Genomic DNA, 144,179 nt, shown 5'->3' with positions numbered 1-144,179 from the left:
TAGAAGGATGTGGTAGAGTTAACAGTAGAAATTTGGGGAAATATGCATAGTGGATATTATTCCTATTATGTAAAGTGCTCAGCCACCCCTGTGGCCACTATTTCTTTCAGTATTTGTCCCCATATACTTAGTAACAAAATCCATTGACCATCTTGGTATCTGCCCTTTGTTCTAACTTCATCCAGTTTTATCTCCTTTTGAAGGTACATTCTCCAGAATTGTATACAATACTACTACTATAAATCACTTCTATAGCGCTACCAGTCATACACAGCGCTTTACAATTGAACATGAAGAAATACAGTCCCTGCTCAAGAGCTTACAATCTAAATCAGGACAAACAGACAGGATCAATAAGGATAAGGGAAGGACAGACAGAAGGACACAAGGATAAGATAAAAGTGACAAGTCAGGAGTCGAAAGCAGCATCAAACAGGTAGGCCTTTAGCCCGGATTTGAAGGCAGCCAGGGATGGAGCTAGACGTAACGGCTCAGGAAGCCTATTCCAGGCATAAGGTGCGGCAAGATAGAAGGAGCGGAGTCTGGAGTTAGCGATGGAGGAGAAGGGTGCAACTAGGAGAGATTTGCTTTAGATCACATTTCAAAAAATAATATTGTAACCAGAGGTGAACCAAAAAGATATAATATCTTGAATAGCTTCTCACCCAGCAAAAACACTCGAAGTTCCTCATTCATCTTTGTTCCTGTCGGGGAAGCTTTTTCAAAGAACTTAGAAAGGACCATGAAATGAATTGTGTTACTATTATTAAAATGACTAGAAACCTCCAAATTTCTGGTTCCATAATGGAGCTGTAATAATGAGGTACATAGCATTAGAAACTCTAATTATATAAGAGAGCTTGTTCCCAGCAGCCACTGTTATACGGCACTGCAATGCTTTCAACATTCCAATGACAGTGATCTCACTAGCATGTGATATAAGAGTTCAGATGACAGATTTAGGATATGCAACGTACCAGTTTGCCAAGAAGCTTCATGTGCTATTCATAAAATGTTACCAGCTCTTATATTGACAATGAGAGTATTGTCAAAGGGCCTTTGGGGAGAAAAAAAAGGTCCATAAACTCCCATCTCTATGAAGTTTGGCTTCCTTTTTTTTCACCCTCTTTTTCTCCCCAATGCTGACATAATCCTTAAACATCTCCAGCGGCAGCTGCTCAACGAAACTGGGCACCCTTCTTGGTTTTTCTTTTCAGCAGCACACGCAGCGGTTTCCAGCTCCGGAGAAACAATCACGGCCTTTATTTTGCCAGCTAGTTATCACTTCAAGAGCTCCGCACTGTCCAAGAGCCTTTCAGGAGTCATCTTGCAGGAAATGTCCCTGAATTCTGAATTTTGGACAAATTGAAAGAGAGAAGGGAGAGAAAAAAAAATCAGAGCATAGAAGCCAGTAAAATGTATGTTCATTACTCAATTAGTAGGTGTACAAATGCTTTCTCTGGAGCCAGGCTCTGTGAACCACAAAAGTTTGCACTGTTAAGAGATTAGGCTGCTAGTTTCCAAGCATGTTCAAAAAGGAAGAAATGTTTGTTATAACAGATCACCGTGAGATATTAAAAGTAGGAAACAAAGAAGTCTTGTTTTGTTCTCAGCAAAGTAATAGGCTCCTATTCACTGAATATTGTTCCCCTAAGCAAAAATATAACAGGAAAGAAATAGAAACTGAGTATACCAGGCTGTATTACTGACTATACCATGTTACTTCATACACGTTGACGTTGTTTCTACTGTACAATTCACAATAACAAACTAGAGGTGACGTTATTAAAGTGGGCTAATTTTAAACGCGTTATTTTACAAATTCTGTGATAAGGTAGCACGAGTAAGTGGTAAAATAACACATCTTAACAGTAGCCCACCTTGATAACTTCCCCCCTTAGTGTGAAGAGTTTCAGTCTATGGTAACCAGGATGCTGATAAAACCAGGATGTTAGAAACTTCCAATCAAGAAGTTGCAATAAAGCAAAATTAGCCTTGGTGCTATTAAGTAAAGGGCAAACAAAGATGAAAAAGTTCCAAAATGATTACTGTCGGCTGTTAAGCAAATATTATTCTCATTCATACAACAGCGCAACTCATCCACCATTGACATAAACAACCACTACACAATACACTCATCCCGAAACCCAAACTGAAATGAATCCAACCCATCATTCCTATCAACATATTCACTCAATTACCCCAACACCACTTTTTCCACAATTTTCACCACTACCGGGAGCATAGAAATGGGACAATAATTACTCATTACTGACTGATTTAACCCCGCTTTTTTTAATAAGGCTTTCACTGTGGCCAACTTTAATAATGTTGGAACAACCTCCTCTGTAAGGGACGTATTCACCAGCACTCATAACACAGGCATCAATTCACATGCCAATTGTCTCAAAACCACTGAAGAACAAGGGTCCATTAATGCCTTTGTAGGTTTCAACACTTAAATCACTAACACCATCTCAACCTCAGATACCTCCTGAAAAGTTTCCCACACCATGTCCTCCACATCCAGCACTGGCTGCATTTCCACACCCACAACAGGCTGCCTAAATCTCCCAACCAAAGTTTCAGTTTTCTGTCCCAAAAACTTTGCAAACTCACATGCAGCAAACCCCAACCTTACAGACTTAGCATTCTTTCCTACCGAACTATTCACAACATTAAACAATTCCTTCGGTCGATTCAAAGCATCTCTCACCTTTTTCTGATAATACTCTCATTCCTAACACTCTCACTGATAACCAAATATTCCTGTAATTTTATCTTATAATTCTCACAATTCTCCTCATCCCTAAATTTCCTCCACACCCTCTCAGTCTGTCTCAATTCATATCTCCACCAAAGCACCCGATTTTTAAGAACATGATACCTGATTGTCATGCAACACAACCATCGGCTCCAGAGCAATCACATCCAAGGACTGTACCAATGACAGATACCAAAGATCAGTCATCTCTTCAACCGTTCCCAGATCTTCAATATCTAACCTGGGCAACCACTCCCTTTTCAGATCTACAATTTCAAACTTAGGACATATGTTCACTGTCTTCAGTGCATACCACTCCTTCCTTACCTCACTTCATATCCACACTAAACACCAAAACACAATGATCAGACTACTCCACCTTCAAAACCTAAACTGAACCTAACATATGCATTCATAACTTATATGATAGAAAAATGAGATCTAGCATGTGATCTGCTTCATGCATTGACTCACACACCATTTGCTATAAGGACCAGGCTGCCAATGCCTCAAAAAGCACATGACTAGCACCACCATACTCAGCTACTCCAGGATCTAATGGCAAATTAAAATCCCCTAAAACACACAGCTTCTTCACATCCACATCTAAAGACAAAATAGAATCCAACAAAGTAGAACAATCAACCATCAAAACCCCCAGAGAGCAATAAACCACATGGCACACCAGATCCTCATTACCCACTACTAATACTTGCCCCCCATTCTGCAGACTGCCCAAACTACCAACTTGCCTGTTTGGCTGCATAGAGAGGCATAACCAGCAGAAGCGAAGAGGTGAAAATACCCCTGTACAATATGTTGGTGAGGCCCCAGCTGGAGTAATGTATTTCATTTTTGAAGCCTTATCTCACTAAGGGTTTCTTTTTCAAAGCCGCACTAGCAATTCTTGTGCGGCAATTAAGAAGAAGCCCATGCATTTCCTATGGGCTTCCTCTCATTTGCACTGCGGGTATCGCTAGTGCAGCTTTGTAAAAGAAGCCCTAAGGATATGAAAAGACTTGAGATAGTTCAGAGGAAGGTGACCAAAATGATATGGGGTCTTTGCCAGAAGATGTATGAGAAAAGACTTGAAGACTTGCTTATGTATACCCTAGAAGAAAGGAAGGACCAGGGAGATATGATACAGATATTACATACTTGAAAGGTACTAATAGTAATAATTTTAAGTTAAAAAAAATTCTATTCCTCACAATCTAAAATTCTTGTTGATATATAAATCATATATACATTATCATCTTGTAACATCATAATATATAAAACACAATAAAACAAGCTTTAAAACATCAAAAACAAAACACTAAAAACAATAAAAGTTAAAACAATGTGATACAATGTAATCAGAGCATTTAACCTCACTTCCAGGTCTTACTTCAGTTCCATGCAGATAATACAGATTATTCAAGTGATACTATTGTTTCAGAGGGTTGTAACCTACATGAAATGACAGGTACGATTCTAGCCACCGTATTGGGCAGACTAGATGAACCATAGTGGCATTATATGCCGACATTTACTGTAAAGTGGTGCAGTTGATATTTTAGTCCACCTTAAAGGTCATAAACAGAAATGAGACAAAACAAAGGAAAATATTGAACTAGCTAGATGTCTCAATTCTGGTTTGGATGTCCTTTCTACAATGCCGCTTCATATTATATATTCATATCTATCAATACATTGAATTCTACTCCTGCAGCCCAAGCAAATACAAACCCTCTAGCACCTTTTGAGTAATTCAACATGCCTATTCTTGCTATCATTTGGTCGTATATTTCCTATATGTTGTTATTGTTGTAAGAAATATTTCCTCATTTCTCCGGTGTGGTCACTAAATCAAGGATGTACTTAAGCGTTTTTCCTTAAATTAATTTTCTGTTTATTTTGCACAGTTCAAGTGCCTTCCTGTTATTTCTTTACAAGAATATTTGCTTGTGATTATATTTAAAAATGAATAAAATATCGTTTAAAAAATAAATAAATATTCAGGCAAAACATAGATGAATGGATGACACTGGGATTTGAGTCCTTGGAGAATGAAGGGAAAAGATGCCATGACAGTAAAATAGGAAGACACTTATCACATCTCCTGTCTCTTACCTGTCTCCTCTACCCAACTCCCCACCTAAATGTTAACAGGCACCGAACACATTTCTTGATTACAAAGAGCACAGTGAAATGACTTCATGAAGGGAAACGTTAAGGAGAAATCAATATACATTTTCTTTTCAGTTCCATAAAGTTAGGGCTCTTTACAATGAGAGGATTTCAGTATTTTTTTTTAAATGTGTTTAGGCGCTCAGAAAAGACAGAGCCAGCTGGAAAAAATTTTCCAGTTGGATTATTACGACAGTTGAAAGCTGGTCTGTAATTTTGCTCTGGGTGATCCAACTGCGAGGCAGGAATGCTGTCAGGGACAGAATGGAATTCCAAATAAATTAGCCATGTCCAAGAAGGCAATACAACATGGATTAGGGTTTACAAAGGAAACAAATTTATTCATCCAACCTTATCAGAATTCCTAATGGCTTTCTCTTCCAGTTTCTCTGCTTAGTGCGGATGATTTGATTTCTTAATCTACAGCATATTAGTAGAAGAGCCTTAATAATGATCGTCACGACCTGCAGAATATGTTGTTATATTGGAAAAGAAAATGTTTAGTACTACATGCAGTGACACCTCTCAAATTCCAGGACTAGTACCATGTTCTGTTGGCCCTGTGAAATGATGGGAGTAACAGAATACATTCATTTCCTACATCATGGTCAACACTGCCAGAGTTCACAAAAAGGGGCATAATCGAACGCAAATGCCCATCTCCATGGGCGTCTATCTCCAAGAACGGGTACGTGAAGGGGCGGGACAAACCGTAGTTTCAGAAAAAACGGGCGTCCATCTTTTTTCTGATAATGCGGTTTGTGCCAGCCAAATGCATCGGATTTGTGAGGATTTGAGCTGGGCGGTATTGTTTTTCAGCGATAATGGAAACCGAAGGCGCCCAGCTCAAAAACGAACAAATCCAAGGCATTGGGTCGTGGGAGGGGCCAGGATTTGTAGTGCACTGGTCCCCCTCACATGCCAGGACACCAACCGGGCACCCTAGGGGGCACTTGTAACAATTAAAAAAAAAGTTAACTACCTCTGAAGTCCATAGCTCCCTTACCTTGGGTGCTGAGCCCCCCAAATCCCCCCCCAAAACCCACTCCCCACAACTCTGCACCATTACCATAGCACTTATGGCTGAAGGGGGGCACCTAGATATGGGTACAGTGGGTTTTGGGGGCGGTTTGGAGCACTCCCATTTACCACCACAAGTGTGACAGGTGGGGGGATGGGCCTGGGTCCACCTGGCTGAAGTCCACTGCACTCACAACTGCTCCAGGGACCTGCATACTGCTGTGATGGAGCTCGGTATGACATTTGAGGCTAGCATAAAGGCTGGAAAAAAAAGATTTTAAAGTTGTTTTTTTTGGGTGGGAGGGGGTTAGTGACCACTGGGGGAGTCAGGGGTGGTCATCCCCGATTCCCTCCGGTGGTCATCTGGTCATTTAGGGCACTTTTTTGGGACTTGTTCATGAAAAAGAAGGTCCAAAAAAGTGACCCAAATTTGCGCTAAAAATGCCTTTCTTTTTTCGATTATCAGCCAAGGACGCCCATCTCTCCTCGGCTGATAAACACGCCCCAGTCCCGCCTTCATCATGCCTCTGACACGCCCCCATCAACTTTGGCCATTTCCGCGACAGATTGCAGTTGAAGACACCCAAAATCGGCTTTCGATTATACCGATTTGGACACCCACGGGAGAAAGACGCCCATCTCCCGATTTGGGTCGAAATATGGGCGTCTTTCTCTTTCGAAAATAAGGCAGAAAGGCAATCTGCTGAATGGACATGAGGCTAAAAGAATGGCCAGGAACACAAAATCATGTCATATGAACAGGGCTGTCTTAGAAGAGGGTGAAGGAAGTGGGGTGATCACTTTAGACCCCATGTTTTTTGGGGCGCTACATATCAGGTACTTCTGATGCACTTGGAGAGAGTAATTTTATAATAGCATTGCCTATTTTAAACCTATTTGATAAGGACATGCAGGTACCAATGTGACTTTCTTAAATTGCATCATTATTGGTGCAGAAATCATGGCTATAATACGAAGTCACGTACATTTACACAAGCTCAGTAGATGGTGTAAATGTAGTTGTGAACTTCATAAAATCAGCATATAAATCAACCTTTGCATACGCTTTACCCAATATCCGCCCCAGAATATACCTGCGCCCAAGTCACATACAAATACGTGTTATTGTCACCATGAAAACCTTTTTCATTTTATGCATATATACAGGCAAATATATATGAAAATCCTTTAGAAAATTTTCCCCAGAATGCTCTTCTGCACATCTATTTGTCTTCCTATGCCTCCAAGGTGTTAGAGCAAGATCCTACTCATTTTGGCACATATTTGGGATAAGCTGATAGCACCAAAGAAGTCAATATTCAGGGCAAGCAGGTCCCTGGAGTAGCCTAGTGGTCAGTGCAGTGCACTGTAGAGAAGGGGATCCAGGCCCACATCCCACAGAAACTGGTACACTTGTGACAGAAAGTGTGAGCCCTCCAAAACCTACCAAAAACCCTACTGTACCTACATATAGGTTACACCTGCAGCTTAAGGGCTATTGTAGAGGTATAGAGTTGAGTACAGTAGGATTTTGGTGAGGTTTGGAGGGCTCACCATACAGTATAAGGGGGTAATGGTAAGATGTGTACCTGGGACATTTTATGTGAAGTCCACTGCAATAAAATGGCAGCCTTGTGACTCTGGGCAAGTCACTTAACCCTCTATTGCCCCAGGTACAAATAAGTACCTGTAAGCCGCATTGAGCCTGCCGTGAGTGGGAAAGCGCGGGGTACAAATGTAACAAAAATTTAAAAATGTCCATTAAAGTGCCCCACTGCTCTGCCGGGATGTCTGTGTGGCCAGTACACTAAGAATGCTGGCCTCCATAAATCCGAATAGCTTGTTTTTGTGCATTTTTCCCTTCGACTTTTTTTTACTTGTCCTAAAAGATAGATACACTGAGCACAGAGCACAAAAACGTCCACCAAATGGCCTCCATAAATCCGAATAGCTTGTTTTTGTGCATTTTTCCCTTGGACTTTTTTTACTTGTCCTAAAAGATAGATACACTGAGCACAGAGCACAAAAATGTCCACCAAATGGCCATTTTCAAAACAAAAAGTTGGACATCTATCTGGTTTGAAAACCGCCATGTTTGCTACTGGATTTCTGGACATTTTTCACAAAATGTCCAAAATTGGATCTAGCAGGCAAAACAGCGAAGGAGACACAAAAGATGATGAAAAACAACCAATGGACTCTAAGAGTTCACATCATAAGTTTATTCCACAAAAAGTACTGGACTCAACACAAATCGTGTTTCGGCTGCAGGGGTCTGCCTCAGGAGTCCCTAAACAATATAAATATATAATCATATAATCAAATAAATAACATAAAATCAATATAAATAAAAAGATAACAAAACAATTGATGACACAGTTGTAAAATGTGCAGAAAATTCAATAGGACAAGCATAATCATATAAAAACAATCATAATCATATAAAAATTATATGTGAGTAATATATACATTAAAAACTCATGTGGATATATAAGTAGTTTGTATTTAAAAGCATACAAACTGTACATAATATGTATGTATAAAAATAAATATGATTCGAGTCCAGTACTTTTGTTGGAATAAACTTCTAATGTGAACTCTTAGGAGTCCGTCAGTTATTTTTCATCATCTTTTGTGTCTCCGTCGCTGTTTTGCCTGCTTGCTTTGACCTGCGTGAAGGCTTTGGTTTCTTCTGTGCTTGTCAATCCAAAATTGGATCTAGACATCGAAAATGCCACTCCCCATGTCTCATAAATTTGTTTTCTGGGAACCAGCACCTCATTTTGGGAAGGTTGTTTGTACTGGCAACATCACCTAGGACATCTAGGGGTGATGGTCTCTACCAGCACTTTAAAGGAAAAATATTCTTCTCAAAAACTTTGATATGTTTTCACAGTTTTTCCTATCCTTCCTTCATTTTAATATCAGGTCTCTTCAAATGTTCTAGACTTGAGTTATACTCTTTGAATAACTGAAAGATTGCTTTCTTTATTAGGGGAAAAGAAAAAATAACATCTTTCTTTTTCTATTCATCCCCTCTTTTTTTCTTGATGTTTGTAGCTATCTGAACAAGTGAATTACTTGACTGTTATTTTTGAGAAAGTCTAGCAAAGCATAGATTCAACTACTCACCAAGTTATCTTAGTGCAGATTTTTTCTAGTGAGGTACAAGCCATTATTATTAACACAAGCTTACACAAATACATTAAAATTTAAATAAGATTACATTAAAATGTTTTTGAAAAAAGAAGGCTTTCAATAGTTTCCTAAATTTTAGATAACATATCAGACCTAATACTCAAAGGAAGTATATTCCAGCAACTCGCTGCCTGATATGCAAAAGTAGAAACACGAAATCTCTTTAATTTCACTTGTTTTATTGATAGATATTGAAGATTCAACTTATCTGTTGAATACAAAAGCTATTCAAAATATGAGAATACAATCAAAGGATTTAGGGGCCCTTTTACTAAGCCTCATAGGCGCCTACGCGCAACCAACGCACATCAATCTTGAGTTACTACCCGGCTATCGCATGGCCCTTGCAGTAATTTCATTTTTGACATGCATCTGCTACACACGCCGGAAAATATTTTTATTTTCTGGCTAGCAGGTGGTAATTGGGCGGTAATCGGTATTTTATATGCGTAGACCATTACTGCTCAGTTACCGCGTGAGACCTTAAAGCTAGGTCAATGGCTGGCAGTAAGGTGTCATACCCAAAATGGATATTCAGCAATTTTCATTTTGCTGCACGAAAAGAAGACAAAACAGCAAAGATGACTAACAAAAACACAAATAAAAATAAAATGGCCCAAAAATGAAAATAAGAAAATTATCAAAATATAAAAATAATCACAAATTATGTATTTTAAAAATATAAAAACATCAAAAAGATGACACTTTGGTTATAAAAATTAAAAATCAACTTTATTAGCCAAAAGATAGCAGGGAGAAACAGCTGTGTTTCGGTCGTATAGGCTGTATAGGCCTGCGTCAGGAGTCTTCTCGCTGTATTGGCAAAAATTTTAAAAAGGCATTTTTACAGGTGCACCGAAAAATGATTCTGCGTGTGCCCAAAACACGCGTCTACACTACCACAGGCCATTTTTCAGCGTGCCTTTGTAAAAGGGCCCCTTAGATATGCTGGCATCTGACCCTGAAAAATTCTAAAGACCAAGGGGGGAATTCATCGAGCAACGTTAGGGCCTTTGTGCAGGCGCTAGGACCTTAACGTACGTTAAGGGGATTAACATATTTGAAGTGATGGGAAGTGATAACAGGATTGCAACATTATGAAGTCTGTTGGGAGAAAGATTTATTATTTTTTTAAAGATTTAATTGTTGCTCCAGCATGTATGTTAAATTCTAAGCTATATTGTAACCCTTATATTCTGGCTCCATTTTTGTCCTACTGAAAAGGTAACACCTGTCTGTATACACTTCTGACTTTTTCTCCTTTCCACACACACCACAGCAACTATGCACTGGATTGCTGTCTGAGAAGTAATGGGAGCTAAATTCAGGGGAATTGGAAAATTCTGTAAGGTGTCAAAATAGTTTTTAAACTTATGTAAGAATCATCAAGAATTAAATGTTCTGCATTATTTAATTAGGATTTATCCACTCCTAACCTGAGATAATATTTAACCATCTCTCTGACCTCATATGCAACTTTCTTTAAATTAGTCACCTTACTTTCTAACCCTTACCTTACATGTTCCATCTTTGCTTATACCCTACACTGTGAATTAAAATGTTTTATTACATATTGTATTGACATTGTAAGTAGTATACTATCACCATACTTGTATTGCTATTTGAATATTTTTACTGCTGTAATTGTCAATTGCTCTTATTCGATTTATTCTTACTGTACACCGCCTTGAGTGAATTCTTTCAATAAGGCGGTAAATAAATCCTACTAATAAATAAATAAATAAATAAATAACACAAGCTAAATGCTAAGAAGCCCATAGGTATAAAATGGGCTTCTTAGAATTTAGCACATGCTAATTCACTTAACGCACATCAAGGCCCTAATGCAGCTTGATGAATTCCCCCTAAAGCACATAACTTAAAATGACAACATGCTTCAGTTGGAAGCCAATGAAGATCAATCAGCAGCAGAGTGCTTTTATCAAATTTACATTTTCCAAAAAATAGTTTGGCTGCAGTATTTTCCAACAACTGCACCCATTACATTACTATATTAGTACAACCTAAGTACAACAAATTGCAGTAGTCTAACTGCAATAATTATGGTTCCTTGAACAACTAATTGAAAATGGTCTTGCAAAAAATATATTTTCTAACACTATGGAGCTGATACAGTTTAATAAATACTTTTTTGCCAAGCTGTTTAATTTGTAACATCATTGTCAAAAGGGGGTCTATTATAACTCCCAATATCTTTGAAGAAGGTTCTAGCACCAATTCCTTAGTTTGATCTAAAAGTCTATCCAACCCTATGGACGATAGCCTAAGTCATAAAATTTTAGTTGTTTTGGTGTTAAACCATATTGAGTAGGCCAGACCTCCATCTTTTGAAAGCACAAATGCCCAAGATGGTGACATCTAAGGACATTAAAGAAGGAATTATTATGCTTACATCATCTGTATATCAGTATAAGCCCATTCCAGAATGATCCAAAAACTGACATAATGTAGACATCTGAACACTAAGAGGCTCTTTTACGAAGCGGCAGTAAGCCCAATGCAGGCTTACCGCTCTCTAATCTGGAACAACCACCGGGCTACCACAGCAGCCCGACAGTAGTTCCCACCCCCAGCTCTCACCACTTTCAGTGCTATAAAAATATTATTATTTTTGTAGCACCGGTTTTTACCCGGCGGTAGTCAGGCAGTGGTAATAGGTGGCGGTAAGTGCTCCCCTCCCAAAATGGCCACGTGGCAACGGGATCACTTGCCGCACAGCCATTTCTTTAAAAAAATACAGCCTTTTACCAGGAGGCCTCAGCACATTTCAAAAACACCCCTTTTACCGCAGTTTGGTAAAAGGGCCCCTAAATATGATAGGGGAATGGGGATATATCCCTGTGGTACTCCATTTTCACTCTTTGTTCTATGGCTCAAAAATCTGGCAAACCAAAACCATCTCCCTTAATAAATTTAACAGTATAGTATGATCTACTCAATCAAATGCTGATGATAAGACAAATTATAAGACAACAGCCTGATGACCTTTGGACACTAGTAAAAAAAGAGAGGGTTCCAAGTACACCAAGAGACTAAACCAAATCAAAAAGCACAAACGGCCTCCAGGAACAGGACAAAGGTAGTCTTTATTGTAAAGACCCGACATGGGCCGTGTTTCAGCATCCAAGCGCCTGCATCAGGTACAGACTGCAGCTCAATCAAGCTTCCAGCTTTCAGCACTCTGCTTGACACACTTTCTCTCACTCTGGGCTTCCAACAGAGAACAGCTTCTAAGACCCCTGATGCAGGCGCTTGGATGCCGAAACACAGCCCGTATCGGGTCTTTACAATAAAGATTACCTTTGTCCTGTTCCTGGAGACCTGTTTGTGCTTTTTGATTTAGTTTGACCTTTGGACAATAGACATCTAACTTCAGATATTAACGACAACAGGAGTGTATCATGCTAAAATCACTTCTGAAACCAGACTGAGTTTTCATTAGCAGATCATGTGGATCCAAATAGTCACCCAGTTATTTGGCTATTATCCCTTCTATGAGTTTAGCAAACAATTGAAATATTTGCTGTAGAACAATAATTGGATGGTTTAGGTACATCCAAAGTAGGGGACTTCAAGAAGCGATTAAGTATTATTCCTCCTATAGAAGCCGGAAATAAGCCACAAACCATATATCCTGATATTATGGAGAGAAGCCATTATTTAAAAAGCACATAAGAGTAGCCATAATGGGTCAGACCAATGGTCCATCTAGCCCAGTATCCCGTTTCCAAACAGTGGCCAAGCCAGGTCACAAGTACCTGGCAGAAACCCAATTATTAGCAACATTCCATGCTACCAATCCTGGGGCAAGCAGCTGCCTCCCCATGTCTGTCTCAATAGCAACCTATGGACTTTTCCTCCAGGAACTTGTCTAAACCTTTTTTAAAGCCAGATACTCTAACCGCTGTTACCACATTCTCTGGCAAAGAGTTCCAGAGCTTAACTATTCATTGAGTGAAAAAATATTTCCTCTTATTTGTTTTAAATGTACTTCCATGTAACTTCCTTGAGTGTCCCCTGGTCTTTGTACTTTTGGAATGAGTAAAAAATTGATTTACTTCTACTCATTCTACATCACTCAGGATTTTGTAGACCTCAATCATATCTCCACTCATCCAGCTCTTTTCCAAGCTGATGAGGCCTAACCTTTTAGCCTTTCCTCATACGAGAGGAGTTCCATCCCCTTTATCATTTTGGTCACTCTTCTTCTTCTTTCCTGATCATTAGTGGACCCAGAAGTAATGCAGTTGCCAACCAATATTCAATGCTGGAACCCACATACTTAACTGGGGAATGATAGGACTCTTTATGAATCCCAGGATGCATTGTTTGGGGGTCAGGCACCACCACTTTGGAAGATGATGACACAGAAGTGGAGCCAGTGGGCATTGCTTCTGCCTCTTGTTAAAGGTACATGGGGGGGGGGTCAAGGGGGGTTGCAGCAAGTCAGGGTCCACTGAACCACCAGGAAAATTTTTGAGGGTGTCAGAAGAATTGAGGGGGTCATCTCTGAGGTTAAGAGGTAGTGCATGAGGGGTCTGCTAAACTATTAGGGATATTTTTGGTGTTAGAGGGAAGATCGGGGGGGATCAAAGATTGAGGGGTCATCTCTGGTGTGGGGGATTGGATGAGTCACCTTTGATGTCAGGGGTTGAGGGGTCAGGGGTTGGGAGTCAGAGGTTGGGGATCTAAGGAGATCATAGCATTAAAATAATAGGAATTAAAAGAATCCTTACAGATGCTACTGTAGAAGAATGAGTTAACTCTTCTATGCCTCCTCAGACCTGGGGTTCAAATTCCTACGTTATGCTTGTCTTAAAGTCTTCTGCAGCAGTTCTCTTCATTGGGGCAGAGTAGATAATAGCCTCATTACCAATGATTTTCATATGATGTGCTCTGGTGTCTAATGTGAGGTTTTGCTTCTGCACAAAACCCTTTCCTGCATTGCACACCCGGAAAATTGTGCACAGGTGTCACACTAACTGCTTGTTTCCAGCTGTCCTAGATTTCTGCTTCAGCCCCCTCATTTTGTTGCTGTTTCAGTTCTTCTGCCTCTGTCACTTTCGCTGCATCCAGTCTGGCCGGTTGAAGGAACTGTAGCAGGAGGAAGGAAAGAAGGTTGAAGGGGAAATACTGGACCAAAAGGGGGCACGGGAAAAGAGAAGAGAGAGAGCAAGATGCTGGATCATGTGGGAAGGGGGCCTAATGAAAAGAGGGAAGATGATGAACCACAGGGGAGAGAAGAAATAGAAAGGAGAGATGCTGGACCACAAGGGGAGGGAGATTGAGGGAAGACAGCAGGATAGGAGAGACGTTGGTGACATGGCAGGCCACACTCTTCTCTAACCCCTTCTTCTGCCACTAGCGTCTCTCCCATTGCGCAGTAGATATCTGTGGGGCATCAAGCAGGTCAAAATGCTGATCTGAGCTGTGACTCATGTGGAAGAGAGACACTAGTGGCAGGAAAAGTAGGTTGGAGAAGGACCAGGCCTGCTGCACCAATAGTTGCACTTTCCTTCTGTCAGGTGGGACTGGACCACCAGAGAGGGGGAGCAGATGTAAATATTGGACCCCGGGTACTGGGCAGCCACAGTATGCCACTACTTGTGAGTGCTTGTGCTCAATCATTTTGGAAAATTGATCTACTAAGCAACACTCACTTGTGTAAAAGTTGTACCAAAAATACAAGCAGTTGCCTCCCCATAGCATTAAAAAGGCAAATTTTTTATAAGGATGCATGTGTCAAGTATCTGATAATAAAGCCGGGATTTCTATTTCTGAATAAGGGGCAATAGGCAGTGTTGTTCAAAGTACTAGGTCAAAGTACTTAAGTAAAAGTAAAAATAAATGTATATTTTAATACTTAAGTAAAAGTATGGTGAAGAACACATTTTAAAAAATGTACTTAAGTGAAAGTAAAAAAAGTTATTGCCTAATACAATACTTTTGAGTAAAACGTAAATGAATGCAACTATTACTAACCTTGTTATCCCAAGAACTTTATTGCTCTATAATTCAATCCACTTTGCTTCTAGTAAAACTAAATTTTGAAAAGGACTGGCACTCATGTGAGTGGCTTGTGAGTCATTAATTCAGCACCCCTAAAAAAGTATTCAACAACTACACTAGAAAGAAGCAGATTATTTAGTCTGATAAATTTCCTTCAAGCCAGACAGCAATATTTCTGATCACTTCTGACTGGGTCTGTAGGTATTGATCAAGGGAATCTCTGTCTGAAACCAGTGGCGTAACCAGACACCCAATTTTGGGTGGGCCTGGGCCTGAGATGAGTGGGCAGAAGAACTCTGCCTTGTCCAACAAGGGATTTGGTCTCTCCCTCGCTCGCCTGCATGCCATATGGTCTCTCAAATATCCCCCTCCCCTGCATACCTTGTAAATAGCAGATTTTCACCAGCAGAGAGCAGCAGCTAATACACACTGCTCATGTTGGCCCCACAGCCTTCCCTCTGATGCAACCTCCTGTTTCTGCATAGGTGGGAATACATCAGAGGGAGGGCTGTGGGGCCAGTGCAAGCAGTATGTATCAGTCGCTGCTCACCGCAGGCTAAGATATGCTACTTAAAAGGTATGAAGGCAGGACAGTTGTTGGGAGTTTTCAGCTAGTGGGGCTTGGGGATCCCTGCCAGCCACATCATAGGTATGTTGCTACTGGGTGGGCCTGAGCCCAAAGTGGATGGGCCTGGGCCCAACCTTGGCTACGCCACTGTCTGAAACATTTGACTTTCTTATAGTAAAGAATGCTTTATCATCATTGTCATTATCATCTGCATTAGAAGTACCTTTAAGAAGGTAATTGAATATTGATTATAGTTGCCTGCTTAGAGTAACTAATTGCTTTTCCTTTACCGATACCACATCCAAGAATGCTTATAGTAAAAACCTTATGGTACATGAAGAGGTAAAATATCCATCATACACACAACCCCAATGTGAATATAGCATAACTTCATCTCTTGATGCTTATTTCAAGGAGGTTTGGCCAACTCATGCCAACCACATCCTCTGTCATGACATGTTGTGTTTGTTACTCTTCAAAATAGTTACTGGGACAGTGAATAAATAGTCAACTACTTTATTGATCAGAAGAAAGTAATTAACTACAGTAACTAATTACTAGTAACTCAATATTGCAGTACTGCTCAAATCCCAAAAGTGACCTCAAATTGCACTCAGTTGTTTGTACAGATAAATCCCTTTTGAAAGAATTAATAGGCAGGGTTTACACTGGAAGGCTACAAGACCACTTAAAACTCTTCCCTGAGACTCAAAGAATGCCTTATATTATGTTGTATATCAATAAACCAAAGTAAGGATGAAAAAATGCCTGTAGGAATAAGGAAGAAATTATTTTTCAATGGGGTTGGAGGTTGCAGGAGTATCTGCACTATATTTACTGTAAGCTTTGGAAAAAAAATGTTAAATGAATTTTGGAGAGGAATAAAGGACATAATCTGACCATAACTGAATAAAAAACAGTTGGGAAATATTATTAAAAAGGAATTCTGCATTTAATAAAAAAATGGCCTAATACTACAAAGATACATTGATTAAAGAAATAAAACCCTGAAAAGAGAAACATAGGACCCTTTTACTAACCTATGCTAGAGGCATGCTAGCATTTATAGCATGTACTAATCGTTAATGTGCAGTAACCGTGTAGATACCTATAATATTCCTATGGGCATCTACACACTTAGCACGCGCTAAAAACACTAGTGCACCTTAATAAACAGTGCCCATAATGTCATCAGTTACACCAGGTTGTGTTCTCAAGTCATGAGGAAAAATGTATATCTAGTGAAAACACATCACATGAATCAGTTCAGCATTTTTACTGTGCTATAGCCTAGTGATTTGAGCAATGGGTGTATAGCCCCACCCAGCACATCCCAGGATACACTGGGCAGGGCTGGGCGCCGCCATTTTGTGGTGTCGCAGGAAAAGGAGGAAGGCAGGCTACCCTCCCTCCTCCAACCCACAAGGTAGGGGGGTAGGGGGGACTGGACCACCAGGGACCCTTCGCTGGGGGACTAGGGGGGGCTGGAGACCCACCAGATCTCCAGCCCTCTCTGAACCTGGGAGGGGGATCGTCGGGGGGGACCGGAGGTCCACTGGACCTCCAGCCCCCGTTGCTCAGGGCAGGGGTAGTTGGGGTCTGGTGTTCCCATGGACCTCCAGCCCCTGTGGTTGAGAGGTTTGGGCTTTTGACAGCCCAGACCTGTCAAACAAGTGCAAGAAGATTGTGCTGAGCGCATGCTCAGACACAATTTTCCCGCACTTCTACCCCATGATCAGAGATAATTGCGTGCTTAAATTTGCATGCAACTATCTCTGATCATCGGTGCGGTAAAGCCCCACGCTGTTCCAGTGCTATTTTAGAGTGCTGTTTGGAACAGCGTGGGGCTTTTGATCATCTGCTTGAGAGTGAAGACGTCAGTTGCATGATGTGCGTGCATGATTCTGAAAGATAAAGACACCCCCAGAACTGGCTCAGCCTTCCTTCTAGTTGGTTCCAAGTTGCTTCTCAGTAGAATTCAGAACTATGAAAGTGAATTTAGGGGGCGAATTTCAAACTGTGTATTGACACAAATTCTGTTGGTATTTTTAGCAATTTTCAAAGGGAAAGTACACACATATTTTGACTTTGAAACTTGCCGCAAATCAAGTGTGAAGCGACATCAACACCTAGAAAATGGGATCTCTGTGAATTCTTTTCCTCCATTCTGAACACACCTCTGGGAATGTCTTTTTAAATACAGCAGTTCTCCTTCCACCAGGGATCTCCCATGTAGACAGCTGTTGGAGTTTTGAGTCTCTGCAACAGGGAGACAGTGCAGTCACAGAAGACAAGCTGGATTACCCATTATCACCAGAAGATCACAACTTCTGATCAAGGGAATCTCTGTCTGAAACCAGGGGCGTAACCAGACACCCAATTTTGGGTGGGCCTGTGCCGGAAATGAGTGGGCAGAAGAGGAGGAGGTGGAGTGGCCTAGTGGTTAGGGTGGTGGACTTTGGTCCTGGGGAACTGAGGAAGTGAGTTCAATTCCCAGCACAGGCAGCTCCTTGTGACTCTGGGCAAGTCACTTAACCCTCCATTGCTCCATGTAAGCCACATTGAGCCTGCCATGAGTGGGAAAGTGCAGGGTACAAATGTAACAAAAATAAAATAACAATCACATCTTTTTCATCCCACAGTGGCACAAGGTTTTGGACTGACAATTCCTTTTTGTCTTTTTTGTCTTGTGCTTTATTTAATCAGTGCATTTTGGTGGCAATTAATGTAATTTCTGTGAATTTTCTCTTGATAAAGGCAATTTGTAGAAGCATGGTCATGTTAGAATAATTGAATTTTACTATCCTTCTTTTCTATACTGCTATTTATTTATACTTTTATTAGGCTGTACTATTTTATTAAATTCATCTGTATTCATATTTCTTGTGGTATTTCCAGGGCTTTTTTTGAGGGGGTACTTCGGGGTACTGAGTACTGGCACCTTTTCTATTGTCTGCTAAAATTGGCCCATGGACCCCACGTTTTAATGAAAGAGCTCAGGCTCTACACACCAATTCTGCCTTGTCATAGATTCTGTGACTGGTTGTAGGTGGCCTGGCTATTGTAGGGTGGGTCCCTCAGTGATCACCCCACCCCTGAAGGGTGGCCTGGCATTTGGGCACCTTTTTCGCTAGAAAAAATGCACTGGGTATTTCACAATGTTCTGAAAACAGGCACCTAATCATTACTTTGCACAGCTTTGTATTCAGTAATTTGTGCAATCCCCTTGTCCTCCTTGGCTACCAGGTAGGGGACAGCTAGCGCTGCCAAGTACTGGCAAACTCACTGGCTTCTTCCAATGGGGAGAAGAAAACACTTACATAGTGTGAGAATGACATCACACAAGAAAAAATCCACAGTTCCGGTCAGAATTTAGTATTACAAAATGCAAAGAATTTACTGAATAATAATGAATAATTCTGATTATTTTTATTTATTTATTTCCAGTATCTGATTATCACACCTCACCAAAGCTAGTAAGACAATGTAATAAATAAGTTCTGTCCATAAAGAGCTGTACATCAGGAATTAGCCAGGATGAAACAGAAACTGGGAAAAGCAGCTGCTCAGTCCAAAACACAGCAGCAAGACGGATCTTCAAGAAATCAAAATACGAGAGACCAACCCCACTACTTGAAAAACTACATTGGCTACCAATCAAGGCAAGTCTGCTTTTCAAAGCGAGCACCCTAATCTTCAAAATACTATTTGGAATGGCACCCAAATATATGGTGGACATGATCAAGTTACCCCCAAGAAACGCAAGCCCAGAAACCAGGAGCTACCTGCTACTACATCTACCCAACTGCAGAAATAGTACCTACAAAACCATCTACACAGCAGGTTTTAGCTACCTGGGTTCCAAATGGTGGAACTCAATACCAAAAGCCATAAGAAGTATCACAAACCTCCTTCAATTCAGTAAAGAAATGAAAACCTATCTCTTCAAATAGTTCTACAGCTAACTACAAAACTACCAGTTACCTTCCCCGTCAAATCTATCTCCTCACAAACTCTATTGAATAACTACAAGAACTTCAGATGCCCTCTTCACTCTGCAAAGCACGATCGTAATTCCACCAAAATGTAATTGTAAGCCACTTTGAACCTAAACTCAAACGGGTAAAACAATTCTTCCAGAGGGAAACTTTTCGCAACATGATTCAAACAATGGTATTAACACATGTCGACTTCTGCAATGGAGTATATGCGGGTTGCAGGGAACAAATCCTAAGGAAACTACAGACTGCTCAGAATACGGCAACCAGGCTTATCTATGGAAAATCTAAATTTGAAAGCGCAAAACCCCTCCTGGAAAAACTACACTGGCTACCAATCAAGGAATGTATCGCTTTCAAGATTTGTACCTTTGTTCACAGAATAATACATGGTCTAGCTCTGAGCTATATGTCTGAACTAATCGACTTACCAATTAGAAACACAATTGAATCAGCCAGAACATACTTAACTCTTCATTTCTCAAGTTGTAAAAGCCTGAAGTATAAATCAACATACGCGTCAAGTTTCTCTTACATATGCACACAGCTCTGGAATTCTCTACCAAAACGCCTGAAATCTACGAATAATCATCTAGAATTCTGAAAAAAAAACTAAAAACTCACCTGTTCAAGAAGGCATACTCCACATTATCTGACATAAATACCGAATAATGAAATATGACATTTTAATCAGGAACGGACAGTTTTCAACCCCGACGCATGATCACACCCTAACATTTTGCCTGAATCACCCCAACCTATTTACCGATACTTCTTTACTGTATTTGTCACTGTAATAGTACCCCTATACTGTATTTGTTCACACTGTAGTCTTTAACCACCTCTTCGGAATTATGTAAGCCACTTTGAGCCTACTAATAAGTGAGAAAAGGTGGGATACAAACGTAACAAATAAATAAATAAATAAACTTGTTTTTGGATAATAGTGGGATACAAGAATGCATAAATAATTAAATAAAAGACATACAAGGGTCGCCCTTATCTCTAGCGCCCTCTTCAGGTTACTCCAAGGATCTAGCCTTGACTCTTAGACTCCCTTTTGTACCTGAGTTCTTGAGTCCCTATATGTATGACTTTCCTCCTCAGAGGAAACACCCTGAAGTAGGTCTGGCTCCTTTCTCCTTTTTTCCTTGCCTTCAACGCCAACTGGAGAAAGCTCTGCTGCCCTCTTGCTCTTGGCTGCAAACCTGGCAGATTCTGCAGATACACTTGCTACTTCCATCTGCATAGGAGCCAACTTTCCAGAATGATTAGGGATGCTATGCTAAACCCAGTGGAAATTACCTCTCTCTGGACACAAGGCCAGATGCACTAAACCTAACGAGCCCACAACTTGCATTTTAAACTGGTTCCAGCCAGTTTAAAACACAAGTAGTTTACCGGGGGCATGCACTAAGGGCATTTTCCCTGTCACGGTAGCAGGCAACGGAATGCAAATTATCCAAAGGCTATTATAATGAGCTGCACTACCATTGCAGCTCATTATAATGAGACACACTACCGTTTTCCGATTCCCTTACCGTGGGAACCCTAACGCGAGTCTCCACCTCTCATTGGGGCTCCTGTGAGGGAATCGGAAAGGAAAAGGGCCCCAAAAAAAGGTAAAAAAGAAAAAACAGCGAGCACACGTGAGGGGCGTCCTTTATGGACGTACTCTGCCTGCGCTTGTGAGGGACGTCTTTTATTTGTCTTTTCGCCGTTTTTTTTTTTTTTAGTTTTGTCTCCCCGGCGCTGCTCACCTTCTGTAGCTGTACGAGGAGAAGGGAATCGGGGACGTGCGAGTCAATCGGGACATCCCTTTCGATTATGCTCCTCTTCCAGGTCTCTTCAGCCAATCAGAGTGCGTTTAGCTGACACCAACAAGCTAGACGTGCTTGATTGGCTGAAGAGACCTGGAAGAGGAGCATAACCGAATGGGACATCCCAATTCTCCGACTGGCTACCGAGGTAATGGTGAATGCAACGGAGCTACAACAAGTAGCTCATTTGCATTCCCTTTCCTTAGTGAATTCCCATTCCCTACTGATTTGCTATGGAATCGGTAAGGAACAGGAACTACAGATGACTTTAATGCATCTGGGCCAGAGTCAAGGAGTTTGTTCAATATTAGGAGTACTCAAGCACCCACAAAGCAGGAATGTAAAGGTTTGATTCCAGTTTTCAAGAGTTAAACTCCCTTCATTGGGTCAGTGCAAAATACATACAGTTACAGCTACTATACTTATAGTCCATTATTACCAAATATAGTTCTAAGCTGATAACAATAAGAAGAACTAGACAATACATCTAGGATAGCACATCAAAATTCCTCAACAAATGGTAGTCAGTACTTTACTAAATTCAAAACATATTTCTTTAAAAAATAAGTTTGAAGCATCTTTTTAAAGCTATGAAAACTGGACAGAGCTTCAATACCATTTGGAAGCTGCAATCAAAAAAGTTGCTGCTTGATACCTGAAAACTGTCTGAAATCATTTCCAGTAGGGGCCACCTTTGCGACTAGGAAATGTTACAAGTTAAAATGCCTGACAAGGTGCAGTCTCCCATGTACTGGTCAGCATTTGCCTAAATGTCCAAGCACAGTCTAGGTTGGATATGGTTTTCTAGGTATTGTTCTTATTCTTTTACGATCAAATGAAAGGAGTATAATAACTCTTTTGAAAAAAAAAAAAAAAAGCAGTCACAAATGGACTGGTGATCCAGCAAAAACCGGTATCACTGCCCCTTGTTTGTTGACCTTTATTTGCAAGCATCTGAGTGAACTAACATGCGAGAACCCTACTTCATTCAATATTTTTTTAAAAACGAGACTCTGAATTGACATTGAAGGGATCACAAGCAACTTTCTCTTTTAAGGGCCTTCAATGCCACCAGTAAAGCTCCTTTTTATAAAGGAGAGTGGAGGAAGGGGCAGGAACTTCAGCACCTCCGGCCCCACATGTGGCTTCAGTAACAGGAGTGAAGCAGCGCTGGGGGCAGTGTTAAGATTCAGAGCACAGCAGAGTCTGGGAAAGGCAGAGGGAGACAGAACCGGGGCTGGCGCCGCTGACTGACAAGCAGGGAAAGAGGGCTGGGGGGTGTTGAGATTTACTGCCAGGGAGAAGGAAGCAGTCCAGTGGCCCAGACCAGAGCTCTGAATACCAAGTTGTTCAGCAAAGATTTCGCAGCTGACTGATCACAGACTGCTGGAGCGGCCCCTGACGACAGCTGCAGGGCTGGGACACAAAGGGCTGCAAAGAATGAGTTGACAGGTTGTTGTTAGCAGCGGCAACTGGGTGAGGTATGTCATCGTGGGTTGGGGGATGTGAAACACAGGCAGGGCTCAGAAGAGAAAGATTTGGGGGAGCTGCTTTATACAGGCAAAATAAAAAAAAAAGAAAAAGAAAGCTGATGTTTCTAAGAGGGGCAATCAACATGGCCTGTTTACTGCTGCCAAAATGAATTAGCCCCCTTGTCCTCCTCTATAAGCAGAAACCTCTTTTTACCCCTGTCCAGAATAAAGTTCATTACAGTAGGGAGGTAATCAGGAGAACCCAACAAATCTTCATTAAGATGCTTTTTTTTTATTCCCTTAAAAGTTTGGTAATAGATCTAGTCAAATAAAAGCTGTGCTCGCAAGCCCCCTAGTCCCCTTCTTTTCAAAAGGCTTTCCTCACAGACTGCAGACACACAGTCCATGGAAGAAATGCATTAGGAAGCAAAATCCTGTTCAGAATGCGAGGTCAGGTCAGGTGAGAGAGTGCTGCCACTGACGCTAGGGAGATCAAGGTATAGCCGCCTCGGTTAATGAATACAATCAAAACAGAGCCCAGTTTGCTTAACAAGCTGCTCATGGGCCGACCCAAGGGCTCAGTGCAGAAAAGTGCCTGGTTTTATTCCCTGGGGCCAGGGATATTCAGAGCCCACCACCACCACTGGCAAGGTGGGAAGAATATTTCCCAAGGGTGACACCTGGTGGCCAGATTCAGGGTATGGACCCTAGCCAAAGACTGTTGCTCCAATGCTTAGGCTCAGTGGCGTAGCCAGACAGCCAATTTTGGGTGGGCCTGAGCCTAAAGTGGGTGGGCACAAAATTATCTCTGCCCGCCATACCTCCACCTCAAAATATAAATACTTTAGCTAATGAGGATCCTCAAGCTCTGTTAGCTGAAGACTTTCTCTGAAGGCAATTAATACCAATCGGTCCACCACTTTTCTCTCTTCCCCGCCTCCAGTCTCCGGTCTGGCACATCTCCCTAGCTCCACTCCATTGACAATTAATACCTTTAATAAAATTTAGATATTAGATATGTATCAAATGTCAAAGAATTTTAGATATTAGATATGTGTCATATGTCAAAGAATAAAGTGGTTGCTCAAAGCATATACTAACCACAATCGCTCAACTGCAAAACACTATGCACAAATTTGTGCAAAAACACACTCAGAACCTTACTGTATCATAAATATTACACTGGGCAGACCCTAATACACCAATATACCAATACGGAAAATGCAGACCGTCAACAATATGAAACAAGGGATCATATCACAATTCTCATGTAGAGCCACTAAACACCTTTTTAGGGTGGATAGTGTTCACAATGAGCTCCTTTTATTAACGACCATATATAGATCCTTCAAGAGGTAGTGTGTGTCATGATTTAGGCTCTACACCATTTCTGATGTTTTGGTGCCACCTCAGTAAGGCCAACACACAATCTCTCCACTGCAAAACACTATACACAAACCTGTGGAAAAACACACTCATAACCTTACCAAACCATAACAGCACTAATTCCAAGGACAGGACGAGCTACAACCTTATGCGTGGAAAGGCAGCACTGTAATTACACCGGGCTCTAAAACACCAGTACACAACCTAGTGAAACAAAAAACAAAACAAAACAAAAATGGCTGCAAATACTACACTCTAGCAGAATACTGCACCTTGATCACACATGAAAAACACATGACAAAACAGTGTAGCGCTCTAGAAATGTTAAATAGTAGTAGTAGTAGTAGTAATATGAAGGCAAATTTCTGAACTGGAAAGTTACCTCAAGAAGTCAGACTCAGCATGCAGCAATACTAGAAAAATTGAAACTTACATGCAAAATATCACAGATGCACATTTCCAAAAGCTGACATATTCCAATTAATAAATTCTGAATTAAAAAATGTTTTCTACCTTTGTTGTCTGATCATTTAGTTTTTCTATTCGCTTTGGTCCCAGTGTCTTCTGTTTTATGCAGTGTCTTCTTTCTATTTGATATTTTTCACTCACCATGTCCACCATCCTCCTGTGTCCTTATGTTCACTCCCCCTGCCCTCCCCTCTCCTCATCCATGTCCAGCAATTTCCTCTCTCCCCTCCATCCATCCATCCATCCATGTCCTGATGTCCAGCAATTTCCTCTCTCCCCTCCCCTCCAGTGATCTGTTCTCTCCCCACCCCCGCCTTCCTCTTCATGTCCAGCGATCTGTTCTCTCCCTCTCCCTCCCCCTGCCGTGATGGCCAGCGATTCTCCCTGCCATCCCTCAGCTCCCCAAAAGCCCTCCGAGTCCTCTCCGTTCCCCCTCCCCTCCCATCCATGGCCAGTGATTCTCCCTGCCCTCCCTCAGCTCCCCAACAGCCCGAGTCCTCTCTGTTCCCCCCTCTCTCCCATCCATGGTCAGTGATTCTCCCTGCCCTCCCTCAGCTCCCCAACAGCCCTCTGAGCCCCCTCCCATCCCATCCATGGTCAGCGATTCTCCCTGCCCTCCCTCACCTCCCCAACAGCCCGAGTCCTCTCCATCCACCCCCCCCCCCCCCCGCGTGCACAAGAGTGTGTTGAACCTGTCCTTTTTCTTTCAGTAGCAGCGAGCGACGTGAAGGCACTGCAAGTTCGCCACCTTCAAGTTCTCCCTTCCCTGTCTTCACACAGTGTCCAACCCGCCTTCGCGGAAACAGGAAATACGTCATCGTAAAGGCGGGACTGGCACTGTGTGAAGAGGAAAGGGAGAACTTGAAGCAGTGACTTCATGTCGCTCGCTGCTACTGAAAAGAAAAAGGACAGGTTCAACGCTCTTGCGTGGAGGGGGGAACGGAATGGAGGAGGAGCGGAGGGCTGCCGGTCGGGCCGAGGGAGGGAAGGAGGCGCGCCACGCGGGGCCTCTTAGAGCGCAAGGCCCTGTCACCCGCACCGCCCTAAGACCGGCTCGACTCGGGGTGCACCATTCCTGGGTGGGCCTTGGGCTTAAGTGGGTGGGCCCGGGCCCACCCAGGCCCACCCGTGGCTACGCCCCTGCTTAGGCTATATATATACACTTAGCCTAAGCATTGCTTGTTAAGCAAACTGGGTTCTGTTTTGATTGTACTCATTAACCGAGGTAGCCATACTTCTCTGTCTGTCTGTCTGTCTGTCTGTCTGTCTGTCTTTCTTTCTTTCTTTCTTTCTTTTAACCACCTTTATGAAGAGTGGAGGAGTGGCCTAGTGGTTAGGGTGGTGGACTTTGGTCCTGGTCCTGGGGAACTGAGGAACTGAGTTTGGCTCCCACTTCAGGCACAGGCAGCTCCTTGTGACTCTGGGCAAGTCACTTAACCCTCCATTGCCCCAGGTACAAATAAGTACCTGTATACAATATGTAAGCCGCATGAGCCTGCCATGAGTGGGAAAGTGCGCGGGGTACAAATGTAACAAAAATAAATTAAAAATTCACTCAAGGCAGTGTACACTGTATAGCAGGTACAATTTAACATAAAACTTACAACTTTGTTAACAGCATAACAATAGTAAAAATGGCCAAATATAATAAATGAGGTAAACTTGAAAATTAAAACCTAATAATAGGACTACCATGAAACAGTATCAAAAATATACACATTTAACAGCATTGAAATTCAAATAACAGAGATATAATAGTATGTCAGCATATGACACCATTCAGGAAGGTTGCCAAATTCAAACATGCATGGGATAAACATAAAGGAATCCTGTTCAGAAGGATTGGATCCTCAGAAGCTTAGCCGAGATTGGGTGGAAGAGCTGGTGGTGGGAGGCGGAGCTGGTGGTTGGGAGGCGGGGCAATTGCTGGGCAAACTTCTACGGTCTGTGCCCTGAAAATGGCAGATACAAATCAAGGTAAGGTATACACAAAAAGTAGCACATATGAGTTTATCTTGTTGGGCAGACTGGATGGACCGTGCAGGTCTTTTTCTGCCGTCTTCTACTATGTTACTCACGTAGTTTTCAGGTTGCAGTTATGGATTGGCTTCAAACATTTAGCCCAGAGTACGTTTCCATGTCGCATGGGTGGTATTATCATTACACCCACTGTGAAGAATCCAAAAGAATCCTCATAAATACTAACAAACTATAAGCCAGTCGCATCGATCCTGTTGTTTACTAAAATTATGGAGGGGTTGGTAGCAAGTCAACTTTTAAAATTCTTGGAGAATCACAATGTGTTACATTGTGTGCAATCAGAATTCTGACCAAATTTTAGTACAGAAATATGGTTAGATAATCTCAGATTACTATTGAACCAGGGTTTTAAAATGCAGTGCTTTTACAATTTAATATATTAAGTGCTTTTGACTTGGTGATCCATGAGGTGATGTTGTCTATTCTAGGTAATGTTTTAAATTGGTTTTGTCAATTTTTAATTGAAAGATCTTATAGCTTGGATCTTTTCTAACTGTTGGAGTACTTGCGAAGTGCCCCAGGGTTCGCCATTATCACCCATTTTATTTCATGTTTATTTACGTTCTTTGGGTTTTGTTCTGGAAAATTCAGGATTGTGTGTGTGTGTGTATATATATATATATACCTGGTTAATCCCTTGATTCAAGAATGTTTGTCTCTGATTGACTCATGAATGTTGAAACATGCACTGAAATTAAAGAGTGACAAAACTACATTTTTATTGGTAACATCAAATAATGTTCTTCCTTCACCGATCATGGTAAACAACACTGAATATGCTCTTTTGTCATCAATTAGAATTCTAGAAGTCATTTTTGACAAAACATTGTCACTTGAACTTTACATTAATCAACTAATTAAAATGTGCTTTCTATTAATGTGTAAGTTACTTTAAAAGAGGCATATTTTCAAAGCACTTAGCCTCCCAAGGTTCCATAGAAACCTATGGAACTTAGCCTCCCAAAGTGCTTTGAAAATAAGCCTGATAGAATTCGAAAGTACTTTGAATTAGAACAATTTAGGATGCTGGTGTAAACATTAATGTTATCTCAGGTAGACTATTGTAATTTAATTTTCTTGGGGTGCTCCAAATCATTAATTAGAAAACTCCAAACCTTACAAAATACTTCAATTAGATTAATTTTCTCCTTACCTAAGTCAGGTAGAATATCAATGTTTTATCAGAAATTATATTGGCTTCCAATTGAGGGAAGAATTCTTTTTAAACTGTCATGTGTTCTTCATAAGGTTTTATATAAATCATTACCTCAATATATGTTTTCACATTTTCAAGTTGAAATGACAGGGCGAAACCAAAGAAAAAGCTCTTTTTTTTTTCTCTACCTTCTCCTAAAGGGATGAAATCTCTGATTTTATATCAAGCATCTTTAGCCTATCAGGTAGCTAAAGTGTGGAGTAATCTTCCAGAAGATTTACAACTTGTCTCTATCAGTCTTTTAGAAAGCAGTTAAAAACTGCTCTGTTTAGGAAATATGTTTTACTGATGTAATCTGGAGTCGTCAAAGTGTATTGTCATTGTGTTTTTCACTAATATTGTTCCAGCTGACATTTTATTGTGATCCACTTAGAACTTAGATTGGCTTTAGCGGACTAAAAAAATATTAATGTTTAGGGAGGGTGGGGGGAACTGAGATATAAAACACAGTCATCGCAACAGAAAACATTCCTGGTTCTGACTGAGATGGATGCCCAGAAGAGAAGGAGGAAATTGCTAGTTCACTGTTTTGCATGCCTCATAAGTGAAGTTATGCAATCATTGATCAATTTCTTCTATTTGATAGCCTTCCTTTTGCCTTAAGTCTTGAAATGGGACCAAGATGGTGGCCTGAAGGGAGGACGGCGAGGCAGCTCGGCGGTGTTTTGCTTACCTAACTACTGTTTGCCTCGAGAATGCCGAAGAGGAAGGGTAAGCGGGTGCCTGGTCCTGGGGCACTCGCGGGACCCGCTCTGGGAACGCTGGACCGCTTCGTTGTGGTGGGCGGCAGCCAGCTGAGTTCGGGTGTCTCGTTGTCGGGAGGGGCAGAGAGAGGCGAAGCGTCCCTGCCGCCTGAGACGGAGCTCAGCCAGGAGGTGCGGGAACCGCCTCCCATGCCTGCGTCGGTTCGGGCTGTAAGCGGACAGGGTTTCCTGGCTCCCGAAGAAGGGGCGGTTGGCTCTGTGATGGGACCCGCTGCAGCTGGGAGCACGCAAGATTCCCCGGAAGGGGGGAGTTTCAGCTTGCAGGGAGAAACTGCTTTGGTGGGATCGCTTCTGGAGGAGGGAGCTGGTATTGCCTTGGGATCCGAGAGGAGTGCTGCAGTCTTGAGTAAGTCCTCACTGTTACCTAAGCCTCCTAACTTTACGTTGGAAACGATTTGGGATGCTTTATTAACACTGGAAACTTCATTATCTACTAAAATGTTGTTACTGTCGCAGGCCTCTCAGCTTCCAACTGAGACTGTTACTCAGTTGGGTCTGCAAGTGAAGAAGGTGGAAGACAGAACTGAGGCCCATGACCGGGCCATTCAATCGGTTCAAGAGGTGCAAGCAACCATGATAACGGAAAATAAATGGTTGCATAGGAAGATTGAGGCGCTTGAAAACCGGCAGAGGGTAAATACTCTGCGGTTGATTAATTTTCCTAAGGTACAGCTGACTGCACCGTTACAGACTTTTACAAAATACCTTATTGAAGTGTTAAAAGTGCCTGAACCGGCATGCCCGCCTATCTCGCAGATTTATTATCTGCAGCCCTTTAAGCGAGCGGTCCAGGGTGAGCGGGCTGCTGGTGAGGATATCACTGGGCAGTTTGACACGTTGGACTTTATTCGGGAGTTGGAGGGTGAAGAGGAGCGGCAGGAGCGAGCTACTCTTATAGTGACATTTGTTTCTCAGTTTGATAGAGATAGGATTTTGAAGTTATTCTTTAAGTTTCGGAAAGAAAAGTTTCTGAATGTACAAGTACGGATGTATCCTGATGTGACCAAGGTAACGCAGAGGAGGCGACAAGCTTTTCTTAAGTTGCGCCCTACTGTGTTTCAGTTGGGGGGCCTCTTTTGGCTCAATTATCCCTGTAAATGTGTGGTGAAGATGAACGCTGTTAAGTATGTGTTTTTTGAACCTATGCAGTTGAAAGCATTCCTGGAGTCCCGGGGGGATAGGGGAGCGCCTTCTCTGGAGGCAGGGGCGGAGAATGCATCCCCACCTCGGTTATAATTGCTGCCACTACTCCCTTCAGAGTCATTTTTTGTGTTGGATTATATGGTTTTAATTTGCCCAAGATGGTGATTGGTTCCTTGGCTCTATTTGTGGACTAATGGGGGAGGCGGGTGAGTGTGTGTGGGTTGTGATTTCCTGTGAAAAGATGTTCTTACAGTTCTCCTAGATTGTACAAGAGGTGTTCTTGTTCTTGTATATGTGAAATGTATAAATAAAGAATTAAAAAAAAAAAAAAAAAAAGTCTTGAAATGGCAAGCAATGAAAATGAGGTGGAAAATCTTCAAATGCTATTTGGAGGAATGTTCTGGGATGTGTGGAGAGCAAAAGGAACCTGACCCCCTTGCACAATATTGAATTGGAGGATTCTTTCTCATAGCAAGCACAGTAAAAGTTAGGGCCTTGTTTAACCAAATGTTGGGCCTTCAGTTGTAAGATACTTACAAGAAAACTTAACAGTTCAGAAGGAGTATGGATATATCAAAATCTCGGAGAAATGTGCTCAACTGTTTTCTTGCTTCATTGATTGGGTATATTGGGCATAGTGGGAGGGGGAATGGGATGAGGAAACCCACAGTCGCTTTGTCAACAAATCTGGGTAAGGCCTCTCCATTTTGATAAAAAATAAGAACAGTAAAAGTTCAAAGAGGCTAAGCAGACCTTAATAATTTCTTTCACAAGCTATTCTGGCCACCATTACAAAGTAGAATGAAAAATGTACCGGATTGACTTACATATTTTCAATATCAGATAGCATCTGTGAGATCAAGAGATCTGACCAATGGAAATCCAGCCTAAATGTTGCTTGAGAGCCACACTATGCACACTGATGCATGCAAAGCTCATACTAATACATCAGAAGGGCTGGCAAGCAATGGACCCCTCTCTCTTCCTCTCTCTCTCACCTTCTCTAAGCACCTGCAACTTTCACTTCTAGGATGGATAGGCCTTTGGTCTGACCTCATTAGGCAGTTCTTATGATCTTATGTAGAGACCCCAAAGGTTCTCCTCTGTGAGGATAACAGAGACCTCTAGTAGCTCTACTAAAATGCTAAGCTTTGACTTGTAAATGCCCCCACAACTTCTAGAACAAGGGAAGGACTCTCCTGACCAATGAATTAAATGAGAGGAACCCTTTATTGGAGGGAAACTTTGGTGAAAAAACAAACAAACAAACAGCTCTGTTTGAATTATTTGTCTTTGGCTCCTCCTTCCCCAACCATTGTACTTCTGAATAAGGGGAAGAAGGTCTTTGGCTAGCCCAGCCATTTTACCAGGAAGGTAAAAGAAATAGTCTATCCTCAAGCATTAAACATTCTAATCCTTTCCTTTGTTACAATCCAACTCGATTATTGTAACGCTGTGGTCTCAACTGCAAATATATTCAATGTCTCCAACTTGTGCAAAATACTGCCATAAAACTGATTATCGGTTCGAAAACATTTGACGATGTTTCCCCGCTCCTCAGGGAAGCTCATTGGCTTCCACTAAGGCATAGAATTACATATAAATCAATGCTTCTGGTTCACAAAATCAAACTCTCTGGAGAAACTCAATATCTCTCTCAATTCCTGACCCCTTATGTTCCTGCGAGATCCCTATGATCGACAACTCAGTCTTTTTGACAGTTTCGTCTTTCTGGGAAATCTTCCATGAACATACTTGATCAACTATCTTTTCAGTCCAAGGCCTGAACAACTGGAATAAACTCCCACAACCGCTTAGAGAACATCTGAAGCTTCAGGATTTTAAAACAAATCTGAAAACGTTCCTTTTCCGGGATGCTTTTGGTTAGAGCTGCTATGCACATTTTTCCAGAGATAGATCTGAAATGCAGCATATCCCTCCTCTCTTCCTTCCCCCGCTATCCTATTAATATTGTAGTTCATTCCCTTTCCCTCTTGTGTCTGTACTCTCTTATTACATCCCTGATTTTTCTAGTTTGTAACTCACCTAGATGTAACTAGCGATGGGCGGGGGTCGTAAACCTGTAATAAACTTAAAACTTGAGTAGTGACAGGGATACTGAGGCTTCTTCACTTGCCTGAAAGTGGCCCACCACCTCTTTTAAGGACAAGGAGACAGGAGTGGAGCAGTTGAAGAAATGCAAGAAGCAGAGGATCCTGGTCCTTTGAAGCAGGAGGGGACACAGAGGAGATTCGTGGGATCAACAAAGATAAAGAGACTGACAGTGGTGTCAGGGCTGCCAAGAGAGGGGGCAGAGGGGGGCAAAATTCCCCAGGGCCCAGCATCCAAGGGGGGCCCGCCTGGCGCTAGCATTGCTCTCCTGATCCTGTGTGCAGCAGCGCCACAGAGCAGAGTACTTTCTGCCGCATCCAAACAGGACGCAGCAGGAAGAAAGGAAGGACTCTGCTCTATGGCGCTGCCGCGCACAGGAACAGGAGAGCATTGCAATGCTAGTGCCGGGCCCTGGGGAATTTTGCTGTGCACAGTGACAGGAGGCAGAGCAGGACAAGCGGGGCCGCCCAGAGAGGGGGGAGGGCCTGGAAGAGGGCAGGCCCTGGGGGGTGTTTGCCCCGGGCCTGGCTTTGTCTTTCGGCGGCCCTGAGTGGTGTAAAGATATAAAGAAGAGTCTCACAGGAAGAAACAAATAAGAGACTGTAAGTGTCTGATGCTGCTTTTGCTTTCTGTTTTTCCTTTCTCCCTTTTGCTAAAAGACTCTATTTTAAGTAAACCCTTCTGGATCAGAATCCCAAATTCTGGCCTGGATTGAGTTAATGTCCAACGAAGTGTGGAGAGTGTGTTTGATCTTGCCAATGACCCCCAGAAATTACTGGTCCCAACCTAGACCCACCAACAAAACAAGTACATTTTATGTAAGAGCCCCACCTAATACTGGTCCAGGCAGGAAGGGGTTACACTTAGCTGAGGCAATTTTAAACTAACCCATTGGAGCCATTTCTATGGGCACTGAGAAACCCTGATATTGAGCAGGATCCAGGGAGAGGTCATTGTAAATAAATTTGGCACCTCCGATCATTTTGAAAGTTGACACCTATGAACTAGAGTTACCTTATGGCTCCAGAAAAAGGAGGACACATTGATCCAGTCCGGGTTTTGCTTCCATTGAACACAATGAAAGTAAAACCCAGACTGGCTCGATCTGTCCTCCTTTTTCTGGAGACATATGGTAACCCTACTATGAAATAACTGCAGGGTTTGCAAAGTTATTTTCAAAACCAAACCTCCAGGTAGGGTTTCCTTTTCAAAATCCCAAGATCTATGAATAACAGATGCAGTGTACCCAGTGGCATACCAAGGGGGGGGGGGTGGGGGCGGTCCACCCCGGGTGCACGCCGCTGGGGGGGTGCCGCGGCGCGCGCCTGTCAGCTGAGTTCGCTGACTTCGCTAACTTCACTGCAGCTCCCTCTGCCCCGGAACAGGTTACTTCCTGTTCCGGCCGGGGCAGAGGGAGCTGCAGTGAAGTTAGCGAAGTCAGCGAACTCAGCTGACAGGCGCGCGCCGCAGCACCCCCCCCCCCAGCGGCGTGCACCCGGGGGGTGTCATTTCACCGGGGGGGCCGCGCTGCACCCGGGGGAGGCGCATCGGCGATCCGCCCCGGATGTCATGCCGGCTAGGATCGCCACTGAGTGTACCAGTGTTTCCTTTTTACAGTTTTGAAAATGAGACACTGCATGTGCTTCTCTTCCCTCGATCTCAGTGGATCGACCTCTGCCCCTATATAGTGACATAGTAGACAATGCAGATAAAGACCTGTATGGTCCATCCTATCTGCCCAACAAGATACTTCATACGTATAACTGGTATTGATTTTTCCTTGCCATTTTCCAGGCATAGACTGTAGAAGTCTGCCCACCATTGGCTTTGCTTTCCAGTTACTGGTTTTGCTATCTAATCATTGCTAAACTTATTTGGATCCATTCCTTCTAAACAGGATTCCTTTGTGTTTATCCCATGCATTTTTTAATTCTCATCACCACCACTTTCCACAGGAGGGCATTCCAGGTATCTACCATCCCCTCTTGACATTATTCCTGAGAGGCAGCCCCCCTTCAACCTCAATTCATGACCTCTAGTTCTACCACCTTCCCATCTCCGGAAAAGTTTTGTTTGCAGATTAATACATTTCAAATATTTGAATGTCCGTATCACATATCACTCCTGTCTCTCCTTTCCTCCAGGGTATAGATCTTTAGGTCATCAAGTCTTTCCTCATACATCTTGTGGCGCAAATCCCATACCATTTTTGTTGCGTTTCTCTGAACCACCAAGTCTTTTTAAATTCAAAACTGAATGCAATACTCCAAGTAGGGCCTCACCAATGACTTGTACAAGGACATCAACACCTCCTTTCTTCTGCTAGTTATATCCCTCTCTATGCAGCCTAGCATCCTTCTGGCCACAGCCACTGCCTTGTCGCATTGTTTCATCACCTTGAGATCCTTTTTCACAGCAAGTAATTGTGTCCACAGTGTGACTGCTTTTAGCCATAAAAGGGGTGAGTCAGTTTCAATGGGGCTTCTTACACTGGCAAACAACTGCTGACCTGGGCATGAAGTTTTTACAGTTGCCTCCCTTACTCCAGAGCTATTACACTGATAGTTGCCTTATTGTGACTTCCTGATCCGAGGCCCGTGAGCAGTGGCAGTATTCATCACTCAATAACTAGGGCATCACATGATGAGCTTGCTGTGCCCGTCTTTTCCTCCGTCTTTCTGTGGAATTTTATTTAAGGGGGAAAAAACATAGAAAAGGAATTCAGCAGAAATATTGATGTACAAAAAAAACTCCATATAGTGGCAGAAATATTACCAGTTTCTTTCGAAGCTTCAGTTTGCCTATTAACATGTGTAAACTTTCTCCACAAGTGAAGACAGCAAGGTATGAGGAGTAGCCAGGTGCCCTACATCCCAAGAATTTTGAACTTTCTAGAAATTTAAGAGCCACGCGGGGCCAATCCTGACACTAATCGTCCATCTAAGGTGGCATCTTTCAGAGGGATGACAGTGCAGTGATAGCACAGCCAGCAAGAGGGCAGCATTCCAGTGGCAGGCCCATGAGTACCAGTGCACACTGAAGGCTGGCCATGTCCCACCCCCTTCCACCCTAACTTTGCATAAAAGCAGCAGGATGCTGTGAGCCTGGAGTGCACATGGGTACTCAAAGTCCCCATGTGTGTTTTGGAAGATTGAGGTAAGGTGGTGGCAGCAGGGGATAGAGGGGAAATGCTGGGCATGGCAAGGAGGGGAGGAGAGATGCTGGATTTTAGGGGGACTAGGGAAGGGAAGATGCTGGACTAAGGGGAGGCACATTGCTGAAGGTTCACCTAGTGTTAGATACCCTTCGGCTGACTCTGGGTCCACACGTAGCTTATTGATAAAAAGAAGAAAATCCTTTAATACATTTGGCTCAAAGAGGCCTCTGTACTATTTATTCCCATTCTGTGGCTTTGGCCTTTGGTCCATCTGCTAAGAATTTTCCTCATAGAAACAAAAATGGGGAAATCACCTCAACACATCTGGCCCTAAATCTCTCTTCCTGTATCTCAACCATTGCTCGATATTTTCTCTTGCATTTATATAGATCATGAAGCCATTATATTATAACTGAGATCGAACGAAGTATCTCCTAGTGTACATTTTAATAAATAGTTTGTTTTGACTTTAAAGTGAATGACTTATATGTATAGATGAAATCATTCCTCTATTTCTTTTCATTTTCTTTTCTGTGTTGGGAGCCTCCCTGATCATGTCAGAACAATGTGTTACAGCTTTCATAAATTCTCCCTTCATTTTTCTCTTCCAAGTATCTGCCTAGCCCCTTATTTTGTGTGAAATTTTTGTAATTTATTCTTGCCCAACTGCAAAAGTTATACCCAAATGCCGCAAAGGCTGGGATTTTCTGGACGCCAACTTAATTTTTCAAACAGCAGTCCAATTATGGAGGAAATGAGCACACGCATCTGGTTGACAGTGACTCGATACTGCCTTCCATCCGTGCTGGCACTGATGAATGCATTACTTTTGGTCCTCCTCCTCCTCTATCTGTTCCACTTCAGAGCCAACAGTGATGGCCACATAAGGAGAGTGCCTGGCAGCTGCAAGGCCATGATGCCAGGATACAGATTGTGTTTTTCTAACAGCAGGATGTAGGCCTGTGGCAGACTTCCTTGCTAGTCTTTTGTAAAGCATTTTCTATGGTCACTTCATTGATTGCAGTGCAAGTGAACGTGCCAATGGCTTGATGTAGTGGTTTCAGAGACCCAGTGAATATAAACTAGCTACTATATGTGGGCCAAGTTATGATAATAGAAAGTGTGCATCTTCTCTGTTGTTCTGTAGCTTAGTCTCTTTGGGAGGCTCGGGCTGAGTTTTTGGTTTGATGATTTATTGCAAAACACGACAGGGTGGGACATCAAGGACTGCTTTTAGGAGTCAGACTAACCCCAAATTGAAGATCATTTTCCAGTCCTGCATAGGAAATGCAAGTCTATCGAAACAGATAGGTGTCGGCACAGTTACATAGTAACATAGTAGATGACGGCAGAAAAAGACCTGCACGGTCCATCCAGTCTGCCCAAGAAATGTGCCACTTTTTTGTGTATACCTTACCTTGATTTGTACTTGTCTTTTTCAGGGCACAGACTGTACAAGTCTGCCCAGCACTATCCCCGCCTCCCACCATTGGCTCTGGCACAGACCGTATAAGTCTACCCGTCACTATCCCCGCCTCCCAACCACCAGCTCCGCGGCTCTGTTATCCAATCTCAGCTAAGCTCCTGAGGATCCATTTTGTCTGAACAGGATTCCCAGTTGCTGGGCAGAGGTACATTCAGTGGCACTGGTTAAATGGATAGCACTGCTACATATAGAAATAAAGTTCAGCACAGAAGCTGGCCAGACCAGCTGAATATCAAGTCCTTTTTTAGAGGAGTTCTGATTTAGGTTATAATAAACTAACCCCCCACCCTGATAAAACAGACACAATGATGAAGACAGACCTGCCTCTCTGATGAATATCATTATCCACCAAAGAGAAGCAGCAGAGTGAGATTCTCAGTCCACCGAGGTAAAGTCATCAGGCTGCTGCCAGTAACACTCCCCTCTTTGCTCTTGCCAAAAACAAGAAGAGGTGATGGAGAGGAGATGGCTGCCAGTAGTGTCAAACTCCTTTAGCTGCTGCTGTTACTACAACCAAGAACCTGACAGCAGCCTTGAAGTGAGGGTTGAGGCTCTCGGAGCTGAGCACAGACCTGTGGAGGAACTGCAGGGAGGGGGTGAAAATGCTGGGATTGTGCTGGGAGGGGGTGAAAGTGCTGGGAAAGTAAAAGGAGGGATGGGAGTACTGGGCCTGTAGGGAGAGGGTGAGGTGCTGAGACAGCGCTGGGAGGAAATGAGACTGCTGAGGCCGTGCTGAGAGTGAGCGATTGCGAATACTGGGAAGTGCTGGGACTGTGCTTTGACTCGTAGAGTTGCCAACTGGATCCAAATTTGCACGCCAAGGTTGATCCAGTCCTGAGTTTTTCCCTCATTGCATATAGGGACTTGCAGTTCTGATTTCCCCATTGAGTTCCCGAAGAAATGCAAGACTACACAGCCCTGCATGCATTAGGGTAAACCCAGGACTGGATCAACCCTGTCAAGCGAATCTGGATCCAGTTGGCAACCTTAAAGGAAGGGAATGAAAATGCTGGGGAGTGCTTGGAGAAGGGTGCATGAGTACTGAGGAGTTCCGGAAGAAAGTGGGAGTGCTGGAGCTGTGGTGATTTTTATTTTTAGGAAAGATAGAGTTAAGCTTTATTAAATTTATTTAACCTAGAAGCACTGTAGGTACCATGAAAAATACCAATAAGCACCTATTTAACTGTCCTTCAAAACCATTAATTTCCTAAAAATAAACAACTAAATTTTCAATTTAGAACCATTTAGAATTATAAGCTCCACCCATAATGCTGTAACAAAATCTCCAGGTCTCCTGGGTGAGACTTGACTGGAAGATTTGAAAATCTTTCCTCTGAAAAATTCTAAAGTTCCAGGGAGGAGCGTCACCGACATTTCACGTTTGATGTAATATGCCGAACTGCAGTACACAAATCAAAAAAGTACTGAATTTCATATCTAGGTCTCAATTCCTACTGCGTCATCCAGAGTTTAATCATGATGCAAAAAGTCAAATGCTTTCACCAGTGCCACTAATTCAGAGAAAGATGCCACAGTTGCTCCAACTCCAAATTATCTGTGTTCATTTAATTAATTAGAGGTGGTGGATCTTGCCCATATCATTACTTGAAATTATGGGATGTATTTGATTGAATTGTTGACAATGCTAATGAAAGAGAATATTCTTACCATGTATGCTGAACTCAGCCAGCTGCTGAGAGGGAAAACAGCACAGACAATATGCCAGGGTTTTAATTATTTGCAAGCAGCTAATTTGCTTAAGTAATGCAAAACCAGTGGTTAGTTACATAGCAGCCTCCTGCCTTCTGAAAGGATGAAAATAACACACTGCAGCAATTTTAAGCATTCATTCTAGTTTTGTTTTCAAGCTAAGCAGATATAGCTGGCAATTTCTTTGGAGAGAGTGCGGCCTTTGTTATCTGCACATGGATCGCTAGAGAAGACCCAAGAGTTTCACTTCCATCCCCTGCTCTGATCCTGGCATCCCCTGCTCTGATCCTGGCATATCACACTTCATAACTGCATAACAGACTCAAGAAAATGCATATGCGTGAGAGAGCACAAGACCATTGACAGTGCTCACCATATAATCATTGCTCACAAGTTCCAGTTCGGGTGGTAAGGGCTCCACCATTCATTCTTCTGGGGCCTGAGGACCAGTTGTGGATTCACATTAGGAGCAGTGTGGTATTCTGATTCAAATCATTTATTCCTTAAGGCCCTCATTTTCCTAACTTCTCAGGTATATTTCACTAGAACAATGAGTAAGGAGTGTTAATTGGCACTCACCAAAATTTGCACACACATCTGGCTGTATGCTATATCGCGCCGCACCTAACCCCACTAGTGTATAACACGTAAGGGGGCGTGGCCATGGGTGTGTCAGAGGTGTTCTGAAAAGCTGAGCTTCTTATCTTTCCCCCTAAACCAACCTCTCCTCTTCCCCAGTTCTCTATTTCTGTGGATAACACTCTCATCCTCCCTGTCTCATCAGCTCGTAACCTTGGGGTCATCTTTGACTCCTCTCTCTCCTTCTCTGCACCTATTCAGCAGACTGCTAAAACCTGTCGTTTCTTTCTCTATAATATCACCAAAATTCACCCTTTCCTTTCTGAGGACACGACCAGAACCTTTATCCACACTCTCATCACCTCTCGCTTAGACTATTGCAACTTGCTTCTCACAGGTCTCCCACTTAGCCTGCAACTTGCTTCTCACAGGTCTCCCACTTAGCCATCTCTCTCCTCTTCAATCTGTTCAAAAGTCTGCCACACGACTTATATTTTGCCAGTGTCGCTATGCTCATATTAGCTCTCTCCTCAAGTCACTTCACTGGCTCCCTATCTGTTTCCACATACAGTTCAAACTCCTCCTATTGACTTATAAGTGCATTCACTCTGCAGCTCCTCAGTACCTCTCCACTTTTATCTCTTCCTACACTTTTCCCTGGGAACTCCATTCACTGGGTAAATATCTCTTATCTGCACCCTTCTTCTCCACCGCTAACTCCAGACTCCGTTCCTTTTATTTTGCTACACCATATGCCTGGAATAAACTTCCTGAGCTGGTCCGTCAAGCTCCATCTCTAGCCGTCTTCAAATCTAGGCTAAAAGCCCATCTTTTTGATGCTGCTTTTAACTCCTAACCCTTACTCATTTGTTCAGTACCCATATTTTATCATCCCCACTTCAGTAATTCCCTTATCTCTTATTTGTCCTGTTTGTCTGTCCTAAATAGATTGTAAGCTCTATCGAGCAGGGACTGTCTCTTCATGTTCAAGTGTACAGCGCTGCGTACATCAAGTAGCGCTATCGAAATGATAAGTAGTAGTAAAAGCTGCACACGGAATTATAGAATACGGCCTCAGCGCACCTAACTTGGGCACCAGGCTTCAGCAGGCATAGGACTGGCACAGGAATCGGCACAAAGCAATTGTGTATAAGATCCACCTAGAACCTTTGGCGATAGAGCGGAATATAATTTTTTAAAATTAATAAATAAATTCTATAAAAAATGCATGCTCTTTATTAGAATCCCAGTTAGGGCAGATTTTTTTTCAGGCATCAAATTTTGAGCACCATTTTCTGAATCCAGCTCCTTATGTTTAAAATGTTATAGGACTTCTGATTAATTCTAATCTTAGTTTTTACTTCATATTGCTTTATTTATTGTACTACTTCATGACTTAGTGTTGGATTACTACTACTATTTATTTAGATTTTGCTCTCACCTTTTTCAGTAGTAGCTCAAGGTGAGTTACAGTCAGGTGCACTGGATATTTCTCTGTCCCAGGAGGGCTCACAATCTAAGCTTGTACCTGAGGCAATGGAGGGTTAAGTGACTTGCCCACAATCACAAGGTACAGCAGTGGGACTTGAACCAGCCACCTCTGGATTGCAAGACCAGTGCTCTAACCACTAGGCCACTCCTCCACTAATCATTTTCTATAGCACTACTAGATGTATGCAACACTGTACACATTATATGCAGGTACTTTCTCTGTCCCTAGAGGGCTCACAATCTTTTCACTTGGGACAATGGAGGGTTAAGGGCCCCTTTTACAAAGGGGTGGTAAGCCCAACGCAGACTTACCACTTGCTAAAAAGGAAATACCACCAGGCTACCGTAGCAGCCTGGCAGTACTTCCCACCCTCAGTGCACCATCATATCCAGCGTTACAAAAATATATTTATTTTTGTAGTGCCGGTGTGCACCCAGCAGTAATTGGGCAGTGCAGCTTGCTGCCTGGCTGTCACCGGGTTGGCGCGGGAGATCTTGCCGCCACCTCAATGGGTGGTGGTAATGGCCATTCCCCCCCCCCCCCCCCCCCCCCCCCCCCGCCGAAATGCCCACTTAGCAAGTGCTTTAGTTGCCACATGGCCATTTGTTGTGGAAAAGCAAAACCTACCTTTTACCTGCTGTGTAAAAGGGTCCTCGGCACGTGTCAAAAACATGCACAGATGCCAGCACAGACCCTCTTTTGCCCAAGTTTGGTAAAAGGGGCCCTAAGTGACTTGCCCAGGGTCACAAGGAGCTGCAGTGGAATTGAACACAGGTTGCCAGGATCAAAGCCCACTGCACTAATCATTAGGCCACTCCTATCCACTCTGTCTTCCACTCTGGTCTCAGGTTTGGAGATCACACATAATCAGATACAAGTAACAGACAGACAAGTGTACAAACATGTAAACGGTGTGGAACAGACATTTGCTACTTGGAATGTTTCCACTCCGATTAACCACTGAATATAAAACAGTTATTATTTTCCAAAGCCTTTCTCTTTTCTTGGTTCTCATCTGATTATCATCAAGAAATAAGCACTTCAGTATTTTCCAAGTTTATTCCAACATAACCTCTAATATATGCACTTCAATGGCTGACAAAGCTTCCACATAAACCATAGATGAGAAAAAGTTTCTTTTCTCAGGAACACAACTCAGTGGTGACCATCTTGTATTATCAAACCAAATGCAAGTCCTTTGCCATTTCAAATAAGGTGACTGCAGGTTTCACTCACACAAGGGCATCATACAATTTTTTTTCTTTATTTCCTAAACAGAAATCATTTCATCAAGGTACTAAGTTCCCACAGTGGCATCTAACCCCTCAGCAGTTTATTGGCATTTGATACCAATGCTGTTTAGGTCCGTCACATCATCATGCACTGTGCTTTTTTAGTCCTGTGGGCACCATTTCCCTTTAACTCACCTTTCAATTCTGAGGAATGCAGGCACTTCTAAGGATAAAAACCTGCCCTTCCAGAAACTGAGAGAATGCACTAGGTTTTCTTTTCAGGCAGTAATGCTTGCTAGGGACCTCATAATATCAAACGGACTATTTCTTGGCTCTTTGACTTCATCAACTTGGCCCCATACTAAGACTCATTTCTTTTATACCCCAATATGGTTGATAGATTCCTCTATGGTCATCTACCCAGGTTGGAAAAGAACCAATGAGGAAGCAAAAGACAAGCTGAGGATAGAGTGATGTCCTACAGAATGTCAAGCTTTTACAACTGGCAATTGAGATATAACCTTGCAGTATGGACAGGTATGTCTAGAATAGTGGTTCTCAACCAGTGTGTCCCCAAGAGATGGAAAGTGTGTCAAAAAACATTTGTTATACACAGCAAGCCAGTGTTTCCTTTACAACCATCAGTGCCTGCAAGCTGAAAAGACCAGCAATCTTAAGCATCAGGTTCTTGAAATCCCTGCAACTAGTCCCTATTTCTACTTCCCCACTACCCCCAAACTGAAAATGTTACAGGTCTGCTGTCCACAGCTTCTGTTTGCTACATAGTTTCTGAGTAGCATAAGTGCAGGTTTTTGTACTGCTTCACAGTATCTGGCAGTGGAGGGATTTTGTGTTGCTGTTACTGAGGTGACACTAGAATTTAAATATATATTTGTTTTGTTGTATAGCAAGTGAGAAATCTGAGACTGATGTGTTGCATACAGCTTTTTGATATGGGATAAGCAAATTCATACTAAACTTACAGTTAAACAATGAAATATTTAGAGATGTTTTGTTCAGTTGTGAATTTTAGTGTTCGGTATGTCACATGCATCAACGTTGTCTGTCAGATGTGTCACAAGAGAAGAAAGGTTAAGAACCACTGGCTAGAACAAGGGTTCTCGAACCAGCCCTCAGAACACGCCAAATCAGTCAGGTTTTCAGGCTACCCACAACGAATATGCATGGGTTAAATTTGCATACAACCTATTTCATGCATATTCATTGTGAACCTCCTGAAACCTGACTGGCTTGGTGAGTCCCAAGGACTGGATTGAGAACCCCTGGCCTAGACAGACTGAATGGATCACTTACTTATTTCAACTGTAATCTGTTATTATCCTGTATTTTTATATACTTTCTTAAAATAAATATGAACATTTTGAGACAGATGTTGAAAACACAGGACTGCCCAATGTAAGAGTGGTCAGGGGATGAGGTGTCCTGTGTATAGGGCACTGTTCCTTGGGGTCCTCTGTATTCTCTGTGACGGAAGAAGGGTCAGACTGTGCAGACATTGCAGATGACACAATGATGAACAGAAAATTATCAGCTAGTTTTTGATCTCTGCTACGGAAATACATAACAGGCTCTAAACATTTTTAAGTCTTCCAGGCTATGCTGTGAAGATGACACAAGGAAAATTCACTACTCCAGGTTCCTTTTTAGCACCTGGTGTTATCAAATGGTTAAGCAAGCAACCCACCCCCCCATCACCACCCTCACCCTTTCTATGCAATGAAGGAAAAGTTTCTCCCTTCCACTGCAAATATTCACAGATGCATAAGAATCTCACTCAAGCTTACAGGTCATTTGATCACCTACTAATGAGAACTGAGAGTCAAGAAAGGTGCAGTTCCCCTCGGGTGCACGGAGCCACCACTAACATGGCGCCGTGCCCTGACGGGCTTGCATGCCGAACATAGCGGGAGGAGCGAGTGAGGCGCGGTGGGTTAGTTCCCGCCTCACAAAACGCTCCCCGCTGAGAAAGGCGGGAGGAAAAAGGAGTCTAAAACCCCTGGGTGGGGCCCGGACGCTCTCTTTCCAGCGTCCGGGCAGAAGCCTGCACCCAGCCCCCCTCCCCCTCCCGAGTAATATGGATATGTACCTGTTTATATTTGTCGCAGCTTTGGTGGGGTACCCAAGCCTGATGGTGTGAGATAGGCAGCTGGGATAGCTGCGCTTACGGTTGTGCTCCCTTGCTGTACGGCGGGGAGCTTGGTTTAAGATTGGTCAGTCTTGCTATGACGGCGGACTGGGTTGGCTACTAAGCCGAAAGGTGATTGGCTTGGGTATACCCAGGGTTTATGATGTTTATAATGTTGTTTGTATTTAAAATAAAGCTGCGGCCGAGTTGTGCCATGTTAAGAAAGTGCCATGTGTCTCGTTGTTATTATGCAATATCACGAATACCCTTAGGCCCGAGGGGTCTCGGTTGCCTATGTTAAAATAAATATAGCCACCACTGACCACTGTGTTTCTTAATTGCCTATTGAAGAAAACTGGTAGTCAAGTCAGGTTTTATGTTTGCCCTCTGCTGCTTGGCCACTGAACTTTGGACATGTCTACTCTACCACATTAATGTTTCCTAATGTTCGTCTTCTAATTAGCATCACTCAATATAGTATTTTGCCTTTCAGTTATTATTCTCTTGTGATCTTAAACTTACACAAACCTGACATGTTCTAAAGGCTGTTTTCAACACACACATCAAGTGCTTAGATGGAGAGTGACAGTGAAACATGAATACCTGTTTTATTTTCCTAACATAAGAGGTTATTGTGCCATGACGCCAAGGAAACATTGGTGTCAGGAAGGACTGCGGACTTCTGCCAATTTATATGCTAATTCCAGAAATTACTCTTCCCACATTACACCAAGGAATGTTCCAAAGGTCTAGGGAGACAGCACCATTAACAGATCAGGTAAACCAGAGTTAATGCTGCCCACAGGATGCTAGCAGAGCGTGTGAACTCTTTCCTTGCTCATAGGTTCACCCATTTCTGTTTCACCTGCGTCATCAGCTAGCTTGAAAAAAATAAAAACCACTTTGACTTTGAAATGTTTTCCTGCCCATTGTAACCTTCACCTTGTCTGTTTGAAGGAGAAATTATCATTGAATTTAATTCTTTATATCCCTGCTTCTACTAGATCCAACAAAATCAGGGGTACAAAAGAGAAAAAAGCAGCTAGAAATTAAAGTAGCAGGTAATAGTCAAACTGAAATATCAACAAACTTCTTTTAAGTACATAAGTACATTTAAATACATAAGTATTGCTGTGCTGGGACGGACCGAAAGTCCATCAAGCCCAGCATCCTGTTTCCAACAGAAACCAATCCAGGTTACAAGTATCTGGCAAGATCCCGAAACAGTGCAATACATTTATGCTGCTTATCCTAGAAATAGGCAGTGGATTTTCCCCAAGTCCATTTTAATAATGGCTTATAGACTTTTCTTTTAGGAAGCTAGCCAAACCTTTTTTTAAACCCTGCCATGCTAACTGCTTTTATTACATTCCCTAGCAACGAATTCCAGAGTTTAATTACATGTTAAGAGAAAAAAATTCGTAGCTTCATTGCATGCCCTCTAGTCCTAGTATTTTTTGAAAGAGTAAACAATTCAGGTCTACCCGTTCCATTCCATTTGTTATTTTATAGACCTCTATCATATCTCCCCTTAGCCATCTCTTCTCCAAGCTGAAAAGCCCTAGCCACTTTAGCCTTTCCTCATAAGGAAGTTGTCCCACCCCCTTTATCATTTTCGTTGCCCTTCTCTGTACCTGTTCTAATTCCACCATATCTTTTTTGAAATGCAGTGTTAATGATATAAGGAAAAGAAACATTGCCACCACCTGTTAAAGAGAAATAGTGGATGGATGTTGCAGAGATTGGTGGCTTATACTTAGGGATCCTTTTACCAAGCTGTGGTAAGTGCTAATGTATGCTTACTGCAGCTTAAAAGGCTTACCATAGGGCACAGTGAAGTGTCCATGTGCTAAAAATTATTTTTTTTTTTTTTGGCCAAGGAGGGGTGTCTGCACTAATCAGTTAGCATGTGGCAATGTGGCTGCACTAACTGATTAGCATGTAATTAGCATGTGAGCCCTTACCACCTCCAAAATGGGGGGTGGTAAGGGCCCATATGCTAATGACAGCATTAGTTCATAGCCTTTAATGCTGAATTAGAAAATCAGCCATTTTCCAGCAGCAGAAAAGCGGCCTCTGTGTACAGGAAAGTCCCACAGCTTTGTAAAAGGGCCTTTTAGAACGTATTTTGTTCAATTTCTTCATTAAAAATTGTTGATTACAAAAATACAATAAATGAGACCTCTCTCACCAATATTGCCTCCAACACTGAGCCAAAGTACATAAATTAGTTTCAGGGATAATATTTTCCGTTATCCTCTTCATTTCTCACCTAAGCCTACCTTTATGATCATGCAAGACACACTGGATAACTGAAAGGGAAGCCCAGTGGTATGTAAAAAAAGAGGAAAGAAAATAAAAGGATCAAGATGGGCAGGTGAACGCCCGCCCCCCCCCCCCCCCCCCCCCCCCACACACACACACCTCTGGCTGCAGTAAGGAAAAGAAACTCACTCGTTGCAGTTCCAAAGGTTCCATGTTGGTGACCTGATATGACCTAGAAGAAAATTGGCGCTGGAGAATTCTCCATCTTAGAACCTTCCAGCTGTACATCAGTGGATCCATATTTAAACCCCGTGACCAACATTTACGTACATTCAGTGCAACTATATAGAAAGCAGCGATATTCAGCCATTATACATATAGCTAAGCTGTTTACATAAGGATGGCATTTTTGTTCTGTCCTAACCTAACCTGCTTAGCTGTACAGATAGGAGGCAAATCTGTAACCAAAATTTAGTGCCAAATTTCTACCAGCCGCAACCCCATAAGAACAATTACATGCATAAACACTCTTGTAGAACACTAGGATAAACTGGCAGCAACGTATCTACATTTAGACATGAGGACTTATGATAGGTCTATGGCTCACATAAATGTGGTCACTGTTCCCTCTAAGCTAAGTGGGAGTCCTCAAACAGCATTGGGTGATGGTTCAATATTATCTTTTCAGTCACTGGAGTCCAGCAGAGCTTGCCTGTCCCTCACTGTTGAAAATGCGTGCTGGGAAACAGCATCCCCTGCTGGTAACAATGCTGTTGAAGGACTCCCGCTCACTTTAGAGCAGTGGTTCCCAAACCTGGTCCTGGAGGCACCCCAGCCAGTCAGGTTTTCAGGATATCCACAATGAATATTCAAGAGAGAAATATGCATGCAGTGAAGGCAGTGCATGAATATTCATTGTGGATATCCTGAAAACCTGACTGGCTGGGGTGCCTCCAGGACCAGGTTTGGGAACCACTGGTTTAGAGGGAACAGTGAGGGGGCCTTTTACAAAGCTGTGCTAGCATTCACCGTAAGCTAAAAATGCAAGCGCGGCTTATAAAAGACCCCCTGAATGCAGTACTTATGCATGTAGATTACAGTATTTGTAAACTAAGCGTATAACTGTTTGCCGCACCTATGCTCCACCTGGGCCCCTCCCCTGTGAACATCCCCTTGAAATTACGCACTAACCCCCATATTATATCTATAAATTGGCTAACGAGCTCTTAACCTTCAATAATTGGGTGCCAGTAAACAATTATTGTTGTAAGTTGGCATTTATTAAAATTTGCACACATATAAGAACATAAGAGTAGCAGTACTGGGTCAGAGCAATGGTCCATCTAGCCCAGTATCCTGTTTCCAGCAGCGGCCAATCTAGATCACAAGTACCTGGCATAAACCCCATGTCTGTCTCAATAGCAGACTATGGACTTTTCCTCCAGGAACTTGTCCAAACCTTTTTTTTAAACCCAGATACGCTAACCATTGTGACCACATCCTCCAGCAAAGAGTTCCAGAGCTTAACTATTTCTTGAGTGAAAAAACATTTCCTCCTATTTGCTTTAAAAGTATGTCCGTGTAACTTCCTTGAGTGTCCCCTAGTCTCTTTTACTTTTGGAACGAGTAAAAAAAATTGATTTACTTCTACTCGTTCTACACCACTCAGGATTTTGTAGACCTCAATCATATCTCCCCTCATCTGTCTCTTTTCCAAGCTGAAGAGCCCTAACCTCTTTAGCCTTTCCTCATACGAGAGGAGTTCCATCCTCTTTATCATTTTGGTTGCTCTTCTTTAAATCTTTTCTAATTCCGCTATATCTTTGTTGAGATATGGCACCTAGCTCTAACTGCACATAACTCAAAAGGGGTATGACCATGGGTGTGTCAGCAGCGTTCTTAAAACTTACTGGGTATAGAATACTGGGTAAGTGTGCCTAACTTAAGCACCAGCTTTTACACCAGGTTTCAGCAGGCATAAGACTGGCACCTAAAGGTAGGCGTGGAAATTGGCGTGTGCTCTTTAGAAAGAATAGTGCTTCTTTTTCTCAGCGCCATTTCCTGAATCTGGTCCTAAGCCACTTGCACATGTACACTCCAGAACAGAGCTTAGCATACTACTGCCATTTATTTGCAAAAGTGCACCGTGCCTCAGTGAATGGCAATAATCTATCAATTTAAGCATGCATATGGTGCTTAGATTTAGGGGACCTGCTATCAAATGAGGAAAATAAAAGGATGAATATTGATGCTTTCTATATAGCTAGACCATGGCTGGCTCAAGAGGTTGTGTGGCCTGGACAACTTTTGTTTTTCTGCCCGCCCCCCACCATGCCCCACCTCCCACCTGCCCCACCCATCCACCCCCCTGCCCCACCCCCTTCCACAGCAATTTTCACAATTCCTTCCTCATCCCACCCCCAAACAGCAACTTCCATGGTTCCACTCCACCTCCCCCCGAATGTCACCCTAGATGTTCTCTCTCCCTTCCCCCCCCCCTCCTCCCCAGAGCCACCAAAGGTTCTCTCTCTCACTACCCCCCCATGGCCATCCGCGGTTCTCTTAATTCCCCACCACCACTGCCCGCATGTGATCCAGCACCTCCCCCCCCCCCCCCGACCACCACCAGTGGCTCTCTCTTTCTGCCCCTTCCCACGTGGTTTTACCTTTTTCCATTTTCAGTAAAATATTTGGCCCTGCACCCATGGCAGCAGTACTGAAAAGCTGCCTGCAGCCTGCATGTTCCCTCTGACCCGTCCCAAACAGGAAGTTGCACCAGAAGGCCAAGGGGGCGGGACGGGTCAGAGGGAAGGCCCGGTGTAGGCCACAGGCAGCTTTTCAGTAACCCTGCCATGGCTGCAGGGCCAAAGATTTTACTGAAAATGGAAAAAGGTAAAACTGGGTAGGAAAGAGAGGGAAGAGAGAGCTGCCAGTGGTCGGGGGGGGGGGGGGGTAGAGATGCCGGACCATGTGTCGACGTGCGGACGGGGAAGGAGGCAGGCAGAAGGTATATTATTAATTGCAATTCAATTTTTTAATCACGATTAATAATTTATGTGTTCATCATGACGTTAACTGCGATTAACGTGCAGCCCTAGTAAAAGCTAAGCTTAACCTATGGGCTGGTGCCGTCACAGGCTCGGGCGTTTGGTGCCCTTTAGCATCAGTGCCCTGGACCAGAGCCTTGCCTGGTCCATAGGTTAAGCCGACCCCGAGCTAGACAATATGCCTTTGCTCTGCCTTCACTCCGCATTATACAGAGATGCCACTGGCAGTCAGGCAGTATCTTCTGCCCTGAACAGTGCAACTGGGACTCTGCAAGATCTTTAACATGAACAGCCCTGGATTTTTCTTTACAATGCATCAAATGTTTCAGTTAAATTGAATACTGATAGCAATCAATGAAAAGCAAGTTGGCAGCCAGCTCACTGGATCCTTTCCAGACCTTACCTTCAGACTTCAGAAATGAAGGGGATCTAATGTGAACATCTTGGCAAGGAAGGGTACATTGTCTTAATGCTGTGGGAAAATGCTTAACTCTCAAACATTTCCTTAAAATAAAGATTACAAGGAAATATTAGAGGGCATATTATCAACACTAATCATCCTGACTTGCTTGGCAAAATACATTTCACCATCCACATCCCATCCCCAATCTGAAAAAATAATAATAAAGTAAGTGTTTCAGCTCTCAATGTTCAAGGGGGGCAGGGCAAAGATAGCAGTGGGGAGAAACCACAGGAGATAACCAGCAAAATACCCAGAACAGGAAAGGTCACACTCATGAGTGATCAGTACTATTTTTGGATCTTACAGTACTCAAAACACAGAACACATGTTAAAAATGCTAGACATCGAGGGCCTGATTCTGTATTTGGCGCCGCAAAAATTGGCGTGGATGAAAAATGCACCTGCACGTATTCTGTAAAACACGCCTACAATAGGTGCGGTTTATAGAATACACATAGTGCCGTCCATGTGTTTAAAATTTAGGCACAGCCATTTACACCAATGTAATACAGCTGGTGTAAATGCCCGCACCTAACTTTACTCATGGAATGGGTTGTTCTATAGCACTGCACGTAAATTTTAGGAATGTCCACAACCCACCCATGCTCCTCCCATGGCCAGGCCTACTTTTGAAATCCGCAAGGTAGAATTTACGCTGACTACTTTATAGCAGTGGCGTAGCTACGTGGGGCCTGGGCCCCCGTAGATTTGGCCCTGGACCCCCCTGCCGACGACCCGCCCAACCCCCCTCCCACCGCCAACCCGCCGTCGCCTGCCTTTGCTAGCAGGGGACCCCAACCCCCGCCAGTCGAGGAGGTCCTCTTCGTCTCGCAAAAGGTTTCCTTCTGTTTCTGACAGGACGTCAGAAACAGAAGGAAGCCTTTTGCGAGAAGAAGAGGACCTCGGCTGGTGGGGGTTGCGGTCCCCTGCCAGAAAAGGTAGGCAACAGCGGGTTAGTGGCGGGAGGGAGGGTCGAGAGGGTCAGCGGCGCCGGGGGGGGCTAAAATGTGCCCCCTCACCTCGGGTTCTGGACACCCCTCCCGCCAAAGTCTGGCTACACCCCTGCTTTATAGAATACGCATAGGGGGGATTCTATATATGGCGCCTAAAAATTCAGCAAGGAAAACATTTCCGCCTAATCATATTCTATAAGCAGCCTAGATTTAGGTGCAATATATAGAATTTGCTTAGTTGATATCCTAGCGCCTAAAACTACGCACTTCTATTTACACCAACAAAAAATGCAGTGTAAATACTGGCATGTAGATTTAGGCACAGACAGCCATATTCTATAAAAATATGTATAAATTTTGGAACGCCCACGAAATGCCCACTTCCCCACCCATAACCATGCACCTTTTTGCCTACACGCATTAGAATTTAGGCGCAGTGTGTCATAGAATATGCTTAGCAAGTTATGCATGTAAATTCTAATTATTGCCAATTAGTGCTCATTATTGCATGTTAAGTGATGTTATCAACACTGATTGGCTTGTTAAGTCAATTAAATAAGGTGCGTTGTTACAGAATACGCTTTGATGTCAGCGCAAAATGCTAGGTGCACTATATAGAATCCAGGGGTTAGCGACTAGTGCACGTAAATTCTAATTAATGCATATAATTGCTTAACATCCAATTATTTATGCTGATTGACTTGTTAACCAATTAAGTTGTGCGCACAAGTCAGAATACGCCCAGATTTGTACACGCAACTCTAGTTGCACTATATAGAATTTGCAGACAATTGTGCAATGATTAAAAGCATTAACAGACACACAGGAGATCTTTTAGATCTGTGCTGGTCCCTCTAGTATTATGAGCACACTAAAATTATTAGTGAGCTAACTTAAATATTAAATAGTTAATACAAGCTTTCTGCCATTATCTCTGTGGGATATTTTCATATACTGAGGTGAATGTTTTCCTCCAGAATTCAATAACAATTTTCTGTCCTCTTTTGATAGGTTCAATATCTAGAACCTGCATTTCTCTAGGACATAGAACAGGGAAAAGTCTTTCCCGAAGAAGGTGCATTGCTCTTTTATTTGTCCAACATCTAGAACATGCATTCTTCTAGGGAATAAAACAAGTCCTTCTTGAAGAAGGTTGTGAAGAAACAGTGGGTTTTAAGCCTGTAAAATGTATTACATATTTTCCTATTTTAATTATTTCCTGAAAGATATTTCTCCTATTTGGCCAGCAGGTGGTGTTTCTTTGCTGTAAAGCTGTTATAGGGAACTGAATGTTCTTTTTCTTTAACACAAGCAGGAAGCAAGCGGCAGTATACTTTCAAATCTTGTTGACTGGGCTCTGATTGGCCCAGAAACTCATTTCCTTTAGAGTGTACTGATTTTGCCTTCAGTCTTAGCCTGGAAGAAGAAAGCGACAGATCTTTTTGCTAAGGCTCTGTGAACAATTATATATCCTGATCTTCCCAGGTACTGTTTAGACAGTATGCAAATGTTTTAGTTAGTTTTCTAATTGATCCATTTTTCAGTTACGTGTTACTGTTTGCCAATTGCACATTTTTGTCCACTGTTCCAAGTTCTCAGAATAAACACAATTGTTTGTTCGTTCTGCCTGTGTGGACTGATAAAGAATCCTGGTGTTTTGTGTGTTGGGTCTGTGAGTGCTTTCTGGGAACTGTGAAACCACTGGGAGTGTTGCCCTAGTAACCTAGAAATCACTGGGGAAAATTTGAGAGCGGGAGACTCGCCCAGAAGCGGTTGTGACCCAGTCGGTGGGAGGAGGGTGCTAATGTAGAACACAAGCAGCAGGTGCAGGCGGACCTGAGCTGTGCTGGGGATTGACCCTCTAAGTTGTCACAGGGTACACCCAAATGGGTGGCTAGGCATTTTGTGACAAAGATGCATTACTCTTTTATATTTCCAATATCTAGAACACACACATAGGGCCCAGCTTACTAAGCCATGCTAGAGGCATGCTAGCATTTTTAGCACGTGCTAACCATGTAGATGCCCATGATATTCCTATGGGCGTCTACACAGTTAGTGTGTGCTAATTTTTAGTGCGAGGTAAAAACGCTAGCACACCTTAGTAAACAGGGCCCATAGATTGTACCAGTCCATCAAGAAGACAAACTCTCCCTCTCCTGGTCCTGGATATAACAGGAAGAATAGAATTCCTCAGGATCAACACACTCCACTGTTTATATTATATTATTACATCTTGCAACTCTAGTGAATACATTGAAGTGTACTGATTTAAAAATGTAAACTGGATAGGACTGTGATGGATATGTAAAGCACAAGCCCCTAGTTGCTTCTATCTCTATTAGTCCACATAACTAAATGCAGGTGCTTTCAACACAAGAGTACAGATTTAGAGCAATTCTCATCTATGACTGCCCTCGCTGAGGACAAATTATAACTTTATTGTTAAAAATCTTTTCAAACCTAAAAATGCATTTAACTATGGCTGAGTGACGCACTGTAATGACATTCTTTTACAGATTTACGGAGCATTAAAGTGTGATGTTTTATAATTCTTCAGAATTGGCACTCTTACATGATCATGCAGTTGCATATGGAGCAGCTGGAGGGGGGAACAAGACTTCTCTTCTCGTGAGGGACTTCAATTTCAGTCTGTTTGGGAGCACTTTTTGTCCACTCCCCCCCCCCCCATCCCCCGAGGGCCCGCAGTAGGCTATTAGACATGTAAGGGGAGGGTAAGGTGTTGGGTAGGGGTGGGGAGGGGTGGTGGGCTTTGTAACAGTGTAAACATAGAGTGGAATAGCTGGTTGTGGCCCTCGTGCCGGATCTCTACCTCTTGAATATTTTTGGTTTGGATTTCTTTTACAACTCAGTTATACCTGTCCTGAGTTACCTTGTCTCATCATTGCAGTAATGACCCTCAAATAGGTGTCATGCACCAAAACTCCCTTCAGAGCTCTGCAATCAAGGGCTCCAAATCCTGCCACCAACTGTCAACCCTTAAGCAATGACCATGATTTTGGATCTGCAAATATCCAATGCAAATCCAAACCAACAGATGTAAATTAACATTTTAAGAAAATGTGTTAGTTTTAAAGCAAGCCTAGAGAGTGGAGTCAACTATTTGTGTAACCTGCTCCTCTCACTTAGCCAGGTTAAAATCTCTGGTCTTCGAGAGCTGACCTTGAGGTTCGGGAGACTAGTGGGCTCATTTTCGAAAGAGAAGGATGCCCATCTTTCGACATAAATCGGAAGGTGGACGTCCTTCTCCCAGGGTCGTCCAAATCAGTATAATTGAAAGCTGATTTTGGACATCCCCAACTGCTTTCCTTCGCAGGGACGGCCAAAGTTCAAGGGGGCGTATCAGAGGTGTAGCGAAGGCGGGACTTGGGCGTTCCTATTAACACTTAGACGTCCTCGACCCATAATCGAAAGAAACAAGGACGACCCTGACAAACACTTGGACGACTTTACCTGGTCGTGTTTTTCTTACGACCAAGGCACAAAAAGGTGCCCGAAATGACCAGATGACCACCAGAGAGTATTGGGGATGACCTCCCCTTACTCCCCCAGTGGTCACTAACCCCCTCAAAAAATATCTTTAAAAATATTTTGTGCCATCCTCAGCTGTCATACTCAGGTCCATCACAGCAGTATGCAGGTCCCTGGAGCAGTTTTAGTGGGTGCAGTGCACTTCAGGCAGGTGGACCCAGGCCCATACCCCCCTACCTGTTACGTTTGTGGAGGAAACAGCGAGCCCTCCAAAACCCACTGTACCCATATCTAGGTGCCCCCTTCACCCATAAGGGCTATGGTAGTGGTGTACAGTTGTGGGTAGTGGATTTTGGGAGGGGGGGTGTTGAGGGGCTCAGCACACAAGGTAAGGGAGCTATGTACCTGGGAGCAATTTATGAAGTCCACTGCAGTGCCCCCTAGGGTGCCCGGTGGGTATCCTGGCATGTCAGGGGGACCAGTGCACTAAAAATGCTGGCTCCTCCCATGACCAAATGGCCAGATTAACAGCAATGACCCTGATCCCACTCAAATGTCAGGGTTGACACAGCAGGTACCCCCTTCTCTCTTTTCCAACGGGTCACTTGGTGGGGGTATAGACGTTCTCAACACAAGCTACCAAGGACAAATTCTACAATATTGTCCTCCCTTATATAATAATTATCAGCTACACCCCACACTGAGATTCCACAAATCAAGGCACTCTCAAGCACAAGATGGACTCATGACTTTTTCCATGCTGGGTTCCTCCCACCCAGGACTCCATTTATAGGTCCCAATATAGCAAGGGGTTGTACAATAGGTCAGAGAAGATTTACCAGTCATTGTATAGGCATCAATGCAAATACTGGCCCACATGCATAGGCACCCCGTATAAGAGGCTTGGGGAAGCTAAGCCTCCCCAGCCCGCCCGCCGTACCTTTAAATATTATATTTTTGCTGGAGTCACGGGCACCGCCGGCATTGAAGGCATCAGCAGGCTCATCGCGGTTCCAGCAGACTTCCCTCGCAAATCGGATGATGGCTCCGCCCTCTTCTGACGTATTTCCTGTTTCTACGAGGGCGGAGCCATCATCCGACGAGGGAAGGCTGCTGGAACCGCGATGAGCCTGCTGATGCCTTCAATGCCGGCGCTGCCTGCGACTCCAGCAAAAATATAATATTTAAAGGTACGGCCGGGGGGGGGGCAGGAAGGAAACGAGGGCAGACGGGAGAGGAGAGGAGGGTTGCTGCACATGGTGGAAGAAGGGGAGAGGAGGGTTGCTGGACATGGGTGGATGGAGGGAAGGGGAGAGGAGGGTTGCTGCATATGGTGGAAGAAGGGGAGAGGAGAGGGCAAGGGAGAGGAGGGTTGCTGCACATGGTGGAAGCAGGGGAGAGGAGGGTTGCTGGACATGGGTGGATGGAGGGAAAGGGAGAGGAGGGTTGCTGGACATGGGTGGATGGAGGGAAGGGGAGAGGAGGGTTGTTGGACATGGGTGGATGGAGGGAAGGGGAGAGGAGGGTTGCTGCACATGGTGGAAGAAGGGGAGAGGAGGGTTGCTGGACATGGGTGGATGGAGGGAAGGGGAGAGGAGGGTTGCTGCATATGGTGGAAGAAGGGGAGAGGAGAGGGCAAGGGAGAGGAGGGTTGCTGCACATGGTGGAAGCAGGGGAGAGGAGGGTTGCTGGACATGGGTGGATGGAGGGAAAGGGAGAGGAGGGTTGCTGGACATGGGTGGATGGAGGGAAAGGGAGAGGAGGGTTGTTGGACATGGGTGGATGGAGGGAAGGGGAGAGGAGGGTTGCTGCATATGGTGGAAGAAGGGGAGAGGAGAGGGCAAGGGAGAGGAGGGTTGCTGCACATGGTGGAAGCAGGGGAGAGGAGGGTTGCTGGACATGGGTGGATGGAGGGAAAGGGAGAGGAGGGTTGCTGGACATGGGTGGATGGAGGGAAGGGGAGAGGAGGGTTGTTGGACATGGGTGGATGGAGGGAAGGGGAGAGGAGGGTTGCTGCACATGGTGGAAGCAGGGGAGAGGAGAGTTGCTGGACATGGGTGGATGGAGGGAAGGGGAGAGGAGGGTTGCTGGACATGGGTGGATGGAGGGGAGAGGAGAGGGCAGGGGAGAGGAGAGGAGAGTTGCTGGACATGGGTGGATGGAGGGGAGGGGAGAGGAGGGTTGCTGGACATGGAGGGGGAGGGAGGAGTGAGGAAGGAAGGAAGGAGATGAGATGACGGAAAAGGAAGAGAGTAGAAAAACTGCAGATGGATGAAGAAAATAGGCAAAAGCTGGATCCACTGGACAGTCAAGTTTGCGGAGGACCCAGCTTTTACTTACGGATGTAGGACAAGAAATGAAGAAGAAAGGCGGAAAGTAAACTAATAAATGGAAAGGAAGCCCTGGAAACGGAGTTAAGAGGACAGATAGCAGCAGAATCGGATACTGGGCCAGCACAATTAGAAAAACAAAGTCACCAGACAACAAAGGTAGAAAAGGTCATTTTATTTTCATTATAGTGTTTGGAATATGTCCATTTTGAGAATTAGGTGTTCAACATTAAAAGTTTATTTACTTATTTATGACATTTTATCCCACATTAAACATGAATTAGGATGTTTTGTGGCTCTACATGAGAATTGTGATATTATGATCCCTTGTTTCAATATTGTTGACGGTCTGCATTTTCCGTATGGGTGATATATTGGTGTATTAGGTTCTGCCCAGTGTAATATTTACGGTACAGTAAGGTTCAGAGTGTGTTTTTGCACAAAGTTGTGCATAGTGTTTTGCAGTTGAGCGATTGTGGTTAGTATATGCTTTGAGCAACCACTTTATTCTTTGACATATGATACATAACTAATATCTAAATTTAATAAAAGGTATTAATTGTGACATTTATTTTTATTTTTTTTCTGTGTGATCAGACAATTATGGATTTAAGCTCCACCCCCTGGCCCCACCCCTAACCCCGCCCCTTTAGCCTCCCCAAACAGTTGGGCCACCGACCGCCTATGCCCACATGCCTCTGTACCATACTGCTGGGAACACATCAGAACCAACCAATACATTGCTCCTAAAGGGCTAGATATAAGCATGGGCAAAGGCAGGGCAGAAAGAACAGAAAGACCCCAAGTAAGTTCATTTGGTACAAACATTCTTTGCTATAGATTCAGATACTACCTTCCTCCCATTATACATCATAAGAACGCTAAAATCCATCAACGTGGCGTAATCAAACAAATGTAAATATGTCTCTCATCCAGGGATGCAATTTTCCACATCTTTTTACTGAGTAAAGAATCCAGTTGAAAACAGAGAATGCACCTTAATCTGCCATTCCTAGCCAACAACTCCAAACCTGTTTGCTGGCGCCAGGAAGTCTTATAGATGAGTTGCTAAAGGCTTTGCTGCCACTGCATGGCCTTTTCTGGTACTGTATGTCTACCCCACTCTGGAAGGGCACTGAAGACATCCAGCATACCTGCACTAACCAGGAACCGCTTGCCTTTACATCCACCTGTATGCAAATAATCTAGCTTCTTTAAATCTTTCTGTCAACTGAAGCCAGCCTTTAGGTTCCTTTCCAGTCACATATGATAGCCTGTCAGTTCATTTTACTGGTTTACAAAAGACTGCCTTCCATAAAGATAATTTTAAGAATATTCTAAGTCCAAGAAAACCAGCTGCTCTGCTTTAGAATTGATCAAATCTTAGGTTTCACAGTGGGATACATTTCGCAACCTGGTACAATCAATGGTACTAAGCCTTGTATTTGTTCAGACCGGAATCGGCTAACGCCGTTAACGGCACTATGTAAGCTACAGTGAGCCTGCAAAAAGGTGGGAAAATGTGGGATACAAATGTAACAAATAAATAAATAAATAAGCCACTTAGATTACTGCAATAGAATTTACGCAGGATGCAAGGAACAGACCTTAAAGAAGCTTCAGACCGCTCAGAACATGGCAGCTAGGTTTATATTTGGAAAAACGCAATATGAATGCGCAAAACCCCTCTGTGAAAAACTACACTGGCTCCCAATCAAAGAACACATTACCTTCAAAATCTGCACCATGGTTCACAAAATAATCTACAGTGAAGCCCCTGGATACATGACAGACTTAATCGACTTACCAACAAGAAACACATCAAAAACATCATGAACGTACCTAAATCTGCACTACCCAAGCTGCAAAGGCCTCAAATACAAATCAACTTACGCATCCAACTTTTCCTACATAAGCACACAACTCTGGAACACATTACCAAAAGCATTGAAAATGACGCACGACCACCTAAACTTCTGGAAATCACTAAAAACTAACCTATTCAAAAAGGCATACCCTGCCGATCCAACCTAAATGCCTCATCTCTGCGACACATCAAAATTAAAGTACGTAATGGACATAACTCAATTCCTCCGCTGCACGTTTCCCTAAATGTGACTTTACCACATGAACTTTATCCTGTCACTAAATCACTTTGTATCTGTTCTCACCGGAGCCGGCAAACGCCTTCCGGTACTATGTAAGCCACATTGAGCCTACAAATATGTGGGAAAATGTGGGATACAAATGCAACAAATAAATAAATAAATAAAATTATGTCAGGTGTCCTGTCTGGCACCTTCCTTCCCATTCACCTCCTTCACAGTTCCTTCTCTTATTTCTTTGTAAAACCCAAGTTCTTTGTGCTCTCATTACTACACCCAAGCAGTACACATTGAGCAAATAAAGGGGAAATTCTAGCAGATTAAAATGATTGATGAACTTATATGGAAGTTGTCACTCTTATCATGAAATCTCTTAAGAGAGCAGGTTAACAGCCACCTTCAAAAGCTGTTGCACAAGTCAGCCAACATTTAAAAGAGCTCTTCACAGACAAGGTCACCAAGAGAATGAGCCAGGCCTGGGTCAGGGCCGCTGCCACTGGGCCCGGGGCAGAATCATCATCACCGCCGCTGCCGCACCCCCCCCCCCCCCCAATCGTCATCACCGCTGCCTGCCTGAAGTACCTTGGCTGGCCCCGCCAGCTGCAGAGAGCGCAGCTCCTTCCTCTGCCCAGCAATACCTGCCCATACAGCTGCTTTCCTCAGGTCGCACATGCTGTCTCAAAACTGAGCATGTGCGGCCTGAGGGCCCAGCAGCTACTAGGCAGGCAATGCAAGGGGGCCCAGCACTGGAGTTTTCTCTCTCCTTCTCCTGTCAGGATGCAATTACTCGGATCCCGTCAGGAGCAAGAGAGAAAGAGACCCCTGCGTTGGGCCTCCCCTGGAGGTCCAGGCCCAAGGAATTTTGCCCCTTGCCCCTCCCCCCTCTCAGCAACTATACTCACAGAATGCCAACTCCAACTCTACCCTCTATTGCACAGCAAATAGGATAGCTGCTAAATCATCATTTCTTGAGATACAGAGAGGAGAGGGAGAGAAATCTTTTTTTTTGTTAATTCTAGAGGATTCAAAAAAGATAATATTGGAATTGTGGTTTTAATGGCCTGATAAAGAAATGAAGTTCTCTTGCATTGACTGTGGTGAAATGGATACACATTCCATTAAAGCAGAAAGAAAAGGATTCCAAAGATGAAGCAATTGGTTTATAAATGCAGACATGATACATTTGACACAAATGTGAATCCAACCATTGATAGCAGGTCAAATTTGTTCTGTTTCATGACTGAGTGGAAAAGGGGGGATAGGATTTAATATACCACCTTCCTGTGGTTACAATTAAAGGGTTTATATATTATATACAGGTATTATTTTGTACTTGGTATAATGAAGGTTAAGGGTGTCTTTTACTAAGGCGCGTTCACGTTTTTAGCGCGCACTAAAATTGTGGGCAAGCTAAACATTAGAGACGCCCATGGCAGAAAAAAAAAACAAATTAAGATAATGGTATTATGACCTGGGTTTTACATTAATCTCAGTTTCCACTTAAGAAAACAGCGGCTACTTATCAATATCAGGAACATTTTGAAAACGTATCCCTGTTTTTCTAAATTGTAAATTTCAGAACTGCAAAATCCTTTGGTTTTTCAATCTTTGTTTCTTAATGGCCTTGAAGGCTCCTCGTGGTATGAAGTTGCAGTGTTCTTCAATGCAGGCATTTGCAGGGCCAGGGCTTCGGCTGTGGGACTCGCTGCCCCTTGATTTGCTGTAAAGGCCTTACCTCACTTTTCAGAGGTCTGCACTAGCTTTGCATTAGATAAATTACAATAGGTTACACCAGTGTTTCTCAACCCAGTCCTCGGGGCACACCCAGCCAGTTAGGTTTTCAGGATATCCACAATGAATATGCACGAGATAGATTTACATACAATGGAGATAGTGCATGTAAATTTAATCAGATATGGTTTGTTTTGGAAGGTTTTTAGATTGATCATTGACACTATGAGCCCTATATACTAAAAGTTAAACTGGTAGAGGCATACGTTTCTGCAGTCTTTTCCTCTATCATTTCATGCATAAGAAAAGAAAGTTTGTATGTGCTTAACTGAATCCTATATTGGTTTTATATCAGTAAATTACTATATCCAACCCATTTTCATTTGCTGAATTAACCTCAGTTGTGATCTCTATTTAAACAGGGTAATTATGCAAGAACAGATCACAGTGCAATGTGATGAAACATGTAGATGGACTTTTCACGAAATTAGCAGGACCTTGCTGTTGACATGTTTCCAAGTGAGTCACACTGTCAAGTAGTTTATAAGGAGGTACCTTAGGCTTAAAATAATATGTTCAGTTATCCTGTAGTGTCATCAAAGACGGAGGACATTAATGATGTTAAAAACTCACCTGGGCAACAGGTGTTCCTGGGGCCTCCCGCCTGGGTTTATGGATTAACCAACTGCTTAGCACAGGGAATGTTTGTCGGCCAAAGGCAGGTGTCTCTTCTGCTGAGAGCTCTGATTGAATTACACACATAAAAGAAAGAGTTGCTTTTATTTCTTTTTTTTTTTCATGAAATTTGATTAGAGCAAAAGAAGAGGACAGTTCTCACATGTGGTGATAAAAATCTGCCCTTCTTATAGTGTGCTGTTGGCCACTTTGATCTGAGTTTTATTGTCTCAATTAAACACCTTCACCTTGAATTTTAAAGCAGAGGGGTTTTCTTTTCTCCCCTTTCCCATAGTGAACAATTGTTCCAGGCTTTTAATGAAAACCTTCAATTATCTAGGATACAGGAAACCAAATACAGGTCGTTTTGGTGAAATATAAGATTATTCTCCCTGGCATTAGATGGGTTTGAATGCCACATTAAAGTGGCCTGGCTCTTTCTTTGCTAAGAGCATGGCTGAGTATAATACTGCCAGAGGCAGACTGATGCATTATGTTCAATGTGAGACTGAAGAGGAGAGGAGAAGAGAGGGACTTGGGATGGAAGAGAGTAAAATAATCCAGCTGAGCCTGCTCTCTCGCACACCTGAATAGAGTCTCTGAACAGTACACCGAGTGATCAGAAGCTGCGGCATCTCAAAGCGATTGCATTACCAACGTGCATGCTCATTCTCCCTCCTATAAAGCCAGCACTGCCCGCTGAAGGGCCCCAGTTTTTAGGTGACAGAATTACCTTTGCAGCCCGCGACATTGGCAACTACCCTGTTTCTCAGCCTAGCCTTTGGGACACTCCTGCCAGTTAGGTTTCCAGAATATGCACGAGATAGATTTGCACATGCAAAGCTCTTTCATACATATTCATTGTGCACACGCTAAAACCTCTACAGGCTGGCCATATCCTGAGGACTGGATTGAGAACCACTGCTCTACATTATAATACACATGGATTTGCAGCCAAAGAGGTCTAATCAGTTTCCCTTTAGCTCATGCCATGTGGCAGTATTATGCAGGTAACTTCCTTCATAGCAGTGGCGTAGCCACAGGTGGGCCTGAGTGGGCAGGGGCCCGCCCAGTTAGGGCTCAGGCCCACCCAACCGTAGCACACATTTAGCAGTAGCTGGTGGGGATCCCAAGCTCTGCCAGCTGAAGACTTCCCCCTGATGGTAACAAAAACGCTACTCCCCACAATACCGCCACCTGCACATGCTCAGTTTTCAGCACATGCCTGCTGCAGACTGCCAAGGTGGAAAGAAGCATTTTCCTGCCAGCTGAGATGTTTTTGGCAGTGGGGGGGGGGGGGGGGAAGAACACTTGGTGCCCACCCACTTCTTGCCCTGGCCCACCCAAAATCTGTCGTCTGGCTACACCCCTGCTTCATAGTGAGGCCATCAAACTTCACATTCCTGTCCCATACGTGAAGCCTCATTCCCCTAATCAAAGACCAGTACACAGTCCTTATATCCCCCCCCCCCCCTTTTGCAATATAATGGAATGCAAATACAGTCCAAAATACCATAGATTTATACATGAGGAACAGAGGTTCTCGTAACCTTTTTTTTTTTTGGCTCCCGCACCCCTTTGATGAATGAAACCCTCGCACCCTCTTCCTAAACTGACAGCTACTTGTGTCGCTGTTAGCTGCTAACAATGAGAACTACTCATATGTCGCTATAATTATAGCAGTATAGTTATACTGCCAGTCTTTATTCTTTCTAGAAAGATTCAATAAATTGCCTCAGTTTTTAAGACCCATCTCTACACCCTGTCTGACCTCTTACCACAACTCTTGGGGTGCGGGCACAGTTAAGAATCATTTCTAACTGGGGCAGAATTATATCCATTATCTGTTCCAAAATCTTTGGATAGGAAGTGGCATCAAACTTTGCACCTCTTCCTTGTTATCCGACCAGCATTCATCCTGCTTGTGCTTTCCCTTTCATCTATCCAAAATCAATGTGAGGATACAAAAATAATAGAGGCAGGAAATACGAGAGGAGGGAATGTACAAGAGAGAGATGAAAACATTAAATCCTGGCTTTGTCTTCAATTTGTCTTTGACTTTTTTTTTTTTAACAGAATCAAAATGACTGAATGGATTAAACTAGGACTATGGATTATTGTATTTGATTGGATTGGGCTGTAGTTGTGGTCTGTCCATCTGCATGTTTTGTGTTTATGCTGATACACCCTCAGAGAGAAGGGAACAGTAACCAGACCCTTAGGATAAAAGGAGAAGGAAGAAAGGAGGCTTCCCCAGGATAAATTCCTTTTGCCAATCTCACGGGCCGATGAGCAGAAGCAAACGCAGGCGCTTGAGGCTGTTAGCGCCATACTAGTGCCTGCGTTTGCTACTGCCCCATGATCAGAGCCCCTGAGCACATGAAACAATGTGCTCACAGGCTCTGAATGCAACTAGCATGCAAATGCATGCAAAACAGGGCTATTAGTGCAAGTAGCATGCAAATGTATGCTAAACCTATTCATCCCCAATGATCAGCGACCAGCGCACCAAAGATTGACGCACTGGCTGCAGCAAACCCATATATGGTGTGAAGCCCTGCCCAGCGCATCCTAGGATACACTGGGCAGGGCTGGGCACCGCCATTTTCCAGGTGGCACCAAAGGAAGAGGAGAGAGGCCACCTCCCTCCTACGACCTAGGGGAGGGGGTGGGGGGATTGCCTGTGGCCCACTAGGCCACCAGGGACTTCTTACAAATGCTGGGGGGGTTGGGGGGGCTGAAGACCCACTAGATCTCCAGCCCCCCTGAACCTCTGTTGGGGAGGGGAATCGGGGGGACCGAAGGTGGCTGGAGACCCATCGGATCTCCAGCCCTCCCTGAACTTGTGTTGGGGGGGGGGGGTTGGGGGGACAGGAGGTCTGCCAGACCTCCAGCCCCCGTTTCGCCTTGCTCGGGGCAAGAGTAGTTGGGATCTGGTGGTCCCTTGGACCTCCAGCCCCTGTGTTTGACAGGTCTGGGCTTTTGACAGCCCAGACCTGTCAAACAACTGCAGGAGGATTGTGCCTGAGTCCCTCCTGCACTTCTACCCCATGATCAGAGAGAATTGTGTGCTTAAATTTGCATGCAATTATCTCTGATCATAGGTGCGGTAAAGCCCTGCTCTGTTCCAGCGCTAATTTTAGAGCGCTGTTTGGAACAGCGCGGGGCTTTTGATCATCTTCCCTTGAATAAGGAAGGCGGTGGTACGGGCAGAGGCAGCCCAAGGCAAATCTGCTGCCCGAGGCAGGAATGAGATGCCAACCCCGCCCAGTCTAGCATGTTTCCCCTTCCCTCCTCAAACCTCTTCCCTGCGTTTACCTTATGTTTTTCTTTTCCAGAAGGCAGCAGCGATTCCCATAGGCTGCCCTGCCACGGTGCCACTGGCCTCTTCGTTCTACTGTGCATCCCGCCTCTGAAGAAACAGGAAGTTACATCAAGAGGCAGGCCGGTAGGGAGAACAGGCCGGTGCCGGCGGCGGGGCAGCCTATGGAAATCACTGCTGCTGCTACTGCCACTACCACTGCTGCCTTTTGGAAAAGAAAGAAATAAAGTAAACACGAGGAAGAGGGTTAAGAGGGAAAGAGGGAGTGCCGCCTGAGGCCCCTGCTTGCCTAATAGTAGGGCTGCCACTGTGTACAGGACTGGAACTCATCTGAAACGGTGAGACCCAGCAGAAGCCAACTCCATGGTGGGTAGGGAAAGTGGGGGTTCTCTCTAAAAGAGAAGAGTGAGGGTGTGGGAAATTGACGTCTGTAAAGAAGGCTTGTCACTATTGAATATTAGCGCAAGTCTGCATTTAGGTGCCTCAATTTAGGTAGTTAAGGGGCACAAGTCCTGCCATGCTCATGCCCCTCTCTGGTCCACAACCTCTTGCAGTTGTAACATAGTAACATAGTAGATGACGGCAGAGAAAGACCTGTATGGTCCATCCAGGCTGCCCACAAGATAAACTCATATGTGCTACATTATATGTATACCTGAGCTTGATTTGTATCTGCCATTTTCAGGCCACAGATCGTAAGTCTGCCCAGCACTAGCCCTGCCTCCCACCAACGGCTCTGCCACCCAATCTCCACTATGGATTTTGCGTACACATTTTATATAATATCAATTAAAGTCAGTTGCGCACGACTGCTAATTGGTGCCAAATATTTATAGTTAACATCAATTATCAGCTCATTATTATATTATGTGCACAACTGACCTTATGATAAAACTCGTGTGCACAACTTTGCACCCTAACCCCCAGATTTGGGCACTTAAATTTGGGAGTGATCCCAAGATGCGCACATAACTTAATTGGCCAACAAGTCCTTAACAAGCAATAATTGGCCACCAATAACCAATTATTGCCATTAATTGGCAGCAATTAGGATTTGTGCATGCATCTGGCTGTGCAGGGGTGAGACCATGGGAGGGGCATGGGTATTCCGAACAGTTGCATGCGTTGTTACAGAATAATGGGTGTCTATACTCAATTTGGTCACCGGCGTTTAAACCAGGTTTCAGCAGGCGTACGCCTGGCGTCCAAAGTTAGGCTGTGGGAATCAGCACCCAGTGTGATCCTAAAACGGGCACCTGCCCTTTATAGAATCGTACTTAGCATCAATCTTTTCCAGCCATTTATAGAATCCATCCCTAAGCGTAAAGGTGGGGCTCAACTGCATAGAATTAGGGGGAAAGGGGGTTACTCTGCATAGACGGGGGTTTTGCCTGGAACGTGGTCACTGGCACAGTCCAATTTCTAGGACTCAGAAGAGCCATGATCCAAAGCAAACAGACAGAAAACAGGGTAATGTGGGCTGTATTTTTGATAAAGGAATATTAAGCAATAACGTTGAAGCAGCTGCCAGCAGATGTGGTCCAGGCAGGTGAAGAGATAAAGTCCCTCAACACACACACAAAAAAATAAATAAATAAAACAATCAACCTTGTCTAAGAGTGAACAACATTGACCTTCCTGCCCGAGGCTCTGTAAAATAAGGTGCCTCATTTTCTCCAGTTCAACAAACACTCCAGACAGCAGCTGGCACTGCCCTCTCCACCTCAAAGGCATATTCCTACAATTAAAGCAATGAAACAAAAATCTAAGAAAGCTGAGCGGGCTAAGCATATCCTCTAAACCATAAAAATGCACCACGTGCTGGGACTCTTATCTTCTGTGGCCTGTGCTGTCTCCCAGCTGTACAGGATTTCCCCCCACCCCCACCCCCCCCCAGTTTGCTGCTCCACATTTCTTCCTGGAACGTTTCTGATAACTCAATGGGCAGTTTTAAGCAGACGAATTGCTTATAGTTGTGTCAGAATTTAGAAGCCCTTACATGTCCCATTATACAGCAAGTGACAAAAAGAGCTTAGACCATTTATATCATTGTGTCTGGTTCTGCCCAGAGAGCTGCAATTTTTGAAAGACATGTAGACAGGAATATGGATAAGTACATCCATATAATGCCACTGTTATGTTGATTTGACCCTGAAATTGATCCTTCCTTAGTGCATAATCCCAATACACTCATCACACACAAAGAATAGCTAACAGCCAAAATGTCTTTCACACTGGGACAGGCACATCACACCAGCCAGATTTATTTATTTATTGGGGTTCAATCAAGGTGGTGTACAGCAGGTCCACTTTAACATTAAAACTTACAATTTTGCTAACATCGTAACAATAGTAAAATAAAATATAAACATAAATACAATAAATGAGGTAAACTTGCAAATATGATGTCAGTATAATACAAACAATACCATAATAGACAGCATGAAAGAATATTCAAATAACAGAAATAAAATACGATGTCAGCATAATACCAATGAAACACCTACTAAGCAACACAACATAACATAGATATGACGGTTTCCTAAAGGACAAGTCCATAGACCGCTACTAAATGGACTTGGGAAAAATCCATAATTTCGGGAATAACATGTATAAAATGTTTGTACGTTTGGGTAGCTTGCCAGGTTGATGGACCTTTGGTCTTTTCCCAGTATGGCATTACTTATGTACTTATGATGTTAATCCTTTTCTATCAAGCTGGGGAGCCAAGTGCAGATATATAGATGGGAAAAAGATGGGTAGTACTACTACTACTACAAATCATTTCTATAGCGCTACCAGTCGTACGCAGCGCATCACAATTGAACATGAAGAAAAGACAGTCCCTGCTCAAAAGAGCTTACAATCTAAATCAGGACAGACAGACAGGACAAATAAGGGATAAGGGTAGGGCAGACAGATAGGACAAATAGGGAAAGGGACTATTGAAGAGAGGAAGACAAGATAAGGTTACGAGCAGGTGACAAGTTAGGAATTAAAAGCAGCATCAAACAGGTAGGCCTTTAGCCCGGTAGTAGAGAGTCAATTGAGATTGGGTGGCTAAACTCAAGGCAAGTTCTTTCTACAGTTAAAAAAAAATACAAGGAACTGGTCTAAGGTGCAGAATGAGTGTATAATCAGGCACTATGGGGGTCTTTTACTAAAACCTAGCTCGAGTTATCTGCAGCAGGGCCCATAGGAATAAAATGGGCCCTGCTGCAAATAACTTGAACTAAGCTTTATTAAAAGACACCCTACATGTATTAAAGGCTGTGAGAAGAGCTTTCTGAAGTACAGGTAGTCTCAAGTTATAAGCAGCCCCCTCTGGGGGCTACTTATGAGAAGGCTCGCTGGTAGGTATCACATCACAAAATTTCTTTTGATGAGGGGACAGATAGTGATGATCCCTGAGAGCACCTTTGAGGTCTCACAGATGTGTAAAGGGCTAACTTATTCTTTAAGTACTCTAGCCCATTTTGTCTGAGGACCTTGAAAATCAAACAAAGAGTTTTAAAATTTAGCCCTATAAGGTACTGGTAGCCAGTGCAGTTTTTGCAAGAAGGGTGTGATGTGGTTATGCCGCTTGCAGCCTTCTAGCAGTCAGGCTGCAGCATTCTGAATTAGTTAGAGCTGATGCAAGTTCTGTTTGGTTTGACCAATGTACAGAGCATTACAGTAGTCTAGTTGTGCTCTCCTCATTAGCTGGTAAGAGTTTTGATGGGAGTCTGTAGATCCTGATGGAGACCTTTAAATTTGTTTCATTTGATGTTATGGAGGAATCAGATCCACAGGATGATGATGGGAGTGACTGACAACAAAAGAAGGTAGATCGAAGACAATACAACACTTTCATAGTATTTGGAACCCAATTTGAGCTTTGAGGCCTGGTCGAATCAAGGTCAAATGTTCCCTAGCTAATTGACTGAAGTCTGTCGAATTACTGGCACCAGTTTAGAAACCCCTAATTCTGAGATAAGAAGGTAGGTATGCAACTACCTTGAGAGAGGTTTAATGCACTCAGTGGAGAAGGAGTAATGGGTCTAGACTGAAGTAGAACTGGACTGGGTAGCAGGGAAAGTTGGATTAATTTACACCCTTAAGAGATTTGTCTAATATTTTCATTGTAAACAATATGCGCATATAACAGTGAGTGATGCTTATGCTAATTTATGGTACAAAATGTAATAAAAACACAAAAGTCCTATGCAGAGAGGACACCTGGCAGCCAAATGTTATAGCAAGAGGCTGAGAACAGAGGAAGCCCAAAATCCCCACTGCTGCTACTTGTGACCTTGGGCAAGTCACTGGTAATTCTATAAGGTAGGGGCAAATATTTATGCACTGAATATGTATGTAAATGATTATAAGTGATCTCTGTGCACACATACACATGTAAATACCAGTATTCTATTCAGATGTTTCCCAGGACCATCCATGCTCTGCCCCCAGATCATTCCAGCACCATCTGGACAACACAGTGTCAAGTTATTCAACCCTAGCCAGCATCACCTGTGATCCAGACATGTAGCTATAAATATTGACCCAACAGTGTCCATCCATCTACATCACAACCCAATCAGTTTCACAATAAGCACCCACTCAGATTCTGCAGAGATGGTATGTGATCAATCGCTACAAAATAAGCAAGTCTGTCCTTTGTCCATCTGTCCTATTCCTTCGTTACCCCTCTTTCTCAAAGCCCACTCTAGTGCTTAGATTTTCACCCTCTTATGAACCTTTTCCCATCACCCTCAACTTGGTCTATGTACCCTCGTGCCTCATACCCAGGCTCCTGAGTGAACATTCCACCATTTGGGTGGTGTTCCAAGGGGAAGGAAGGAATCTTTCTTAATACAAAGTAACTATATATGGAACATACCCAGACCTATAAAATACACACCCTTTAATCACATTTCAGCAACACAAGCAACTCGGCTGCCTGGGGACCTGGGAAGTTGATAGAAGAGAGTGTAGAAAATTGATAAAACACCTCTGCCCTAAGCTGAAGGTCTCTCCTTAGCCACACCAGGTCTATTGGTGCATTAATGAACATTTGGCTGAGATGATTAGATGTGCCTCTCCCATACACTTAGCTACAGATGTTAGGAGTTGAAAGCAGCATGGCTTATCACTCAACCTCAAAGTATTCTCTGGAAAGATTCTTTCAACTCTATACTCCTTTTCCCTGGGGTCTCCTTTGCACGAAAGAGGTTGAGCTATAAGCTTCTCAAACAAGCACAGAAATGCTCCACAGAATAGTCAACCCCACATTTAAAAAAAAAAAAAAATTGTTCCAGATGGAGAAATGAAAAAACTCTATTGCAGGTTAACAGGGGGATAAAATACATGACTCAAAGACATATTGTTGAAATATTTGGAATGTGTTCTTCTCAGAGACTGGAATAGTTGGCTTTTTTTAGACATACATTTGCTGGAGTCCATAAAAATAAAAACTATTGCTTTGTACTAACACACAAATTGCACAGGTGCTTCAGCCAGACCTGGACCAATTCTGCGACTACTCATACAAGCATTTCACCTGATGCCAATGTCACCTTATGCAAGTTAATAAAGATTATTGTTCAATAAACTATACCTTTACTTGTTATTATTCACAAGAGAATCCAGCAAATACTTGTCACCTCCCTTTCACTTTATCTTTCTCCAGTTTTGCTATGGCAGAGCTTCGCAGCCAACAAAAAAGCAGATCCTCTTAACACAAGTATCACTGTAATGTCATACTTAGCTGCATGAGCAATATCAAACACAGTTATCAAAAAATTGGAGGAAAAAGCCTCAACAGACTCCGTTGTTATAGGCACACTGCCCTTAATTACTGTGTTTGATATTGCTCATGCAGCTAAGTATGACATTATAGTGATACTTGAGTTAAGAGGATCTGCTTTTTTTGTTGGTGTATACTTGTATCCTCTTAAACTCTGATTTTGTATTTTAGAAGAGCTTCTCAAGCAGCCAGACCTATACATGAGCTAGTTTCCCATAAAACAGGTCTCAACCATATCCAGATGTGTCTCATGCACACGCATTGTGGTAATTCTGAAAATCCAGCAGGCTGGGTGCGCCTCCAGGAAGAGCAGCAAGGCTGGTAAACTTGCCCGGATTCTTCTGTGTTTTCCATTGACATGAACAATGAATTTATATTCTACCATATACCTTTCGGTTCAATGCGGATTCATGTGCTCTAAGATCACTGGACATTACCAGGAAATACAAAGTACTAAACACTATTACTGGACACCTATTTTCTAAATAAATAGGTCTTTAACTGTTTACGAAACAGATTGTAATTAACTGTAGACAATAATTCATCTTTAATAGCCTTATCCAAATGAACTGCTTGAAATGAAAAGAAAAAAAAGAAAAGAGTATCCAGTAATCTACTTCTTAGATTCTTTAAAGGAGGAAAAGTAAAAAAATAAAAATAAAAAATTAGTGATCTGGTAACTCTTAATTTTTGTGTAAAAATAAAGTGGTACAAGAGATATGCTAGGGCTAAACCATAAATAACTTGATAAATAACGCAGGAGAATTTCAACAATACCCAGTGGAGCTTTTCATAATACCAAGGTACACTATCAAATCTTTTCAAAGAATACATCAGACATAATGCAACGTTCTGTATGGTAAGAAGTTTCTTTAGTACTTGTTTTGAAACTCCCAAATAGATGATATTGCAATGTTCAAGTTAACTTAAGATTGAAGCTTGGACTATGATCCACTCTTGGTTTTACCTTCTTCCATCCATAGACCAGTCGTTCCACTATCTCAAAGAAAAAGCAGAAATTATGACTCTATAGATGCAATGGGGTCAATCCAGGACTGGCTCAGACTGTCCCTATGACCTATTCATGACAGCTACACTCAAACTAGGGCAAATGTCATTTTATTGCACCCAGATCCAGTTTCTGAAATGAGTGCCCACATTTGACACCCCTTTCCTCCTGCATTTTAGCATCTGGAGCAGTGGCGATCCTAGGTCGGCTGCCACCAGGGGCGGATTGCCACTGCGCCCCCCCCCCCCCCCGGGTGCAGCGGCATCTGTCCCCCCAGGGTACAGCATGACTCCCCCCGGCGCAATGACACCCCCCTCCCTGGTGCATCAAGCCCCCCCCCCCACCCCCGCACAATGACACCCCCCTCCCCCCGGGTGCATTCTTGGCTGCTGGAGGGTGCAGAGAGCAGCCGTGTGCCTGTCGGCTCCGCTGGCTCCCTGCTCCCTCTGCCCCAGAACAGGAAGTAACCTGTTCCGGGGCAGAGGGAGCAGGGAACCAGCAGAGCCGACAGGTGCACGGCTGCTCTCTGCACCATCCAGCAGCGTGCACCCGGGGCGGACCGCCCCCACCACCCCGCCCTTGCTACGCCACTGATCTGGAATAATAGAAAAAAAAAGCAGGGCTAGCACTGGTGCTGGAAATCTCAGGCTCCCAAGAAAACCCCCAGAACATCAACTGGGCAATATTAAAAATGATGTAATCGGACAAAAGAGGCTCCCGCCCACTTAAATCGCTTGTCTGTGGCTAACCGCCAATATTTAGTTAAGAAGTTAGCGCCACCGAATTATCACAGTCAGCACCTGCGCCAAAGCTGGCTAATTTGTGGGTGTTCCGGGGCCAGAGTTGGCACTTACACGGTTAAGTGCTACTTAACGTATTTATAAATGATATCGAAATCGGAACAATGAGTGAGGCGATTAAATTTGCAGATGACACAAAACTGTTCAAGGTTGTTAAAATACGTGAAATATTGCAGGAAGATCTTAGAACCTTAAGAAATTGGAAGACTGGGCATCCAAATTGCAGATGAAAGGGGATGCACATTGGAAAGATTAATCCAAATCATAAGTTGCCTCATGCTAGGGTCCACCTTGGGGGTCAGTACACTGAAATCTTCTGCTCAGTGTGCGGTGCAGTGGCGTAGCCAGACCTGACATTTTGGGTGGGCCCAGAACTAATATGGGTGGGCACTATGGGCCTGATATTCAAAATTATTTAACCAGCCAGGAACGGCTCCTGGCCAGTTAAATAGCATTTTAGCACATAACCATGGCTATTCAGCAGGAGATAACCTGTCATCTCCTGCTGAATATCCACGTTTAGCAGCTAGCCACTAACTGGCTACTAACTGGCCACTAATCGTGCAACATAGGTGGCTAGGCACAGGTATTCAGTGCCAAACCAAGTATGTTTAGCGGTTAAATTAGGCCGCATAAATAGCAGGCCTATCTTTAATCGTTAAGCACTTAATGGGTTAGCACTGACTATTGACTTAACCAGTTAAGTTGCCACAGTCAAAAATGAAACTGAATATTCTATGCTAGACGCCGGAAATGGCTGGAAGTGAATATCTGGGTTTAACACTAAATATCAGGGGGTCTGTATATAGGTATGTTTCTTGGGATAGTACTAAGTAATGCCTTAGAGTACACTTGATGACGGATTTCTAAATAAATAATCTGCCCAACTGTCCTGCATCAACATAAACCACATACATACTTAATGGAAACACTGACATTTTAATATATAGTTACATTATCCCATAACTTAAACTTGACCAGTCTATTATAATGAAAATACCCTGCAAAATAATTATAGCAATGGCACATATCCTTCAAACTTTGCTTTATAGCAAATGTTCGTGTTGATGGCACACTGAAATTTGCAGTCTGTGGCAGAACTAAAAAAAAGCCCTAATATAATTTATTTACATTTTTTTTAAAGGGAAGCAAGGGAAATATAAACTGCTCTTGACAGAATTTACTTTCATTTCAATATCAATTCATTTACACACGTTAATAAATTTACATTTTTCACAAATGTTAACCTTTGTCTACACCAACACATCAAAAACTGCATGAAGCAAAGCCCAGATTTCTCACTGATGAAATAAGCAAAATTACACTGTCAACATCAAGATTTTTTTCCCCACCTATTCTGGAATCTGTACCATACAAAACGTTTCCTCCTTACAGCTTTCTATAGGAAAAATATATTCAAATTCTGGGAGCACCTCAATAATAGCAACGCAAAATTCCTTCACTACCAGATACTTAGTGAAGTAACACTAAATCCTGCGAAGAAGCTTCTCAGAGCCTATGCTGCAAACCTAAACAACAACAATTCTGAACTCACAAATACCAATGACAGTATCTTTAAAAAGGAAGCAGTGAATATACACAACAGCGCCAGACAAGTCAGACTGAGATATAGATCCTGACACTAACCACATGCCAGCAGAATCTCTCACCTCAGTCACATGCAGAACACAGATCAATCCTGATCAATTACAAAATAAAAGACTCCCCCCTTCATTCATCCCTGTACCCTAACATCAGCCCTACCCTTCCTTACCCCCCCCCATCCATCCCCATAGCCCAGCATCAGCCCTACCCTACCCTTCCTATCCCCCCAATCTATTCCTGAAGCCCAGAATCAGCCTTACCCTTCCCTACTCCCCCATCCCTCCCTATAGCTCAGCATCAGTACTACCCTTCCCTTCTTTACTCCTCCATCCATATAACCCAGCATCAGCCCTAACCTTTCCTACCCCCCACCCCTCTCTGTAACTAGTGCCAGCCCTACCCGATCCCTTTATTATTGTTTTTTATTTATTGCATTTGTATCTCACATTTTCCCACCTATTTGCAGGCTCAATGTGGCTTTATTCTTACCCCCTTACCCTGGCATCAGCCCTGACCTCTCCCCTACCCCCTATCCCATAGTCTGGCATCAGCCCTGCCCTTCCCTCCCCCCTCCCCCACACAGAAGCACACTAGCATTAAACACTTTTTTGTAAACATCTCCACCCAAAAACCCACCATGAATGAAATACAAAACTTTACTTTTTAACCTGGGAAATGCAGACAGAGCCCACCCCCACTCAGAAGCCCATCAGCATTACACAAAACAACTTTTTGAGCTTCCCTGCAGAGGTCTACCCCCCCTCCCCCCATGAGGCCCAAGATCACCTGGTGCAAAGTGCTGCCTGGAAAGGAGGCCCAAGATCACCAAGCTGATTACAGTGAACCCAATTTCTCCAGCACTGCTCAACAGCTCAACCCTCCGATTTTGCCCCTTGCAGCAGGTCTTCACCAGCCTGCGTTGAGTCCTGGAGCTCAATGCTGTGCTTACCTACTGCTAACATGGTTTGGAGGGAGACCGGCTACAGGGTCACTAGGCAGGCATCATCATCATCGCAGCACTGCAGAATTGACCGCAACCGCGACGCGAGCTGGGGATGGCATGGCAGATCCTGAGGTACGTGGCACCGCAACCACATCATCCGCCGAAGCAGGTCCCCGCCAACCCGCCCCAATGCCTGACTCCCAACGCCGACACACGCCCAGTAAAGATCGGCGCTGCGGGAGAGCTGCTTCTGTGCTGCTGCTTGTTTCCTTGACTGACTCTAGGAGGCTTCCTTGCACGTCTGTACGTGATGTGACTGATTGCAGCTGTGATTGGCGGTCACAGAAACTGGGTGGGCCTTAGCTGAGTTTGGGTGGGCCCGGGCCCACCCAGGCCCACCCGTAGCTACGCCCCTGGTGCGGTGGCGGCCAAAAAAGCAACAGGATGCTAGGAATTATTAGGAAAGGAATGATGAGTAAAACCAATAATACTATAATGCCTCTGTATTCCTCTATGGTGTGACTGCACCTTGAGTATGAGTTCAGTTCTGGTCGCAGTAACTCAAAAAAGATATAGCGGAATTAGAAAAGGTTCAAAGAAGAGTGACCAAAATGATAAAGGGGATGAACTCCTCTCGTATGAGGAAAGGCTAAAAAGGTTAGGGCTCTTCAGCTTGGAAGAGAGGCAGATGAGAGAAGATATGATTGAAGTCTACAAAACCCTGAGTGGTGTAGAATGAGTAGAAGTAAATCAATTTTTTACTCGTTCCAAAAGTACAAAGACTAGGGGACACTCAAGGAAGTTACATGGAAATACTTTTAAAACAAATAGAAGGAAATATTTTTCACTCAACGAATAGTTGGAACTCTTTGCTGGAGGATGTGGTAACAGCGATTAGAACATATGGGTTTAAAAAAATGTTTGGACGAGTTTCTGGAGGAAAAGTCCATACTCTGCTATTGAGACAGGCATAGGGAAGCAACTGCTTGCCCTGGGTTTGGTAGCATGGAATGTTGCCACTATTTGGGTTTCTGCCAGGTACTTGTGATCTGGCTTGGCCACTGTTGGAAACAGGATACTTGGCTAGATGGACCATTGGTGTGACCAGTATGGCTACTCTTATGTTCTTATTCAGTCCTTGATCACATAAGATAACCACTTAAATTGGGCTGCATAAAAGCACTCCATCTTTAAGCAGTTCAGCGTATGCGGTGAAGGGCTGAATATTACACTTACAGGCTCATTTTCGAAAGAGATGGAGGTCCATCTTTCGACATAAATCGGAACATGGACGTCCATCTCCCAGACATCCAAATCAGTATAATCAAAACCCGATTTTGGCCATCTCTAACTGAAGTCTGTTGCAAGGAAATCCAAATTTCAAGGGGGCGTGGTGAAGGTGGGACTTGGGCGTGCCTAACACTTGGGTCTTGAGCCATAATTGAAAAAAGCAGGGACATCGTAAAGTAAAACTTTGGCGTTTTCACCCGGACGTGTTTTTTTTTTTTTTACGAATAAGGCACAAAAAGGTGCCCAAAATGACCAGATGACCACTTTAGGGAATCGGGGATGACCTCCCGTTACTCCCCCAGTGGTCACTAACCCCCTCCCACCCTCAAAAAACATCTTTAAGAATATGTCGTGCCAGCCTCTATGCCAGCCTCAGATGTCATACTCAGGTCCATGACAGTGCATGCAGGTCACTGGAGCAGTTTTAGTGGGTGCAGTGCACTTCAGACAGGCGGACCCAGGCCCATACCCCCCTACCTGTTACGTTTGTGGAGGAAACAGCAAGCCCTCCAAAACCCACCACAAACCCACTGTACCCACATCTAGGTGACCCCTTCACCTGTAAGGGCTATGGTAGTTGTGTACAGTTGGGGGTAGTGGGTTTTGGGGGGGCTCAGCACACACAGTAAGGGAGCTATGTACCTGGGAGCAATTTATGAAGTCCACTGCAGTGCCCCTAGAGTGCCCGGTTGGTGTCCTGGCATGTCAGGGGGACCAGTGCACTGCAAATGCTGGCTCCTCCCATGTTCAAATGGCTTGCATTTGGACGTTTTTGACATGATCATCTTTGGTTTCGAAAATTGACGGAAGTCAAAGACGTCCATGTCTAAGGATGTCCAAATCCAAAGACGTCCTTAGTATTTTCGAAACAAAAGATGGACATCCATCTTTTTTTGAAAATACAGTTTTCCCCGCCCCCTGATTTGGACATTTTATAAAGACGTCCAAATCCCAATGTGGATGTTTCATTCGAAAATGCCCCTCTTAATCACATAAGCTTTAGCGGCTAACCTATAACTGGATAATCAAGGCCAATGCCCAGCACTGAATATCCAGGAATACAGCCAGCAGCGGACATAAAAACCCTGACCACCACTAACTGAACATCGTCCAGTGTGTGCCTTGTCAGCTCTCTGACTCAAATACAGAATTAATCTTTCAGAAATGGGGGGGGGGGGGGAGGAACGCTAAAGAAACACAAGAAACCCAAAAAATCCAAGCACAGACTGAAGCTGGCTCTAGGAATAAGGAACGATGATACTTATTTGTATAGCGCTATTGTATATTCACAGCGCCATACAGCAGTGATAAGTATACATGTACAAAAGGTCCCTTCCCTAAAGAGCTTACCATCTGATGCTTGGATAGGCAGATTATAAATGTGGGGAATCCACTGCTTGCCCCAGGATTGGTATCATGGATTCTTGTTACACTTTGGGATTCTGTATGGAATCTTGATCTTCTTTGGTTTTCTGTCAGGTACTTGTGGCCTGGATTAGCCACTGTTGGAAGCAGAATACTGGGCTAGATGGATCAGCTGTCTGCTCCAGTATGGCTATTCTTATGTTCTTAATATCTGGGGATGGCTTCTAAGCAGGCTGGAGCCTCTTCTGCCCACTTAAGCCTCTTTCATATCTACCCCAAGGAGGTTTCACAACTGGGTTATTTTCCTCTAACCCTACACTTTCTCTGAAGGTTATCTTCATATTGGAAGATTCTGAAAGTTTTGAGAGTAGGTTACTTTCTCTAAAGGCATGAAAGCCCAGTGCTATTGTATCAGTGTGATTATAGTCAGGGGGGAAAAAAAGAAACATTTATACACAACACCATCACTAGAAAAGAGGATAAACAATGTACTTCAGTTCAAGAAATCTATTCACAACCACAACCAGCGAAACATAATTCACATTTATCAAGACATTAAAAAGCAACGGATCATGGAAAACGTCTTCATATTATGCATTATTTTTAGACCATTAAATGCTTAATTCAGACTCTTATTGTAGATTACATAAGGATTGTCATACTAGCCAGCATCCTGTTTCCAACAGTGGCCAATCCAGGTCACAAATACCTGGCAAGATCCCATACTGCTTATCCCAGAAATAGTGGATTTTCCCCAAGTCCATTTAATAACGGTCTATGGACTTTTCCTTTAGGAAGCCATCCAAACCTTTTTTAAACTCTGCTAAGCTAACCACCTTTACCACATTCTCTGGCAACGAAATCCAGAGTTTAATTACACATTGAGTGAAGAAACATTTTCTCTGATTCGTTTTAAATTTACTACATTGTCGCTTCATCGCATGTCCCCTAGTCCTAGTATTTTTGGAAAGCGTAAACGCTTCACATCTACCCATTCAACTCCACTCATTATTTTATAGACCTCTATCATATCTCCCCCCTCAGCCGCCTTTTCTCCAAGCTGAAGAGCCCTAGCCGCTCTAGCCTTTCCTCATAGGGAAATCATCCCATCGCCTTTATCATTTTCGTCGCTCTCACCTTTTCCAATTCCACTATATCTTTTTTGAGATGCGGCGACCAGAATTGAACACAATATTTGAGGTGCGGTTGCACCATGGAGCGATACAAAGGCATTATAACATCCTCAATTTTGTTTTCCATTCCTTTCCTAATAATACCTAACATTCTATTTGCTTTCTCAGCCACAGAAGCACACTGAGCAGAAGGTTTCAACGTATCAGACGACGACGACACCTAGATCCCTTCCTTGGTCTGTGACTCCTAACGTGGAACCTTGCATGATGTAGCTATAATTCATGTTCCTCTTTCCCACATGCATCACTTTGCACTTGCTCACATTAAACGTCATCTGTCATTTAGACGCCCAGTCTCCCAGTCTCATAAGGTCCTTTTGTAATTTTTCACAATCCTCCCCGATTTAACGACTTGGAATAACTTTGTGTCATCAGCAAATTTAATTACCGCACTAGTTACTCCCATCTCTAGATCATTTATAAATATATTAAAAAGCAGCGGTCCCAGCACAGACCCTTGGGGAACCCCACTAACTACCCCTTCTCCATTGAGAATACTGACCATTTAACCCTACTCTCTGTTTTCTATCTTTTAACCAATTTTTAATCCACAATAGAACACTACCTCCTATTCCATGACTCTCCAATTTCCTCTGTAGTCTTTCATGAGGTACTTTGTCAAATGCCTTCTGAAAATCCAGATACATAATATCAACCGGCTCACCTTTATCCACATGTTTGTTCACCCCTTCAAAGAAATATAGTAGATTGGTGAGGCAATTTCCCTTCACTAAATCCATGTTGACTTTGTCTCATTAATCCATGCTTTTGAATATGCTCTGTAATTTTGTTCTTAATAATAGTCTCTACCATTTTGCCCGGCACTGACGTCAGACTCACTGGTCTATAATTTCCCAGATCTCCTCTGGAACCTTTTTTAAAAATCGGTGTTACATTGGCCACCCTCCAATCTTCCGGTACCACAAAATTAAGGATAAATTACATATTACTAACAATAGCTCCGCAAGCTCATTTTTCAGTTCTATCAGTACTCTGGGATGAATACCATCTGGTCCAGGAGATTTGCTACTCTTCAGTTTGTAGAACTGCCCCATTACATCCTCCAAGTTTACAAAGAATTCATTAAGTTTCTCCGACTCGTCAGCTTCGAATACCATTTCCGGCACCGGTATCCCACCCAAATCTTCCTCGGTGAAGACTAGATTGTGGATCCAGGAATATGGGCAACAATTTAAAGGGATCAAACATTTATATCACATCCGCCTTCACAGCACATTTGCTCCATAGTACTTGTTTTATTTGCTCTCTAGATTATCCAGCAGGAAACACCGTGCTCTCCAATCCTGAAATGCATGAGCAGTGAAACTGAAGGACCTTGTTCCCGATGCATTTTCAAGAGGGAAGATTAGTAGATTCTACATTAATTCATACAACCATAAGGCTTTACTTATATGTATCTGTTTGAAATGCTATACTCAGCCAGGATAGAATTAACACATTGGTGGCCCTAGGAAAATGAACAATCATGCTGGGTCCCCCCTTGAAATATATTTTAAACTCCAACAAATGGGGTCCCCTGGTTCTAACTGCAGAAGAAAAGACTGGAAGAAGAAAACAGAAGGCAAGAAATATCACTACTCACCAACTCGTCCTGCCAACTGGAGGATAATGTACAAGGGAAGAGAGAATGTAGACAGACCTGTAGAAGCAGAGGTGACTCTGGTCTCCTCCATCCAACTCTTTTTTTCTACTAGCAGTCGACGTACCAAGGCAAAAGTCTATCTTTGGAATTATGGAGTTAATACTTCTCAGATGACACAACCTCCTCCCCCCACCCACCCGGTATACATGCCTAGTTTGCCTATGTTTAAAGACTGCCCTTATATACAGCTACTAATAGGTGCTCAGATCCTCTAGGAAAACCTCTCTAGATTGTGTCATCGAACCCCTTCGGCAGATTCAAATGACTAATTTTAAAAAATTGCAGGCCCCCCCCCCCCCCCCCCCCCACTGTGACTGAATGACACTTGCACCAGTGTCCTGAGCCTTCTTGCTCTTGGACAAGGGCAGACTGACAGCAGAGAATTTGTACCCATCCTCTCTTCACGGCACATCCCAGGACAGTAAAGAGAAGCATTCCATTTTGCATCATTTTAGGCTAGACAAGAGCCTTTGCGTCTACTGGATGCTGTGACATTTCAAAAACCCAGAGTGAACTCTTCTTTTAAATCCTAAAGCCTGGGCACAGATGTTCACATTAGTCAAGTTTATAGTTTATTCAGACTTTCTATACCGCCCATGGTGACACAAAGAACAGGGTGGTGTACAATCAATAATGAAGATTTTAAAGCAACAAGAAAGGAACTACAATAATCATAGGATAGAAAAACATTCACACACGAAAAGATAAACACCAATCGACAACCAACAGGTAAGAAGAGACAAATTAAAAACATCAATTCAAGAATGCTTCAAGGGATAAACAACTGACAAAGAAAGAATGGCACTCTTTTACAGAAAAACCTATGAGTCAAAAAGCTTGCTCAAATGACCGTGTTGTTATAGTTTTCTTAAATTCTTTAACAGAAGTAATACTGCAGATATTAAGTGGTAAAATATTCCATGTAGTGGGAGCTGTAAAATAGAAGACACTATCCTGCTTATAATCGAACGAGAAAAACGCCCAAGTTCCGACCTAAATCGGGAGATGGACGTTTATCTCACAAAAATGAATAAAGCGGTATAATCGAAAGCCGATTTTTGGACGTTTTCAACTGCACTCCGTCGCGGATGCGGACAAAGTTGATGGGGGCGTGTCAGAGGTGTGGCGAAGGCGGAACTGGGGCGTGGCTATCTGCCGAACAAAGATGGGCGCATTTCACCGATAATGGGAAAAAAGTATGCGTTTTTAGCTAGAATTTAGGACACTTTTCCTGGACCCTGTTTTTTCACGAATAAGGCCCCAAAAAGTGCCCTAAATGACCAGATGACCACTGGAGGGAATCGGGGATGACCTCCCCTGACTCCCCAAGTGGTCACTAACCCCCTCCCACCACAAAAAAATGATGTTTCACAACTTTTTATTTTCACCCTCAAATGTCATACCCAGCTCCCTGGCAGCAGTATGCAGGTCACTGGAGGAGTTGTTAGGGGGTGCAGTGGACTTCAGGCAGGTAGACCCAGGCCCATCCCCCCTACCTGTTACAATTGTGCTGCTTAATGCTTATTAGTCGTCCAACCCCCCCAAACCCACTGTACCCACATGTAGGTGCCCCCCTTCACCCCTTAGGGCTATAGTAATGGTGTAGACTTGTGGGCAGTGGGTTTTGAGGGGGATTTGGGGGGCTCAACACACAAGGGAAGGGTGCTATGCACCTGGGAGCTCTTTTACCTGTTTTTTTTGTTTTTGTAAAAGTGCCCCCTAGGGTGCCCGGTTGATGTCCTGGCATGTGAGGGGGACCAGTGCACTACGAATCCTGGCCCCTCCCACGAATAAATGTCTTGGATTTATTCGTTTTTGAGCTGGGCGCTTTCATTTTCCATTATCGCTGAAAAACAAAAACGCCCAGCTCACACATTGTTGAATAAAACATGGGCGTCTATTTTTTCCCAAAATACGGTTCGGTCCACCCCTTCACGGACCCGTTCTCGGAGATAAACGCCCATGGAGATAGGCGTTTTCGTTCAATTATGCCCCTCTATGTGTTGTTGATTCAAGATGTGCCTGTTTCAGTCCAGGAAGGACCAATCGATAAATCATTTATTCAACATAAAACTCTTGCTGGAGTATATGGGATTGTAAGAGTGACCAAAAAATCTGGGACGCCCACCTTAAATGCCTCAAAAGTAAGTAATAATAATTTGTAAATCTTTGTTCTATAGGTAACCAATGCTTTCTTTGAACATAGGGGTAACATGATCAGACGTTTTAGCATGCTATAGTAATTTTATTGCAATACTTCAATTGCAGTTTCTTTATCTGTGAACGTGGCAAACCTGAATAAACGATGTTACAATAATCAAGCTTGGCAATAAACAAGGACAAAATGATACTGTGAAATATGTCTCGATATATATCCAATATAAAGCCCTCAGGGGCCCTTTTACAAAGGTGCGTGCCCCAGGCAGTTAATTCCAAATTTGGTGTGCGCTAAAAACACATGGTAGAAAATATTTTCTATTTTCTGCCATGAGGCATTTACCCGGCAGTAAACGGCAGTTGACGTGTGCTGCATGCTTACCGCCTGGGTAGCGTGTGAGACCTTACCACTAAGTCAATGGATGGTGGTAATGTCTCAGGCTGAAAATAGAAGTGCCCTGTTTTTCATTTTGCTGCATGTCCATTTTCCAGCCTCTTTAAAAAAAGGCCCTTTTTCAAGGACAGTAAAAAAATGGTCTTGTGCACACCCACAAGACACACTTTGCACTGCCGCAGGCCACGGCTTAGTAAAAGGGCCCCTCAGTGACAACCTGTTCATTGACCCTTATTTTGACTTTTAATATCTAAAGGGTATTCTTTTGGAAGCAGCATCATGTGGAAAGAGTGACATTTTTACAAGAGTAGAGTGCAGACACATGGAAGGAGTGGCATTTACAGGCATAGAATATACACACACGTGTAAATGGTGATTTCAGAAAGCCACTATTTATACATGGACAACTACAGCATGTAGAGGCTTCAAGGGAGTGTGGTGGGGGTGTGGTTTAGGAGGGACATGGGTGGGACAAACGTCTACATGTATATTCCCCATTTTACAAAGGGGACACCCCTTAATGAGAAAAACAAAAATCCCCATCAGGTTTTACACCAGCTCAAAAGCATACCAAGATATGATTGAGGTCTACAAAATCCTGAGTGGTGCAGAACGAGTAGAAGTGAATCGATTTTTTACTCGTTCCAAAAGTACAAAGACTAGGGACTAGGGGACACTCAAGGAAGTTACATGGAAATACTTTTAAAATAAACAAGAGGAAGTATTTTTCACTCAATGAATAGTTACGCTCTGGAACGCTTTGCCAGAGGATGTAGTAACAGCGGTTTGTGGAAAAGTCCATAGTCTGTTATTGAGATAGACATCGTGGAAGCCACTGCTTGTGCTGGGATTGGTAGCATGGAATAGTGCTACTAATTGGGATTCTGCCAGGTACTTGTGATCTGGATTGGCCACTGATGGACACAGGATACTGGGCTAGATGGACCATGGTCTGACCCAGTAGGGCTATTTTTATGTTCTTGTGGTCATTCTGGCCAGGAATTTACATGAGAAATTAAGGAAGTCATTCTCCTTAATCACCTAGTGAAGAAAATAAAGAAAAATAAAAACTGTGGCCTTGCTTCTTAATTGGTGTAATATAACATATGTAAGTTTGTAAAATAGGATAGTTACAAGGGGAAGCAGCACCAATTGCATAGAAAAGTTCAAAATTGCTGATGGATTCATGCTGCTAATTTTTTCCCCATGTGTATATCTGTAAAATGGCGGCTCTCGCTGTGCGTGCCATCAAATGCACATGCACTCCTGCATAACCTGATAATTTGTGCAATCAGCAGAACCTTTTGTAAAATATTGACAAAATTGAGCACGTCCCGACCTGGACATCTGATCCCAACATTCTATGTAAAAATGAGCCTTCACATGTCACAGAACAAAATAAAAAGAAAAAAATCACACATCAGAAGACACTCTCAAAGTTCATTTCATTTCATTTTGCAGGTTTAATTCAGGCTCTTTAGTGTGTAGATAAAAATTAAGCACTGAAAGTTTAAAAATAAAAATACAGTTTACAGGCGTTTTATATCACCTGCTGATTCTTTCTCTTTTCATAAACTAGAGCCTCTTGAATGTTCTTACATCAAACCAGTTAAACCATGACAAGCTTTCCTGTGATCCTGCCCCTCTCTATGGTCTAAGTCTGCAAATGATTAGAAAATCTTGCAGGAGAAGACTTTAGAGACTGCAGTATACAACTCCCTTCCTACAGGGAGGTAAGCAGAGCTGTGGGTCCATTCAGCATCCCATGATCTCTAAATAGAAACTGAACTAGGAGATTTAAGAGAATTAACATAAGTAGCAGAAAGGTGGCTACTTTTTTTTTCTTCTTCTTCTTCTAAAAACAAAATGTCCTCTTGCAGCTATTAGGATGCTGCCAGCTGCCTCTGAATCCTGCATACATGACTGCAGAAAAAAATGCAACCAATGTGATACCCCTGCCATGGGTCACTTATCTTTCACTTTGGTAAAGAATGCTAAACAGGAGACAATCTCTCCACTGGAACAACAGAATAAAACCTATATGATGTATATACATGCACGAAAGTGGGAGAGCGACCAAGGATACCAGAAACTGGAGGATGTTCTCACCTATAGTGATGAAAGTTTTTATTAAAGAACATCCTCCAGTTTCTGGTATCCTTGGTCGCTCTCCCACTTTTTGCACATTACTGTTTTTACCGTGGGGCATTTGAGTTCTCCGCTTGCTGGCGGATTTTCTCTCGTATATTCATGCACACCACAGAGAAGTAGAACCCCCAAATCAGTCCAAAATCAGGAACCCCAAGATCTTCTGTACTGGACAGTCCAAGTAATTATTCATGAGGCTTCTAAAGGAAGCTCCAGCCATGCTATCACTCTTCAGTTAGTTCCACGGACAATAGTGAGCAGCAAGGGCATAGCCAGATACCCAATTTTGGGTGGGCCTGAGCCTAAAGTGGGTGGGCACAAGAATCCCATCTGGCATCTCTCCTTCACTCCCTCACCCAGGCAACCAATAATTGCTCATTTCCACCCTCCCCTGCATAAATTTTCAAGTCTTAAGTGCTTCGCTGTCTGCAAACAGTGACTCATATCCACTGCTCTCACCAGTCCAGAGCCTTTCCTCTGACCTGGTACCACTATTGTGAAAAACAGAAGTGCCATCAGAGGGAAGGCTCTGGCTGGCATGCGTTGTGGGAATGAGTCGCTGTTCACGAAACACTGAAAGATTGAAAAGGTACAGAGTTTGGGGGGGGGGGGGGGGGGGTTAAGTTGACAGCTGCCAAAATGCCTGTGGGGGAGGGGAGGGAGAGATGCCGGGAGTCTTCTGGTGATGAGGCTTGAGGAGCCTCACCAGTCACATCAGAGATGTGCCACTTATTGGTGGGCCTGAGCCTAAAGTGGGTGGGCCTGTGCCCACCCAGGCCCACCTGTGGCTACGCCACTGGTGAGCAGCTGGTGGTCTCAAGAGTGAAAATAATACTTAACAAAACCTTTTTATTGGAACTGGACATTTTCACACCAGTTTTGACCTGAGGACAGAAGTATAACTCCCAAATGCAAGTGAGGAAATGTATTTAGTCAGTCCAATAAAAAGGTTATCACTTCAGATCAGGTTGGCTTATTGACTTCTTTTGTACACAGTGATATGGACTAGCAGCAGAAACACAAACTCAGTGGTGGTGTCATAAGATAAAATCTAAATGACATTACTTAGGTCCAAATTAAAACATAAAATTTAAAAAAAAAGGAACCAATTTACAGAATCTGCATCAGCCGGCTGAGTAGTGGTCAGTACACAGAGTGGTTACATCCTGGAAAACATGTCCACTGCATTCAAGACACCAAGGGTCATTGCGACCCAGGGAGATGAGACCTGGAGACAACATTACTTGTAACAAAAATAAAAAGCACCCCAATTAAGTGGTTCCCCTAATTTTGTAAAAATCTTGCACAAGTTCTGAAGTGCACCATGCGTACGCCCAGCGTCTCCTTCTTATACATTAATCTGTGCAGGTTACAGCACCAATCCAAACAGATTCCAAAAAGTGACAAAGCTGGCCCAAAACAGCACTCCAAAAATTTTGGAAGACCTAGTAAAGGAGTATAAAAAAGATAAAAATCAACCTACCCATCTTTAAAAAAAAGTGTGTGGGGGGGGGGTTCCTCCAAAAGTTTCTGTTATAGAATAATAAAATCCTAAAACTCAGCAGTGCAGCAATAGCTCTGATCAATGATTGTCCAACAAACCATTCCAACTGCTTGAACGTTTTTTTTCTTCTCTAAGCTGGTGATGTGGCCAATCAATGCCGCCTCTCTCCTCTGCACAGATGGGCTAAGTGCCCAGTGCGCTCTCCCCTGAGATGACATGGATGCCCCTATAGAGACTCTTCTCTTCTGCACAGACGGCAGGGATGTCTGCTGGTGTGGATATCCAATACTGTGTCTCCCTGCTCGCTTGCTTGAAGAGCCAGACACCTGGGTCATCGGGACAGATGCAGATGAGGATGATGGTGCAGCCTCTCCAGCAGCTCTTCCTCCGTGGGCTCCTCCAAATCCTCTCTACAGTAAAAGCCAGGATAAAGAAAGCATGGCATGGGGGTGCGAGGGGAGAATTAAGTTACTGTAGTGAAACAAAAAACTTGCTGATGAAAATACAGTAAGGCAAGCAAACACATGGCTATATATCCACATTTGCAAGGTGCACAGCACATGGAAAATTTCACCCAGTGCACTGAACACTAATGAGAAAGGGGAAGCGCGAACCTGTGGGTGTAGATGAGACGGAACTGTAGGCTACTGAGGACGAACTTCAGCAGTACAGGGTACAGTGGAGACCAGCTGTAGGCATCAGACAGGAAAACAACCCACCCACTCACTCACCCCTCAAACATAAGCAAGGTCCGTGAAATACCTGAACATCAGCTGCACGGTCATCTGGTACTCGACCTGAGCCTCACACAGGTTCTGCCGCTGGCTGCGATCCCATTTGTGGATGAAATTCTGGAAGTTGAGGGAGGAGGAAGGTAAATATAAAGTCCATTAATGGAGGTAATTAAGTACCTGTATATAATATATGGAAACTGCTATGGATGTACCACAGAAAATCATTATATCAAATCCATGACCCTTTACTTAGGATCTTTAAGTGAGAGGAAGGGATAATAAATGGTATGGATGGGCAGACTGGTAGGTCGTATAGTCTTTACCTGCCCTCATTTTTCTACATTTCTATGTGTGAAGTTCTGATTTACGCATATAAAAGGTCTCTTGTATAACATACATGCACTGCAACTAAGTGTGAACTTGCATGTGAGTTTAGAGCAGGAATGTTCTGGGGCAGAGGAAAAGCAGAATTGCAAATTATATGCATAATTTTATAAAATAATACACATGTACTTTGTGTGTCTAGATTTACACCTGCTCCCAAGCAAACATCTGTGCCACAAATGTAGGCAAGATTTCTTCAGCATTGAACTACAATTTTATAAAAACACAAAGGCACCTATATGTCTTTATAAAAATAAGCACCTTCTCTACCTCCACACCTAGGGGGCGCTGTTACAAAACTGAAACATGTCTCTTCATTTACTGCTGGTACTAAGGCTGCTGGCAGATCAAAACAGCAAAAGAGAAGGCATGTTATCATTGAGAGGTTAGCATTCTACTAGACCACTGGTGTGGGGTGGGGGGTCAATTCCCAGCTTAGGATGTCAAAACAGTACTCCCAGAAGGGAGGGGGAGAGGCCAGGGGAAGAGATGACTAGATCAGCTTTCACAATAGAATCCAGTCGTAAATGGCCCTTGTCAGAATATCCCAGCCTTTAATGGCTTGCACTCTGATTTCCTAGTTACCCAGTGATAAACTAGTGCACTGCACAAAAACAGGACTTCCCTTTTTGTTACAACCTAGGCTTCTTCTAGAAAGGACTTATTTTAAAAAGACTGGACAATAGCTGCCCTTTCCCAGCCTCGAAAGAAGAGCAGAACATGATGGAGGTGATGCATCTTACCCATATGCCAGAAATTGAAGGGAAGGGCTAGGAAGGTGTAGCAGGCGGGACAAAAAGTGCTATTGTGTAATATTTGGAGAAATGTTTCAGCACAGTGCGAGTCACGAGGTATCAGGAAGTCAGTGTGTCCAACTCTTCAGCCTATGGATGAAAACATTCTTACCTCCAGAATCAGGGCCACAAACAGATTAACCCAGATAACCGAGGACACCAGCCACCAGGCCACAAAATACAACTTAGACCACCTGCAGAGAGATAAGCAAGACAACTGAGGTCCAACAGGATGGGAAGATGCATAAACAGCAGGCAAAGTTTCAAAACAAAGATGTACATCAGTAGCAAAGCCTGAGAATTAGCCCTGTCACTACATTCGCTGCACACTGTTAAGTTTACCATTCCTATTTAGAAATTATTTCTACTTTTTCGAGTGGAATTTCTCCCTTGTAGGGTAGGCTGGCCCCATACGGTGCATCACAGGAGCAAACAAGCATCACTCCTGTCCCTTCAGGTATGGGGTGTCCAGGGAGAGACAGGAAAAGGGTTATGGATGCCAGCCACTAGACAATTGGGAAGATTTTTTGTTTTTGGTGGGTTTTTCTTTTTAATACTGAGGAAAGCAGGTCGGGGTGGGGAAATGGAGGGGGCTCACTAGACACCAGGGAGTGGGGTGGGGGATTTTTTGGTTCTGTCAGGGGCAGGCAGGTCAGGGAAGAGAGGGGGCCCACTAGAGCAGCAGGGACTCTTTTTTTTTTTTTTTTTTTTAATCGGGTCAGGACAAGTCTGGGGGCATGCCACAGGGCAATATTTTTTAGGGAGCGAAGAGACTGGTCCTGTCGGGGGAGGGGGCAGCAGTCATGTCAAGGACTGAGAAGGTAACATAGGAGAGGGAAATACAAACCACACCTAAACAGAGCAAAATAGCCAAAAAAAGCACAAGGATCCTTCAAGAATGCGGAGCATCAAATCAGTACTATATTAAACAGACCCTAAGCGCAGACCTGGCGGTAGGTTTCTGGCATTGAGCCCCAGCGGTAGATATCAGCACATACCTTGCATTGCTGCGGGGTAGCTGATAGGTCTTTAGCATGTATTTTAACAGGCTGTGAGCTGACATCTACCACAGGAGTAAACCTCAATGCAGAAACCTTTTTAACATGCAGCAACCATTAACGAGCAGGTAGACTGCTCATTAAGGGCACGCTGAGCCCATAGTAGCTTTCTGCATTGGTCCCTCAGACTGTTAAAGCCATCAACCAGTAAATTGTCCTGGACCATCAGTGTAAATCTAGACCACGAAGAATCACCAATTTACCTAATTTTGAACAGAGACTACAGGCAGAAGAAGATAATTCACTCCTTTAACCACTTCTGTTATTAGCTTTTCCTATATGAGTATTTTAAGATTTCTTAAATATATCTAAATCATTTAAAGTGGATATGATTAGTTGATTAATAAGTTTATTCTTATCTTTAAAAAGCTCAGACTTCAGTAAAGCTCTTTATTCCTTTTTTATAAATGTAATCTACTGTCTCCCATTTGAATTGAAAAAAATAAAACCCACTCACCCTTTACACACTCCTTAAGTGGAGAAAGGGACAGAAGAAAGTGAAGAGAAGGGAAAAAGCACATCTGTTTCACTGTGGCACATGCACCCTTCAAGAGTCTGAAGACCCTGGAATGAAACATTCCCTTTGTATGTAAGCACCTGTCTTGCTGTTCAATAGCAAAATAATGATTTCTGCTTCCATATCACACCTGGTCCACCACTGATCAAACCCTGAAGCAGATATTACACTAGTAAAACTGTCAAGCCAATAAAGTTCTATGAATCATCCTCAAAGTTAAGTCGCCTTAAGTGTCCCAATCCCCGCACCTACCATCAATCCCACCAAACCAGATTGACATTTGCCTTCACGCAGATAACAAACAAATCAATCACTTACGGACTTGTGTATCGAGAAAAGGCCTCCAGGAAAACCTGCCAGTTATTTACCACCATGACATCCCAGAGTGTTACCAGGGCAGCCTAAAGGAAAGAGAGAGAGGACACAGAGGATTATCAGCAGTGGCGGCCCTACCATTAGACCAACTGAGGCGGGGGGCCTCAGGCTGCACTCTTCCTGGAGCGGCATCTCCCCCTCCTTTCTTCCACCCCCTTCCCCGAGTTTACATTCTTTTTCCACGTTTGAAAAGGCGGTGGCAGGGATTCCCATACACTGCCCTGCTGCCGGCACTGGCCTCTTCTTTTTACTGTGGCCCACCTCTCTGATGTAACTTCCTGTTTCCTCAGAGGTGGTCCACAATACGGAAGAGGCCAGTGCTGAAGGCAGAGCAGTGTATGGGAATCGCTGCCACTCTTTGGAAAATGGAAAAAGAAGGTAAACTCGGGGAAGGAAGTGGAGGAAGAAAGGGGGAGATGCCAGACTGGAAGGGGTGGCAGCAGTGGCATCTCATCCCTGCCTCAAGCAGCATCTTGCCTTGGGCCACCCCTGATTATCAGAATGGTCAAAGACTAGAGTGGCACAAAATAAAAATAAAACAAGCAAAAATAAATAAATAAATAAACAAACAAAAACAAAACCATCACACACACACAGCTCCTGAAGGGCAGGAGACAAACCTTGGTAATGCTCTAACTCCTCACTGGAGTATTCACTGCATCTATGAGCAGACATGTAAAAGACAGGAAGAAGGGGTTCACACATCCGATGGCAGCCATAGGTGGAAAAGGGGGGATGGAAGAGGTAGCAGTGAGCTCAGTACAACAGCAAGACCTACCGCAAAGTCATCAAAATTATTTGGCCAATAATTCAGCTGTTCAAAGGTGCCACACTGGCTGCTGCTGTTGACTGATGACGTGTTTAACGGAACACTGCAAGTCAAAATACATTAGGATTCACGTCATGACAAATTCCATGTAACTATTCAAATTTCCCTACCGTACAAAACTTGGGTCCCTGGATTTACAATATATCTATTATCCCTGAACTGCAATGCACCTTGAGATTGAGTTGGGAAAAATAAGTAATTAATTCCAGGGCTTTTTATTTCAGTCAGCACCTTTTTTTTTTTTCTTGCCTTCCAAAAGTGTCCTATCCACCCCATTGCATTTCTCATTCAAAATCTCCTCACTCCTATATGCTATATCTGGCCTACTGAAAACTCTTATCTATCTGTACGCTTTAAAGCCATCTGGGTACCTCTTATTGCCTGGAGCGATAACTGCATCTTTGAACAGCCCAATGCCAATTATGGCAAAAGTATAGTACACCACCTGGGGAGGAAGCTCAGTATTAGACATGGTACACATTGGGATCCTTTCAGGACACAGCAACATTTCTGACAGTCGCAAAAGCATTATCACTAGAGATAAAACTCAGTGTCAAAACATCCAGTTTTTATTTTCATTTTTGGATTGATGTGTATTACACGCAGAACTGATTATTTATACCCTACATAGGTGACACATTCTCCTGCTTTTTGCATTCTTACTCAAGATAACCTGCCAACTGAACATACTAGCCATGCAGTTCACAAGATAGCCAGCAGATGGCATAACAGAGCTGACACTTAGCAAACAGATTCCCTTTACCTTCTGTCTACACTTATTCCAAACACAACAAGGAAATGGGGTGGAGAGAGCCCAATATCAAGAGATCAGTCACCACATATAAGGGTAAGATGCTCCAGAAAAACCTTTATTAGTACACTTATTCCAAAGACATTTGAGCCCAAACACTGCATACAAAGTCCCTAATAAATACAGCAGAAAAACACAAGAGTGCATTACAAGAACAAAAACGCAAAGACAGAACTCTCAACACAGTTCCAAGGGCCCTAGATACCTCTTCTCCAGCCAATCAAAGAGCTGCCATTCAAGCACCCCGCTCACCTATTGGCTGAGTGAGGAAGAACCACCACCAATCCCTTTTACCAGTGTCAGCTACTGATAAACTGGTACTCTAAGTTAGTGTAACATCACCTCCATCCTCTCTTATGTCTTCTGTGTTGATTGGCTCTTTGGAAGGGTTCCATCATGACTAAATGTCCTGCCAGCTCCACACATGTCCACCATTAGGTGTGACATTTAGGGAATATCTCTGCTGTTCTGCAACTCTGGACTCCAACAGATACAGACAAATGAAGAGTTCATTGGACTAACCACAAAAGTCAATATGGCCTAAAGCACTGGCTTAACTCCCGCTCAAATCACTGATAAGTAGGATACCATGAGTCTCCAGTGCCTAGACACCAGTGTTTACATTTATATCCCCCTCCCCTCGAACTCACACATCACATCAAAGGTCCCATGCTTCTTTTGGTATTTCTGACCTTCCAGCTCTTCCTTCAGAACTCTGTGAACCGCTCTGATGATCCTATCGACCCCAGAGCAGTATAACAATATTACTAAACAAATAACTATCCCAGAGGGCAGAGCTTCAGAAGATAAGAGACAGAGGGAGGCGGCACAGAGTTGGTACCAGCAAGGCAAAGAGTAAGTACAGGCCAAGTGATAAAACCCTACAAAGTCCTCCTAGTGTATTCCACCACAGACTGGGAGCTTTCTAGGGTTACGCTGAAATAGAAAGAAAATGGCAAAGTGATTTCAAGTATACAATGTTAAAAAAAAACTGACTTACCACTAGGATGCCTGCAAAAGCTCGTAAGTTCTTCACTAGGTCAACAAGAGTGCCAGCAACCAAAGCCATCATCTGAAACAGATCAAAAGGACATCGTTTTTTTTTTGCCCCCCAGGAGGTAGCCACTGCAACCCACAGCTAAAGAGATCTCCATCTAGGTCAGTGTTTCCCAAGACCAGTCCCAGAGTACCCCTTGCCAGTCAGGCTTTTAGGATACCCACAATGAATATGCATGAGAGGCAGTGTATGCAAATATAATAGAGGCAGTGTATGCAAATCAAGTTCATATACATGTGGAGGAGTAGCCTAGTGGTTAGTGCAGGGGACTTTGATCCTGGGGAACTGGGTTCGATTCCCACTGCAGCTCCTTGCGACTGTGGGCAAGTCACTTAACCCTCCATTGCCCCAGGTACAAAGTAAGTACCTGAATATATGTAAACCGCTTTGAATGTAGTTGCAAAATACCACAGAAAGGTGGTATATCAAGTCCCATTTCCCTTTCCATGTGGATATCCTGAAAGCCTGACTGGCAAGGGGTACTCCGGGACTGGACTTGGGAAACACTGGTCTAAGTGAGCAAGGAGATCATTTTAATGACAGGAAGGCAGAGAACAACAGTCCAGAGCTGCTAAGTTCAGCCCTGCCCTAGAGCAATAAGAGACCTTCTCTGCAACAGGGAACAGTGCAAAGGGCCAGAAAAAAATGCAATCCCCACAATCCCTCTTTTCCCTAAGACTTCCCAGGATACAAAGGAAGAACAATTCTACAACAAGGTTTAGGAAAACCACCTTCATGTGAGGGATGATCCGCAGGAACCGAAAGACGATGAACATGTTCACCAGCCGAACCATCTCCCAGAGCGAGAGAAGTCCCAGCATGGCGGGTTTCCTATGGCAAACAAAAAAAATCAAATCACAAATATCAATTTTTGTCAGGACATTAAAATCACTCTCCCGGCAAAGAAAGGGCCTGCACATTCATCCGTTCAGAGGAATAAAGAGATCTGTTTGTTACCCACAGCATCAATTAATGAAAAAAAAGAAAGCCCGGAGAACACATTTGAGATATTTTTTAATTGTTTCTTAAAGAAGCACTGAAAAACAACTTATGAACTACTGAAGTATGACTGTTTTATGGGATAAAACCAAATTGTACACATGTGACATGCACAAGGCAATTATTAATGTCCTACTGGTGCCTGAGTGCTCAATCAGCACCACAGCAAAGGTTCCAACATACTCAAAACTGGTAGCAAAGAAGGGGTGAGACATTAAGTACATAAGTACATAAGTATTGCCACACTAGGACAGACCAAAGGTCCATCAAGCCCAGCATCCTGTTTCCAACAGTGGCCAATTCAGGCACGATCCCAAAAAAGTTCAATACATTTTATGCTGCATATCCCAGAAATAAGCAGTGGATTTTCCCCAAGTCAATTTAATAATGGTTTATGGACTTTTCCTTTAGGAAGCCATCTAGACCTTTTTTAAACCCTGCTAAGCTAACCACCTTTACCACATTCTCTGGCAATGAATTCCAGAGTTTTATTACACGGGGATACTGACTAGAGGCTGAATGAGGGCATCCTTGTACTGCTCTCTCCAGTTCATTTGCAGTAGCTATGATCATAATGTCTATAATGGCTCATACACTGGGGCCAGTCAGAGACAGCAGCGAATACTGGGATGAGTGGTAGGGTATTTTTAGTAAACAAAAAAAATATTAATCCAGGGACCAGAAGCAACAAGGGCATGAGGCCGATTTTCTGTATTATCAGTTCTTCCTGCTGAATGCAGACAGCTCGACAGCACTAAGACTGGGAGGAAGCTCCAGGAAAAGTACTGTTACTAGATTTTTATTTTTTTAGATTTTTGCTCACACCTTTTTCAGTAGTAGCTAGATAAGAGGTTAGGTATGTTCTAAAAAGTCATTTTTTGTTGGGGTATTTTAAACTTGTTTTGGATTACTTTGATTGTGACTAGCACTGATTCTGCTTAAATTCATTGAACTGTATTTTTTTTTTACTTGATTCTTAAGCCTTCCAGCTGTCTTCACAGGAAAGATGTAGGACACAGTTCAAATGATACAAAACAGAATCTAAAGTTTAAAGCCAACATTCTAAATAATATTTCATGAGGACAGACTATATAGGCATCACCAAGAGTTAAACCTTCCTCCCCCTGCCCCACATCCTGTACATTCAGCTGTAGTTAAAGTTCACCTACCAGCCTGGGTGAGGAAAGCTGTACAGTGCGATCATTGCAATCTGCAAAACCTTCCAAATCACAAAAACAAACAATGTCAGACTATCTGCTCTGGACTTCCTGTCAGCAGCAGCACAGATTTATTTAAATTACTACTGAAACACACAGGAGCAGGACTGAACCCAGCACCATCTTACCCGTGTGCCAGCCCTAGAATATATGGCAGTATTTGCTGATGGCTGAAGGACACTTGTGGAAGCAGGTGCTCAGTCTCTATTTGCACAGCTTCATTCAGACCTTCCTTCTCTACAGCACCCTGAGTAGTGACAGTGGGGTAGTGAGGAATTTTTCCAAGGTGGGGCAAACTAATTATCTGCATTACTCAAGAGAGCTTTCTATGAAGCAACTAGTAATAGGATAAGTGATACATTACCCAATCCAGGGCGGGGGCCAAATGCCCCCCTTGCTGCCACCTCCCACCCTGCACCCATGAGCAGTGAGGCAGCTATTTTTTTATTTATTTATTTGTATCCCACATTTTCCCACCTATTTGCAGGCTCAATGTGGCACTGATGGCCAAAACACTTCTTGTAGACATTTCCATTAGCCAGGCTGACAGACTGATTTTCTAAGGGTCATCTATGACAGAAATACAGCTTCAGGGAAGTGTTACACGGCCAAATGGATCTCTTAAGAGCCTGGGATTAAACTGGCAAAGCGACAGTCTAAGAACCCACCTGAGAATTAAAGCACACAGGGAAAGCAGTTCTGTTCTACATCTCAGGACTGGCAGGAACCTATTTCTACATAGCAATATAGTTCCATAACAAGTCCTACGTGCAAGTAGGTAATATACAGTAAGGCTTTGCACAGCTCAGAAAACTCATGTGTGCTATATATAATACATGGTATTTAAACAACAGCAAATCTCAAATCTTGCTCCTCAAACGATCACAGCCTGATCAAGGCTAATTACAAAGCAACATCCAATACCAACAACCCTTACCAGCAGAATCACCGTCAACAGGCCATCGAACACATTGCCTGGGTAGGATAAGTAGCTCCTCGGTCCTAGGGAAAATATTTTCAGCACCATTTCCAGAAGGTAGTAGAGGATGAAGAAACAGTTTATTGCCTGAAACAGAGAAAGGGAGAGTTCTGAGTGTGGAGGAGAGAGAAGCACAAGGGTTGAAGATTACAATGGAGAGGCATCACCCAGAGGCGGAGAAGAGAGATTTTCAAAGGCCAATTGTGCTGTAGGAGGACAGGGGGATCCAAGTATGTGTTTAATACTATAATCCTGATGGGGTAGGGATAGACACTAGCCTATGATGTCTTATTTTTGTGAATTCACACTATTTTTATTTTCACATACACTGAATGCCTGGTTTTCCCTCTTTTTATAGGTCTGTGGTGCCATCTTGAGCCCTTCTGAAAGATTTGCCCATCCTGAGAGAGAATGAGGCCAGTGGCAGACAGCACAAACGCATGCGCAAACAGTGTTCCTGCTACTGCAATGGAACCTTCCCCCATTCTACCTTGCATGACCTTGAGTAAGTCATTACCTCCTACAGCCACTGTAAGCTCTTCTGACAAGGGACCTTTTACCTGAAAACCTATCATCATCATACAGTGCTCCACATTCCCAGTAATACTGTAAAACCTAATACTGCCTTCCTTACCCCCAAGAAGAAGTCATCACGCTCACTGCCAGGCTTGTCTGCATACATCACCAGGATGACCTAAAGAAGAAACAAAGTCCTGGTGAGAGGAAAGCTGCCATTACAGCACGGTCCCCAAACACCAATCCCAGCCGATCTCTTCAGCTGTGGATAGTCACCAGTGCTAAACTGGATGAACATGCAAAGTGTCAAGACCCACCTGCAGAGTCTCAGCATATACAAGGGGTGGGGGGTCGTTTCCTGGAATTTGAATTTTATTCAGGATTTCCTGGCCATTTTGTCCTTATGGGAGCCTTCTTTGTAAACAGTGTACGCTACTATTGGCTAACGAAAGCCCACAAAACGTGTTGTTCTGCTCGTCTTTGTTAGAATATGTTGTTGACGTATCCCATCCCATCCCTAATAAATAATGGCCACCAGCTAATTTAACAACAGATTCAATAATAGCAATTCAACCTGTAAAAAATCCAGTTTTCTCCATGGACAGAAGCATTGTGTATTGTGAGACCTGCGTGCTACAAATCCTTGCCGCCTCTCTGTCATGTTTGCTCTAGCACTTGCCAGAATTTCTCTCTGCCCTCAGACATGCTGTACGACAGGGGTGTCCAACCTCAGCCCTCACCAGGTCGGGTTTTCAGGACTTCTCCAATGAATATGCATGAGATCTATTTGCATACTGTGGAGGCAGTGAATACAAATAGATCTCATGCATATTCTTTGGGGAAATCCTGAAAATCCCACTGGATTGCGGCCTTCGAGGACCGAGGATGGACAACCCTGCTCTACAATCTTCTGCACATCACACCTGTGACATAGCCATGGGGGAACTTTGGGGGCCTGGACCCCATATTTTGGGCTCAGACCCCCTCCAAACCTGCAGCCTCCTTTAAATGGTTGGCAGGGATGCTGAAGCCCCGCCAGCCAAAGAAATTCGCTGCTGAGCTGCTCTCCCCTCCTCGTGCCACTGTAGTATAAAGCAAGCCAGCGGCAGGCCTTCTGCTGCCAATGCTGGGATTCCTCTGAGCATGCACAAGGAGACTCGGAGCTGGTGGCTGAAAGCAAGCCGCCAGCTTGCTCTATACTACAGTATAAAGAGGAGGAAGGGAGCGGCTTGGCAGCAAATTTCTTTGGCTTGTGGGGCTTCGGCATCCCCTATCCCCTATAATATTTTCAATGCATGGGTGGGGGGGGGGGAAGAAATGCAGTGCCTCCCCCTCAGTTCATCCTTGGGCCCCCAAAAATCGGAGGGCTGGCTACACCCCTACATCACACAAAGGTCAGAGGTGAGCCAGGAGTGTGAGAGCTGTTCTGACTGTATTGCTTCTTTCCACACGTAACACATTCGCCAAGTTCTGCTCACTGCTGCTATAATGCCGGTCTGAAGAAACGTTTTACTGTCCCTCTTATAGTCCCCACTGCTGAAAAGTGTCACAATGTCAGCAAGACCCTCCGCTAAGCTTCCAACTTCAGAAGCACTAACAGGCACTGTTTCTCGGCAGAGTGTGCCAGGTTACTCTAACCACCACATAGTTGCAAGCACGGCTCAAGGTTTTATTTTTACAAATATTTTGGCACCTCAGAAGAAAACTCCCAGCCTCAGAGGGACGGTGCAGACTATGATGCCCAAATACTCACACAGATGGAAATGAGATTAGCAAGTGCTACGATGTTCCCCAAGTAGTTGAAGTAGGGATGGCTGCAGAGGAACTGAAGAGTCTGCAGAAATGGGGAACGATACTCCGGCCAGGGAGGGTGCTGCAAAGAATATGTTAAGAAGAGTTAAGAAGTGGCAGGGAGGGAGACAGAATAAAAACGGCCTCAGCTCTCCAATTATTCTTCAGCATCTTTAGAGGGTATTTAGGGTCATTTAACAAAGCTGGTAAAGCTCTGAGGCAGAGACAGAAACCTGGTATTTTCATATTCTGATCTACGGTTTCCTACTATGAGTGTTTTTAGAGTTTTGAGTTGGATGATTATGATTTGTTTATTGTTCCTGATCCACCGAGCTCTTTTTTTGACAACCTGGGTTTGTGTAGGATTTTTGACCTTGGTCTTAAGGTTTTGATAGTGGCTCTCATTTTACAAACGCCCTATTCGCATTTGATACATGCATAAAACTGGCAGTTAAATGTTTATTTATATAAATGTCTATGTCCCCATTTTACAAAGCCAAGAGACTTCACGCCTTCTGTCTCGCTGCACCCTACGCCTGGAATAAACTTCCTGAGCCCCTACGTCTTGCCCCATCCTTGGCCACCTTTAAATCTAGACTGAAAGCCCGCCTCTTTAACATTGCTTTTGACTCGTAACCACTTGTAACCCATCGCCTCCACCTACCCTCCTCTCCTCCTTCCTGTACACATTAATTGATTTGATTACTTTATTTTTGTCTATTAGATTGTAAGCTCTTTGAGCAGGGACTGTTTTTCTTCTATGTTTGTGCAGCGCTGCGTACGCCTTGTAGCGCTATAAAAATGCTAAATAGTAGTAGTAGTAGTATATCAAACGCAAGAGCATGCAAATGGCAAGGAGAATGTGGTCTGGGTGGGGCGGGGTCGTTGCAAGTTCATAGACTTTTATTCCACATTTGAGAAGGGGACTAAATGTCTATGTCCTAAAAGATCAAAGTCAGGAGTTACACCTGACACCAAGCATGTTTACGGTATGGGAAACAGCTGCTATCGAGCAGCACACTGGATGAAATGGAGGGTTGCCCCCTTAATCCTTCAGGGGATCTGTCGTCCCCCCCAACCGGTCACTATGACAGTACTGGAATAATAACCATTTATGTTTCTAAGGTTGCAGAGATAACTGGTTATGTGCTGGCTTTGAACCTGTCAATATTGTATACGTTTATTTTTGTAAAATGGGATTTTTTGCTGAATCAAAATCTGCTGCACTAATCAATAGGCTAATCATCCACTCCAAGTTTGAACCAGTAGCCAAACTGATAAGTATGAATGAATTTGCAAATACAACCACATAAGGATGATTTTTGTACCACCTTATTAACCTGAGGCCCGAAGAATCCAGCAGACAGCAGAAAAAGGTTGCCCACCGGTGAGGGGGGACACATGGCTCTAACTAAAGAGATGGAGATGGGGGGAGGAGAATAAGAATACAGCTTGGTTTGTTTGGCCCTCCCGAGCAAAAAAAAAAAAAAAAAGGTCCACTGTCCCTGTTTCTGCTGTTCAAACCTGAACTCAATTATGTGTCATTCCATGGTCAATTACCCTCCTTGCAGCCTGGCTCCCCTGTCTTTCTCCTTACAAACTAATTCCATACAAAATCCATGAGTGGATTCAGCTCAAGAAATATTTAGAAATCTGTGGTGCCACTCTGGACTCAAAACGCTGAGAACCCCAGTCTCTAAAGACCCCAAGACTCGGACACATACGTACCTCCCTCACTGTGTCCTTGTCCAGTTCATCAAAAAGCTTCTGGAACTCATCAGCAGAGATCAGGCCATTGGAATAGGATTGGGCCTTCTGTAGAGGAGAGAACAGGAGTCTGTATTAAAAGTTTAGAACCACAGAAACAGTGTGAAGCCAACTAAGCCCCAAACCTGAACCACCAGACTCCCAGTGATGTGGAGAGTCCCTGAGGGCTGTAACTCGGTTGGGTTTTCAAGATTTCCACAATGAATGCACATGAGATAGGATCATATGTACCAGGGGCGTACCCAGACCTCGGCGGGAGGGGGAGCCAAAGCCCAAGGTGGGGGGGCACCGTTTAGCCACCGACCCCCCCCCCCCCACCGCTGCCACATCAGGTACCTTGTTTGCTGGTGGGGGGGGGTCCCCAATCCCCGCCAGCCAAAGTCTTCTTCAGCGCCGGTCGACACAGGCGCCTTCGTGGTGTGATCATCTGTTTCTGACGCCTTACGTCCTGCATGGGGCTACATGCATGGTGCAGCGGGGGGGGGGGGGGGGGGGTCAAATATAGAGGGTGCCAGGGCATAATCTGTGGGGGCCCATGTCCCCCTGGCCCCACGTAGCTACACCCCTGATATGTACGAACAGATCTCTTGCCTATTCACTGATGGGCCGATCAGAAGCAAATGCAGGCGCTAGAGGCTGTTAGCGCCATACTAGCACCTGCGTTTGCTACCACCCCACGATCAAAGCCCCTGAGCAAGTGAAACTCGCTCGAGGGCTCTGAACACAACTAGCATACAAATGCATGCAAAACAGGGCTCTTAGCGCAAATAACATGCAAGTGCATGCTAAACCTATTCACTTCAATGATCAGCGACCAGCGCACCAAAGATTGGCTCGCTGGCTGCAGCAAACCCTACGCCGGCTCGGAGCTGGCGTTAGGGTTTGCAGACCATTGGGGAGAAATGGTGAGCCCTGTCCAGCATGCATTTGCATGCTAGCTGGCCCCCATTCCCAATGCAGCAGACCTCCACAGGAACCCCGACCTGACCCTCCCCCTCAGCAACAGGGGGCTGGAGGTCCGGCAGACCTCCGGTCCCCCTGACCCCCCCAGCATCCCACCGATGTCCCTGGTGACCCAGTGGGCCATGGGTAAATTCCTCCCCCCCCCCCCCCCCCCCCCCCCCCCCCCACCTGGTGGTCTAGCAGCCCTTCCCCACCCCCCTACCTGCAGCTGGCGGAGGGAGATGACCTCCCTCCTCTTACATCGGCGCCGCCTGGAAAATGGCGGCGCACAGCCCTGCCTAGAGCATCACACCATATAAGAGAGAAACCTCTACCCCATGATCAGAGAGAATTGCATGCTCAGAGAGAATTGCATGCTTAAATATGCATGTAATTATCTCTGATCATAGGTGCGGTAAAGCCCCATGCTGTTCCAGTCCTTTTTTAAGAGCATTGTTTGGAACAGCGTGGGGCTTTTGATCATCTTGCCATGAGTTATAGTCCTTTAGGGCCTTTGCTCTTGAGGGAACGCAGAGGAATCAAGAAGAACACTACAGCTCATTTTAAGTTGTGGGTCAGGTCTGGTTTCTTAATGTTCACCAAGAATTTTCAAAGTCACAATGCAGCACATTAGCAATGACAAGGTTAAAATGTTTCCCAGTGGCGTACTGTGCTAGCATAATACCCTAGGAGTCATGTAGTCGTCAAGCGTCACTTTCTCTGTAGAGTAGGAGTCAGAGATATGTGCTCCTTTACTTAGGGGGTCTTTTACTAAAAGTTAGTTTATGTCAGTGGCGTAGTTACGTGGGGCCACGGGGGCCTAGTCCCCCCTCCCCCCCCAATTTTCTGTGGGTCCCTGGTTTTGCTGGTGGGGGTCCCCAACCACCGCCAGCTGAAGCGTTGTCCAGCGCCAGTCTCTGCCGCTGCCGTGTTGCTTGCCTTGCTCTGTCTTCCCCTCACTTCCGGCATGCTCCTTTTAGTAAAACTGAGCATGCTCAATTTCATGAAAAAAAGCACATAGGACGTAAGGGTAAGACAGAGCAGGACAGGCAACGCGGTGGTGCCAGAGACCAGCGCTGAACAACGCTTCAGCTGGTAGGGGTTGGGGACCCCCACCAGCAAAGGTATTTGCTGCAGCAGTGGGTGGAGAGTGGAAGGGCAGGGGGGGGGGGGGCGGCAAGGCGGCAGACCAAAATTTGTCCCCACACCTCGGGCTCTGGCCCTCTCCCACCGTGAGGTCTGGTTACACCCCTGGTTTATGTTATATGCCACAGGACCAATTCCATTCCTAGGGGCACTAGCTCCAGATAACATGTGCTAATCTTTATTAAAAGACACCCCCCTCCCCTTAGTATGTGCTCCCAGAGATCTGCACTCACAGACCCAGCACCTACGAAAATAACAACTTGGCAAAAATGGGTGCCGAGTGTACTCAAACCCAAAGAATCAGAGAAGAGAATGTTACAAATCTTCATTTTCAAGAAAACAGAATCATCACGCATTCTATCAGAACTTCCTGCTTTCAGGTTTAAACATTTAAAGACTGCCACACTGAGCAGACATGATCAGGCCAAATGCCTAGCGTTCCTGAGAGCCCCAACCAATCAGCACTCACATCCACAGAGCCTCAGAGAAACAGTCATTTCCCTATCAAACACACGACAGTGCAACCATGAAGAGTCATTAATATTTGGCGCACAGATTTTTTTTAAAGAGATTTTTAAGCTGAAAAGTAATTTCAAGTGCAAGCTATTCATGTTCAGATAAGAAAGTGTCTTTTAAAGTCAAAACATCCCACTGGGACCTGGAAAACAACCAAGAGGCCCTTCCTAACCAACTCAAGATCTCCCATCTCCACATCAGACTCGGAGAAACATCCGTAGTCCCCAAATATGCACCTGCATATTGATACCCCACTACGCCAGGGCTGGAACACACTCATTTCTTTATTGATACACCATGCAGGTACATCACAAATTGTTTGAAAGCATTTTATAGGAACCTTGTGCCTCATTCTTAGCCCAATTTCCAAAGTAAAAGGAGGTTTCTGAGATGGGAATGAATGCAAGTGTTTCTAGTGTTCTATCCACACCAGTTACTCAGGAAGTGTTGGGGGCAGTATAAGGACTGACAGGAGTGGAGGGAAGGGTTTCTGGAACTGCACATATGCAAACACTGATCACACGCACACATGTCCCAGATCATAGGCTCCTTTAATCCTGAACGGAAAGTCTTGTTTTTATTAACACTCATCTTTAGGTTACTTGCATATGATGATATAAAATACCTGAATGATGGAGGTTTTGCAGTACGAGTCCATTTTCACCTCTTGTAGCACCTTCACAACGGTTTCAGCACTGACAGCCTTTCTGCTTAGAGAAAAACATAAATCATTCCTGGCACTTCCCGAGATCCCCTTCCCTTGCTACCAACAGAATCCCCTCCACCTCCTATTAGTACAACTCAGTAGCATAGTCAGACATAGTATTCTGGGTGGGGCTGAGCCCAAACTGGGTGGGCATACAATGCCCCTGCCCTGCATACAATCCCCACCCCCTGCGCACATGTGCTTTTTGGCCCTACCCCGCACCACCGACCCCAAAGAATAAAAGAAATACCTGAGCTGACAGGGGACCCTGCTACAGCCAGCGACACTTTCCACCCGTTGCCACTGTGCTAGCCTCTCCTCTTCTGTACATGCTCGGTTTTTAGGTATGCGCAAAAAACAAGCAAGATTATGAGGTTGGGGGGCGGGCATTGGTAATGTGGCAATGGGTGGAAAGTGCCACCAGCCGAAGAAGGTAGGAAAAATCACTTGTTCTGGCTGCCAAAGGACATCTTCAGCTGGCAGGGCTTGGGGATCCCCGCCAGCCATAAGGATGTCAGAATTATTGGGTGGGCCTGAACCGAGACTAGGTGGGCCCATGCCCAACCTTGGCTACGCCTCCGATACAACTGGGATCCAACCCCTTCCTCTTCCACTTCTGGTACAAGAAATGACTGGCATTGAGACTCAAATGCTCACTGTCACAAGTGAGAAGTTCAAGTCAGCAGCCAGAACAAGCAGACCATGCCTACTTGCCAAAGAAAACGTGATTAAAAACACTCCATCTCTCACCTTTGGTCATCGACATCACCCACAAAGCTCCTATGACAGCAGAGGACCTCAAAACATGCACGAATCCCCAGGCGTCTCCGTAGTAGTGACGTCTGAACTGATTTCTGTAAAAGGGGGGGGTGGGGGGAACAGAATAATGAACAGGGTGCTCCCAGCCTCATACCCCACCTCTCTTTTCCAGGGATTTTGTTTGTTCGGTGAGGGTTTTTTTTGTTAGGCAGTTCTTTCTGTTATTTTGGTCTTCCAACTCAGTGAGAACAGGCGTCTGAGCCCCTTGAACCTTCATTAACTGCAGATTTTTTATTCTGTCCCATCTCACACAGCCCAGTCAGACAGTCCTCACCTGGGGACGGCGGAGGAACCACACACCAGAGCTCTGCAACCATGGGCACTTAATCTGTACCAATCACAACGGGTGAATGTTGTGCCATTTGCATGGCTCTCCCTCTTCCCCCATCCCCAGCAAATGCAACTCCAGCTGATCAGAGGAGCAGACTACTGGAGCTGGGAATTGAACTGAAGAGTCTCCACATGGCAGTGCACAGCACATACTCTTCCCGATGAAGGCGTGCATCCATGACGATTCACGCACGTGCACCCCTCAGGAAACAGTGTGTACTATCAGGGGGGGGGGGTTCTATATAGGGTGCTTTAAAAATCCACGCAAAAACATTTACGCCTAAGCGTATTATATAAGCAACGTGAAGGGTTAGGCGTGGTATATAGAATAAACTTAGTTTACACCTAGCGCCTAAATCTACACAGTTCCATTTACACCAATGAAAACATAGTGTAAACCCCAGATTGTAGATTTAGGCACAGAGGGCCATATTGTATAACAGTGCACATAAATTTTGGAACATCCATGAAATGCCCATTTCCCCACCTATAACCATGCCCCTTTTTGCATGCGCACATTAAAATTTAGACGCAGTGCGTTACAGATTACACTTAGCAATTTGCGTGCGTAAATTCTAATTATCGTAAATTAGCGTTTGTTAACAACGCTGATTGGATTACAGTGCACTCCATTTAAGTGAACGTCGGATAAGCGCATGCACTGTTTAACTGCATGCCGTACTTTGGTCCCATTTTTGGCGCCATCAATTTCTATGGAGACACACTTTAGGTTAGCGCACCACTAAGTGCAAGATTCGCTTATATGCATGGTTTAAGACCACTCCTCTGCAGGAAAGACTTCGCATAAGCGCACGCACGGAATATGGAAGTCGATTGGCACGTGACAAAGGGGCGATAAATTTGAAATCTCGTTGGTTAACTGCCACAGGCAGAATAAGCAAAAGAAAGTTGTTAGGAGTGTACACTGGAGTCGTCGTCGTCATCACGCAACTGGCTGAACGAATAGAAGTTCTTAAAATATTAGAACACAAAGTCAAGTATCTATTGCTAAAGAATATGGTGTCAATAACAGTCAAATTTCACGTATCTAGAAGCAGAAAGATCAGCTTCTGGAAGACTGGGAAAACAATACAAATCCATACAGGAAACGTAAGCCGGCAGGAAAAGCTGAGGAGGTAGAAGATGCTCTTCTTTGGTGGTTTTCTCCAGTCAGGAGCAGACAGTTTCCTGTCAGTGGTCCTCTGCTTATAGAGAAAGCTAATCAGCTAGCTGAAAGTCTTGGACTAACTGAATTCAAAGCCACTGTTGGATGGTTGGAAAGATGGAAGGAGAGGAACAACATAAAATCCAAGAAACAGCATGGTGAAAAACAAGACGCTGATGACTTTGGTGCTGAAAATTGGGTTGTTTCAATTCTTCCTACCATCTTGAACGAGTTTGCACCTCATGATATTTTCAATGCTGATGAAAACGGTCTCTACTGGCGAGCGATTCCTGATGGAACACTTGCATTCAAACAAGTCGAAACTACAGGAAGTAAAACGTCAAAGGACCGACTGACGATCCTCCTTTGCTGCAATATGGATGGGAGTGAGAAGTTGGAGCCACTCGTCATTGGAAAGAGCAAACAACCCCGTTGCTTCAAGAATGTTAAGCGACTTCCTGTGTCATACGAGGCTAGCACAAATTCATGGATGACTGGGGAAATTTGGAAGCAGTGGCTAAAGAATTTAGACACTAGAATGCGGGCACAAAAGCATCAGATTTTGTTGCTTTGTGATAATTGTGCTGCACACAGTGATGATGTCAGGCTGTCTAACGTCAAGGTGGTCTTCCTGCCACCCAACACTACCTCTCTGATCCAACCTATGGATCAGGGCATAATAGCCAATTTCAAAAAACATTATCGGACTCTTGTGCTACATCGTCTGATGAGCGTTATGGACGACCAGACTGGCAAGGATAAATGTGCTGTTGAACTGGCTTGTTGGATTCCCTACATATGCAGAAAGAAGCCTGAATCATGTTACACAAGCAACCATTGTGACCTGCTACAAGCAGGCAAGCTTTGTTAAGGATGTGGAGAGGGACGAAACAGATGCAGCTGTTGCAAATGCGTCAGATGAACAGACTATCGACATACCAGCCGGTGTTACTGAAGAGGAGTTTCATCACTACGTAGCTGTTGATTACGATCTACAAACAGCTGACGTCGAGATATGCACCTACATGCAGGCAACAGCTGATGATGGAACAGATGATGAAATGAGCAGCGAGGCACATGCTGACGAAATTCAACAACCTCCTGCCACTTTTGCAAGAGTGCTGGAGAGTCTCAACACCGTGTGGGCCTATCTGGAGGCCACTGGATGTCAGTGCTATGACAGTTTTTACCGTCTGGCAGACGTAGTCTATGGAACTCACAGACACAAGAGTGTAGAGAGGACTATGACTGATTACTTCAAGTAAGCCTAACATCAGTTAACGAAGACTGTATACTGTACATATGTTTATCAGATGTCAAGCTTCTTTGGGTCACAACGGTTAAGTGCATGCTCCAGTTAACTGCATGTATTTCTTTGGTCCCAGACCCTTGCACTTAAGCGGATTGCACTGTAAACCAATTAAGTTACACGCACTGTTATACAATACGCTTGGATGTCAGCGTGGAGCATTATGCGCACTATATAGAATCCGAGGGGTCTGTGCAAATAATGCACCCACTTTCAGAAAAGCATACACTAACCCCCAGATTCTATATACATTGTGCCACACTTGGATGTGCTGCCGAGATGTGCGCACAAATTAATTGGTTAATGAGTTCTTAACCATAACTAGGTGCTAACAACCAATTATTGATGTTAATTGGCACCAATTAAAATTTGCGCATGCATCTGGCTGCATGCTGCATTATAAGGCTTGGCGACCAACTCTAATCGCATGTAACTCAAAAGGGGGCATGGCCAGGGACGTTCCAAAAAGTTGCCTCCATAGATACAGAACACTAGGGGGCTGATATTCAGACCATGGGAGTTAGACCGACTAACTCCTGCAGTCGGCGCCAAGCCGGATATTCAATGCCGAGCCGTTTCTGGTGACCGGCATCTAATATCCAGTTTATTTTTGGCCATTTTAAAGATAACCGGCTAAGTCAATACTCAGACTTAGCCAGTTATCTTTAAACTGACCACAAGTATACCAAGTTTTCATGGGGCCAGATATGGCCGCAAAACCCAGTTTAAAAATTGGGCTTTATATCACGGGGTGGGTCTCTGCGCCTAAACTGTGTGCCAACATTTACACCAGGTTTCAAGCCTAAAGTCAGACACAGAAATTGGTGCGCACTCTTTAAAAAATAGCGCTTAGCAACTATTTATTTCAACGCTCATTTCTGAGAACCATTCTTTCATTCTTTCATTCATTCATTCATTTATTTATGACATTTACTCCACATTAGCCCGAAATAGACTCAAGTTCAATGTGGTTTACAAACAATAAATGTGCCCTTTTTCTAAGCCACATAAAAGTGTACCGCCTGGCTACCGCGTGGCTCTTGTGGTAATTTCATTTTTGGTACGCGTCCGATATACACGTCTGAAAAATAATTTTTATTTTCAGATGCGCTTATCAGACACACGCCAAGTGGCATTTGACGCACGTAGGTCATTACCGCTTGGTCACCGCATGAGACTTTACCGCTAGGTCAGTGGCTGGCAGTAAGGTCTCAGACCCAAAATGGATGCGCGCAAATTTAGATTTTGTCACACATCCATTTTCGGCAAAAATTTTTAAAAGGCATTTTTTGCAGGCGCGCTGAAAAATGGACCTGCGAACGCCCAAAACACACGCCTACACTACTGCAGGCCATTTTTCAGCGCACCTTAGTAAAAGGATCCCAAAGAGAATAAAACATAATCATGTACAGAATATAACACAAATTACAAGAAGTTCAAGAAGCAGATTAATACGTGTGCAGTAATTAACCAGGGATTTAGACTTTCTTAAGGACAAATAGTTAAGGGTGGATAGGTGACAGTATAATTAGGCAGGACTAGATGGGAAAGGAGATTAAGAAAAGGGTGTGGGTAAAATTCAAATGGAGTTCTTTGTATTCAGAAAGGCCAGACTGAAGAAATGTGTTTTTAGAAGACGTCTAACAGTTAGGTAATCATCTGTAAACTTGATTGATTTAGGAAGAGAATTCCAAACTTTGGTGCCTTGATAGGAGAAATTCGCAGAGTGAATTGTTTTAAATATCACATTCTTACAGAAAGGGTAATATAAGACAAGATATTCTCTAGATAATGAAACAGCAATACAAGGGGGTAATTCAATAAGATTATTCATACAGAGATACGAAGGCGGTAGAACGAGAGGACATGAAATGAGATTGAAGGGGGGCAGACTCAAGAAAAATGTCAGGAAGTATTTCTTCACGGAGAGAGTGGTGGATGCTTGGAATGCCCTCCCGCGGGAGGTGGTGGAGAGGAAAACGGTAACGGAATTCAAACATGCGTGGGATAAACATAAAGGAATCCTGTTCAGAAGGAATGGATCCTCAGGAGCTTAACCGAGATTGGATAGCAGAGCCGGTAGTGGGAGGCGGGGCTGGAGGTTGGGAGGCGGGGATAGTGCGGGGCAGACTTATACGGTCTGTGCCAGAGCCAGTGGTGGGAGGCAGGACTGGAGGTTGGGAGGCAGGGATAGCGCTGGGCAGACTTACACGGTCCGTGCCAGAGCCGGTGGTGGGAGGCGGGGATAGTGCTGGGCAGACTTATACGGTCTATGCCAGAGCCGGTGGTTGGGAGGCGGGGCTAGTGCTGGGCAGACTTATACGGTCTGTGCCCTGAAGAGCACAGGTACAAATCAAAGTAGGGTATACACAAAAGTAGCACACATGAGTTGTCTTGTTGGGCAGACTGGATGGACCGTGCAGGTCTTTTTCTGCCGTCATCTACTATGTTACTATATATGATATATATCTGGTCCTAAAGATGTTTATTTTATTTGCAAATCTTTTTATTAAATTTAAACATATAACTGAAGAATTTCAATAACCCAACCCCAAAACAACCCCCCCCCCCCCCCCCCCACAAGGCAACCACCAAACATTCCCAGAAGACAAGGTACCTAGCACAAAAAGCAACTACTGCGGATGGGGCCATGGTTCTTAGAACCCCTTCCAAATAAAATTAGAAAATACAACACCCCCCCCCCCCCCCCCCCCCCCCACACACACACACACACACCTAACCATGCCTGACACCTACAAATCATGAACACCAATTTGAGGCCTAACAAGAACTTATTCAAAACCAACTACGTGCTGTAGGTGAAATCTTTTATATATAAACACCCCAAACAGCAAGAAATCTCTGATAAATGGGCCCCATGTGATTCCCAGATCATAAGTACACGGAGCCTGTTCCTCCATTACCAAAAGGACGGTGGATAATTTGATAAATAATGCATGCTCTTAATGATAGTCATTTGAAAAGCAAAAAAAAAAATTTTTTTTAACCCAAACACAAAACGTTTCTGGGTGCCCATCCCTAGTTAGTAACAGCGGACAGTGCATACACGTCACGCCTGAAGTTTCTGTTTTCGGATGCAGCGGAAGGTCAGACTCACCAGCAGATAACCTCGGAACTGGTTGTAGATGACAGCTGTCAGCAAATTCATCAAAAATAGACTCCCTGTCAGGAGAGAAGAAAGATGTTATCAGAATGGATCCTGCCACACCAGGAAACATCCCAAATTACTACCTGGTATCTAGATACAGTGAAAAAACTGTATGCATCAAACAGAGAACCATAAAAATGCACCTCTGCTAATGTAAGCAGCTCAGTGCTTTCTTACCAATCACCGTGAAGATTATGAAGAACAAGGAATAGGTGCGGTTTTTGGAGTAAGCCGGTATCATCACTACATGGAAGAACAGGAAAAGAGTTACTTAGAATGCTGGAAAAGTTCACCACATCCTATATAATAATTTGCACCTCCGTCTGGCTGCCTGGGTTCGTAACACAGTTCCGATTGGTCCGGCCTGGGGATGATGTCACAGGGCGGACCAATGGGAAGTGAGAGGGAAGGGAACCCAGCAGCAGGCACCGGAGGTGAGTAAAAAAAAAACGCCCCCCCCCCCCGAGTTCCATGACCCCCCTACCTCCCTCCCTCCCTCCACTCCCGTCCATCCGAGTTCCAGGCCCATTGCAGCCCGGCAGCCCCACTCCCATACGAGTACCACGCCCCCCCCCCCTCCTCCGATTAAAACGTTTTACCTCCTGCTCCGCGTCCGAGTTCCGGGCCCACTGCAGTCCGACAGCCCCACTCCCGTATGAGTATCACGCCCCCCCCCTCCTCCGGTTTTACCTCCTGCTCCACCAGCAATGCTGAAGTCCAGCACGCACGGACGCCGCTTCTCACTGCCTTTGCTTTCGCTTCTGTTTCAGCTGTTCCTCTGGTCCTGCCCTCATTTCCTGTTTGCAGAAGGCCGGGACCAGAGGAAGAGCAGAAACAGAAGCGAAAGCGAAGGCAGTGTGAAGCGGTGTCTGTGAGTGCTGGACTTCAGCGTTGCTGGCACTGCAGGAGGTAAAAAGTTTTTAACAACAGCCGGCACTAACGAAGGCGAAGGGCAGCAGTCCTGCTTGCAGTCGGAAGCCACATACAGAGAGGGAGGGAGCCGCGGGGTGGGGATCCTGAGATGACAGAGGAGGGGGGGGGGGGTCCAGAGACCAGAGAGCAGGGGGGGAGAGGGGGTCTAGCGACCAGAGAGGAGGGGAGGGAGGGGGTCCAGAGACGAGAGGGGAGGGGGAGGGAGTGATGAGGAGGGGGGGCGAGGGAGGGAAGAAGGGGGGAGGGAAGGAGGAGAGGAGGGGGCCCTGGAACCTTGCTAGCACCTGTTTCCTTTCTGTTGGAAACATGCCTCTTTTACTAGTACAAAATAAAGTTTTTGGCACAACGTCAGTGTTCAGGCAAGGATTAGCAGTGAATCAGAGAGTAAGCTAATCTACAACACGCCTTGATATATGAATGAGGTATCCACAAAACTAACCCACTGGGTGAAAATTAGCCCAAAGTACATAAAACAGGACAACCTGACCTGAAATCAGAAATGCAAGACTGTAAACTTACAGGTGGGTCTTGTGTATTACCCTATATTTTTAAGGCCTATCACAAAATAATCCATTCTTTCCAAGTCTGATCAATACCCTGGTATCAGTTACTCAGTGGTGTGTGTGGATTGGGGACAGAACCCAGAATGCAGCACTGTCCCTCTTCCTGCCAAACCACAGCAGCTGTTCTTTACCATGTGTCGCAACAAAACTGTCCTAAAAATTAACATTCTGCATTATTTCTTAACATGAAGGACTGTGACGCAGTGGCACAGACAATTCTCAGTGTGCATGAAGTTTTCTCTCTCCCCGTGTCCCCCCCCCCCCCCCCACCAACTTAAAATACAAGTACCTTCACTGGTGGGGATTCCCAAGACCCACCCCCTAATAAGCTCTTCCTCTGATGGCCAGAACTCCTACGCTAGTCAGCGGCAATGCCCCTGACCCAACCCCAGTGCCGGCACCCCACACATGCTTAGTTTTCATGTATGTGTGGCATGACAGCAGCAGCAATGGCCCTGGGACACTGCCAGTGAGTGCAAAGCCTGGTATGGATTCTAGCTGCTGGAGGAGGAGAATTCAGCTGGTGGAACTTGGGTTATCTATGCCGGTCACAGCAAGGGTGCACCACTGCTGGGTGGGCCCGAGCCCAAAGTGGATGGGCTCCTGCTCACTTGGTCCCACCTGTGGATATACCACTGCTGTGATGTGGTCTCTTCACAACCTAGTATAACAAAATGGAAAAAAAAAACCACTTCCTGGAAAGGATCAGTTGTTGCACTCTCAACAGCAAGCGAGTCAAAGAATGCCAGTAACAGGCAGTGCAGTGAAATGAATTTCTAAGCAGTTCCCCAGCGATCCCTACACAAGGACAGTGAGCACACATGGAAAGGAGAACAACTCACCATCAGGGTTATTCGCTGTGGTCAGCAGTACGAGCAGTGACGTCATGGAATCTGGCAAATTGTGAAAATAACCCAGCCACTCCTGATCAACTTGTGTATCCTGTCCACAGAGAAATCTGCATTACCCACTTTGAACCTATTTGTAGAGACTAGGAGAGATATAAATGTGTGTATATACATATACATATATATATTTGGGGTGGGCAATGATCAAGAATTCCAATCGCAATTAACCGCACGCCTAAAACTATTTTACTGCGCGATTAATCATGCTTAATCGCAGCATGCATTTTGGGCACATGCTTTTCACCTTTTTTTTTTTACGTTGACCCAAACATCCTTTCAAACAAATGCTCAGCATGGCTGATTATCCTTCACAACATGCTATTCAATTAGGGATCGGCAACAATTAAAAATTTTAATCAAAATTTATCGTGGTATTAAGAAATAATCACATGATTAGTCGAAACCGCTTGGTAGTAGTAAATTCCCATTGCACAGAGAAATGTTTTTAAACCTGCTGGATATAATGAAAAGTTGCATACACACACTTCCTTCCTACAGCACATTGCTCCCCCTCCCCTCTATACAGGTGCCTACCTTTCAGTGGCGTTCCTGGGGGGGGGCTGCCACCCGGGGCGGATCGCCGATGCCCCCCCCCCCGGCGAAAGGACACCCCCGCAAAGGAACCCCCCCCTGAGTGCACGCCGCTGGGGGGGTGCCGCGCGCACCTGTCCTCTGTTGTTCCATGCTTCTTCTCTGCCCCGGAACAGGAAGTAACCTGTTCCAGGGCAGAGAAGAAGCATGGAACAATGGAGGACAGGCGTGCACCCGGGGCGGACCGCACCTACCGCCCACCCCTAGGAACGCCACTGCTACCTTTCTCCTCCCTTGCTGCATCCTTCCTGTGTACATACAACCAAGTGGCTCCTCTTCTGCTTTTAAACCTGTTACCCATTTCTCTCCTCTCCTGTGCTGACCCCCCGCCCCCAGCACACAGGTCCAGCAACCCCCCTCGCATTTATCTGGCTCTTTTTTGGGTCTTCAGCAGCGATTCCCACAATATATATTATATAATTGTCCACAATTGGGAGATCCAAGATCAGGAAAACAATCTCAAAGAAAATAAGAAAAACTCAAAATGGTTAATCTTACAATTCACATTTACTGAGGGAGGAAGGTTAATCGGTAATTGCAGCCGGTACAGTGGTAACTAAAGGAACTTGCTGCAGAGGGTTCTTCATCTGTTCTTTCAACTCCACAAACTCTTGTAATTTCTTAGGTTCAACAAATAGGTAATAAGGAAATAAAACACTTACAAGGGAATTGCACTAGGAAGGTCCCATCTAGGGCAATGATTCCTGGCTTAAAAGCCAAGAATTCATGCCTCCTAGTCTGCGATTCCCTTGATATGTCAGGAAATATATTCATCTTTGAACCCAAAAAACTATCAGCCATGAGTCGGAAATACAATTTCAAAACATTGTTCCTATCTAAATCAAAGGCGAAAGTCACTAATAATAACTCTATAACTTCTGAATTTTCCAAAATGTCAGTTAAGTTCACATCTCTTTTCTCTGATAAAGAAAATTTTAAGGGAAATATAAATCACTTTAGACACCAGAGGATGGCTATCAGAAGGTATTTGCAAAATATCAGAGAAATATTTCTTCAACAGTTCAGATTATCAAATTAACTGATTTTCATAGAGAAACCATTTCCTTAGTCAAAGTCTCTATTTTTATATCTTGGACTTCCACTTTGTTAGATAAGTATTAATATAAATTCTTTAACTCACATGTTTATTCCTGAAAAATTTTAAACATCTGAAGAAGAGAGTTATTCACACTCTGCAGCACTTCCCATAGTACGTCCATTGTGACATTATTGGCTTCACCAGATCCAATTTCTTCACAGAAACCGCTCCAGATATCTTCGGGGGGAACAACTCACTCTCCAATTCCCCAGTTAGTTTATTATCCGGAGCCGATGCTGCGCCAGGACCTCTTCGGGTCACGTGAAAATCCTAACCCACTTCGGGCGTTTCCACTGTCGACCTCCATAGCAAAGCGTTACTGTTTCCGGGTCTTGGAGGGGTCGTGCCAGCAGGGGGACTCAAAGTCACTCCCTCTCCACGGAGATTCGGCGATAAAACCTTGCTGTTCCCCGAAGCAGGAACCGATATTCCCGACGTTATGACCCTGAATCTCTCCAAAGTAGGCTGAGAAGTGGTGGGAACCCCAGCCGTGTTCGAGGAGGACAACACCACGGCTTTGCCTTTTCTCTTCCCCATTCTCTGGGGAGTGCGCCTACTTCTTCAGGTATTCTGGTGTAAAACGGGAACTCAACTAACGTACGTCCTCCCTCGACGCCATCTTGGATCCTCCTTTATTGTTATCCCCAAATCAGGTAGGGATCCAACAATAGTGGAATCTTACCGACCTATATCATTATTGAATTATGAGGTCAAGTTATTAGCTAAAATAATGGCAAACCATTTGGCACGGATTCTTCCGAGGTTGGTGCATGATTCTCAAGTGGCTTTGTGAGAGGACGCATGGTGGCTAAAAATATGCAGAAACTTATAGCATCTCTGGAATACCGATATAAGACAAATCAACTGTCACTCCTGGTCAGCTTTGATACCGAGAAGGCACTCGACCGAGTGCACTGGAGCTTTCTTTTTGATACGTTGTCTAAGTATGGGTTCGCGGGACATATTCTTTCAGCTGTGAAAGCCTTATATTCCACCCCAAGGGCGCGAGTGTCGGTTAACAGACTGGAGTCGGATGACTTTCAGATTCTTAGGGGTACTCGGCAGGGGTGTCCCCTCTCTCCTCTTCTTTTTGTTTTGACATTGGACCCTCTACTGAGAGATATAGTGGCCACCCCGTCAGTGAGAGGAATCTCGGTGGGTTCGTTGACCTTTAAAGTTGTTGCTCTTGCGGACAATATTTTAGTACATCTAGCACAGCAACGAGAGTCGTTATCGGCGTTATTGGAGATCATCGCGGAATATGAGGATTATGCCGGACTGAGGTTCAATCTTGGGAAATCAGAGGCTTTACCCTCCTCAGCTCAGTTGGAAAAGGATTGGGGTACAGAGTTTCCTTTGCGTTGGGCGAGGGAGGCATTTCGTTACTTGGGCATTTTGATGCCTATGGATGTCTCACAGTTGTATCAGTTAAACGTCTCAAAGTTGTTAGAGGATACACGCAGGCTACTAGAGGGTTGGCGGGATCGCCCTTTGACCTTGTTGGGCAGAGTGAATCTAGTGAAAATGGTAGTGTTTCCCAAGTGGCTATATTATCTACAGACACTGCCTATTTGGTTACTGCAAAGGAACTTGAAAGCATTTTATCGCTTAATCTCCCGATTTTGCTGGGCGGGTAGGAAACCTAGAGTTAGGTTTGCATACTTGATTGGGAGATGGGGACAGGGAGGGGTTAGTCTGCCTGATATGAAACTATATAATCAAGCCTGTCAAATGCGACATATGGGGGACTGGTATACCCCAGTGGATCTTGAAACCGCATATTATGCCCCTTATCACTTATTCTCACTCTTGCACCATAGACAAACACAGCTCCCTCCAGGGCTACGGATGAGTACACTTTTGAATCCGCTGAGAGCCTTGTGGAAAGTGTTGGTGCGGAACCTAGGAGGGGACCCCTCTGTTACGGACCTCCTTACCCCACAGAGTAATTCTGCTTTTCAGCCAGGGCTTACTAATAAAGTTTTTGTACAATGGGCTGCCCAAGGTATCACCCACCTAGAACACCTACTGACTGAAGGAGGGAATCCCATTTCTGTTGGGGACCTGCTGAGATAGGTGGGAGATTCTTGGGGAACTAGGTTTGCATACGGGCAGGTCTCTCACTAGATTGCAACATTAGCCCAAGAGCAACTGAGTTGTCGGGTGGGGAGGGCAGGGCAATCAGAGAGTTTTTTAGTCCTTGAGGGAGGGGGAGTTCTCGGTCTCATTATTATATAAGGCACTGACTAAGTGGAAACACCATAAAGTAAGGATTTGAAATGCAAGTGGGAACAGAGTAAGGGGTCACTCTGGCACATTGGGATATTTCAATTTCAATTGCACGCATACCAACTCTTGTTACAGATGCTCGTTTAAGGGAATGCGCTTATACAGAGGATATATCCTGCCCTCCCATGTGGGGGGGCTGAGGGAGCCATCGCGTTTGAAATGTGGGAGGGACCCCAGGCAATTTATCCCACATGTTTTGGACTTGTCCCAAAATAAATGTTTTCTGGCGTCGTATTAGATGCTTTTGGGAATCAGAGTTAGATATACAGATTGAGGGAACAGTGGAACAATTACTGTTAGATCTACCGGGTGCCTTTAGGAGCCGAAATAAGAATGAAGCATCATTCAGTGGGAGGGGTAAGGTGCTGGGTGTTCCATTGTTTAAAAAGTTGATGATTGTGGATCGCTGCTGTTTGTATTGTGGTCTGTTCATCAATAAAAATTATTGAAACATAAAAATGATTAAACTAGATGGAGGCTATGGGAGAGCGCCCCCCCCCCCCCCCCCGCATTGCTGTGGGCCATCAGGCACTTCCCTACTGTCCCAATGAGCAGTCCGCCCCTGCTTGCCAGCCTTAAAGAGCTGCCCTCTCTATCCCATACATACAGTACATTCCATCAGTCTCTACTTCCACTGTTACTAAGCTGTTTCAGTTTAATCACACTATAAACTCTTTGCAAACCTCTCTGCAGTGCACCAGTGACCATGACTCACTCTGACATGCACAGTTAAGCAACCTGCATGAGTCAGCAATTTTGCTTCATCCCAGAGTTGTTTATAAGGTCAGCCTCCCACATGAGAAGCACTGCAGCAGCCCAGAGCTCAGGTCACTCCAAGTCAGAAAGCAGGCAAATCCAGAGGCAACAGAAACACATTTCAGCTCAATGAATGCACGATACCTTGGCCCGAACAAAGAGTAACATCCCGAACATGGTAAAGAGGAAAAGATGCACAGCCAAGAGCAGTAGAACACTGTGAAAAATAAAGAAATAAAACACACACAAATTGAAAAGTGCAGACTTACAAGTCCATTCTTTAAGCGCGGAACTTAGGCCAGTTTTTGTGGGGGAAATGGAGAAAGGCATGGTGCAGTGTCTCAGTAGGATATGCAAGGTGGAAGGTGTGTGCGGTGCACATACATTTCTCTTCATGGAGAGGATTTAGGTTTGAGGTACACATGGGGACATAATCTGGTCCCCATCTCCAGTCAGCTTGGCTCAGGTACAAATAGGTACATGCATATAATATTTTAAACCGCTTTGACTGTAACCACACAAAGGCGGTATATCGTGGGCTACCCATTAAGACGTGTTACTTTACCACTAACTTGTGCATTTTAGCACAGGTTCCATTTTATGCAATAAGATCTACTTACTAATAACTGAGGTTAACAGTAAAATAACATCTTAACAGTGGATAACTTCTCTCCTCCCCTTAATTAATTAAAGAAAAAGGAAAGTCTCTACAAATGGAAATCACTGCTATATGTAATACTAGTAAAAAAGGCCCATTTCTGTAGGCAAGGAAATGGGCCTTAGGCAGGCAAATTCCCCCCCCCCGCCCCCGCGCTATGGCCCCCTCGAACCCGTCGATCCCACCCCCCCCGTGCGGCGAAACGCCCCCCCCCCCCCGCCGTTGTTGTGCTACCTGTGCTTACAGCCGAAGTGGTGTTCTGCCCTTCGCGTAGTTTCCTCAATCATCTTGTCTGGAAGTTCCTCTGCGTGCGTGCGTCTGACGTCAGACGCACGCAGATAAACTTTCAGTGAAGATGATGAGGAAACTACGCGAAGAGCAGAACAACACTTGGGTCTGTCAGCACAGGTAGTGCACACGATGGCAGGGGAGGCTTTTTTCGGCAGTCCGGGGGGGGGGGGATCGACAGGTTCGCGGAAGGGGCAGGTTCGAGGGGGCCGTAGCGTGGGGGGTGACAGATGATTCAGAGGCAGTAGGAGTAGGGAAACACGCGTGTTTCCCTACTCCTCCCCTTGGCTTGAAATCAGCGGCCCTTGATGTCAGTGACGGTCCGTGCGTGTCTGCCTCGCAGACCACCTCCAGCCAGGGAGCCACGGTCCCAAGCACAGAACGTTGGAGGTGAGAATTATTATATAGGAGGATGTGAGCCAAGTAAGTACAGGACAATCAAGCCACTGTGACATCACTGATGAGGTTGCTCTTATTGGTGGAATAAGGCATTATGACATCACAATATCAGCTCTGGTTACCAGAAACAGACACTTCAACACTAAGGGGGAAAGTTATCAACGTGGGCTACTGTTAAGATATGTTATTTACCACTAGCTGGTGCTACTTTAGCACAGGTCCCATTTCATATCAAGAGACCTGGTTACTAATAAATGGGTTGAACAGTAACTAGCACGTCTTAGTGGTAGGCCACATTATTAACTACCCCCAAAAATGTTACATTTTCCTTTGGACTTTTCTCAAACTACACAACTTTTCAAGCGGTTCTTCAAGATGAAACTTATGTACCTCCCCACTGAACATATTACAAATACAAATTCATACTTTTCTTCCATCTGCATTTCTTTCTCCTGGCAGCATCAATATCAGCAAACATATATTAATTATAAAAGGAAAGACATTATGGAATGGAGAGACTGTAACACATTTTAAACATGTGAAATGTTAATTTGAAGTGATTGTCTGTCCATCACAAGCGCTTTCATGGTCTTTCCACCACAGTTCATCTACTTCTGTACAAATGAGAATATGCCTATAGTAATTATTAATAAGGAATCAATGAGCTGGAGAGCCACAGAATCTTCTGCAACTAAATCTAATAATTTCTAGATAGAAGAGATAGAAACAACTTTCCTGAAGAAACAGTGAAGAAGACCCTTAGGGGCAATTCTGTAAGTGGGAGCCTCCATTAGTTTCCCCAATGCCGTGCAGTGAAAGCTGTTCGACAATGGCATCTGGGCACCCAGATCCATGATAGAAACTAGTGTAACCCGGCATTTACCACACCTGCTGTTACACCAGCCATAGACCTGGCATAATTGCAGACACCTAAATGCAGCAACGACCCTGGTATCTTACAGTATTCTGTAAAGTGCATAAGTGGCAACCTCACCTATGTGAAGTTCCTCTTGGGTTTACATGTTCTGCCACCTACGTGTGCCTTACAGAATAGCACTTAAGTCGCTTTCTTCCAACTTGCACACATAAGCGTACAATTACCTGCAAAGTGTTGGTATTCTGTACAATGTATGCATACAAGTAGCATGCAAATTTGGCCTCCAGTTACAGAATCGCCCTTTTAACATGAAGGACTACTTCTCTCAAGCCATCAAATGAAGGGATGCTTGCCAGCCCTAAATAGCTTCAAAGGAGATGGGCAAGTTCTCAGTTGCTGTCCCCTCCATCACAGAGGACGGAGGGCAAGATTCCATGACAACCACCTAGGCTTAAACCTGGACTCAGTGGTTACAGTACCTGGCCAGCTCCGGCAGCGTCCTCTTAATGCACTTTAGGGTTTTTTTCATCAAGGAAGAGTTCTGTAGCAGGAAGAAGGGACGGAGCACCCGTCGTATCCTCACATACTGCGAAGACAAAGAACATCGTAAGAAGAGTCAACGTCTGTCCCCCAAACCTGCCTTGCAGCATAAGAAAGGGAAAAGGAAGGCTGCTGAGGATCTGGTCTGAAACCTATTCTGAGGGCTCAACAGCACAGACCAGAATTCCTGCAGCTGGGTAACAGGATGTGATCACCCTAATTTTTGGTTAAACCACTACTTGTGTAAGTAAAAGGTATTAAATCACATCTAACCCTGTCTGCTAAGTCCCAACTTCATCTATGAATAAACACAATCTACAAGGATCTGTACCAAGATCAGGCAGTTGATACCAGAGGCTTCAAAACCTGCATTTTATGGTATCGGTAGCAATGGTGGAACATCTTCTGGACCCAAAGCAAGGCATTTCACAAATTCCGATCTTTAACCGTGAAGAGATTCTTCAGGTAACCACGTGTCCCAGTCCTGTTCTAACTTTGAAAATCAGCTTTAAATACTACCAAAGGTCCAAGACTTACCGGGTCCCAAAGACTTTATTAACAAAAAGAGGATAAGTCTGCTAACTAATGGTACCTCCATTAACCGTATATTTTGTAGCCACGAGAGGTAGTACTGTATCCAACATCAAATGGTGCAGTATGATTTGCTCTATTTAGTAACCACTGAGGACAAGGTGAAATGGAGACAACAAAGTCCAACTGGAGACTGTCGACAGTAGGGTCAGGTTGGGTAACAGTTTGACAGCAGTAGCCAGTTGACTGCTAATGGGACAAGTTTGCATGAATGACCAAGTCTGGGGCAGCAAAGGGAGTTGCAATTTAGACCCCTGACCTCCTCACTTTTGAAAGAATTGCCTTTAAGTGACTATCTCAGGATCAGGCCGTTTCCCCCTTACCTTTGGAGGATGTTATTTTAACTCCTATTCTGAAGTCATCAGGGGACCGATATTAGGGCTTGTTCTAGCTACAGGCACTACTGTGTGCATTCTTCCTCTGCTAAACTCTTGGAGCCAGCTGTAGCAGTCGAGCTTCAGGAATTTTTATGGCATTATGTTATTTAACTGATTGTTAGCTGAACTTCAGATGGTAGCGGATAGGGGCTGTGATGCTTTTCAAATTGTAGCTTTTCATGTTATTGACCATCACATTCTGTTGAATAGGTTGAGCAAGCTAGGTATTACAGGAGCTGCTTCGCTTCTTTTTAAACTGTCATCCTTCCCTAAAGTACTGAAGCAAGCTGAAATCCCTTGGGTGTGAGGAAGTCACAAAAGTATTTGTAACTTCAGTGGCAAAGGAACGGGCCACTTTGTTAGTAACATTTGTCTTGATTGGACAAAATTAATATTTTATGTTTATCTTTCAAACATATTGGAGATCTTTTCATGGGAGAAAAATAATATGTTTCCTGATTTGGCGAGGGAAACGTTGGTTAGAAGGAAAGAACTAATGACGTTTAAGTCAAGGGTTCTGGTTCTAGAAGCACCCTTCTTTATCAAATTTCCCTGCACATGTATAATAGTGTTTAACTTGCAAACTTATCTCTTTTTTGATCCCAAGAAACTTAAAGAATTTGTGAACGTAGAGAACATATGAAAGAGCTCCCTGGAGCAGTCTCAGAGAATAATGCTGTAGCCTGATTGCAATGTTGGTGAATCTTCTGCTCCTAAGAAAACTTATTTTTGTTTTCTTTAACTTTATATTGCTTTATAATTATTACCTTGCTCTTGGATCCATAATAATGTGGTTAAAAATTAGACTATAATTTCCTTTCAATTTGTTTTTAATTTGCAAATAATACGTAAGTTTTCTAACATTTTCAGAATATGTGAATGTAAAATGAAAAAGTTAATAAAGAAAATTAAACATAAAAAAACTGTCATCCTTATAGGGTAAAGCAGAGGAAGGAGGTATCACAAGTTTGGCAGATGAATTTAATGTGGACAACTGCAAGTGATGCAATTTGGAAGAATAATCCAAATCATAGAAGTCAGCACCCATGAAAAAGATCTTAGCTTCATTGTGAAATCTGTCAGTGGGCAGCAGCGGCAAAAAAAGCAAATGTTAGGAATTATTAGGAAGGAATAGAAAAATCAGACAAAGAATTATAATGCCTCTGTATTGCTCCATACTGTGACCTCACCATGAATACTGTGTATAATTCTGGTTGCCATATCCCAAAAAAAAGATATAACAAAAGGTACAAAGAAGGGCAACCAAAAAGATTAAGGGGATAGAACTCCTCTCATATGAGGAAAAGTTTAAGAGGTGCTTGGAGAAGAGACGGCTGAGGGGGGGAAATGATAGATGTCTACAAAATCCTGAGTGGAACAGGTAAACGTGAATTACTTATTCTTTCAAAACGTACAAAATCTAGGGGACAGTCCATGATGTTACATGGCAATACATTTAAAATAAATAGAAGAAAATACATTTTTACTCAATGAATAGTTAAACTCCGGAACTCTTTGCCAGAGAAAGTGGTAAAGCAATGTAGCTGGTTTAAAAAAAAGGTTTGGACAAGTTCCTGAATGAACATTACTACATGCGGAAAGTTACTACATATCCTGAGGTTGGCAGCCTGAAAGCTTGCCACTTTTTGGGATTCTGCCAGTCTTTGTAACCTGACTTGGTTACTGTTTGAAGCAGGATACTAGACTAGATGGACCTTCAATCTGATCCACTAGGGTAAATCTTATGTTCTAATTCTCCCTCTATCCCTTACTGTTCTTAATGTTTTTATGAGTTCTTTTGGTGAAGCTATAACAGATCTGGAGCTGTCTTATTGAATTTATACAGATAATATAAAGATTTCCGGTACCAATTTGGAGCATCACAAAATGAAATGTATGATTTGTAAATAATTCTCTTGACGTGAAGAACTGGATGCAGTTAAATAGGGTTTAAATGAAATGTAGAAACTGAAGTTTGTAGGTAGGGAGTAAGACAATGCGATGCTGGATGTTGACCCGTGGACTGTTGAGGTGAGAGGACCTTCTGACAATTTTCTATACACTTTGAGGGTGATAGGTGTCTTCCACCTTACTATGGAATTGTAGGTGGGAAGAAGGTTCAGGACACTTTTCTTACTTAGGATTTGTGTGGCAGTGTTCATTGTCCTTGGATCATCTACATCAGGTAGTTCAGTGGTGTAAAATACATTGGCTAAGCTCCTCAGGGCCAGATCAGTTTATTTGTTCTGGTTTTTCTAATGTTTTCATTGTTTGAATTATTTTGTCTTGAGCTCATTAATGCCTTATTAAACTAAATGGGCATTTTTAACACCTCTGTGATACTTTGCAACTGTTTCACCACTTTAAGCCACACTGCGGTCACTTCACTCCATAGAGGGCTGAGAAACCCCTCCGCCTACATGCTCACACTACAGTTATTCACTGCCACAGCAGGGCTCAGAAAACCCCTCCGCTTACCTCCTCACCACAGGAAACATAGTGACACGGTCCAGTCTGTGATGGAGATGGCAAGTGTCAGAATATAGGCCATCAACCACTTATTCTTCAGATATTCTTCCCAACCTATTAAGTAACTCTGAAAAACAACATGTAGAAAGTTCACAGGAAACAACACAGCAGAGTTGATAAAGACACCACATGGGATATTTTCCTAGAGGTACCCAATATCATGTACAGAAGAAACCAAACACTCAGCATGAACACACCAGATAAAAACATAAGCTTTTATAGCAGATATACTCTATATACCACACCCAACAACTGCCAATCAAGCCATGCCTAACACACCTAGCTTAGTAGTTACAGTACCGGGCTTGACATTCAGGGGTGTCCGATTCAAATCTCACCAAGCAGCTCCTTGTGAACTTGGAGAAGTCAGGTACAAAATTAGATTGTGAGCCCTCCAGGAACAGGGAATTACCTGAATGTAACTCACCTTGAGCTACTACTAAAAAAGGTGTGAGGTACACCCAATAATTTATAATTGGCTCCTTTTACAAAGCCACACTAGCTATTCCGGTGCAGCAAATGCGACGAACCCTGCCAGCTGGAAGAGGTCCTCCAGTAGCCAGAACAAATCATACCCCTACTTGCTGCAGCCGGCGGTACTATCCATGTGCTGCTAATGCTGCTGCACCAGCCTCTCCCCTCCCACATATGCTCAGTTTTCACACACGTGCAAAAACTGAGCATGTGAGGGGGAGGGGGTGGAAAAGCGGTAGCATGTCGACAGTGCCACTGGCTGCAGTAAATAGGGAAATGATGTGTTTTAGCCACAAGACTGCCTCTTCTAGCTGATGGGGCCTGGGATCCCCACCAGCCATAATACAGGTGCCAGAGGTTTAGGTGGACCTAGGCCCACCATGGCTAAGCCAGTGCCTTATACGGTAAACCCTTGATTTAACAGCCCACAGTTTAATGGATTTCAGTTTTAACAGACAAGATATAGCAATCTATGTCTCACCGTATATACTGAACTAAACATGTAAGATATTTCTCTTCTGAATAAAATAAATTATGTTTGTTAACAGCAGCATAAATTGGTATATGTACATATACATTTCTTAATGCATGATATTTAATGTTCTCACATATAGCTAAATTTGTGGTTTTTAATATGAAAACTGATTATATTGCACTTCAAAATATAAAATGTAATATCCAGCAGACTTTTGGTTTTGCACAGATGCTATTTTTGTACATTTCAATTTAACGGGCACCTCCTCCCCCCAATAGTCTGTTAAATCGAGGGTTTACTGTAGAGCATACTCCAATCAGGCACCCTTCTGGGTATTTCAATACAGGTGCACTGCACACCCAGCCACACCAACAAAGTCTCCTACCTAGAGGATGTACCCCAAGCTAATGACTTTCAGTGCCCCTAAAACCTGCTGGTTACAGGCACACAGCCATTTATTTATTTCAATATTTATCTTCCACTTCTATCTTTCCAACTCTAGGCAGAGTACATAATTACATACACAATTTGACAAAAAATAAGCATACAACAGGTAAGAAAATAAAACAAAATCATATCAAAATTAAAATAAAAATAACAATTCAATAAAAGCAGTACATCACTCAGCCAATCAGGACATAACAATCAATTACACATAATTCTTCACTGATCCATCAAACAAGCGTTATAAACCTTCCCAGGAAAACACATCTATTTAAAGATGCAGATGGTAATTTTCACTGGTTTTCTTCCCTTTTCCAGAGAGCTCCAGATTGTATAAGCCTGTCCCTCCCTGTGCTCTATCACAAACGGATTCCTCCCCTTTTTCCCTTTATGGTCCAGTCCTGTCATTGTTCTGTAAAAAAAGATTTGTTCTCTGTTTTCTATTTATGTTATCTTAGATCGTAAACCGCCATGAAGGCTCCCAAAGGCAGGGCAGTAAATACAAATAAAATTTGGAATAATGTCAGAGAACTCTAAGTTTCCGATCTACTAAATGATTCTTCTATTTCTCATATAAGGGAAAGAGTTAGTACATCTAGCCTTAACTGTCAAGTTTTGTTTTTAATAAGTGTTTTTATTTATACGCTGAGAGTCTAACCCACAACAATCTGTGCACACAAGTTCCAACCTAAAACTGCAATTAACTCTGTGCCTGTCTGCATCAAGGTCAACAATTACTGGAGAGAAAAAAAAAGTGTTCCCTTCCTTTCATTGGAAAAGGACAATTATGTCTGGAAATCTGACCCTCTCTCCGAGTATGAGCCACACATCTGCCTCTCCACCCCAGACAGCTTGAGCCTGCATTAAAGACCTATGCGCAATCATTACCATTTTCTTCTGCCAGATGACAGAAGGACCATTCCCAATGTATTCCACTGTACATTAAGATGATCCATGTTGTAAGCCTCATGGTTTTTCCCTCTGCTATCAAAAGCTTGCGAGAGGAGAAATGAAAATGCCTTTGCAGTCTGTACCAAAGGTTTCACTTTGGTGGTTGAAAACCCTCTAGACTCTGCCCAAGTCAAGGATGAAAGCATGACAACTCCACAAATCTGCACAGCTAGGCCTACAGAAAGAGGATTTGTAGAGTTCTGCTATGGTTCAAGAAACACTTATTAGGGTGGCTCTACAAGAATATAAAGGCAAGAATGATTGCAGGCCTTAATTAGTAGACAAAGGAAGTGGAACTGTAAAACTTGGGGGGGGGGGGACTCGGGAGGTGGCAGACAGGCCAGGGACAGGTGAAATAGGGTAACAAGGGCAGAATTAGGAAGTGATTGTCCTCTGCTCCAGTGCCCTCCTGTCCTCTTCCCTGCAGGACACCTAGAAGGGAAGGGATGTGGCAGATCACTCCTGCTTCCCCCAAATTAAGCCCTGCTTAGGAAGTCTGCTAGTTAGTTTATTTTGATTTAGCTTCAGGCCTTTTCAGTGGTAGCTTAAGAAGGGTTACATTCAGTACAGAATTTATCTAATCTGTTGGTACCTGAGGCTACTGAAGGTGAATCAGTTTGCAGAGGCTGACAAGAAGCAGTAGCGGGGTCTGAACCTTGCCACTTCCATACATGATCATGCTACACATGAACATGCAGTAGCCATTGGTTCAGAGGTCTAGTAATGAACTGTGTTCAAACACTTTACACCAGTGGCTCCCACACCTGGTCCTGGAGGTACCCCAGTCCTTCAGGTTTTCAGGATACCCACAATGAATATTCATGAGAGAGATTTACATGCAGTGGAGGTAGTGCATGCAAATCTCTCTCATGAATATTCATTGTGGGTATCCTGAAAACCTGAAGGGCTGGGGTACCTCCAGGACCAGGTTTGGGAACCACTGTTTTACACAATTAACCAACCTTTAGACCTTCTGGACAGAACTGAAACGGCTTCAGTTCTGTTCGCACACATTTCCCACTCAAAGAGTTCCTACACTTCTTTTAGGCTTTGTCTCTTTTAATGTTGTTCCTAATATAGCAAATTAACTTTCTGACAAATGTGCCCGAGCAGAGAAGATGGAGGGGGTACTGGAGAATTCCTTGGAATGACGCATAAGGTTTCCTGTATTTTTAGGCCGAACACCTCAAAACCACAGACCACTCCACTGACTTAATGAGTTAGCACAGCCGTGTATTTTTCCCTGCTGGTACAGGCCCACAGAATTAATTCCTAAAATCAATACCAGTATCATCCACCCCCATGATGTACTGGCTCCAGCCGTGCTCACCTTCACAGACACATCCAACAGAAAGATGAGGATAGCAGAGCATTTTCAATGCCCTCTGTTAGGCCACAAGGCGGCTGCCAGGCAACACTGCGGTACGCACATCCGATGACAAAGTCAGTGAGGAGGGCTTCTCAATAAACACCAAAGCCAGAATAAGGAAGATGGTCACATTCAAAATCCTGAATGGATTGGAAGCGAGGCAGAAATGAAGTCGGCATGGTAAAGGCAGGTGGATTTTCAAAAAACTAAAACAAGCATTGTGAAGGCTGTGGCCTGCCTCCATCTGGAAGCATTTCACAGTCTTTAACAGACATGATATCAGAACTATTCAGTATTTACATCCTCAAAGTAAGTGATCTACTCCTCTACAAGGCAGGAGCATAGCCAGACCTCGCGGTGGGAGGGGGCCAGAGCCCAAAGTGGGGGGGGGGCACATTTTGGTCTGCCGCCCCACCGCTTCGCCGTCACCAATACCTTGGCTGGCGGGGGTCCCCCAACCCCGCCAGCTGAACTTTCATGCAGCACCAGTCTCGACACGTTGCCTGCCCTGCTCGCTCTTCCCTTACATCCTGCACACTCCTTTTAGTGAAATTGAGCATACTCAGTTTCACTAAAAGGCGCATGCCGGACATGAGTGGAAGAGTGGGCAGGCAACACAGCAGCGCCAAGACCAGCACTGGATGAAGGCTTCAGCGGGCAGGGTTGGGACCCCCACGCCAGTAAAACCAGAGGCCCAGAAGAAATTTGTGGGGGCCCAGCAACACCACTGCTACAAGATTATTTTCCAATGCTGATGCACTGAATCCCACAAAAAAATGCATATGCATTCTTTTACTACCGTATGCAAAATGAACCTAGCAGCAAATAACATTTCTGCAAAAGCTTTAACAAAAAAAATATTTCACACTAAAAGGATAAATTACCCAGGATTCTATGTCGTGCTGAGATTTCGCTCAGAAATCGAAATGTATTCCACAACAATGTGCATAAGCTAATTGGTTAACAAGCTAACCAGTGCTGATAATTGGATGTTAACCAATTATCAGCACTAATTGCCATTAATTATAATTTACGCACACTACTTGCTAAGCGTATTCTGTAATGTGGTGCATGTAAATTCTCAGTCGCATAGTTGAAAGGGGCATGGCCATGGGCGGGTCGTGGGCATATCTAAATCTATGCACGGTGTTACAGAATACACTAATTTAGTCACAGCCAATTACACCAGGTGTAAATTTAGTTGCATGAACCAGCACTTGGCATATTGGAAACGGGCCTCTTTTAATAGTATTCTGTAAACTGCATGGAAATTTAGGCTTAATCTATAAAGTATGTCTTAAGGCGTACTTTATAAAATACGCTTAAGCGAACTTCATTTCAGCGCTGAATTTTTTAAGCATGATATATAGAATCTAGTCCATTATATGTGCAATGGCACATAGCGAGGGTCAGCCTATAAATTACAGACAATAGTTATGTTCCAATTGCACTCATAACTTATTCGAACAGTGACAAAATTATGAGCAGATCTTACATCACACACTAGAGTCTGGACTGACATTTACATGTGTAATTGGTAGAATACTATAAGTTATGCATGTATTACCACAGTGGCGTACCTAGCTTGCTTGCCACCCAGGCCGGGTCGCCGCTGCACCCCTCCCCCACCCAAGATGTGTCACACCCCCCTCGAGGAGCATTACACCCCCCATCCCTACCCTCAAGGCGCGTCACTCCTCCAAAGCACATCACCCCACCCCCTTCCTCATAGCAAGTGGGTGCACAGAGCAGTCGCACAGCTGTCGGCTCTGCCACTCCCCTGCCCCAGAACAGGAAGTAAAGTCAGAGGGAGCAGGGGACCAGGGGAGTCGACAGCCGCACCCTTACTGCCTGCACCCAGGGTGAACTGCTCCCACTGCCCCACCCTTGGTAGGCTACTGTATTACCAGGACCTTGGCGCTAAAAGCTCACACTTATCTTATAGGTATGTATTTTCGCTATTAGACTAGTATTCGATAAAGGAAAGTAAGTGATCACATACCTAACCAGGTATCGAGTCACAAATCTACCCCCAAGGTACACTATGGCCCTTTGAGCTTGCAAAGTAGCTTTTGCATAATTGTGCACTTTTAATTATACATGAGCCTCAGTGCTTGAAACTACATTTTGAAATGTGAAGGTTAATTAAAATATTTTAAATATTTTGTTTTAACTTGAAAACAGTTATTTCTGCCTTTATTTTGAGGACAGAACTAGATCCTACATTCCTGGTTGCGTGGGATGCAGTTTTTGTCCACTTTTATATAACTAGGAGTATTCTGGTTAGGCGATGCGTTATTCCTTCTGTGGTGGATATAGTAAAGGAAATCGATAATATCAAGAAAGAAATTTAAATTCTTACCACTGGCAAATACTAGAGTAATACCATCGATAAAGGCGCAGTGATCTGAAGTCCACACGGTGATTTATGGACCGGTACTAAGGAAAAAATAAAGGACAGATCATTAATTCCACCTTAAACACTGACAAGCAGATGATTAAAAACCCCGCGCTGTTCCAAACAGTGCTCTAAAATAGCGCTGGAACAGCGCGGGGCTTTACCGCACCGATGATCAGAGATAATTGCATGCAAATTTAAGCACACAATTATTTCTGATCATGGGGTAGAAGTGCGGGAGAATTGTGCCTGAGCATGCGCTCAGCACAATCTTCCCACACTTGTTTGACAGGTTTGGGCTGTTAAAAGCCCAAACCTGTCAAACACAGGGGCTGGAGGTCCATGGGACCACCAGACCCCAACTACCCCTGCCCCGAGCAACGGGGGCCGAAGGTCCGGTGGACCTCTGGTCCCCCCCCCAGGCTCAGAGGGCTGGAGCCCCCCTAACTCCCCAGTAAAGGGTCCCTGGTGGCCTAGTGGGTGACCAACCTACCCCCCCCCCCCCAGCAACAGGGCCCCCCACCCAAGGTTCAGGGAGGGCTGGAGATCCAGTGGGTCTCCAGTCCCCCAGCAAGGGGTCCCTGGTGAACCAGTAGTCCCCCTACCTTGTGTGATGAAGGAGGGAGGGTTGCCTGCCTCCCTCCTCTTCCTGAAACCCTTATATGGTGTATAGCCCCGCCCAGCGTATCCCACGATACACTGGGCAGGGCTGGGCACCGCCATTTTGCGGTGTCGCAGGAAGAGGAGGGAGGCAGGCTACCCTCCCTCCTCCAACACACAAGGTAGGGGGGACTGGACCACCAGGGACCCCTTGCTGGGGGAGACCCTTATATGGTGTATAGCCCCGCCCAGCGTATCCCAGGATACACTGGGCAGGGCTGGGCGCCACCACTTTGCGGCATTGCAGGAAGAGAGGGAGGCAGGCTACCCTCCCTCCTCCAACACACAAGGTAGGGAGGTAGGGGGGACTACTGGACCACCAGGGACCCCTTGCTGGGGGACTAGGGGGGGGGCTAACAGCCTCTAGCGCCGGCGTTTGCTTCTGATCATCCCCCTGTGAATTAGAACAGATGACCAGGATGAGGTTTAGGCCAGTAATAGCATCTGCAGTACCTTTTGGGATCCTGCCAGGTACTCTTGACCTGGATTGGTCACCCTTGGAAAGAGGACACTGTTTTCAAGTACCTTCGATCTGGCCAAGAATACTGTAAGATCTTATGTTTTTAGAAATACACATTATTCTAGGCACAGGTGGCATTTATGTATCAAATCAAGGTAAGGTATACACAAAAAGTAGCACATATGAGTTTATCTTGTTGGGCAGACTGGATGGACCGTGACGGTCTTTTTCTGCTACTATGTTACTATGTAATGCAGAGAAGTGTGGTAGCCGTGTTAGTCCACTCTTAAAGGTTATCAATAGAAATCAAACAAAATAAAACATGGAAAAGAAAATAAGATGATACCTTTTTTATTGGACATAACTTAATACATTCTTGATTAGCTTTCGAAGGTTGCCCTTCTTCCTCAGATCGGAAATAAGCAAATGTGGTAGCTGATAGTATATATAAGTGAAACATCCAAGCATTACAATGACAGTCTAGCAGGGGGGGTGAGTAGGAGGTATGCATGGGGATATCAAAGCATTTCATTGATAGTCTAACAGGATAGGGTGGATAGGTGAGAGGAGGGTGATAAACAGAGAAATACAACTTTATGGTTTATAATGGGCTAGAAAACCCAGATCCTTTTTCTAGCCCATTATAAACCATAAAGTTGTATTTCTCTGTTTATCACCCTCCTCTCACCTACCCACACCCATCCTGTTAGACTATCAATGAAATGCTTTGATATCCCCATGCATACCTCCTACCCACCCCCACCCTGCTAGACTGTCATTGTAATGCTTGGATGTTTCACTTATATACACTATCAGCTACCACATTTGCTTATTTCCGATCTGACGAAGAAGGACAACCTTCGAAAGCTAATCAAGAAATGTATTAAGTTATGTCCAATAAAAAAGGTATCATCTTATTTCTTTTCCATGTTTTATTTTGTTTGATTTCTATTGATAACCTGTATCAATGCAGCAACCAACAGGTCAAGCTAAGTAAACCCCCACGTACAGACCAACAGCAAAAACAAAGGAGTAGGGGTGGACCAAGGAGTCTCATCAGCCAGTGGTAGGTTTAAGTAACTTTATTTGGCACCAGATATGTATGTGACCCGATACAGGATTTTTGCTTTTGGCGGGCTTTCACGGCGTCCGTTGTGTCTACACTGCATTGCAGCAGTATTATTACCAGTGACTCTTCTTTATTTCTGCACCCATTCTCTGTGATTTTTAGCACAAGTAACTGACCCTTGAGGCAGACGGCAGATCCGTGGAAATACGGTTCCATGTTGGGTCACATACATATCTGGTGCCAAATAAAGTTACTTCAACCTACCACCAGCTGAGGAGACTCCTTGGTCCACCCTTACTCCTTTGTTTTTGGCTATTTAGGTATCAATAGAATAGGGCCTCTCTAAGCATCGGGGACTCAGCATGGGACTCAGCTAAAACCCCAACAGGCTGGATTTGCAAGGTCATGTTGCAACTTGCTGGCAGGGCTCGGAAAGGAAACCGAGGAATTAAGGGGATCTGCACTTGGTTCACAAGGAAGAGTGTAGAATACAAGTTGGATTAAAGAACAAAGACTTTGCTGATTTTAAAACTGTAAAATGCCAAAAGGGGGAACAGTTCACTCAAGAAATCTAAGCATGAGCGCTACTTTATGCGAGTCAAGGTGTTGAAAATCTCAGTGAAGCCTGCTCTAGAGTTTTTAGATCTGTAAAGGCGATAGGAAAGCCAGCTGACCGCGTATCCAGTATGCGCTGTGCGCTTACATCTAAAGAAAGTTTTAAAATCGAGTCAACTCATCGTCCAATAAATCTAATTTAGAAGGTAGGTGGCTGTCGCTGTTTGTCTCTCCTTTTAGAAAAGAGTCAAAACAAAAGAAAGACCTGGCACTTGGCGGTCGGTGCCGGCGTCAGCGTCATGAAAGTGGGACCAACGAAAGAGGTCAGAGAGTCCAGGATGACGGAGGGGTCGGAGGTTCAGAGTTTTCGGATCATCCCCAGTATAGGAGCCAACTTTTCATAATGATTGGGGGGGGGGGGGGGTACTAAATCCAATGGAAATTACCCCTCCATGGAACAGTCAAATGATTTTCTTGGGGGGTGCTCAAGCACCCACAGGGTTGGCTCTAGAACTTGTTGCCAAATGCGTGTAAGCCCTCAGGGGAGGGGACGCGCTGCATGTACGGTACCTGGATGGCATCCTCGATGAAGACCACCGCCTGCCGCAGACACAGCTCCTCTGCATTGGCAGCTGGAAGAGTAAAGGAAAGGAGGCTGGGTTAGTGGTACATGCATTCTCGCTCACCCCACACACCCGGTTATTGCGCCCCTTCTGTTCTTACCGAGCTCCAGACTGCAGGAAGCCCGGGCTGCAGCCGATGAGTACGAACAGCTACGGGCTCTGGGCACCATCCCCTGCGACACTGACTCCGGGGCGGCGGGGGATAAGAGGGGATCCGTCTCCATCCCGGCAAGGAGGGAGCCAGGGATAAGGAGCAAAGCTTTCTCCCTCTGCTGACGCCGAGGCTCAGTGCCGGGAGCTGAATCTGAATGCGGAGCCCCTCCCAGGACCAGGGGCCGCCGGGCTTTGCAGTCGTGAAGTCCCGGCTATCGACGGCACTTCCTGTCTGCAGCCCTATTCTGGACTACAAATCCCGGCAGCTCCACTGGCGCCCGTGGTCTGGCCGTCAGCTGATTTCTGAGTAACTCCTGTCCCGGCAAGGACAGCCCTTCCCTCGCTGCAGAAGTCCTGACCCCGGAGATGTGTAAGTTTATATTAATAAATACACATGGACCGTTTAAAACACCATCACACTACCGATCACAACAGCAGTTGTACTGTTATAAACTTGAGTAATGTGGCTGTGGTGGTAGCTGTGTTAATCCACTTTTAGAGGTAAGCAATTGAAATGAAATAACATAAAACAGAGAGAAGAAAATAAGATACCTTTTTTTTATTAGATTAACTTAATACATTTTGTGATTCCCTTTGGAAGGTAGCCCTTCTTCATCAGACCAGAAATAAGCAAATGTTGATAAATAACAGTAGATATAAGTGAAACATCAAAACATTTCAGTGACAGCCCCACAGATGAGGGTGGGGCCAGGTAGGTGAGGAACAGGAAGATATGCATGGTGATAAGAGGGTGACAAAGCAGTGGAATTTTATGGTTTATAATGGGGCTACAAAACCCAGATCTTTGTTAAGTCCTGTCTAGTGGGTGTCAAAATATTTAATCATTCTGACTTCAAAAGGTGGGCACATTCTACATGCTATCCAAAATCCACAAACCTGGAAACCCTGGCAGACCAGTCATATCTGTTGGATTATTTGTAGTAAATAATTAGCAGATTTTAGTACACACAGCTTCAGCTTTAGAAATGTTAATTTCTTTCTTCATCTCTCTCTCATTCACCCCTGAATAATTCACTGCTGAGTCACTTTAAAGTTGAAGTAACAAAACATCTGTTTACTCACAGTTTGTAGTTAGATTATAATCAGACAGGCTTATATATACATATTATTATACATTTGTATTATCAGCTCCTTCCATGTGCTTAGATGGTAATGGATGCTCACACCACCATAGATCCTCTCAGGTTAGGAGAGATCATGAGCTCCATGTGCTCCATGTGCTGCATGTGCTGTGTCTATCCCCCACAGGAAGTTGCATAGCTGTGTGACCTCTCTAAGTAATTCACATCAGAGGTCACAGAGTAATCACAGAGAAATAATAGGTGACAGGCAATGCATGTAAAATACAATTACATTCCAACAAACCCCTTCTCATGCATAACTGTCATGCAATTATTTATTCATACAAAGTCCAAGCTTTATACGCAGATTCACAAAATGTTCTCTGGTTAACGGTTTGGTCATGATGTCAGCTGTCATCTCACTGGTGTGACAATAGTGTAGACTGATGACCCCTTCTTTCGCCAACTCTCGCACGTTGTGGTATTTCGTTGCGATGTGCTTGGTACGTGACTGAACCTTGTCATTCTGTGACAGTCGGATGCAGCTCTGATATCTTCCATTATCTGGATTGGTCTCTGTTCAGCTATTCCAAAATCCAGCAAAGTTTTTCAATCCACATCAGTTCTCTGCACGCTTCCGATACGGCCACGTATTCAGCTTCTGTAGAAGACAGACTCACAATACTTTGTTTATGACTGGCCCATGAAATTTGTACATTTCCATACATAAACACATATCCACTTGTGGATTTATAGTCAGAATGATCCCCTGCCCAATCTGAATCACAGTAACATATTAGTTTTGGATTACTATTGGCTGAAATCTTTAATTTACAATCAATGGTACCCTTTAAATACCTTACCATCCTTTTAACTGCAGTCCAATCTGATTTGGTAGGTGAGCTGACCCTTCTGCTCAAAATTCCTACTGCTTTTGCTATATCAGCTCTGTATGTGGTAGCTAGATATAAAAGCTTACCTATGGCTGATCTATATTGGATGTTATCTGGTAAAGGTTCTCTTACTGTTTCATCCTTCAGAAAATCAGTGATCATGGGAGTGCTTACAACTTGGGCATCTTGCATACCTAAACTTTCAATAAGCTCATTTATTTTGTGCTTCTGGCTTAGAAGATAAGAACCATCATTTTGTTTCTCAATTTCTATACCAAGATAGTATGACACATTACCAAGTTCTTTTATCTCAACATTCTGGTTTAAACACTTTACAATGTCCTTGTACTCTTGCTCACTTTTGCTTGCAATGAGCAGATCATCAACAAAAGCTAAAATGTATGCATATTGTCCATTTGTGCACCTAGTGTACAAACATTTATCTGCTTCACCTTGCTTAAATCCTAAATTTGTCAATATTTCATGCAATTTTTCATTCCAACATTTTGCACTTTGCTTTAATCCATAAAGACCTTTGTTTAATTTACACACTAGCTGTCTTTGTTTTGTATTTATGAAACCTGTTGGTTGTTCCATGTACAAGTCTTCAGTTATATCTCCGTGAAGAAATGCTGTTTTCACATCAATGTGTTTGACTTGCATGCCTTTTGAGACTGCAATGCTCAGAAGTGTTCTGATTGTCGTGTGTTTCACTACAGGTGCAAACACTTCATCAAAATCTTCTCCATATTTTTGAAGATATCCCTTTGCGACTAATCTGGCTTTATACCTTTCCACTTTTCCTTGTGCATTCCTTTTTAACTTGAATACCCATTTGCATCCTATAGCTTTCTTGCCAGGAGGTAATTTTGTAAGAATCCAAGTATTATTTTTATCCAATGCATCAATTTCTTCTTGTGCAGCTTTATGCCATTCAGCAGCTTCTTCTGCTGGCATTTTCTCAATCTCATCCCATGTTAAGGGCTCTTGAGCTTCTGCTGACTTTGTTAAGTAAGACAGTCTTGGGGGTGGAACACCTTTGTTTTCCCTGGATGAGCGTCTGACTACAGGTTGGTCTGACCTTTCCGCATCCTCTAAATCTGAGAGTTCTCCAATTGATTCCCCTTCTCCAACTGTACTGTCTTCTTCAATGATCCTTTCTGTGTCTGCTTCCTCTGCCTGTTCCTCGTTAGATACAGATGAGTTGCTTTCAGACATATGCCTTGGTATGGCATTTATATACACTGGCATGTCTATTATGGTTCTAGTTTCATATTCTGGATGATAAGGCTCATCTGGGATAATCCAGCCTTTATCAACCCTTTTGTTTTCATCAAAATATGTAACATGTCTTATGCCAACAATGCCAGTTTTCAGATTCAAAATTCTATATCCTTTGTGTCCTGGAGCATAGCCAACTAAAATGCCCCTTTCTGTTGTGGAATCCAGCTTATGCCTTCTTTGCTTTGGTATATGAGCATATGCTGTACTTCCAAATGTTCTTATGTGTGACAGGTTTGGCTTCCTACCATGCCATGTCTCATGTGGTGTGCGCTCAGCGCCTTTAGTTGGCATTCTGTTTTGTAGGTACACTGCTGTGAGAATGGCTTCCCCCCATAGTTTTAGGGAGATTGCTATCTGACAGCATACATCTGGTCATTTCCACAAGTGACCTAAATTTTCTCTCTGCAACAGAATTTTGTTCTGGTGTATAAGCTACTGTTGTGATATGCTGAATGCCTTCTTGTTCTAGAAATGTGCGCATGCTTTGCGAAGTGAACTCACCACCATTGTCGGTCTGAAGAACCTTTGGTTTTCTTTCAAATTTATTGCTCACCATGGCTACGTATTTCTTCAGCATGTCTGTGACTTGACTTTTTCTTTCAGCAAATAGGCCACACAATATCTAGAAAAATCATCCAAGAATATTAGCACAAATCTGTTATTTCCCTATGATGGGATATTAAACGGTCCACATAAGTCACTGTGTATTAAGTCCAGTACTTTATTACTCCTATTTCCTGTGTATGCAGGAAATGAGGGTCTCACACCTTTTTGAGTAACACAGTCTATGCATTTCTCCATTTTACCAGCATCTGCACTTATCTGAATGCCGGTGGCCAGTTGCTTACTGTAAAGATCCTGGATCACCTTAAAATCACGATGTCCCAGGCGGCGGTGCCAGATTTCCAGACTACATTTACCATCATTCTTCCTTACTTGCGCCATATGTGAGGCTTCACCTGAAATGCTCAGTTTAAACATCATTATGCATAAAGCTTCAGCATACACTTCATCATTTTTAGAGATTGTGCACTTACTGTTTTCAAAATGAATCACAAATCCCTTCTTATCTAATGTAGATACACTAAGCATATTGCAAACTGCTTGGGGAATATACAAGACATCACTTACAGGAATTTCTTTAACTTCATTAGACACTTTGCATTTTAAGAATCCAATACCTTTTGCTTGGATCTTAGCAGTCCCTGCGTTTGCAGTTTTAAGAATACCTTCCTCTGGACACATTTCCTGAAAGAAATCTTTACAATTGGTTAAATGGCATGTGCTCCCCGAATCCAAAATCCAAGTACTTTCATTTGAATTATTATTTACCATAGTCAAAGATTTTTCTGCCATTAGAAAGCCCTTGTGTTTATCTTTGTCCTTCATACATTTCCTGGTTTGAAAATTCTTTAGTTCCATTGGCTTAGGTGAGCTAGAGGGAGTGTTTTGTGTTTCCTTACACCATTTAGATACATGTCCCTCCTTTCCACATGAGTAGCAAATCAGCTTGCCCTTGGGTGGAGTTTTCCCATAGCTCCGCCTTCCTCTGTTCTTTGCCACGAAATTTGTTTCATTTCTCTCTGACCAGTGTTGCCAGGTGGGCGGTTTTACCGCCCAATTGGGCGGTTTTCCGCGACCCGCCGCGGGAAATTTTTGCCCGCGGCGGGTTGCGTTTTTTGGGCTGGTTTTGTGCTTCGGGCGGTTTTTTTCGGCCGCGGGGGGGCGGGGTTAATGACGTTTTTGGGTGGGGTTAATGACGTTTTGGGCGGGGTTAGTGACGTGGGAGGCGGGCCGATGACGTGGGAGGCGGGGCCGATGACGGGAGGCGGGGCCGATGACGTGAGAGGCGGGCCGATGAGGGAGGCGGGGCCGGTGACGTGGGAGGCGGGGCCGGTGACGGCGGGGGCGGGGTTGATGACGGGGGGCGGGGTGATGACGCGGGGGCGGGGGTGTCAGGGGCGGGGTTTGTGTTTGGGCGGTTTTTGGGCTGTTTTTTGGGCTCCAGTGGCTGGAAAAAAATTTTCCACCTGGCAACCCTGTCTCTGACTTGCTTTGAGAACACATCTCCTCAGAATCATTTATTATGCATTCCTGCCTTAGTTTTGATGTTGCCTGTTCAAAAGATTGCCCTTCAATGGCCTCATTTACAGACCTAAAAACATCAAACTTCTTTGATAGTGAGGTAAAAAGAAATGCTCTTTTCAATGCATCACACATGGGAATTCCAGAAAGTTCTAACTTTTGAAATGAAGACATAAGATGCATAATGTGATCATTACATTTACTTTTATCCCTTAATTTGGTTTCATTCAACTCTGCCAACCAAATTGGTTGCTTTGCATATGTAGTTGCATACATAGTTCTCAGTTTATATAAAATGTCCTTTGGTGTATCTTTTCCCTCCACTAATATGGCTTGTTTCTCTGAGAGAGCTTCCAAAAGCATGCACTTCACATAATAGTTTGCATTGTCCCATTCAGCCATATTTTCAGCTGTTCTGTCTTGGTCTAAGCATATATTTAATCTTTTTGCTCGAAGGAGACATATGAATCTTAGTTCCCACTGCCGATAATTAAACTCAGTTAATCTAGGCACCTTGAGAGAATAGAACAATGGTGAATTTCTTCCCTCAGCCATTTCTTAGCCTTCTGTCTGCTGTGTGGGGGGAGAGAGAGACAGACTGAATCTTTCCTTTAAAACTTAAGAGAAAAATGTGGCCTTTTTTCTGCCTGGTAATATTTCTCTTCTTTTTCAATTCCTGGCCCTGGGCCCATAACCCTTTTGTTGGATTATTTGTAGTAAATAATTAGCAGATTTTAGTACACACAGCTTCAGCTTTAGAAATGTTAATTTCTTTCTTCATCTCTCTCTCATTCACCCCTGAATAATTCACTGCTGAGTCACTTTAAAGTTGAAGTAACAAAACATCTGTTTACTCACAGTTTGTAGTTAGATTATAATCAGACAGGCTTATATATACATATTATTATACATTTGTATTATCAGCTCCTTCCATGTGCTTAGATGGTAATGGATGCTCACACCACCATAGATCCTCTCAGGTTAGGAGAGATCATGAGCTCCATGTGCTCCATGTGCTGCATGTGCTGTGTCTATCCCCCACAGGAAGTTGCATAGCTGTGTGACCTCTCTAAGTAATTCACATCAGAGGTCACAGAGTAATCACAGAGAAATAATAGGTGACAGGCAATGCATGTAAAATACAATTACATTCCAACAATATCTACCTTCATCTACTATGAAATATCTGGACTTATAGAGGGGATTCTGAAACCTTTTGTGCACAAGACAAACAGCCTCATACAAAACACCACAGACTTTCTGAATAAATTAAAAAATATCAAGCAGTTACCACCGGGCACCCTTCTGATCACAACGGATGTACAGTCACTATAGAGCAACATTTCCCATGCAGATGGCATATCTGCATGTGAGAAACTACTAAAAACAGCCACACTGGACCATTAATACGCACCGGAAACTATTACAAAATTAATCAAATTTATTATAACGCACAACTATTTCTACTTTAAACAATGATATCTATCTACAAAGCACGGGCACCAGGCTGGCACCCCAGTATGCTAACCTCTTTGTGGCTGAATTTAGATTGTAAGCTCTGTTGAGCAGGGACTGTCTTTTCATGTTCATTTGTACAGCGCTGTGTAAGTCTAATAGTGCTATAGAAATGTTTAATAGTAGTAGAACTGGAAGAGACATTTTTGAATACATATAAGACCGCACCCCAAAAATACTACCAGTATATTGATGACATTTTTATGATTTGGACTGAATTTTACAGTTCTTTCAATACATACCATCCTACAATCAGATTCAAAATTGACTACTCCCCAGAAAAAGTCAACTTTTGGACACTACAGTTTCAATCGGCAATGGCTACATACAAACATCCATATATAGGAAACCCACAGACAAATGCAGCTTCCACCCTTCACACAATAAAATCCATTATTCACAGCCAAGCCACAAGATACCACCTTATCTGCTCTGACCCAGGGAACAGAGATAGGCACCTCAAAATCCTGACTGCATCCTTCGAACAGAAAGGCCACAACCCCAAAATAATCTCCAAGAATATTGCCTCCTCCCTCAAAACACACAGGGAAAATCTGCTACAATACAAGGAAAAGAAAGCCATAGACAGAACCCCCCTTATAGTGACATACCCAGAGCTGGAAAAACTGAAGAAAATCATAAGAGATCTGCAGCTACTATTCCAGGAGGATGAATTACTGAAAGAGATATTCCCATCCGCACCAGTGCTGGCCTTCTGACAGCCAGCCAATTTAAAACACAAGCTAGTGAGAAGCTAGCTCTCAACAGAGGCCCATAAAGAAGAGAATGGCATACATCCTTGCAATATATCCAGCTGCAAATTATGCCAAAATATTTCACAAGACCCCACAGCCATTCACAAAGGAAAAATATTCAACATAAAGGAATCCTTCACATGCTCATCTTCCAATGTAGTATATGTCATCCAGTGTAAAAAATGTGACGAAGGGTGCTATATTGGAGAAACAAGCCAGATGCTGAAGAAGAGATTTAATTTACATACACATCATATGAAAAATGCCAGTACCAACCAGGATGTCACCTCTGTGGGGCAGCACTTTACAAAACCAGAACACTGTATCAATGATTTTATGGTGACAATACTAAAAGGGCATTTTAAGACAATCCAGGAACGTAAGACCTTTGAAGTCAGAATGATTAAATATTTTGACACCCACCAGACAGGACTTAAAGATCAGGGTTTTCTAGCCCATTATAAACAATGAAATTCCACTGCTCTGTCACCCTCTGATCACCATGCATATCTATCTCCCTGTCCCTCCCACAGGCTCTCCCTGTCTCTCACCTAACCCACCAAACCCTCATCCTGTGGGACTGTCACTGAAATGCTTTTGTTTCACTTATATATACTGTTATTTATTAACATTTGCTTATTTCTGATCTGATGAAGAGCTACCTTCGAAAGCTAATCAAAAAATGTATTAAATTAGTCCAATAAAAAAAAAACTATCGTCTTATTTTCTTTCATATGTTTTATTTTATTTCTATTGATTAGTTAGTTATAAGCTCAAAACAGGAAAATTGTGTACGTGCATTAACTCACCTTGAGCTACTCCTGAAAAATGTGAGCTAAATCCAAATAAATAACTTCAAATAATAAACTACAACCAAAAGTGCAATAACTACCCCTCTCTACTCAAAGCCTTCCTGCAAACTTCTCTCTAAAAGTGCTGGAAGCAATTTAAAAACTACTTTTATAGCCATCATGTAATGATACATAAATTCATCCCATTACAAAGTCATACCTTCCATTAACTAATTAATACAGTACAGTAAAGCACCTGCTTTTCTTAGGGACTTTGATGGTAAAAATTCAGAACTGAAACTTCATGTATGGAATGGGGAAAAATGGGACTGGAGTAGCCTCCTTGGGGGACTTAGGGTGACAGATACCATAGTAAATGACGACAGATAAAGACCTGTACGGTCCATCCAGTCTGCCCAACAAGATAAACTCATTTACATGGTATGTGATACTTTATACGTATACCCGGATTTGATTTGTCCTTGCCTTTCTCAGGGCACAGACCATAGAAGTCTACCCAGCACTGTTCTTGTACTAAATTCTGGAGCTAACGTCGAAGCCCCTTAAAATTTACACTCCAGCCCATCCATATCTATACAGTCACAATCAAGGCATAGACTGTAGAAGTCTGCCCAGCTCCCATTTTGTTTCCCAATTACCGGCGTCGCCACCCAATATCTCCGCTAAGATTCCACGGAACCATTCCTTCTAAAAGGGATTCCTTTGTGTTTATCCCACGCATGTTTGAATTCCATTACAGTTTTCATCTCCACCACCTCCCGCAGGAGGGCATTCCATATATCCACCACCCTCTCTGTGAAAAAATACTTCCTGACGTTAGTCCTGAGTCTGCCCCCCTTCAACCTCAATTCATGTCCTCCAGTTCTACCGCCTTCCTGTCTCCAAAAAAGGTTAATTTGTGGATTAATACCTTTCAAATATTTGAATGTCTATATCACGCCACCCGTTTCTCCTTTCCTCTAAGATGCTCTTGTCCCAGTCCTCACTGCAGTACAAAAACGTTATCCAGTGCAATACCTGTTGATAACTGTAATACCCTCCAGATTGCCACCATACCTCCCCAAATTAACCCATTAGTGCCCAATGTTCCCATATGTGGGAACAAACATGGGAACATTGGGCACTAATGGGTTAAATGTCCTTCAAAATAGCAATACACTGCTAGGATGATTTAATAACAATCATCAGAGTACTATTTGCACATTTTCCTTTTATTTTTAACCACTTTGTTTTTTACTATAGCATATTATTTATTTGTTACATTTGTATCCCACATTTTCCCACCTTTTTGCAGGCTCAATGTGGCTTACATATAACCATTAACGTTGTTAGCCGATTCCGGTCTGAACAAATACTTAGAGAGGGAAAGGGGGAAGAAGAGTCAGGTAATGTCCGTTATGGTATTTGGTTACATTGTGTCACAAGTGACCAGGTATTTTTATGTTGGGTCGGTGGGGTATACTCTTCTGAACAGGTCTGTCTTTAGTGCTTTCCGAAAATGTAGGTGGTCAAACGTAGTTTAGATGGAACCAGCAAATTTTTATCAATACCCTTTTTAGGGAGACTGTACACCGGGAGCAGACCCCACACTAACACTCGCACCCCTATTCTAAGATACTCCACAGCCACACACACCAATATACACACACACACATATATTCACCTATCTAACAGCATGATTCAATAACCCATCTCCCATCCATCTACACTACCCTAAGGTAGGTAGACAGGGAGGTGGGGGTAGAAGGGGAGTTGGTTAAATGGATGATTTGATTAGTAGGGTGGGTTATGAGGGATAGATGGGGGGGGGGGGATTTGACAGATGGGTAGTTTGAGTGTTTTAAGCCTGTAAAAAATATTGGATATTTTCCTGTCTTAAATATGTCTGAAGTGTATTTCTCCTGTTTGGCCAGCAGATAGTGCATGTTTATGCTTAAAAGCTGTTACTGAGGGCTTCTCTTTCTTTTAGTTGGCACACGGCTAATATGAAGTGCTTGCAGTGATGTAACCAGTTTTTATTTGAAACTTGACTGTTCTGGGTTCTGATTGGCCTGAAGTTTTGAAATTACTTAGCAGTGGCTGGCTGCTGCTTCAGTTTCAGCCTAGGAGGAGAGAGAGAGAGATCTCTTTTGCTGAAGCTCTGTGAACAGAATATATGCCCTGATCTCCCCAGGTACTTTCTAGGAAGTATGCAAGTATTTAGTTAGTGTTATGATTGATCCTTATTTCAGTTATCTGTTAGTGTTTGCCAATTACACTATTTTGTTCCAGTATTCATTATTTTTTAAGAGAACAAACAATGGTTTGTTGGCCCTGTTTGTCTGGACTGATAAAGAATCCTAATGGTTTGTGTGTTGGGTCTGTGAGTGCTTTTTGGGAACTGGGGGATAATTGGAGAGCGGGAAACTCGCCCAGAAGCAGTTGTGACCCAGTTGGTAGGAGGAGGGTGCTAGTGTAGAGCACAAGCGGCAGGTACAGGATTGACCCTCTAAGTGGCCACAGGGTAACCCAGGTGGGTGGCTAGGTGTTTTGTGACAGGGGGATCCACAATTTTGACCACTATCAAGGGCTCAGAGCCACAA

General features: G+C 43.8%; 1 protein-coding gene across 1 annotated transcript; it reads right to left on the bottom strand.

Annotated features, from left to right (window-relative positions):
* Window positions 1-86,328: 86,328 nt before the first annotated feature.
* On the bottom strand, window positions 86,329-133,334 carry TPCN2 (two pore segment channel 2). Its single transcript, XM_030200736.1, is given in 28 exon segments — window positions 86,329-86,622; window positions 86,975-87,063; window positions 88,237-88,318; window positions 90,018-90,100; window positions 90,853-90,946; window positions 91,275-91,348; window positions 92,715-92,786; window positions 93,503-93,602; window positions 94,940-94,989; window positions 95,925-96,053; window positions 96,601-96,660; window positions 98,236-98,355; window positions 100,002-100,088; window positions 103,270-103,351; window positions 104,101-104,204; window positions 110,092-110,156; window positions 110,320-110,385; window positions 112,481-112,580; window positions 117,426-117,498; window positions 119,983-120,089; window positions 120,894-120,900; window positions 123,498-123,607; window positions 127,215-127,256; window positions 127,259-127,311; window positions 127,314-127,393; window positions 129,616-129,692; window positions 132,966-133,040; window positions 133,042-133,334. Coding segments are annotated over 28 exon segments (2,361 nt in total). The 5' UTR covers window positions 133,243-133,334; the 3' UTR covers window positions 86,329-86,543.
* Window positions 133,335-144,179: the final 10,845 nt, after the last annotated feature.

The sequence above is a fragment of the Microcaecilia unicolor genome, chromosome 4 (assembly GCF_901765095.1).
Source record: "Microcaecilia unicolor chromosome 4, aMicUni1.1, whole genome shotgun sequence".
NCBI classification, from domain to species: domain Eukaryota; kingdom Metazoa; phylum Chordata; class Amphibia; order Gymnophiona; family Siphonopidae; genus Microcaecilia; species Microcaecilia unicolor.
The sequence above is the reverse complement of the archived record's forward strand: the minus strand, read 5'-3'. Positions and strand labels throughout refer to the sequence as shown.